This window comes from Coffea arabica, chromosome 2c, assembly GCF_036785885.1.
Source record: "Coffea arabica cultivar ET-39 chromosome 2c, Coffea Arabica ET-39 HiFi, whole genome shotgun sequence".
Taxonomy (NCBI): Eukaryota; Viridiplantae; Streptophyta; class Magnoliopsida; order Gentianales; family Rubiaceae; genus Coffea; species Coffea arabica.
This window is the reverse complement of record NC_092312.1, coordinates 14,889,552-15,009,546: the sequence shown is the minus strand read 5'-3', so window position 1 is coordinate 15,009,546 and position 119,995 is coordinate 14,889,552. Positions and strand designations below refer to the sequence as shown.

The following is a 119,995-nucleotide window of genomic DNA, read 5'->3' as shown; positions in this document are numbered from 1 at the left end:
ATCTTACCTAATTTGTTTTGCCAATTGCGACTAGTAGATCTCCTCCGGCGTCACTCTTTGTCTTGCAATTAGGAGACGAGAAAAACAAGAAAGCTAAACATAATTGTCTGTAGTTGGAAACAATTTTCAGTTAAGAATATTAGTGGAAATTTACCTCAGGGTATACATAAAAATTCAGAGTAACTATAACAAGTCAGTTTATCGTTGTCAGATTATAATTGATTGAGTTGTAGAAGAAATATATAACTTCACAATCTAGAAAGGAAAGAAAAAAAAAGATGTACAGTCTTCAATTCTAGAATTTTACAAAATAGTTCAATTATGTAATTTCATGCTTCATGCTTCTTTTGACAGAAACTTGCATTATGTAAGTGCATGAATGCGATAATCAATACGACATTACTGCATTTTACAAGTTACATTTAATCTATGCTTACAGAAACGCCAACATTATCCCTTTCAAGTTCCCACTAGAGGGGTCTATCAATCTTTCGTTTTGATATAAAAAAATGGGAATGTGTACAATATCCAAACCTCCACCAAAATATTTGTGATCACGTCAACCATCATTCAATTGTATAAATTTTATCTTTAACCTCTTTGAGTGCCGAAGTTTGTGTTCCTTTCAAAGGATTAAAATTACTAAGCAACCATATTAAACTTTGCCAGGATACCTCAACTTTCAATTTCATGACAGATAGAACATTCCAATTAGTAAACCTGACAATAATTGGCAGCTGTAAGTATGGAAGGGTCTATTAATCGATAGTGAGGAAAAACAAAAACAAGAATAAGGGGCATGAAATTGTATATACACGGCTGTTTGTGCATATTTCCTTTGCACTAGAGCAAAAGGTTCTAATTTGAAGTTTCACTAGTATGTGTGATGATATAAAAATTGGACACACAGGTATCAAAAGAAATTAAAAATAAAAGAAATCATTTATGTTTCAGTACAAATATTTTGTTTTCATTTTCCTTTTGGTGACTTGAAAGTTGAAAAACGAGCTTGAGGGTAGAAATTTAATATAAAGTTTTTCATTTTCACCACTAAGAAACAGTACCAGGGAGTGTCCAAGCAGTATCAATTATAGTTACATACGCAAACGAAAACAAACGATAAATGTTAATGTGGTCAAGTTGGCACTATCATATAGAAAAAGACATGCTTAGAAAAAGACGACCCATCAGCATCGTCTTTTTCTATGTGATAGTGCCAATTTGGCCACATTAATATTTATCTGCATTTCATAGAAGCAATTATGTATTCCCTAATCAAATTCAGCATCTTTGTCATATTTTCCTGTCGTCATAGATGGATAAGAACGGCAAATTTCTGTGGCTGATGCATCCACAATTTTGCCAATGTATAATCTTTCAAGAAGAAAGGAAGTTGGTTGATCCAATTTTGCAACGGAGATCATTTTGAGGAGTATTGTCACAAATTAACAGTCCAAAAGTTTTTGATACGCTAAAGTATGCTCACAAGAAAACATTGTTCAGAATTTTGTGGGAAGGCCGACACAAAATTAGCATGGGAGGTTGTATATTTCAATTCTTGTAACAAAAGTGATAGGTGGTATTCTTTGCATGGTTATACTCTTTGTGGACAACATGTATAACTCGAAGCTAAAAGTGGCAATTTCATGGTGTAACGTGAGAACTTTTCTGGATTCAAACGCCTTGATGATCAGTTATATATACTCAAAATTAAAAGCCAATAGTCCTATTAGTACAAAGAACATAGATCATTATGTATTTGTCCAGTTACAACAAAGTAGATTATCACACTGGTGCAATAATTAAATAGGGGGGACTTTACCGTCTCTTTATTATTGCTAGTACTTTTGCACATCCTAGCTGTGTGCTTATTTCGAGAAAATATATGATTATTTTTTCAAGTTAAGTTACATAACATGGTAGACATATATGTATTTATCTAAAAAAATCTAGTTATTACTTTAGAGGAAGTTATTGTATTTAAAAATTCATGAAGAAAAAAGGAGGAAAGTGAGGGAGTTAGTACAAGAAAGTCGTAATTTGATCTCTAGGAAGTTTTTTCTAGAATACATTGGGACTAATGTGCCTTTGAATTAAGGGTAGATTAGAATTTTTAAAAAAGTGACATTGTATGTTTACACCACACAGTATTGTTCTCTTTTTATATCTTGTATAGATTATGGTATCGCTTTAGAGATAACTTGTATTAATTTTTGAATCTACATTAGTAATTAAAGTCACAATAACTTGGAGGGGCTTGGAAGTTTTTACTGATCCAGGGTCTCAATTTTTGAAGAAACAACGATAGCTGAAATTGGTAGGACGCAAGAGAATTGCAAAAAAAAAAAAAAGAGTTAAAAATCAGTGTTTCGTCTCTAGTAAGAGAAATTACCTACTGAAGATAAGAATGAAGTCAACTATCTAGTTAAAAAAAAATGATTATTACAAAAGCTATGTGATCAAAAAGTGAAACTGTTTACAATTCTCTATGTTTTATAATTTATAGGGCAAATTATATTTTATCCCCCTGTGGTTTAGTATTTTTACATAACTCTCCCTATAGTTTCAAAAGTTATACATAATTCTCTCATGATTTGGATTAAAGTGTGGAAGTGTCGGAATTTGCAATCTATAACGGAATCAACGAAAATCTCAAAAATACCCCTATGTAGAGTTGAAAATTATTTATTGACCACATGGGAGTTATGTACATATATTGAAAACTATAAGGAGATTATGTGGTAAAACACTAAATCATAAGGGATTATATGATAAAATATAAAATCATACGGGATCAGAGTGTAATATGTATTATGTTTATATATTTTGATCACATCAATCATTTAAGTTTTTAAACAAGGGTAATTTTAATAATTTCATAAGTTTCGTTACGAATGATGCTTTCCGTCATTTTGATACTTTAATTTAAACTATGAGGGGGTTACACATAACTTTTAAAACTATATGAGGGTTATGTGAAAATTAGCTATACCACAGGGGGTGAAGTGTAATTTGCCCTAGTTTAGAATTCCGTATAGGATTAGCAGACTCAAGATTAATGTCAAGATTCAGTTTTCGATATTTCGATGAGCTAGATGGATCCTAGTCCAAAGTTGATGTTTGTAACAATGAAGATTCCCATATGTGCATTCTTATCGACTGAAGTTCTAGTTTTTTGACAATGAGTCCAAAGTGCCATTTCCCAATGTTACCGATCTTGGTGTTGCCAATCAGATTTTTCACGTATTAAAGTTGATAACATCGACCTATAGCGTACGAGTTAATTTTGAGGCAAATCACTAAATCAGCCCATGTTAATCAGCCATACAATTGGTCAGGCAAGATGGACGATATTGGTGAAAGTTATCACTGATAGGTAATCCAGCAAGATGAAATCAGCAAAGTTCATCAATCACGCTAGACGATTCCCAGCAATTTAGTTAATAATATTTTCTTTTTATCCAAAAAAAAAACAATGCGTCGCTGTTGATCACAGTTGCAATTTCATCGACAGATGGTAAGATAAGATTGTCATGGAATGTGGCAATCGATGAAGCATATGTTTAAGGTGTCATTTTCCTTTAAAACAAGGGAGTAGGGTCTGATAGAACGAAGTTGAGCATAATAGTTGCTGATTTGGTGTAGTACGTGGTGCCTCTCAAAGTAGTAGAAAATAAGAAAAGAGCACAAAAAATGGTTACCATTAGTGGCTATTACTGAATTGATAATTAGGTAGTTTCCCAGTGTAAGTACTTGGAAAGGAGGAAGAAGACGTAGTTCTTACAACACACAAATTGACAATGTGAAGAATCTCTTTGGTTTATCTAGGACTTAAAATCGAGATCAAATTTCTCTATGTCGAATTTTCTTTCAATCATTTGTTGCAACAGTTAATCAGTCAAGTTTTGTTTTCTTGTTTAAACAATCAATCAATCAAGTTTCTTTTCTTTACTGAAGCAAACAATCAGTCGAGTTATTTTCCACTGATGACAAGTTTAATTTCAAGTTGTACTCTTCAATTTCCTTCACATTTCCTTTGAAATTCACATGTTGCAATAGATTTTAATTGAGTTCTTGAATCAGCGGGACCAAAAGTAGTCGGCTAATGAGTCAGATGTTCTTAGACGCATGCTTAACCAGTTGATTTTAAATTTGTCCATTTTGAATTATTTAAGTTTTTAATCTCAATTATTGCATGCTCTGCAATAACATTAGCATAACAAAATCGGTATGAGTTCATCGGGGCTTGGTGGAATGTTACCAAATGTCTGAATTCAAAGTTATAATAGAGGAAAATTTACCTTAATCAGCAAGTTTTCTTTTTAAAAACATCATAATTTTATTAAAATCTGCATTAATGACAGAAGTTACAACATCAACCATACACAGATGTCAAAGAATAGGTTTGAAAAGCAGATAAAAATTATACCATGAATCTCTAAAATATATATTTAAAAAATATGATAAAATCATTGTTAGTCCCAAAAAAACTTGTGCATGCTTTTAATCACCAGAACTACTGATTAATTGTTTCAAGTCTAGATTTTATGATGAGATTTGCCCAATAGATCCAAGAAATTTCAATTCTGACAATAAAAAAAAAAACTCATATCTAACCTACGTGAAGTCGGAGAATTATCAAGTAGTGCAGTCAAAGAATTGGAGAAGAATAGTTAATTGGATCACATAGCATTCCATTATCTTAGTACAAAAGTTATAGTTACATGTAGTCAAAAAATATATACATGCAAAGAGTGGCAGGAGGTTTGGAAATTTTTTTATGAATTCTTATTGTAGTCATGGTAGAGAAGAAAAATTTATGATGAGAAAGAAAAGAAATTTGGATGATGCAGAGAAAGAAAAAATTATAGAAATTATGTGTGCACTTGAAATGAAGAAATTGTAGTTCAAAAAGAAAATTAACAAGTGATTGAGAAAAAGAAAGAAATCATTAGTGAAATTAATGATGTTTAAAGATCATGATGAGATAGAAATTCTTGAATTTGTGGGAGTTGATAATTTATTTGATGAAGAAAATCAAATAGTTGAATTGGTTGAGATCAATTATGGAATGGACAAATTAATTGAAGATTGTGGTACTACTAAAGTTGATGCAATTGTTAGTCTGGAAAATTTTTTTAAAATATGGTGATGTTAAAAACTTAATTAGTGAAAATTATGATTTTGTGGTGTTGGGAGATTTTCTTGATGATATGGATGAATTAAATAATGGGTTATTAAATCAAGAACGGGGGAACATATTTGAGTTTTTTTAACAAAAGTGATCAAGTCAAGAAATTGTTTAAGAAGTACAAGTTTCATCCACTATCACGGGTGACGATGAAATTGATGATCCATTACAAGTTGAAGCAGCATATCGTTCATACAGCGATTGAATTATTTATGGAGATTTACGCTTGATATGGCATTAAAAATCACTACAACAGAGAGTTTGGTTTAAGAGAGGTAATGATGTAACTAAACTAAACTATCCTATTTGTTTATCTCCTAATTTTTTTAGTTTCTTATATTAGTATCCCGTTTGTTTAGTTTCCATATTAGATAGAAAATCTCAAGTCAGTTCCAAATAAGTTTTGGTTTGCAATTGTGTTTATTCAGAAAGTTCTACAATCTATAAATACTACTAGTCTAGTATATTGTTACTTGAAGAGTTGCGTTGAGTTTTTGTGACGACCCCACCTTCCCCTAAGGCAAACCAAAGGGTTCGGCGGACCGTCTGCCCAACTCTCGCAAGGACTATGGAGTCACAACACACCAACCCTACATAACACGCGATAGAACCCCAAGAAAACAAACAATCGGAGACTACTAAGTTGAAAACATGATTTCTAAACCACACGGTGAAATGGTACTTCGATTAAACATTCAACGAAAATGAAACGAAAACAAAAATGAAAATGAAAACTGGAAAGAAAAGCTGCCACATCACAATCCAGCCGAGATCTGGCCGGATTGGAGGCAGTAGCTCATCCCAAAAGTCATTCAATTCCTCTGTTCATCGAATCCGGCTGCATATCTAGCCGGATAGCTGGCCGGATGTTCGTCTTAGAGAAAGGTGGGGTCGTCACAGTCTTAGAGACTTGAGTTGAGAAAAAGCCTCTAAGAATTTTTAATTTGTAAGTTGTCATTAGCGAAACGTTACGACTTGATATTGTTATTGTTGAATTTTGAGTTAATAAAATTATTGAGTATTTGTTCTGTATTTATTTTTCTCTTCTTCTCACATATTTTTATATGTCTTAAAATAGCATCCACTATGCGTGTCTTTTTTTATGCTAACAATATCCTCAAAAGTGCCATATGTTGAGGGAATTTCCGAACTCAACATTAGGAGTTTTGGCATTGTTGATTCATTGGTTTCATGGTGCTACCATTTAGCAGTGCATTTTGATACGGTTTTTTCTAAAAGAGGTAATCACGGTCACAATCCCTTGAAAGATGAAACAGTTATAATGATTGATAGTAGAGTAACATCGTTTGTAATCTGCACACATGGCTTAAACAAGGATCGTTAAAAGATAAGTCACAAAGAATTCATTGACGCCTTGAAAAAGAGAAAAAGTAGTGAAAGAGTGAATTTGTTAAGTTATTGGTTAGACTTGGATTTTTTTTACTGTTGACCATTAATTTTAACGAAAAAAACTAATTGTGATACATTTGCTCAAACTATAAGGGAGTTATATGTAGGTTTTAAACCACTAGGGGGTTATATGATAAAGTTCTAAACTCTACGAGGATAAAATGTAATTTACGCATCAGACTAACATACTATTACCTAGAGGTGTCAAAATGGGTGATTTAGACGGGTTTGGGTTGGGTAAAATGAGTAATGGGTATAAGTGAATCAACTCATTTATACCCATTTAATTAGATGGGTATAAATGGATAAGTCAAAAAATGAATTGGGTAACCCAATTACCCATTTATAACCCATTTATTTTAACTTTTTGTAAACTCATTTAAATTCATTTTTGCAAACTAAGTTATCAATTTATACCACTCTTTGTACCCATCATTAGTTTTAAATATTTACTTATAATGTTCAATAAACTTAATTATCAATTTTTTTTCACTTATACTCTATGTCAGAAAATTACCTATTATTTAATAATTGAATAATAAGAATATAAAAATTTGAACTAAGTACTATAAAAATTAATATAAAAACTTAATCCAAAAATTTTGAACCCCTAACATTTTTTCATATATAAATTTAAAATTTCATTTTATAAAGATAAGAAAATAGGCTAAAATTTATCATAAATTGGTAATGCTGAAAAATGAGCAAGTTAACAAACTAAGAGAAAATAAAATAATAAGATAAAACCAACAAATAATAATAATAATAATAATAATAATAATAATAATAATGAAACAAAAGTAGTTAACATCATGACAAAATGAAAAATTTGAAAAAAAAAAGGTGGGAGAAAAGAAGAGACATGGGGGGAAGAGAATTCTAAATGGATTAATTGGGTTTGAAGGGTTACCCAATAATACACATTTAACTATTCATTTATACCCATATACAAAAATTTAAGATAATCATACTCATCTATTCATGGGCAGGTATGGATAAATTTAGTTAAGTGGGTTGATTTGCCACCTCTACTATTACCGACCGGCACAATATTGATAGAAGAAGACATGTAGTCAACAGTTGTAGGAGGCCAAGATTGGTGAAATTTGTCCATATGTTACATGAGCAATAGGGGTGTTTATGGATCAAGAAATCAGTTCATTTGCAATTTCGCTAACCTTAATCGCAAGTAGCCGGGTTTAGTAAAATTGTATTCCATACCCCAACTCTATTTAATCAGTTAACCGCTAATTGGTTAATCTATAGAATGAGGTCGGTTATATAGGATAACGTAACCCTCTTGCACTTGTAAGAAAAAAGAATAATAGAATTAGATTAACAAAAAAAAACAATATAATAGTTGTCTAAATTAATAAAAGTGTTTAACCTTACAACTCTTAAAAAACCACCAATAAAATAGAAAATCAAAACACAATAGATAATTAAAATGTAAAATATTCCAAACATTTATTTCGTTTTTTCTACTTCTTGAAAAATATTAATTTATTTGAAAGCATATATACCTATTTGTTGGACATTTCTTTCCACCAGGGAAAATTTGGTTACCTAATTTTCTTGCCTTTGGAATTTCTTATTGAGTGTTTATGTCCTCTGCTTTTGCGGACACTGACATATCGAAAAAAGGAAGACAAAGTTTAGAAATAAAAAGTAGAATACGGCTAATTTCACTTTGCACCTCCTTAACTTGCACCTAATTCTTACTTTTATACCGTAAATTTTAATTTCGAACACATTGTACTTCAAAAACTCTTGAATTGTTCCACTTGGGTCCAATCATTAAATTTGTAAGCAGAAGTAATTGACTCAGAGAGCGTGCACATAATGCTTGAGTGCAGCAATTGCAGAAGCTTGAATTAGCCCTTCGAATGATGATCAATTGTTACAATCCTACGTTGTATGTGCACTCCTTAATTCAGTTAGATTTGCCTATGGTTTTAACAATTGGACTCAAATGAGATGGATTTGAGAGTTTAGAATGCATCCCAAATTATAATTTAGGGTATAAAGTGAAAACCAAATATAAATTTAGGGATGCAAAGTGAAATCAGTCCAATAGAATATAATAATTTTTTGGCACTCTGGTCCTTGTAGTGTCTTTCTTTCCATAAAAGGTCCTCGAAATATTTTAAAACATGCCTTAAAGTCCTTATTCCCTGATCATTTATCAAGCGGCAACATGTGGATGTGGATGGAGATGGATGCAAGGCTTAACTGGAACCATTTGTTTTTGTTTGAAGAAAATCGATGGAAGGTTACTTTGAATGCCTTGACTGAGATCAAGGGCATAAATGCTATTAACTACTTCAAAATAAAAAGAAAGGATCAGAATAAATGGTGTAAAAAACAAGCATATCAAACAAACAAACAAAAAAACAGGCAAATCAAACAGAAAAAATAACAAATCAAACAAGCAAAAAACGGGCAAGAGCATCACTGATCTTAAGACTGGATTTGGATTCCCAAATGACAAAATAAAAACAGATAAAATGAAAAAAATAAAAGACAGTCTCTAACCTGTCAGTACAAGGATACACAATCTGCCCAGCTAGAGCACAGTAGCAGAGATCACTTCAAGCCTGCTATGCAAACAGATTCACCTAACACTAATGATTCTACCTCACCAGAAAGCTACAAGAAGATCAGCAAAAGCCAAAGAAAAAGATAGAGCACAAGATGCGAGTACTTGTTCAAGAAACAAAAGAGGAATTTGGTAATAAATGCATTTCACAAAGAAACTACAGTCACTAATTTTTATTCAACAGGCGTCCTGAAAAATTTTCCTAATATACAAACCAAAACAACCAAGAAACTGCAGCTCAACTACAAAATGAATAGCTATAATGAACAATAATGTACAGAAGAATAACATGGTAGTCAACAGTACAAAGAATACTTCAATTTTGCTTTTCTAATGAAGAGAACAGATGGCAAATGGGATAAGGGTAACAAGTAAACTACAAGCAGCATCATCCATCAGTAGTTTAGCAAGGAGTACTTTGCACGTAACATGATTTTTCCCTTGTCCACACCAAATTTAGCACCTGTGACCAACCAGTGTCCTGGCATATCCTGCGGCCCCTTTGACATTTCCGTCATATCAACTATCTTTCCCAATTTCCCGCTTTGGCTTGAGCCATCACCCTTTTTCTCATCAGCAGTTTTCTGATTTAAAACTGATGTGGAAGAGCCATCAGGCCTTTGTGAGGCAGACAAGTTAGCGGGACTGTGGTCCCATACAGATCTCCTTATAGTACATCCTGGTACTTTTGAAAACAGAAGCTTAAGGTGCAACACACTTTTAGCGCCAAAGTCCCAAACACCTAGCTGAGCCCCAGTGACAATATGAACACCAGAAAGATCCCCTATAGACGTCTCTGTATGCTCTATAGGTGCAGTACTTACATGAGAGAAATTCTTCCACTTGATTGGCTCAAACCATCGACTGTCCTGCTCCTCAGGACCTTGCCATTTGGGTGCACCAATAGCCATGTGTGCATCCCAATGTGGCTGCAGGATTTTAGGTAGAGAAACTAGGTGTTGCAAAAGGATTGCAAGACGATTTTGCTTATTGCCTTCCAGGCTGAGCCGAAGTCCAGTAACAGGTTTACGTCCAACTGTCACCTGTAACACCATGGCAGTTATTCCTTCAACCCAAGAAAACAACAGGTTTCCACAAGCTACAATAAGCCAAATGGTAACGTCACTTGAAGCTTTTAGTTTTTAGTGCATGATTAGGCTCAACTGTTGTGCAATTGCTTGTTTTCACTGTTACAATTTGTGATTCCACAACAATTCACTTAATCAATCAACCACCAATATAATGGACCTGCTGCCTTCAAGAAGGTGTCTCAATTGAAGTTCAGAAATTAAAAAGATTAGGAGAATCCTCAAGTTGCCCTACAATATGGTTATGCAACATAAGAATCCATCTCTATTCTTCCAAATCACCTCCTACCTTTCTAATACTGGTTTCTTGCATCTAGTATTGAACTTTGTGTAAAAACATATTTAGTTTTAAAACTCTAGGTACATACACTGAAAACATCAACATTCATTTTTGCCAATCGAGGAATGTGAAACGTCAATTTGCACAAAGTATTTGTATTAATTGTTACTACACGCTCAAGGAAGTACTGCTTGCAAATGTTACAACCACATAAATGATCAGCTAAGCATGCTGGGAAAAAATTGTCTTGTTCATTACTAATTTGCCCTTGTTCTCTTTCCTTGCCAATATTTCTGGATGGAGAAAGTTAAAGTAACAAGGAAGAGGCAAAATTTTCAAGTTAAGATAAACCGAAGCTATTCTTGCAATTAATAAAACAGCTATATATATTCCTTAAATTATACCTGATCTGGGCTAATATAAAGCTTGGGGCCCATCAAACTGAACTGCAGAGATGAACAAACAGGTTCTTTTCTCTGAAGGTTCTTCTGCTCTGGAGCCCAAACTCGTGCAATCTGGAAATCTAAGAAATACTGCAAATCCTCTATAGGTGGTTTATCTGCGAGCAACAAAATAAAACAAGTAAACCAAAGTCTCCTGTAATTTAAGGAAGAGAAAGCATTTTTGCAAGTTACACTCTCTTAATGCCTGAGGGATAATTATTGGATGTGACAAACTTTAGCAATAAATTGTAGTTTTACAATCAAAAACTGAATGAGACAACTTGAACTTGGATTCTGGAACACAGAAAATAAAAGGAGTATCGTGCCTGAAAAGAAATAACAATATGTGTTGTTTTAATCTTGATGTTTTTTAGCAAAACAAATACACTATATCCAGCTACACTAGAGTGGTAATATGATATTCCATTACAGTAACAAAAATTTCCCACAAACCAATTGGCCAAAATCAGTAGTGTCTTGAGAATTCAATGAACAGGTTGGTCCCCAATAATAGATTCACCTTAATTTTGAAAATTTTCTGAATTTTATTCTTCAGAGATTTGGATATTAAAACTTGCACCAGGATACTGAACCATAGAGCAATAGCAAGTGCTGGCAACAGTATGAACACCAAACTGTAGAACGTCTCCCAATCTAAAAAGCCAAGGCTGTCACAAAGCCAAATATGCCGATGTGCATAGCAGGGGGAACATATCATGCATAAATACAATCTCAATACTCACATAATTGCTAGAAAAATTTCTTTGCAGTATATACTATGGAAGTGAGTGCAGAAAGGGCAAATTTCTATGTAGTGGATAACAATGAGACCTAAAACATGAAACATTCTCTCGAAGCTTTTGCCTACCAATAGCACAAAGCTCACCAGAATCATGTCTACTGTCTTGAAAGTAGTCTATACAGAAAATATAAGAGTGAATAGAGGACAAGATCTTACACTCTAAGTATAACTCGATGGCCCGACTCAAGTGCTTTATTCCAGGTACCCCTTCAAGCAAAGAAACAATGGGAGTAAATGTCATATTGATCACATCTGGTGCTGTTTCTACAGTTTTCACCCACTTGGCATGACTCTGCTCAAGATCATCCCCTCCCCTTCTTCTAAAGATAACTGTAACATCCTGCACATGAAAGTAATTTTCCATTCAGTTAATGCACAAAATGATAAGATCCATATCCAAAACACAAGAAGGTAGGTGGAAAGCAGAATGGTACTTGATAAACTGAACAAAACTTTTAATCAGTTTTCTTTAGGTCATGCAAATACCTCATAAAATCATATGCTTATGTGAGATAGTTGTGAAGTAATGTTACACTAACCTTGTCCTTATATTTCAAGGGGCCTGCACTTGGGAGGCTTTTGGAATCAGAAAATCTCTGCTCTCCAATATCTTTAACATAGTTTTCAATGTCCAATGCTGATAAAGGAGATGACTGGTGCTGTCTGATATAAACAACATCTCTTCCACCAATTGTTGCAGAGGTGACAATGTGGGTGCCATAATTCTCAATAAAGCTGAAAGAGGACTTTTGACATCAGAAGCTTGATATAGCAAACTCATGAAGACTAGCAGAAATCCAGATGCATAACACTCTGAATTACTCCTGCTTCATTACTATGTGTTGGTAAGAAGTGGTCTCGATTTTATTCCTTAATTTGATTCTTGCAGATATCTATGTGGAAGAACTTTCTAGCATTTTCACAATGTAGTAGTCCCAGCCTTGCTCAAAAATATGTTTGAAGGAAGCTTAAACTACATTAATAGCTTTTTAATTTCTATATCTCAGTGCAATTCTGAGATATATTGGTTGCAGAGTTTCCTCTGGTTGTTGCAAGGAAACACAGCCAAGTTTGTCTCATATGCAGGTTCACTATTTAGTTTTTGGACACAAACAACTCGCTAGCACTTAATGAGTTACAGACACCTTTATAAATCTCTTGTTCTTGGAAGAAAAAGGTCAACAGAATTCCATGACTCCATTGGCATAAATAATTTGATTTATTAAAGACAACTGGATGTGTATCTACAACTCATAAGAATGAGACTAAGGAATGAACAAGCACCATGAAGATGAAACAAAATTTTCAACTTCAACATTGCTTCTGTCTTTTTCTTGGTATGTTGAAGGCAAAAGTGGGCCAAATGACAATATATTACTGCATATCCTAACTCACCACTGAAGATCTATGTTAAGTTGCAATGTGCAATTCTAAATAAGTTTAAATTTAACCAACATTCTTGAAAATCCTATACAGCAAAGACACAATCACATTATTTAAGTAGCAAGAGGAGACTTATGCAGAAGTCATTATGCCAAGGTCATAGGTTTCACCTTGCTAAGGCTGCTGGATCCCAAGAGTATGGAACAGCGCGCTTGATTTCATCCCGCAAAACAAGATTAACTTTCGTTAATCTGACAATAGATAAAGGCAGGATATATCCAGTCATAGCTAGGGATTTTGTAGCTGCTGCATCAAGTTGCCAAGATCCAGTAAAATTGAACATGGCATTAAAGCTTCCGAGTGGAACAGATCCGGAGATCTTTGCCTTATCATTGAAGTATTTTGCCATCTGCAAACTCAAAGCAGAATGCACTCTGTTATACATTGATCAACCACAGGAGTGGACAGTCTACATAAGCACAGGCCTTGTTTTTTCTGCTTTGGTACCTTACATTCCACATGCATTTCTTACTGGCTGGTAAAACTGATGAAGAAAGAGCAAAGTAAAGCACAAAAGACTAACATACACAGTAAGTTAATCACAAAAGAACCTTTTGTTGGCTCTTGTCAAGATAAAATAATGTGGTCACATCTTTTAGAGTGCAAATTTGATTAATGAAAGGATTAGAGGCACAACAATTGATAAAAGAGCTTGCAGCAAGCAAATTTTTGTTTCTTTTGCCTGGATTCTAATGTATATAGTCCTGAATTGCCTCATGAGTTCTAATTATTTAGTTTTTTCTAGTTTAGCACTTCCAGTTTTGGCTTCTTGGCTTGACTGAAGGACTACTTTTCTTCCGTTTGAAGTCAGAAAGACCATAAATTTTCGAATCAGCAGTTTGAATCATGCAGTTCCCTCCAGAAAAAAAGATGACAATAATGTACAACATGTGCACCAACAAAGCATAAACAATGATAGTTGTAGCAAACAAATGAGACATAATTGGTCTGACCAATGACTGAGTGTCAAGATCTGCTGATATAAAAAGAATGGAAACTGTAAACCATTTTTCCTCAATAATGAAGATTATAAAAGGTAAATCAGCAGAAGTCATGAATGCTGAAGCTCAAAGGAAAAAAATAAAAAAGGAAGATGCTGAATGAGAGACCTAGCCAAATACAAGCTTTAAATAACTTAAATACAAACTTCTTCTGGGGTCATAAGCAGGAGTAATCAAGTAGCGACAGCGGGAAAGTACAGGAAGGAGTTAATCTGTTCATATGACTCCAAGCTCACAAATGGACCCTATATTAAAAATTTGAAGCTTTGCAAGAAAAAAAGAGGAAGGGGATTGCACTCACAGCGAAATTACAATTAAATTATAATGGAGTTCAATTTCTGGTAATGATGAATAAGAATCATGAGGAAACCGGTTAGGCAGCTACGCAGCAATTTTGATTGTGATGTGTCATATGCAGACCTCTAAGATACAACTAGATGCATATAATTATATTCATAATCACATACTTGCATGTTTGGTATACAGATATAACTACTTATGTTTGTCTGTAAAGTATGCCTATTTTTACATCAATATACGAAAATATCCTAATGCATAGATTTGTTTACTTCAAGTTTTTCCTTCATTTCTTGTTGCATTAACTTCATTTATGAAGTACTAAATTTCTCTGGCTTCTTCAAAAAGTCAGCCATTATAGTCAACACACAATTGTCCATAATTTATTCACTGCAAATTTGTACTTGCTCCCAAGAATGATAACATGCAGCAAGGCATCTAAATCTTGTGCCAAGATCATGAGGGAACTTGAAAAGGAGTTAAATTAAAGATTAAGCTAATTAGTAGAGAACTAGTGCATCCTCTTCCTTCATAATGCTTAAAGTCAAAAATTTGACTTCTTGGACCAGGCTATTGAGCTCACACAAGCACAAAAAAAGGCAAATAAAAGGTTTAATTTACGATGAAGCATTGATCTTAGCTGAAAACCAAGAGAAAACCTTGATTAAGGGCCTAGTACAAAGCCTAAAATGCTATGAGCAGAACTCGAAGATGATGAGATATTCACTAATCATTACATATAAAATGTCAATGCAAAGCTTAAAGGATACAATCTAAAGGTCAACCCTTAGTAGTATTTCCGGTGAACTAAAGTTCCTTGGCCTCCAAGTAAACTAAATGAAATAGGAAGGCAACTAAAGAAAGGAAGTATAATCAGGATCTCTGAAGAACATCCTTCAGTGTCAAATAAAATCAAATGGTATACAGTTCTTTCAACTATTGGTTGGATAGAACATTGTCAATCATCAAATTGAGGAAAATCTTTCCTTAGTTGGATGGTGTGGAATTGTGAGTCTGTATTTGGTTGATTCAGCTGTTGTTGAGAGTCTTCATCATTTCTAATATAGCATTATCACTCCAATTACTGAAGTGATGAGTTTTACAATTGCAAGAACAATGGTATTATCAGTACAGCTGAAGGCCAGCATCAATCAGATCGATCAATTTCAATTAATAGTTCCAATTTAAATGTATTGGTTTGCACACTAGTTTTCCAAGAAGATGGTGCTACTCATTCCCAAAACCAGCTTAAATATCCATTCAAAGTCCACAGTTTTGCAGATGTATCAGAAAGGCTATAGACAGTACTTGGAAGCACTATTTAGAGGCAACTCATGAAGTTACTTGAGCAAGGATGAATAGATACTGATATAATATATTAGTCAAATTCCAACTATGAATTCACATTGGCAATATTCATTGTGATTGCATCAATCCCGTAATATAATTCTCACTGACAAATCACCAATGGCACGCACAACTTCTCAAAATTGCTAGCCCCTCTATTTATTCCCAATCTTGAACCTCATATTTACTCAACCTTAGCTAAATCAATTCAATCTCCCAATACAACATGTTTGACCTTTAATTTCCACTAAGTTATTACTACTCAAAACCCTGATGTTATTTAAGCCCAGAGTGCTGCAAAGACATGGACCAAATTATAGAGTAGTCATTTTCACATTAAAATGAGCATTCTTTACCAGAATGATAAAACTAAAGGTTAGCAATGTGAGTTAGGACATTGCCAAAACAAATTGCCTTGCAGGCAGGTAAACTTAAAGGTTAGCAATGCACGTAAGGACATTGCCCAAATGTTTCAGCACTATCATAACTCTTCCAGAGTACTCTGTTAACAATGCATACATCCAATAGTTCTCTCACGTCCATTGTTGAGGAACGGCTAACAAAATGCCCCTTGCCAGTTGCCAATCCAACTTTGACACGGTTATCTCTAAAAATGCCTATTTTCAAGCAAGTCAATGAAGAATCTGTCTTACTTTCGTACTTGATACTTCCTAGAAGTACCAGAACTCGTCAACTTGGAACCTATTTGATAAAGTAATCAAATAAGTGGGTATATTCCTCACGGCTCAAGGTTGGAGAATGAAAGTGCGCCCTTTGCATCCCCATCCATTATCCTATTCGCTGATTTTATTTCAAAATCTATCTATAGTCTGAAGCATAGAACCTCCCAAGAGAGGGAACACATTATCTGACCATAAGGAATTAAAGGACATATATTCCACAAAGCACCTAAATCCCCAAATTCTGGGGCAACCAACACCTGAATCTCACCGGTCAATATGAATTTAAGTATAACTCTACACTACGCTCCAAGAAAAGGGGCAAAAAGGGAAAAAAACCACAAGAAACATAAATTGTAGTACCAGAATCAAGTATTACAACCACTTGGATGCTTTCTCGCCAAAAACCATAATTCAGAAACAATAGAACTCATCAACCCAGAAAAGAACAAAGAAAATTAATACTCAAACCTCATAGATTAGCTTCCCCCCCCCCCCAAACAACAAACGTCAAAAATTAAAAATTAAAATCCAGAAACAGAACAGCATAAAATTCAAAAAATAAAATAGAGAATGACACTAAAAAGAAGAAAAAGTAGTTGAATAGCTGACCTCATGGAAGCTCAAAACAGGGGTGGTTTCAGTGGTTCTCTTCCCTCTAGAGCATTCAATATCAACAGAAACATTAGGGACCGTAACTCCATCAGACACCAAAAGATCTTCAGTATGTTCTTCATCAATATGAACTAATCTCGACCCTGGAACTCCCTTGCAGTAAAGAAGCCTAATATCAGATGTTACATCAAAACCTCTACCAAGAGCTTGCACCGAGTTGGAAAGAGTTGTTATCAGAGGATCATCCATTGGAAAATCTTTCATTAGCTTCACACACTGCTTTTCTTGAATAGTGGCACTGAATTATATTTCATTGGACTTTTTTTCCCTTTTCTATAATAAAGATTGAAACTTTGGGATGTTTTCTTGGTGGGTTTTTGATATTATAAATAAATAACGGAGTAATTTGGGGAATTGATTTTGGAGGTTTCTATACTAGCATTGTTGTTCTTGTTGGATGAGTTAGTCAGACTCAAGGTTGGACTTTGGACCCGTGTGTTGTTGGTTGGTTGTTTGCTTGTTCAAGGCAGGCAGGCAGGCTTTTGACTATTATTACAACAAATGTAATAATGATGATAAAATGAACGAAAACGCGTTTGTTCCTGTGTTTGCATGATTCTCAGTTGACCGGTCATCTCTTCTTCTTTTTTTTTTTTTTTTTTTTTTGTAATTAAAAATTTGAAAGGTTTACTTCCCATCACCATCACAAATAAGGCATATCCTAATTTTTGTTTTTGTTTTTATTTTTTATTTAGTATAAATTGAAAAGTCTTAAATAAGAACGCTTCTTACTGGTCAACTCATTTCGGGACTTTAAGTTATTTATATGAATTTTTATAAATCATTTATTAATATAATTTTCACATCGACAACCTGCAAAGTTAGAATATATGTCTTATTTTACAGTACTTTATAGTAAAATTTTAAACAAACTTTCAAAAAATTCAGGTTCCAAACAGCCCGACAGTATGTTTGACAATCAATTAAACTAGTAACTTGTAACTTGTGTTGGCCCAGTAATCTATTCCTTGGATGCTACTTCATTTTTTTCCGGACAACATATTTGACAATCAAAATGGGTGGGAATTTGAAACTGTCCAACTTCGTCTTTGACCTTCAAAGTTCAAATCTCTTTCAATTGTGGCTGACCAACATTTTTACGGACTTGGGTAGGGACGCTTTGTTGGATCAATTGTCCTTGAATAGGGTAGCTCCATTTGCGTGAATTGTTTCTTAACTGTTTGTATATCTTTACAATAAGTGTATGATATTTTATTGCTATTCATGTGAGGCCCGTACAAAATAACTACATATATATTGAGAACTTTTACAAATATTTCACGTAAATTTACAAACTGTTTAAAGAGAATTATTATATCGTTTAAAAACAGTTAATCTGACAACTGTAGCTGCCCCAAGTCCCATTTTTGCCACCCATTTTGGAGTATACTCGTTACGAGAGCAGTTACTATTTTGATACGAAGTTGTATTTTAAACTACTTGATTGCTTGCTAGTAATACATTGAATGCTTACTAGCAATACATTATTCAAATCTTCTTTTCATGTCCAAAAAACGTACAAATTGTATTTTAAACTACTCAAATGCATACAAGCAACACGTTACCTGAATCTTTAAATCATGTTTAAAAAAAACGGATGGACATTTTTATCTTTTATTGCCATTATGATCGTTCTCTTTAACTTAAACTGTATTAAAAAAGAAAGTCAAGAATGTTTTTATTTTTTTTTACCGCAAATTGGTAAGTTTAAATACTAGGTTCCATTATAAAAGTTATGCACACGTTTATGTAAGGCTTGGTCACAAACTGACACCCAAAATAATTTCTTTCACTCAATAGTCTGTTTTTTCTTAAACTTTTTTTTTTTTTTTTTTACCAAAATGCTACTTAATGTTTAGACTATTTTGTACTTTTGAATTGCATGGAATTATATTTTTGAAGGAAAAGAGCATTCCAAGATATATTCAGCTAAAGCATCAAATGATTCACCAAAATATGACGAAGTGATAATTGTAAAATTCGAAATGTATGAAAAGTTAACCAAAAGAAGAATTGTTTTACTCTCCTTACAATGTCTGAAAAAAATAGGCGATGCAACTTATGCCTGATTTTGATTTTAACTTTTTTTAAAAGGATATATGAAATTTTAGTTTAGAAACTGTATAGCAATTTTATGGCAGCAATAGAAACTTTTTGTGTTATGTATTGTAAATTTGTTATAATAGACAAAATCAGATTAACGAAAGAGAATGTGATTTTAACATTAAAATCAAATACCCCAATACATCCATTATTTTTATTCAATTAGGCATGCCGCCTAAAAAAAAATAAAAGTTGATTGCAGTTTCAGTCTCCAAAGTTTTGACGCTACTCCAGATTAACTTGCAGAATTTTAAAAAATAATAATAAATCTGGTTTTTTAATAATTCAATATTGATTAAACGGTCCCTAAAGTTTCAACCAAAACATATTTAAACACTAAATAGTTCCAATATTAATAAAGAAAGGACAATTAACAGAACTTAGTTAATTATTAACAATGAGATTGATTTGGACTTTAGTTAAACCTAAGGCCTTGTTTGGGTAGCAATTTTAGGTTTTCTGCGAACACATTTCTCAATCACCTTTTTACCTCACATATATCAAATCTTTATAGTAATTTTTCTACAAAAAAAAAAATCCAGAAAAATGCAATCCAAACAAGGCATAAGACTATTTGGAAAAATCACTTTGCCATTGTAACAACAAGTCCTATCCTTACTACAAAATTTGCAAATTGGAAATGCCATTGACAATAGCATGGAAGCAAAGACACAAGTAAACAATAATTTGATAATTTGTTTCGATGGTAAAGGGTTTTATTTGTATTTCTTTGGCCAATTTCAATTTGACTTTTTTCATGTGACATAAATTCTCTAGACTTTGGAGATTAAGCTCACTGAGTTCTAGAACATGAGGTTGTTAAGTTTCATCAAACCTTATTCTTTGACCTTGGTCTGTTAGCCGTTTGAGTTCTCGAAGTGTCAAGATTGAGATTAAAAGAACCTTTTTTGAGGCACACAAACATCTTATAAAAGCTCCTGTTACTCATTAAGAAATCCACAAAGCTTAATTTTGTACTATGAAATACGGAACAGCCATTGGTGCAAATGGGATTTGGAGTGGATTCTTTTGTGAAAAGTTGGAATGTTGTGGGCTTTTATTCAAGCCATTAAACAGGAGTGATCGGATTGAAGATTATTTGGATAAATTTTTCTATATATCTACTTTTACTTAGTACGTTTTCTAATATGTTGTACTATGTGAGATGAAAAAATGGTTAGAAAAATAATAATTTAGTAAAAAAAAAAATGGTGTTTGGAGAATCTTGAGTTTTTTTTTTCCCTCCCAAATAAAGGGCTTCTAAACAACCCGATTCAACACCAATCATAGGAATTGGTCGCGCTCGATGCCAATATTCTTGCTTTGATTCCTAAGGGGAGCACTTCTATGACCATGAAGGACATGAGGACAATATCATGTTGTAACAATGTATACAAAATGCTATTCTAAAGTTCTTGCCGAATGTTTGAAGGTGGTCCTGCCTGATTTGATTAGGTCTTCACAGAGTGCCTATTTTAAGGGAAGGTCTACTTGCTGACAATGTTCTTCTAATGCATGAACTTGAGATGGTGCCGTGGAAACTCTGGAAAACCAAGGTGTGCTCTCAAGATTGATATGATGAAAGGATATCATACCATCCGGTTAAGTCATAAGTGGGAATTTTTGGAGGATACGCGAATTCTGGATTTTCCTTCTGTTTTTATTCCTTGGAATCGCAAACGTATTTCCACAGCCTACTTTATCTGAACTTCAATGATTCTCTGGTTTTTCTTTTTTTGGGTTTCCAAGAATGGAAAAGGTTCTGTTTCTACATAATTGTTCTTATTAGCTGCGGAGGTATTATCATTGCTGACTATCATCGCAAGAGTGACGATAAATTTGGTATATCTGACTCGAGTTTTCTGATGATCATCATCTCAGTTCTTGCTGGTGGCACTGGCAAGTCCTTGACTGGAGAGATTGAACGATTGCTCGGATTGAAACGCAACCTGCAAAAGTGTGAAGTTTCTCATGTATGGTTCGCCTATGTTTTTAGGGAGCCAATACTGCAATTATTGATAAAATAGCAAAAAGAGGTTTTCTAGCCAGATGTTTAGGATTTCGTTCACTATCCTCTGAACTGATTGCAAAAGATTGTAAAACTATTATTGATACGCTTGCCGAATTAATGGGTGGGCACTGGGCACTGAAGAAGCTTTCCGATGGATTGCAGACTGCAGCTTATAAAGTGCGTCTGGTTTAATATCCAGGTGTATCGATGCTTTCCTTTTCCTCCCAAAATCTGTCATCAGGAACTTGGAAGTATACATCCTGGCTGCTTCCTCTATATTGAAACCTCTCGGTACTTTGTGGCCCTGCAGTTGTCATCTCTATCAACCTCTCCAGTTATCAGTTGACAGCGCTATAGTAAAATGGATCGATTCGATACCCGGATTTCCACATCAAAAACTCCATCTGTTTCTCCTGATACTAACATCCGTTTTAGCACCCCATCCTATTTCAGCAAAGTGAAGTATAATTGCATATTCATCATTTCTTAAACAAAATCCATAAGATTTCAAGGATTTTGGAGATGCACGAGCCCCAGCATACAAGGGTGCATCAGCCATGGAAATATCACAGGTTTGGTTTACCATGTACTGGTTACTGTCTCCGAACAGATATGTTCCCACACTACTGTATCCTCAAGCTTTGTTGTCAACTTGGAAAGAAAGTTGATTTTCTATCTGGTTGCAGATCAGCTTCCTAATAACTTCCATTTATTAATGCTGCATTCCCACCACAGTTAATGTACAAGTGGTTTTCTGCAGTAGTTACACATTGTAATCAAACATCCAATCAAATATCATTCAATGGAATGAGACACTTAGTAAATAGCAGCATCCCCTGAGCTTTGTTGTTAAAAGTGAAGGAAATATTCCAAGAAATAAGAGTGCCACAACTTAATATCGCTTGTGTTGGAGCAGCATGCAAACAAGTTCCTGAGAATGGATGATAAGAACCTATTATGAACAGACAGAAAGAACGAAGCATACTCATCCTGCATACATGCATTTCCCTATGCGAAATATATACATGGCAAAGCCAATTTCAGCAAACTAGTTTTCGCACACGTTTGGAGATACGGTACCTGTAGATGAAGTGAAATTTGTGAAATTGTTTTCAGAAACATCCCTGCAAAATGTAGAATGAAGTCATGATGAACATTACACAATTCAATAAAGAATATTGATACTATTAGTAAAACATCTCTTCTGAGGAAATCAAATCGGAAATCAACAGCCCAAAAAAAAAAAAAAAAAAAGCATTCAACTTTAATAGGTAAACATTCCCGCAATAACTCACAAATTTCTTGATCAATTTATGGCGTGACCCTTGCAAAACTGCAGGATGAAAACCTTCTTATCTCAGGTTTCCAAGATAAATGGTTTTAAGTAATTGAACTCTTCAGCTTTGAGTAATAAAACTAATGTAATAATTACAGGCACTAATGTAATAAAACTAAACAGACCGTAAATCTAAATGACTGCAATTTTTTTCTCCGCAGAACCATGTATAAGATTAGTTTAAAGATTTACTAGTTGATCTACGCGCGCCTAGGAGAAAATTTGAAAAGTTGCTAATTATCACTAAATATGATGAAATTCAATTGTTTGGTTACATGTATGGGAACGTTATCCAACGATATCAGGACATAAAACACGTTAGAAGCAATTGTAGAATAATATATTATGTGCTCCACTTTTTGAATACATTTGCCGCATTCTTGGAGCATGTTGGAATATTAAAAGGGAATTGATATTCGCATTCCAATTTTACACTCTAATTTACTCGCTAAATAATATGTCTCTAAGGAGCAGAAAAAAACTAATTGGGGAGTGCGAACTTCTCTTATTAGAATTTCAAATGATAAGTTTTGACTGTACTGAATTGCATTTCTAGTTTCGCTGCTGCCTAGAACTTCTACTACCTCTTCCTTATATTGTAACCCAATGTCTGATATTGGAGATATTCATTTTTGACAAACTAACTCGTAATTTTCCTCAACTTTTTATGGGGATCCTTTTCCTCCCCTCTTATGTGTCACTATCGGAAACAACTCAACAGAAATGGGCCCAAAAAAAATTATAGAAATAATTTGACTTGCAACAACAACAATGCCAGAAACCTTAAAGATGGCCCAACAACAACACATTTGACTTGCAAAAATGTCAGAAACCTTAAGCGAGAATTCTAGAATTATCCCTAATAAAAATGGGAGTGTCCACGCGAGCTCGCATTATGAAATTATGCATACGCAAGTCTTATACTCTATTAGCCACAAATTAGCAAAGTTTGCTGTGAACTTGTTAGGGTGAAATTGAGTGGAAAGATTATTGTCTTCCAACTTGACTCCTCGTGACAGCTCGAGTAGATATTGCAGAGCAGTTGCCCTAATTTGTATAGTGATTATTGATTTAATGAAATTGTTGCCGTTGACCCCAAAAAAAAAAAAAAAAAAAAAAGTTCTTGGTCCCCATCATAGTTATACACTAAACTTTTTCATGTGACTTTTTCTTAGCGATTATCAACTTCTGTCAGTTATCCTCTTTTTTTTTTTTTTTTGTCAAAATAGAAAAAATAAAGAACCAAGTTCAATCAAATGCCCTTTTTGTTCCAGAAATTTGTTTTGCTGAAACGGCCAACTTCCGTCAATTGTCCTTTTCTTTTTCAAAATAAAAAGAATAAGGAACCAAATTTTATCAATTGTCCTTCTCTGATCTAGATTCAAAAGATTAAGAACCGAATTTGTTTCCTTCGAACATTCAGCTACCATCAAGCAAATTGTCTAAATTGGGGAGACTGGGGAGTAATTTACAGCAGAAGGAAAGCGCTTGCAACTTTGGTCACTATTTGCCGAAAAAGATCGACCTTCACTGAGGCAACTGGAGACATTCTCGAGTTCTTCTTTAAAGTCTGCTATTGGTATTTATTGTTCTTTGATTGGCTCACAACCTATTTGAAATTAATTTCTAGAGACAGACTTTCAATCGGTGACGAGCAAGAGCCAATGGAGAAACACGCCCTGCCACTATTGACCCCTTCGATGACAATAAGTCTAATCATTCACCAAAAGCAGCTCTGTTGGAATCTTTTACAGGGTGCAGCTGCGAAATGCAGGCAAGATTTGTTTTGTCCTTGGAAGCTTAAAACGAATTAGCAACACAGAAAGCCCCCAAAAAAAAAAATTTGAACCAATATGTGATCAGAACTCAGACATTGAAATGAGCAAACTTCGAGCCAAGCAAACTGTTTTGAAGACAAAAGCTTAGTTCACATCAAACGTTCAGGGAAAATCAGATACAGAACCCATCAGAAAACCAGGTCTGACAGCAGAGATTTTACATCTTCTAGTAGTACATGATCAAATAAAAGCAGGTCGCCTAGCTACAATGCAAATCCTCGACAGGCCCAGACCTAGCAGAGAGTCTGAGAAACCAGCACTGCACGGAAGAAACCTGAGAAAATTAAAGCAAATCAGTATGTCATAACTTGTAACACCAAATACAGCAAATTGCATCTTACAAATGGAAGCTGTAAAACCATAAGCACAAAACAAGCAACAACCATTTTTAGAATGTGGAAAGTAAAGTTGTATCACAACATTCTTCATTTGCAGGAGACGCTACAAGGAATTTATAAATAAATGCAGAGAGACACCAAATATAGTTTATCACAAAGATATCATCAGATTAGGAGCTGCAATGTTGCTAAATATAATAAACTTAAGTCAAAATTTTAAACTGGCAAAAGTAGAAAAAGGTGACAATAGCAGTCTTAAAAATCTTTGACTCAAGCCTTATCTGACTGCTTCCGTTGAAGCCAATTTAAAGATAGAAGCCACTGGAGAACAAAAGTAAAAACATCAAGAGGCTTAAACTTCCAATCTTTAAAAGGTAAACACAACATGGAATGTCAATTAAAACTTCTTCCGGTCAGAGTTGAGTTTTAGTGCAGAGAACTAACTCAATTCTTTCCTTGAGTGGATAGATACTGGCTGCAAGTCTCAACTAACCATGTTTCAGCGCCTAGACCGCCGCTCATCACGCCTATCATCATCATATCGTCTTTCTCGACTGGAATGCAAATCATCATATCGACCTCTCTTGGACGACTCATGTTCTCTATGCCTATCATTCTTTCTGCGCCCATGCTCTTCCTCCAACCTCGCTTCTTGATGCTCCCCATCTTTTTCACGATCCCGATATGTTTCTTCCTCTTCATCTCTTTTGTGCTTTCTTCCCCGATTGTTATCTTCATCCCTATTTCCTCTTCTATCCTGTCCATACCTTTCAACGTCCTGAATCCCTCTCCTATCCCCATGCTGCAGCTCACGGTGATTCCTTCCAGTGCCCCGACGTTCCTGTCCTCGGTCATTTCTAATCGTTCTGCCATCCCTACCCTGCTTCTCCTCATTCCTTAGTGATTTACTCTGACTTCCATTATCAGCCTCTTTACCAGAATCTCGCCTTCTTGACTTCACCTCAAGCTTTCCTTCCCGATCTTCATCATCCATCTTCTTCTTACCCCTTGTCGTCTCTTGATTGCCCTGCCTTGATCCATCCATTACATCATGCTTTGACTGTTGCAGCTGCTCCAATTTCTTGAATGTCTCATTTACTACACTTCCCCCACCTCTACCACTCACATTGTTTTCGTTACCACCTCTGCTCTTCTCACTGGATTTAAATTTCTCATACCTCCCACGACCCTGATCACTAGTTTCAGAGTCTGAATCACTCCTGCTGCTTTTCTCAAGAGAAGCCTTGCCCCTAATTTCATAATCATCCTCATCAGAATCATGTCTTCTACCTCGCTTGGTCCTCCTTTTCCCATCATAATCAGAATCAGAACTGTCCTCATCAGTGTCATGCCGGCGCGATCTTTTGTCAGTTTTCACCAATGTTTTTCTGGTTTCTTCTTCAGATATATCACTTCCATTACCATACTTTCTATTGCCTCTCTGCATCCCTTTATCCCCTGTCTTCAATTTATCATCTTTCTCTGCCACAGAAGCTCTGCTATGATGACTCCTTTTCTTCTCTTTATCACTTTTTCTCTTGCCAATGTCATATTCATCCTCAGAACCATACCGCTTATATTCATCCTCAGAATCATACCGTTTATATCGTGACAGTTGCTTAACTTTTTGACTTTTGTGCTTCAGCTTCTCATCAGAACTATAATCAGATTCAGACTCTGAACTAGAATCAGAATTAGACTCTGGACTGGAGGAGCTACTGTCATGCTTTCTACTACTTCTGTGTTTCCTCCTTGACTTTTGCCTCCTTTCCTCAATATCAGAATCAGAATCAGAATCATCACTAGAAATTGCCCTCCTGTTTTTTCCACGCTTACCGCTAGTTTCTCTTGCATGTTTCCCTTCTGTGTCTGTATCAGATGAGTCTTCACCTCTTCTTCTCCCTTGCTTCTTCTTGCGATTCTTTGTCGCATCTCTTTCACTATCATTCTTCTTACTCTTCGTATCTTGAACCTTTTCTTTTTTGGTATCCTTTTCATGAATGTTGCCGTAGCCAGCAGCATCAACAAGGATCCCGCTTCTTATCTTTTCGTCCTCGCCACTACCTTCAGAATCCAAGACCCAAGCACCCTGCTGCTTCTTTTGCTTGTCAGTTTCAGATCCAATCCCTAGAGCAGCTTTTAAGGTTTCCATTTGCTTTTCCTTTCTAGCAGCTATTTGGTGTGTCTGTGTGTCTGAAACCCTGAGAGAAACACCCAAATATTTAAGACTAGCAACTACAAGAATGATGAAATGAAAACTCAAGATGGTTATCACATCTACAACAACACTAAGCAATTAAAAGAAATAACATATATTTACATAGCAATTCTAGTCTATTTTGCCTTTTACATAGTTTGAAAAACCAGAACTAAACCCAAAAAAGGGTACACTAACAGTAAATGGAGGTGATTAGTCCTGTCCTTCATGTCATAGTTACTCTCAGAGTAGCCTACAGATATTACCATCCTTCTTGACAACAGGTAGCTAGACAGCAAGCAACATGCCTACAATACTCTTTTAATGTTTGGTCATTGTCAGAGGGGCAAAGGAGTTGGGATAAACAATATTTTGGCCATTTCAACAAGTTCGATGCAGGACAGGCGGATCACTAGCACAATATACAACTAATTTCAAAAAAAAAAATCCATAATCCCTAACAGTCACTTTCAATTAATTGTTCCATCAACAAATAATTATATCCAAGTAATGACTAAAAAGAAAACACTCAATAGAAAAACAACAAAAGAAACCCTAATCAATTAACTAAATCAACAGACTGTAGAAAGTGTCGATACTTGTTATCAGAGGAGGAGACAACGATTGCCGAAGGGCCGCCAGCTTCTTCAGCAGCGGCGGCAGCCTCCAGGTTTTGTCGAGCCTCCTGAAGCTTTTCAGCAATTTCGGCATCGGTGTAGCCCTGATCGACAAGCTTATCTTCAAGAACGAGGAGCTTCAGCTGGATCTGGCGTTTGCGGTCGTGCTCCAGAATCTCCTTATTGGCTTTCCGGGTCACGCCGCCGGTACCCTGGCCGGCATCGAAGCCTTTAATCGAAGAATCCGTCACTACTTTGTTCGATTTTGACTTCACGAAGAACTTGTTCGTCTGGATGTAGCCGTTCGTTCCCGAACCTCTCGGCGTCTGAAGCCCGATTCCATTATACATTTTTCTTTGGATTTTGGACAATTTTTTCTTCTTCAGTGAGAAAGAGGGGAAGGGGAGAGTTAGGGATTTTGTTACGGGGTGAACGAAGGAAGATAAAGGCGGTTAGCCGGGTAAATGGGGCGACCCGTCACAGCGACATGTTATATTTGGGTTTGGGGCGGTCACGCTTTATGGGGTTTCTATTTTAAAAGGTTAAAGAAATGTAATTCAAGAGAAGATGAAAAATGTAATTGCAGAATTCTTGCCAGTACTTGTGGTGAAAGAGAGTTACCGAGACTGAACGACATTTCCACCTGGCTTGGCAATCTCTCAATCAAAACGGAAATGCCTATTCCATTTCATGATGCAGGGATGGAAGAAACGTATAAAACTTCACTTCAATGATTCACAAAAAATCAGCATTTTGCGTTAATACTGGGTGACATGGGAAACGGTTTGCCACATGCGAATACCTCTCTCCACTTTTGGGTTCGAAAAGCCAACAATCGCTAACTTAATTTGATTTAAAATTAAAGTGCTGCAAGACCTTTCTGTTTTTACTCAAACTGGTCATAGAGTATAATAAATCCCAACCACAACTTACAAGGGTTAATAACATTTTGCCCCTCTAAGTTTTGGGTGGGGAATTCACACTTGATTACTGTTAATCTTAAAAATTTACGCTTCACCTCTATGAGAACTAGTTAACTTTGATAACCTCAACTCCATGAAAGAAAGGTAAGTGTTATGACAACATTGCCCATTTGTTGTCGAAGTTATTTTTAAAAAAAAAGAATAAGTTTAATATTACCTCATTTTTTCAAAAATTTTCTAATTCTATTTATAGTTATTATTATGTTACATATCCTTATTGTTTGATTGAAAGTCTTAATCAATTGAACAAAAAATATATAAAAAGTGAACATTAATCTAGCAAGAAAAATTTTAAGCATATATTAGTGAACTAATTGTAAACTTTTTTAGCTTTTGCATAATAGACATCGTAGAGAAAATAATAGTATGTTATAAACGACCTCATAAATAAAAAGTCAATAATGTTGTTGCACTTGCTTTTTTTCATTTCTAACTTTGACTGATTTTTATGGTGCTAAAATGTATCCTTTTAAGATTGATAATGGTAAAGTGAAACCACCCTCAAAATTCAAGGGGCCAAAATGTGATTAACCCTATATATAAAGAATCTAAAAACCTTATAACTAAGCACCTTTTTACTACTGCATTAAAAACTACTGAAATCATAGTAAGAATTAACATCTAACACTACAAATTGGAAGGAAAGAAGCAAAACTCACCGGCATAGAGAAGGGGACCGAGAAACAGTCCTTTTGCACTCCCATGCTGCAGAGTGGCGCAAATTTGATTTATTTATCGATTGATGAAGTTACTAAGTTTTGTCTGAATTTCCTTACTCATGGAGTTGTTTATGAAACTTTGGAGTTTTACTCATATTATGCTATTTCTCTAATCATCCAATCCTATTGTCCAATTGGTCTTTGCAACGTTATTAATTCCATTGTCCTTGTGGTGAAAGTTTGGAGGACTTGGCAGCCACATATCTTTCAAGTCATTTGGCTATAAAGAGTTGTGACGGTGAGATCATTTGCATGTTGTGGAAGTGGAGTGAAAGATAGCAAGTGAACAGAGTAAAGCGTGTGAGTGGAGTTAGTAGTGTAATAAATAGAGTATTATTGTAAGAAATAGAAGTGAGGTGAGTTTAAGAATGGTACGCGTGGTGTCTGGTAGCGCAAAGCATCTCTTGTGTGTTCATGTAATTAACACAAAAGCTTGTGTGATATTCTATGTTGTTCAAAGAAACTATTTTAAGCAATTAGGTCAAAATACCAATATATAAGACTAGTCTTCCTTGCATGCTTCAGCCTGCATGTGTGATCTATACTTCACTCGAGGGCTCAACGTAGGAGTTATTTATTAGCTTTATTAGCTAACAACTTAATTAAATAACTCTATTGGCTAATGACTTAAGCACTTCCAATATTTAAGTCCTAGGTTCAAGTCTAATTAATGAGACTTTGGTTTAATGGTCAAGTTTGAGATTTCAAATCCTGTAAGTTTTGGATTCAAGTCTCACTAATGTAGTGAGTGTTTGCTCCCATTTTATGTGGGTTAGTTTGAGTAATATTGAATTGTAATTTCCACCATTTGTGGTAAAGGTAAGCATGGCTGGGGTACCTACTTCATGCGGCACATTTTGTTAGCTCGATCCACACCTTATAGGTCAACTATTTTCCAACGCTTACCGCCCAACTTGAGTCATTAATGTGAGTTTTTTCTCCTATACGTGAGCTAGTTTCTAGTAATATTGAATTGTAGTTTCTACCTTTTGTAGTAGGAGTCGGCACGAGTTAGATACCCCGCCCTATATGGCATTAACTTAACCTAACTCGTACTTTGTGGGTTATTCATTTTTTTGACCCTAACCATCTCGCATGTCAACAAGTAACACATGACTAGAATAGGCCCGGGATAGGTATCAAATCAGCGGTACCTGCCTTGCCCCTCTCATTATTTTTTTTAAAAATTGTTAATTTGATTTTGTATTTCACGTTGTCATCTAAGATTCAGCATATATGCCCAAAAACAAACATGCAAAGAGAATAAAAGAAAAAGGAAAAAATAAAAGAATCCAAAATCAATGAAAATTGCAATAAGAATTACCCGTTTCTTTTTTATATATTCTACACCAATTAAACTCGTTTCCAAGAGTATAGGATGATGACCTCACAAATGAATCTTATAAACAATTATAGTCTCTCATATTTGGGGTGTAATTTGTTTAATGAAATTGTTTGATTAGCTCTAAAAATAAGATTTTGTAGATGTATATAAAAATGAAAAATGAAAATATATATATATATATATATATATATATATATATATATATGTGACGGGTTGAATACCCATGGGTTCTTAAATTTCAAATCCTAACCTTTCTTGCATATAAGTGAATACTAGACCCTCTTCTGACCTAATCAAATAATACGAATCAGGTAATTTAATTTTTGGAGCAGATTGGGTTAGTCGGTCAACGGGTTTCTTTGCCTGCCTCTAATCTATGGATTAGTTTGACTTATAATTTGTTTGTATTACGCCCACTATTATGAATTCTTATAATCTTATTAAAAAAAAGTGCTCAATTCGTAGTACTTAAGAAAATTGACGGTGAAAATTTAATGCCAAACAAACTATTACAGTAGCTAACTTGAGTAGCCAACAAACAACTTGTAAAACTATTGTTAGCCCAAGTTGGACGAAACATTATCGAGTGAGCCACAGTCCATTGCCGAGTCTTTATTCATTTTTTATGATAATTCCCAGAGACGCACTGGAATCACTGGAGCGCAAGTGCTAGTGTCCCTTTGTACTGTGCATTATGCATGAACAGTCTGGCCTGTGAACTAAACATGCCTGCCCAAGAAAAGAAGTAAGCCATAAATGTAAAAGGGAAAATCACAAGCATAGTCCTTTGCAGTAACACCTTCTACTATTTAAATCTCTCATATTTGAAATTAACAGCTTGGGTCCCTCATATTTTGCAAAATGTGTCATTTTGGTCTAAACTACAACTTTGATCAGCTTTTAGCCTGAAAGTGTTGGGCACATCCCGTCGACAAGAATGCAAGTGCAAAAATGAATTTGCAGCTCATGAACCAAACAAAATAATTAAGGGAAGTATCCTTTATATGTTAATAATAGCACTCCACTTGATTTTTTTTACTCATGTAAAAGGAATAAAATACTCCTATTTTACTTTTAATTACAAATTCATGAAAATGGGCTGCTATAAAATAAGTGAAGGTAGGGTGAGGGTGACAAGCGTATGGGGAGGGTTGAGAGGGTTACAAAAAGGGTGAAGGATAAGGCATTTGTCATAGTTAAAAGATCAACAGGGGTGCTGGTAACAATTTCCATAATTGATAACAAGAAAAGATATAAAGAAAAGAAGCCAACTTTAATCTTTGTTTCAAACATGTTTTCTTTTCATCCTTAAAATTCCAAGTTTAGTACTCGGGAATTAAATTTAGTCCATTTCTTCTATTTTAGTTTTCAAAAACCAAAATCGACTGCACAACTTTGCAACATTTTTCCATGTTCTTCTTCATTGTATACCTTCTCTCGTAATCAACAGATAAACTTCTGTATATGGTGCAATATTGATTGTGGAATTAAAGATTACCAAAAATATATTTTTTCGACATAATTTTTTTTTTTTTTGTTCAAAGGGAGGACCAAGAATTGTAAAGTAAGGAATAGAGGGTTCTACTCCTCTAGAGAAGGTTGACAGAGCAATCTTGAGCGGTCGTTATAGACAAGGAAAGGGCCGTGAAGCAATGATAGGATGGTGATGATTCAGGGGAGCTGCGGGGGTGGAAGGATTTATGGAGCAAGGATTGGGTGGTGGTGATGAACAACAAATAGTTGGCATTTGAGGTAATTTGTTAAAAGATTAGGGAATAGCACAAGATCATGAGAGTCCTGGTTTTCACAAGCAACATGGTTGTGGTTCGATTTTTTACCCATAAAATTTTTAGCCGCATAATGTGCACTTGCGTTATCAAGTCAAACTTCAATAATAAGAATAAAACTGTAATTTTGGACTGCAATTATATGTTCTTAAAACGAGAGAGTTAGTAAAGTTCAAAATAGAAATATGAAGTAATATTTCTGCAATTTTTTCCCACATAGGACCATAAGGTTGGTTAAATTGAATTGAAAAAGAATGAGATTGAGGTCATTTTTTCATCTTGTTTTACTGGCTTTTTTAAGGTATTGCCTCTGTTGTTCTCTTTTATGGTTTTTGTTTTTTACCTTCTAGGGTTCCATAAACAAGAAAGAAGAGGAGGCGTTTCTTACTGTTTTTTTTAATTCTTGTTGTAATTGTAACAAGTAAATAATGACTTCTTGTTGGAATTTATTGCTGGTTTGATTTTCCTTCGTCTTTTTTCCCTTTTTTGTTGGAACTTCTTGTATATGGTTTATCGAATGAGTTTTTGTACAGATTTTGTCTTTCTTGTTCGATGGTTTTTCTGAAAATGTATTTTTTACCTTTTTCTTGCTTATGTGGATTTTTAAGGCCAACTATATGTTTTGTTGGTGTCCATGGTCCTTTTTTTTTTTGTTGGATGTGGCCTTTTATGAGATTTTTCTTTGTTGTAATTGTAACAAGTAAATAATGACTTCTTGTTGGAATTTATTGCTGGTTTGATTTTCCTTCGTCTTTTTTCGCTTTTTTGTTGGAACTTCTTGTATATGGTTTATCGAATGAGCTTTTGTACAGATTTTGTCTTTCTTGTTTGATGGTTTTTCTAAAAATGTATTTTTTACCTTTTTTTTGCTTATGTGGATTTTTAAGGCCAACTATATGTTTTGTTGGTGTCCGTGGTCCCTTTTTTTTTTTTTGTTGGATGTTGCCTTTTATGAGATTTTTCTTCCTTCGAAAGTGGTCTTTGTTTTTTGTATCTGTTTGTTTTCTTATTTCTTTGTATATTTTTTTTGAAAATGTATTTTTTACGTTTTTTTTGCTTATGTGGATTTTTAAGGCCAACTATATGTTTTGTTGGTGTCCGTGGTGCTTTTTTTTTTTTTGTAGTTGGATGTTTCCTTCTATGAGATTTTTCTTCCTTCGAAAGTGGTCTTTGTTTTTTGTATCTGTTTGTTTTCTTATTTTTTTGTCAATGTATATTTTCCTTCGAAAGATGAGGATATACAGGAGGCACAAGAGACGGATTGGTCTAAGAAGGTGGAGGAGATGAGCAAAGGTGAAGAGCAGACACCTGGACCAGAATCAAGGGAGAATGGGAAGGAGATATCTGAAATGGAGCCATCTGCAGCAGGAGAGATGGGGAACAGGATTCAAACTAATGAGTTGGATGATGGAGGAAGTATGAAGACAGCTATGCAGGTGGATGGGGAGGAGCCTGTTCAAGCTAAATGTGTAGGAACAAGGAGAGGGAGGAAGGTGAAACTGTTAAACAAGATAAGTGTAAGAAATAGAACCCCCCTGAGAGAACTGCAGAATTTGGAACATGGATCTGAGCTGAACACCAAGAGGAAACTGCACATTGTGGATGAGGAAATGGTAGAGACGGCAGATGTGGATACAACCACTAAGAGGAATAAAGTGGGGAATGGGGAGACCGTTTTTGGCCGGGACAAGAGGGTGGAAGAGACCAGCCCAGTATGGTCTCTCAACCATTCATGAGGGCTCTGGTGTGGAACTGTCAAGGTGCTGGGAGCCCCTTGACCCAGCCCCTTGACAGTTCCCCATCTGAAGGAGGAAAACAGACTCCTCTCCCCAAATATTATTTTCCTAAGTGAAACAAAAAAATAGGAAAAACTACATGGAAAAAGTTAAAAAAATTCTGGATTTTGAAAATAGCTTTATAGTGGAAGCAATGAACAGAATTGGCGGCATGGCCTTACTGTGGAATAATGAGGTGAATATCTCTGAAGTTCTAGGAACAGCCTTCACTATTGAGGCAAAAGTGGAAGACAAAGAGAACAAGGAAAGTTGGTGGTTTATTGGTATATATGCTAGTTGTGATGGTCAGATAAGAAGGAAACAATGGGAAGTTATAAATAAAAGGAAATCAATCTGGGGAGCAAAATGGATAATCATGGGAGACTTTAACGACATTACTTCAAATGATGAAAAATGGGGTGGAAGGGTAAGAGATAATGGGAGCTTTCAAGACTTCAGGAATTTCATAAATGATAATCAGTTGGTTGATGTGGGTTATGAAGGGAAGCCGTGGACATGGAGCAACAACTGGTATGGGCCTGGAGAGGTAAAAGAAAGATTGGACAGAGGTTTATGCACTTTAGAATGGTCCAAATGTTATGAGGAAGCAAACTGTACTCATATAGAATCCCAGGCTTCTGATCATAGTATGTTATTACTGGAAACTCAGAAGGACAGAAAGCAAAGAAGAAAGAGATTCCAGTTTGACAAGAGGTGGCTCCAACAAAGTGAGGTTGAGGAAGTGGTTAAGAAAGCCTGGGACATTCCATGTGTTGGAACAAGATGGTTCAAGGTAAAAGAGAAAATTAAGAATTGCAGAATTGAGTTACTAAAGTGGAGCAGTAGCAAGAAAGGAAATTCCTCCGAAAAAATTAAATGGTGCAAAAGCCAGATTGAGGAAATCAAGGCATCTAATGGAGATAACAAGAAGCAACAAGTACAGGATATGAAGGGACAATTGAAAAAGGCATATAAGGAGGAAGAAGCTTTTTGGAATCAAAAGTCAAGATTGAGGTGGCTTAAGGAGGGGGATAAAAATACTCAGTTTTTCCATGCAACGGTGAAAGGAAGAAGGAAGAGAAATAGGTTGCAGAAGTTGAGAAAGGAGAGTGGAGAATGGACTACCAATGATGAAGAACTGGGTGGGGAAATAGCCAAATATTATGTGGACTTGTTCAGATCGACAGCAAATGGGCAGCTAGAGGAGATCTTAACGGGGATTCCTATAACTATAACTGAACATATGAACAAGGATTTGACCAAAAAAGTGGATGAAAATGAAATAAAGAATGCATTTTTTTCAATGGATCCTAATAAGGCTCCTGGAAATGATGGCATGTCCCCCCTCTTTTTTCAAAAATTCTGGAGTCTTATTAAAAAGGATTTGGTAAATGCAGTCCAAGGTTTCTTTCATCATGGAGTCATTCTCAAAGCCATAAACCATACGGTTATCTCCTTGATCCCAAAAGTTGATTGTCCTACAGAGATTAACCAGTATAGGCCTATTAGTCTTTGTCAAGTGGTCTATAAAGCATTAGCAAAAATCCTTGTTAACAGACTAAAGCCTTTCCTAAGTAGATGCATCAGCAAAAGTCAATCTGCATTTGTACCAGGTAGGCAAATTCTAGACAATGTCATCCTTTCTCATGAGTTAATGCACTATCTAAAAAACAAAAGGCAAGGTAGTGTAGGCTCTATGGCAGTGAAACTGGACATGTCTAAAGCCTATGACAGAGTGGAATGGAGCTTCTTGAAGGCTATAATGGAAAAAATGGGCTTTTGCTCAACTTGGGTAAACTGGATCATGGCATGCATAAGTACAGTAACCTACTCCTTCAATATTAATGGTGAGCACAAGGAGTTTGTCACCCCCTCAAGAGGTATCAGGCAGGGCGACCCACTTTCCCCTTACCTATTTCTGCTTTGCTCAGAAGGACTTTCAAGTTTGCTGCAGCAAGCTAAGATAGATAAGGAGCTGACAGGTATAAAAATTTGCAGAAGGGCGCCTACAATAACTCATTTGTTCTTTGCAGATGATTCCTTGGTGTTCTGTAAAGCCAACAAACAAGAAGCAGAGAAGCTGAAAAGGATCCTCAAAGTGTATGAAGAAGCAACAGGGCAACTCATTAATATGGATAAGTCCTCAGTCTTATTCAGCAAAAACACCTTGCCAGCTGTGAAGAGTGAAGTATGTCATGCGATGGGATCCATTACACAGGTTGAACAAGGCAAGTATCTTGGGTTGCCAATGGTAATAACAAGATCAAAAGAGCAGGTATTCGGATTCGTAAGGAACTCAATAGATAAGAAACTGAAAGGATGGAGGAATAAGTTGTTAAGCCAAGCAGGGAAGGAAATAATGATTAAAGCTGTGGCAATGGCAATGCCTACCTACACTATGTCCTGCTTCAGACTAACCAACAAGATATGTAAAGAAATCAGTTCGAAAATGGCTGATTACTGGTGGGGTGATGCTGATGGAAAAAAAAAGTTGCACTGGATAAGCTGGAAGAAGTTGACAGCTAAGAGAAGCAATGGAGGAATGGGCTTTAAAGATTTGAAGCTGTTTAACAAGGCTCTATTGGCTAAACAGATCTGGAAACTAATAACACAGCCAAATTTGTTAGTTAGTAGAGTACTGAAGGAGAAGTACTACCCCAAGCAATCACTTTTCAATGGCAAAGTACCGCAAAATGCTTCTTGGATCTGGCAGAGCTTAGCAGGAGTAAGAAAGGAATTGCAAGAAGGAACTAGGAGGAAGATTGGAAATGGGAGAGGTACCAGAATATGGGAAGATAATTGGATCCCAGGAACAGTGGAAGGGAAACCAACTACTACAAGGCCATTGGGGTGTCAACTGACATTAGTGTCTGACTTGATCAGGCACAACAGATGGAATAGAGTCCTGATATTCAAAACGTTTAACTCACAGGATGCGGAGAGAATATTGAGTATACCATTAAGTGTAATAGGATATGAGGACAACTATTTCTGGATGCATTCCCAGGCTGGACAGTACACAGTTCATTCTGGTTATAAAGCTTGGCTGAAGGCAGAGGAAAACAAGTACACAAGAAGGAAGGAGGATGCTGGAACAAGCTTTGAAGGAACTAACTCCAAGATATGGAATTCATTGTGGCAGCAGAAGGTAAGTCAGAAACTAAAGGTTTTCATTTGGAAATGTTTGCATGGGGGTCTCCCAGTTAAGGAGGCAATTTTCACAAGAACAAAGTTAGGGAACCCCATATGTACTGGATGTGGTGAGATGGAGGAAACGATAGAACACATGCTGCTGCAATGTGCTAAAGTGAAGGAGATTTGGAAAATGGCGCCAGTGCAGTGGGATGGGATAGAACATCTATCTGACAACTTCAACAAATGGTGGTCCGCAATCCAGGAAGCTCAAGCAAGTAGAGGTGTGGAGGATCAAGTGAATATTACCATTAACATTCTCTGGCAGATATGGAAATCCAGGAATAATAGAGAGTTTAATAATAAGGAAAAGGTGCCATTCAAGATCATTGAGAAGGCACAGCAGGAGTGGTCTGAATATAATGAAGCTAACAAAGGGGAGAATCCAAGAAGAAGCACTCAGGAAACAACGATACAGCAACGGACTGTCCAGGCTCAACATGAGAGCCACACTGGTATATCATTGAAGATCCATACGCATCAGGACAGAAGGCAAGCAGCAGTGGGGATTGGAATCACAGCCATAGATAACTTGGGACAAATGCAAGCAGCATGGGCACTTAGAGAAGGTCATCCGGGGATACATTACAAGACCAAGCTGTTGCGGTCAGATTAGCACTGCTGAAAGTTGCAGGCCAAGGCTGGAGGAATGTCAAAGTAGAACTTGACAATCGCAAGCTGGTAGAAAATATAACAGCAGCAACGTACAACAACCAGCTGATGGCCACTCTAATTGAGGACATTAGATCCATTGGTACTTTGTTTCAACAGTGCTCTATTCTTTTTGCTAATTCTAGGAAAATAGGAAGTATCAAACTGAGCATTCATGCTCTAAACATCTGGTTAGATGAAGAATGGGTGAATCCCAATTTTAGATGCTAGGCATCAGTGATCCGTAGGATATTTTGTTCCTTTGATTGGACCTTTGTCCAAAATATTGTAAAGTTTACAGTTCTATATATATAAAACAAGCTAACGTTTCGACAAAAAAAAATATATATATTTTCTTTGAATTTATTTTTTATTCTCTGTTTTTTGTAGCTTTCTGTTTTTCTTTTTTTTTCCAGGTTTCTGCTTTGTATTTTCTTATGTGGGGTTGTAAGTCTGGTTTTCTTAGTGTTTTGTTTTCTCAGTGTAAGGCTGCTTTTACCTTCTTTTTTTTTTAGTGGTTTCTGATTGACAATTTGTTTTTCTTTTTTACTTTGGTAGCATATTGTTATCTGTTTTGCTTTGTTATTGTGCTTTTGTAATTTGTAAATTGTTTTTCCTTTTTCCATTTGTTTTTAAATTTTTTTTTATGGTTTGCTTTGTTTGCTCCATTTGCTTCTGGCATGCCTGTGATTGTTTTCTGTTTTTTGGAATTTTAGCTTTGTGGTTGTGTCTTGTTTGGTGCTCTTTTGAAGTTTAGTGTTTTTTTGCTTTTATACAATGTTTATTTGCGGTGGCTTTTATTGTATGTTGCTGTCATCTTTTTGGTATACTCTCTTTCTAATTGGTTTTTATCTTTATTCCTATTTGTTAGATATGTGGTCAGAACATATTGAGGGGATATTACGTGTGCCGGAGGTTGATTCTTGCATGGTTCATTGGATGTGTCAAGTTCAGCTTATTGAGGCATCGCATGTAAAGACAACCTGTGGAAGCGATTTACCGAAAAAGTTTCGCTATTTTGTTTTTTGTGATTTCCAGGTATAAATTTCTGGTAATCTGTTGTTTTACTTTCCTTGATGCTTTCACTGACTGTGCATTTATTTTTTTTAGGGCGTGAAGGTTACTGCACTTGCAATTGATGGTAACATTGACTGTGTTAGCCAGTTACTTGTGCTGTTTAGAAAGTATAGTATATCCAAGGCTCGTGTTTATAAGATCCCTGACTGTGTGCCTATTGGATCTTATCCCTATTATTGGGTTTTGACTGACAAAACTGTGCTTGATGAAGTATTTGAAATAGAGGCTCCAAAACTTCCATGTTATTTTCCGTTGGCCTCTATTTCTTCTTGTCACACTGTTGCTGAGACAGAAAAGTTTATAAGTAATGCATTATTGATTAATCTGTTTTCTATGTAATGGATACGTCTATATCTGCATGTTGTGGTTTTCACTTATCTTTTTTGGAACTTGGCATATGTCATGGGAATTGTTCTCTGTGCCTTTCCTGCCAGGGAGGTTTATTTTGAAGGGGGGCCATCTGTTGCATGGGACTATGTAATTGTTAATTATGAGTAGGTGTCGATTTTATTTTTGTTCTGCTTGTTATTTGTACTGGTTGTATTTGATTTGATAACTTTTGTTTGTTTGGCCCTGTGATTGAAGCATGAAGCCTATTATATTGACACTTTGGAATGAGTTTGAGGCCCTAGAGGGGACTGCTATTCTGGCTAATATTGCAGAGAATCCGGTTGTAATCTGCATCAGGGTTAGAGTGATTGCAGATAGCTGTAAGTTTCTTTAGTTTTTGCTTACCTTTTGCTTTTTGATACATGCAAGTTTTGTTGTTTGAATACAGCAGTAGTTGATCTCTTTGCCTGTACTTTCTCGATGTCTTTTCAGATTTGTCATTGTCCACTCAATCCTCATCTGTTATATTGGTTTCACCAAATGTGCAGCAAGCAAGAAATCTTCAGATGTGGTTTGTTGTTTTTACGTTTTGCAGTTGTTTCCTTTTTTGTTGTGTCCTGTTCTGCTTCTAGGCTTTATTATGTATTGTCTTTGACTGATTACTATACTTTGTTTAGGTTCCAGGCTAAAAGTTCGCAATTGATTCGGATGCTTCATGAACGGAGTTATGCTAACCCATGTGTATTGTTGCCTCCGGTTGCTTCTAATCATATAAGTCCAATCTCATCGATTTCTCAGGCAACTAAATTTGTGAGTGTGCTATTGACTTTTCTGGGACTGTGGCTTTTTATCCCTCTAATCTTATCTGTTTTGTTAGCTAAATCAGTTGATACCTATTTTAAATTTTTATATATGTTGCTGCCTATAGGATATAGGGACTGCTTGGATAAAGGGTAAAGTGTCTCTTAAATATAGGATGGGTAACCTATGGAACTTGGCCTGCCCACATTGTTATCTTCCTAACGATTTTGCTTTGAATTGGGGGATCATGTGCTGTTATTGTGGGCGAGAGATTTATACTTACCCAAGGTATAATGTTTTTATGTTGGTTACTGTAAATTTTTTTATGTGTTGTTTCCATAGATGTCTGATATAGGGAATTATTGTTTTTGCTCTTTCTTTTTGCTGAATTGTTTATAAATTTGTAATGTTAGGGCTTGCGTGACTCTTGTGATCACGGATGAAACTGGATCTTTGAATGCAGTAGCCATGGGGATGAGGCTAAAAAGTTGATTGGTATTAGTGTTCACCGCTTATTTCAAGCGGAGCAAGAGGTACTTCTTTTTCCTTGGCTTATATATGATAGTGGAATATTATATTGTGTGACCAATTATGTGTTATGCCAATGAGTTGTTATTTTCAATTGGCCGACAGAATGTGCACCTCACTGATCGTGTTGCAAGTGAACTCGAGGGAAAAGTCTTGTTGTGCTATGTTAAGCATTCCAACGATGTAATCAGGGCTGTTAAGGGTGCTCCGTATACAATTGTCGATGTCTATGGCGCAGATGAAATTGGAAGCAATATTTGCTGATGTCTTTTAGATGTTTATCTAATTTGCCAGTCTTTGTATTTGGTTGTTTGAACTACAATGTACAAGACATTAGGCTTTATTTTAGGTTGAGTTATGGTGGACGTGTAATGTTGTTGGTTCATGGATTATGTTTCTTTTTGGATCTGTATATATTTGGATATTAATCCAGTGTTAAATGCTCTAGTCATGGTTGTGAACAAAGACTGATTTAGTTAACCTTGTGCCACTGTTGCTGAAGTAATAGACATGTCCATTAGAAAGGGTATACCAAATGTAATATTCTTTAGTGTTATTTTTGTTTTCTTTTTATTTTATAATGGCTTAGAACCATGCTCCCTGACCTATCATTTTCTGGTGCATTTATTCTGAAGAAGAGAAAGTAAAAAATTCAGATTCGGTTGTCATTACTATGATGTTTGAAGCTTTATTTCCTTTCTGTTAAACTGAATACATTTGCCTTCGTAGTCTTAGAAATTATGTCCAATTTTGCAGACTCGTTACTACCAAGGGGTGTCTTCCATGGTCTTTGTCCTCTGAGTTGTGAATCATACATAGCATTATAAAAGCAATGAAACTAGATAAGTAGTTGTGTTATGCCATTAACTTCTAGAAAGAAAATGATTTTCGAAGTACTAATTTTCAGGAAAGTTCAGAGGTGGACCACAGGAATAGTTACTTAGGGGGGAGGTCCATTAAAACTTTATTGTATTATTTCATGGAAATTTACTGGCTTTGGAGGCATATGAAAGAAGTCTAGATAGGCAATATAAAACTATGAATTTTTTCTTTAAGAGACAGTTGAAAAGAGGCGCTGAATGAGAGAATATATAAGGTTTTTTTAAGTTGTTTATGATCATATACAAACAAAATTTATTTGTATCTGATTCAAAAGAAATAGCTCACCTGGTACCATTCTTGCGCAAATAATGGACATGTCCTTTTATAGACAAAGTGGAGCTGATTCTACAAGTGGTCCAGGCTAAAAAAGTGAATTTGTTGCCTGGCCTGTACTATTGTCTATCCTAATCAGGTACTCTATCACTTGTAATTACCCTTTAGTGGTATGCTCCTTGCTGCAGATTGTTAAGTTCCACTATGCCTTTTCGTATTGTCGTGGCCTAGCAATGATCCTTTTGTACCTTTTTCAATAGGTACAGATACAGACTTGATTTTTGTGCTGAGTGGCTACTGAATCTTTTTGTTTGTTTCTGATTTTTTTCAGATTCAATTGGTATATTCTGAGAAATATTACGAGGCTACAACGACTCTTTATAGTTGCCTTATGTGTATATATATATATATACACTAGAATTCCACAGCTTCAGGCCTCTCCTTTTTTTTTTTTTGTTCTTGAGACAACCTCATTCTCTGCAGAATATTGGTATGTTTCTGTTTGAAGTTTTTGTTCTTTCGATCATAATATTTTGTTGTTGCTACCTATATAGTTTACCACATGCTACTGAAATAAATATATAGTTTACGCTTTGTTCTTGTCTGTTTGGCACCTTTGTTAGATAATTGTAAGATCTCCTATACTGAAAGTAAAGAGCTCTATCATAGAAGCATTGAACTAGAGGAGTTTTACCTTCTGATTAGCTTATGTGGCTAAGTTAATCATCGTAATATAGTAGTCATGGCTTTCCTTTTTTTTTTAGTTGCTGCATTATGAGTGTTATAAAAGCTGTTCAGTTGCTTGTAGTTAATCTGCCATTTGCTTACTGTTCTTTTTCTATTTTTTTTATACCTTTTTCCACTGATGATATTCGAAATAATGTCCTGACTGTTGTTGCTTAGGAGTCAATATATTTTCGGAAAACAAATAGCAAAACTGTTGTTTGTGGATACTTTTTTTTTAAGACAGAATTAATTATCAATAAAATTATTTCTTGATAATTATATGGAATTTGGAATCTCATGTGGTTTCTTATTGTTTGTGGATATTTTTTTTAAGCCAGAATTAATTATCAATAAAATTATTCCTTGATAATTATCTGAAATTTGGAATCTCATGTGGTTTCTTACTTTTGTTAAGGTAGGCATGGGACTTTTGTTCTAGCTTATTTTCTCCTCATCAGAGTGATTTTAGGGGTCCTGCTAAGGATTGATTTTAAGTGTTTCGCTGATCTTTAACACTCTTTGGAAGACTGTCAGGTATTATTCTTCTGTAATTTTTTTCCTTACTGTCATTTAACCACCAACTGTTACATTATTCATGCATTTGTATAATTTACATTATTCCTGGCTGTTTATCTTAGTTTAGCTATTATATGCCCTTTTAATTTAGTGTGTGAAAAGCTAGAGTTATTTTTCTTCCTGGGATTATAATGTCCTGAAGTATGAGCATTATTCTACTATGTCGAAAGGAAAAATTAATGAATTATTGAGGCATAAATGAGACACATATGCTAGGACGAGAATTGGTTCTGTAGGAGCAATGTTATTGATGCATTAATGAAATATATATGCTTTCTAGCTGTTTTCCTTCAGGCTAATTGTTTCCTAATCTCTTAAACAACCTGTGTAGTGCTAGACTGTATTGCTTTGATGGACCATAATGCTATTAAACGTAGACGTTATTCTAATATGCTGGAAGAAAAAAAGGATGAATTGTTGAGGCGTAGACGAGAGGCATACGCTCGAAAGAAAGCTACTACTGTCCAATCTACTGAGACCTTTAGATGTTCTTCTATAGCAGAAGAAAAGAGAAATAAGTCAGTGTTGTCTGCTGCAAAAAAAAACAAAGAAAGTTGCATCTAATGTTCCTTCACATTCTGGTTGCAAAGTACGAATTTCTAAGAATAATCAGAAACCTTGTGGTTCTGCCTCTGGATTATCTCCATCAGCATTAGCTCCTAATAGTTTAATTGCTGATTCATCTGGTTGTGTGGAACAATCAGCTATCAGTAATAGCGAATTAGCTGATATGTTTGATAGTATGACACAACACCTCGAGGCATCGTCAAGCGCCTTACCTTCGCCTGTTCTTTCGGCTGATCATCATCCTGTACCTGCAGGTATACTCCTCTGGAAAAAAATAATGCTTTTAGAGAAATAATTGCCTGTCTATTCTTTTACATTTTTTTTTGTGAAACTTATAGACAATTTTTTCCCTCCTTCTTGTATCAGTTCACAATCAGTCCCTTATAGAGGAAGGAACATGTATAATCAATGTTGGATCATCTTGTTCCTCCAAGGATGGCAGTAAGAAACAAGTTCTTGTTAATGCTATTAAACGTAGACGTTATTCTAATATGCCAAAAGAAAAAAAGGATGAATTGTTGAGGCGTAGACGAGAGGAACACGCTTGAAAAAAGCAACTTCTGTCCAATCTACTGAGACCTCTAGATGTTTTTCTATAGCAGAAGAAAACAAAAATAAGACAGGGTTGTCTGGTGAAAAAAAAATGAAAGTTGCATCTGATGTTCCTTCACGTTCTGGTTGCAAAGTTTGAAATTCTAAGAATAATCAGAAAGCTTGTGGTTCTGCTTCTGGATTATCTCCATTAGCATTAGCTCCCAATAGTTTAATTGCTGATTCATCTGGTTGCTTGGAACGATCAACTATCAGTAATAGTGAATTAGCTGATCTGTTTGATAGTATGTCACAACGCCTCGAGGCATCGTCAAGCACCTTGTCTTCACCTGTTCTTTCAACTGATCATCATCCTATACCTGAAGGTATACTCCTCTGAAAAAAAATAATGCTTTTAAAGAAATAATTGTCTATCTATTTTTTTCCACCTTTTTTTTATAAAACTTATAGAAAATGTTTTTTGTACTTCTTGTATCAGTTCACAATCATTCCCTTGTAGAGGAAGGAACATGTATAATCAATGTTGAATCATCTTGTTTCTCCAAGGATGGCTGTAAACAACAAATTCTTGTTAATACTCAGCTTCAGAATACAGGTTGGTTTTAATTAATGTTACAAATTTGTTCTAGCTTAAAATGCTAATGGCTTGCATTACCTGTTTTGTTTTTACCTTTTTTTTTGTTTAGAGGGATTAATAGTTATCTATTTACTCAGGAAAAAGAAAAAGCGCTAGAAAGGGCAGCTACCCTCGTCTGAACAACATTCTGACTGAATCATCGATACTGCCTGATGCACTCAACTGTGAACACTGTGGTGCTAAGCGATTCCATTTAGAGCCACCGAGTTTTTGCTGTTCTGGAGGCGAGGTTTCTGTTGTTATCCCTGTTATGCCTTATGAACTTTTTCGGCTCTATTCTGGTACAGACGAGGAATGCATTAACTTTCGGAAGAATGTTCGTACTTATAACAACAATCTTGCATTTACATCGTTTGGTGCAAAATATGATAAGAATTTGACCAAAAATAGCCAGGGAGTTTACACTTTTCGGGTACAGGGGCAGGTCTATCATCTCTTGAATAGTTTAATGGTCACCCTCCTATTGGTATTCAGTTGTATTTCTATGATCAAAAGGAGGAGGTCTCAAAGAGACTTGGTATTTCTCCTAGGTTGCGTGAGAGTACTCTTAAACTTTTGATGGGTATTCTTGACAAGAATCCTTACACTAGGTTCTTTAAGAGTTTAAGAAACCTTCCTAATCTAGACGATCATAACATATTTCTTAATTCGAATCCCGGGTTGGATCAGCGTCTGTATAACATGCCAACCTCTTCAGAAGTTGCTGCTATTTGGACTGAGACAGATAATGAAAGCCTTGACAAGAGTGCACATACACAAGTGTATACTCATTCAAATTCAAGTCATAGGATTCAACATTATTTTGCTGGCTATGATTCACTGCAATATCCACTGTTGTTCCCTCGAGATGAATCTGGCTGGCACTATGGCATTCCAAGAAACACCATTCCTCATAAAAGAAAAAGGAAGGAATCTGATGATGATGCTCTTCCTGATGTTTCTCAAATTAGAAGTGTTGCAGGTCTTATTGACATGGAAAATGAAGGTATCATTGCTTCTGGTTTTATATTCATCCTGTTTTATTCTGTGTTGAATTGCCAGATGTTTTATGTTTAGGTGGTAAAGAGACCTTTTAGGGAAAAAAATGATATTAATTGGTCTATACAGATATTAGAGTCTAGATGAAAGCCTATTCAGTAAAGATGTAAAAAACAGCAAGTATTTAGCTTTACTGCAGCCAAAATATCTGTTATAGCAATTGTTTTTCCTTGAAACTCATAAACATCTTAGGAGGCTGATTAGTATATGGTTTCTGATCTTAAGTGTTTAGTTCTTTTATAGCATCTACTAAGGAATAATGCTTGTTCTTTTTTATAGCAAGGCAAATTCGTTCCCCCCATGTATGAAAGCAAAATAAATGCAATGCTTTAATACTGTAAATCCTCCACAACTACTTATATTTGCCCCTAATTCATTCTTTCAGACACTTTAGGTAAAATATAATTTATCCTGCCACAAAAAAAATCAGGTTTATATGCAGTGAAATCTTTAACATACATGGTCTTTGACTTCTGTCACTTCCCATAACTGTCATCCATTTCAAATACCTGAAACAATCTTTAACTTGGAAGATAGAAGCCAATTGTCAGTTTTATTCTTGATGATACCTATATATTTTGCAAACTCCAAAACCAAATTAAGGTGGTCTACTTTTTATTTTAGTATGACACAATCAAGTAAATTGATTCACTAGCAAAAGCACATTTTAGAAGGCAATGCAGAATAATATTATAAATCAGTTGAAAGAAGGAGAATTTTGGAATTGTTTAACAAGACAATGATAGAGTGCACAGAAAAATGGATGGGGAATCAAAATTCAGAAATCAAGAATCCAAGACGTAGTATGAGATCTAAATTCAAAAATCAAGGATTCTTGTTGTTCTATAATATACGTCTCATGTCAATTTTTTATGTTAGTGTCATTCCTATAATATAGCCTCTTGCTTGCTGTTATTCATATAACAATGTTATGTTATTGTTTCTTAGTTGCTTGCTAATGTCTATATATATATATATATATCAGAGAGCAAACAATGAGATCCAACATGTTAATATTCTTGGAAAGCTATCTTCTTCTCAATAGCATAATAACTATCACTTGAGATCTATCAACATAGTCTATGGATGCTTAACTGTTTTGCTGTCATTATTTCAATATATAAATTAGTCTTTAATTTTCTAATTGTTTAGTTTTTCTTTTTTTTCCCCTCTATAGTTGCTGAGGAAGGGAAAAACAAACAAGAAACTATATCTACTAGAGAATACTATTGCTATAAATTACAGATTAGAGATGACGATAGATCAATGATCTTGCACACGAGGCGATTATTGCAGCAATTTGCAGTTGATATTTATGTTAAGATTGAGATTTCTAGGCTTGAATACCATAGGAAAAAACAAACGGAAATAAGAACTGAAATTCTTAAAGGTGCAGTGGATAGCATCTCTACTGGGCAGGCTGAAGGTAGTAAGATTGGTCGTCGGGTTTATCTTCTGTCTTCTTTTATTGGTGGTCCAAGGGACATGAGACGAAGGTATATAGATGCTATGTCTTTGGTCCAGAGATATGGTAAATCTGATCTATTTATTACCATTACTTGTAATAGGATGTGGAAAGAAATACAAGAAAATTTAAAATATGGAGAAAAAGCTCAAGACAGGCCAGATTTGGTCACACGGGTGTTTAGAGCAAAGTTGGAATTGCTAAAAGCTGAGATTACAAAAAAAAAAATTTGGTGAGGTCGCTGCTTGTGTATATGTGATTGAGTTTCAGAAGAGAGGTCTTCCTCATGCTCATATATTAGTTATTTTAAAACCAGAATATAAACCACTCAATCTTGAGGCTTATGACATGATAGTCTCTGCTGAAATACCCGATCCAGTTACACAGCGACATTTGTATTTTTTAGTTATGAAACACATGATTCATGGTCCTTGTGGATCATTAAAAAAAGATAATGTATGCATGAAAGATGGTATGTGTAAGAATCACTATCCAAAGGATTTCAATGACTACACTACTTATGTAGAGGATGGATATCCTCACTATAGAAGAAAGATGAACGGTCGGTCTGTTAAAGTGAGGAATCATTTGTTGGATAATAGATGGGTGGTGCCATACAATCCGTACTTGCTTGCTTTATTTGATTGCCATTTGAATGTTGAGATCTGCTCAACTGTCAAGTTAGTCAAATATCTCTACAAATATGTTTATAAGGGTCATGATCGTGTCAGCTTTCATATCCATTCAGAGAACAGCCATGAAGATGTTGATGAGATTTTAGACTTTCAGTCTGGTGGTTGGGTTGTTGCTGCAGAGGCTTTTTGGCGCATTTTTCGCTTTAAATTGAGTGAGATGACGCCAAGTGTTTATGCATTACAGGTTCATTTACCTGGAGAGCAAATGATTTCTTTCCATAACAAAACTAATCTTGCTGATTTAGTGAATGATGTCGACTTCTCAAAAACAATGTTGACTGAGTACTTTTATGTGAACCGAACAAATAAAGAAGTTCAGAATCTAAAGTTCTTGTACAAGCAGTTTCCTAAGTTTTTTGTCTGGAAACCAGCTAAAAAACGTTGGTCTCGAAGAAAGCAGCGAAGAGTCATTGGAAGATTAGTATCAGTTAGTCCTACAGAGGGAGAAAGATATTATTTGAAACTGCTTTTAACTCACGTTCGTGCACCTACTTCCTTTGATGATTTGTTAACTGTTAATGGAGTTCATATGAGTTCCTACAGATCAGCTGCTTTTGAGATGGGATTACTTCAATCTGATACATATATTGAAGATACTCTTGATGAAGTTGCTACTTTTCAGATGCCTTCTTCATTTAGAAGCTTATTTGCTACAATCCTAACTTTCTGTTCTCCATCAAATCCAAAAGGCCTGTGGGAAAAGTATGAAAGTGAACTGTCAAGAGATTTTCAAAGGAATAGATCATTAACTGGTAACAATTCTGATTGCATCAGAATGCTTGCTCTTGAGGAGATCAATAAGTTACTAGAACAAATAGGTAAGAAAGTAGATGATTTTCACTTGGTCTTTCATCATCTTCGAACTACAGCGGATCAACAGATTACAAAGGAAATTGAGGCAGAGAGAAACATTCAGTTTTCAGCAGAGGATCTGCTCTTGCCTTCAAGGCTAAATATGGGACAGAAATTTGCTTATGATACAATTATGAAACAGATTTTTTCGACAGAGGGAAAAAGTTTTTTCATTGACGGGTCTGGTGGGACCGGAAAAACATTTCTTTATCGTTCAATTCTAGCCACATTGCGCTCCCAAGGTTATATAGCCATTGCTGTGGCGTCGTCTGGTGTTGCAGCCTCTATTCTTCCTGGAGGAAGAACAGCGCATTCACGCTTTAAAATCCCACTTGATATGTCTGAAGTTAGACCATGCCAAATTAGCAAGCAAGGCTCTACTGCTAAATTGATTGTCCAGTCTAAACTCATTCTGTGGGATGAAGCCTCAATGGTTAGACGAGAAACGATTGAAGCATTCGATATGCTTCTTAAAGATATTATGGAATGCAGTGATCCTTTTGGAGGCAAAGTAGTAATTTTTGGAGGAGATTTTCGGCAAACCTTGCCTGTCATTCAGAATGCAACAAGAGATGTTTTAGTACAAGCAAGCTTCGTTAATTCGCCTTTGTGGAGCACTTTACAAAAAATTACTTTAACAGAGAATATGAGAGCTGTTATGGATCCTCCATTTTCTGAATTCTTGCTCCAAATTGGAGAAGGTCGTCAACCAGAAGATGAAGATGGGAAGATATCTTTATGTAAAGATATGGTGATTCATTATGATGGCAAAGATACTGCTCTTACCAGGTAAACATATTTAACATACACATTTTTATCACATTTGCTATATATATAACAAATTACTTTACATATTTTTGCCACATTTTTATACTAACTATGTACTTTAATAATCAGGTTAATACAAACTGTATTCAGTGACCTAAACGTGTATTCCTTGGATCCATATCAAATGATCAATCATTGTATTCTATCGGCAACAAATAGTGCTGTTGATGATGTTAATCAGACTATCATTGATAGGTTTCCTGGAGAAGCGCATGTTTATACAAGTACTGACAGGACTCTTAACGAAAAGGATCAAGGTAACTATGAAGACTTGCTTAATTCTCTCAACCCAAAGGGATTGCCTCCTCATAAGTTGATTTTGAAGAAAAACTGTCCGCTAATTCTTGTGAGGAACTTGAACCCAACAGAAGGTCTTTGTAATGGTACCAGACTAATATGCAAGGAACTGCGACAGAATACCATTTGTGCTGAAATAGCAGTAGGGCAGCACCGTGGGAAACAAGTTTTCTTGCCAAAAATTCCTCTTCAGTCCTCTGACAGCGAAAAAAATGGAATCCCTTTCAAGAGAAATCAATTTCCTGTCAAATTATGTTTTGCAATGACAATTAACAAGGCTTAGGGACAGACTCTGGATTATGTTGGAATATACTTGCGCGAGCCCGTTTTCTCTCACGGGCAGTTATATGTTGCCCTTTCTGAGGCAAAAACTTCAGCTGCGGTCAAAGTGTTGATAATGCCAGCAACTTTTCATGAAGTGGTTACTGAGTTCAGAACTAGAAATATTGTCTTTCATGAAGTTCTTGAATTATCTAAGCAGTAGTTTTTGTTCAGTTATGTAGTATCCATATTACTGGTTTAATAGCTATTTTATGCTTCATATTTCTCTGTTGTTCTTTGCCGAATCTTTTTTATCAGTTTGATATTTCATGAATTATCTAAGCAGTAGTTCTTATTCAATTATGTAATATGCATATTAATACTTTATTAGGTATTTAATACCTCATATTTCTCTATTGTTCTTTGCTGAATCCTGTTTATCAGTCTGATCTTTTTATTTTTGCTTTTTGAAAGAATGGTTAATTTGCTATGCATTGATGATGTCAAGCCAAGAATGAAGGGATGGTCAGCCCATGTAACTGTTGAGGAAAAGATTCATGTGGCTATCTCCAAGCATTCTTCCACCAGATATCAAAAAGTTGTGCTTGCTGATTCAAAGGTATGAACATATTGTATAGCAAGCTATTTTTTCTGATTTCTTTTTAGTTCAATAGAGCTATAAATTCAAATAGATCTGTTAATGTAATGTCAGGGATCAAGAGTTGAGGGAATAATGTTCAATAGTGCTGTGGAAAAGATGGGACCAAAATTTCATGTTTTCAAAAAGTATCTTATATCAAATGCTGATGTTAGAGAAATTGAGGAAAAGTATCAGACTAATGGTCTTACAATTCAATGGGTGATAAGCACACGAACTGTTGTTGAAGAATTAGATGAACAAGGATGTGATGTTTTACCGTCTCAATACTGCAAGCTTTAAAGACTTGCCCCTTTATGCTGATTCGAAATCTCATGCTGTTGGTGAGCATCATTGATAGGTTGTAATTTATCCATTTATTTTATTATTAATTCCTCCTATTACCTGACTTGATGCGGACTTATTTGCTGGATTCTACTCACTTTTAGTATTTGACGTTTATTTCAGGGAGTAGAATATAAATATGATAACAGGTGCCAAATTGACAGAAAAAGAATTCAGATGATTAAGCTTGTTCCAGGGGTATTTTTGGAAAAGAAGATGTCATGCCCACTTTGGTAATTTCCGCAAAGAAATGACGAACGAAGGGCTTCTTCCTGGAGAGGTGCGCCGCAATTAAGAAAAGGGGAGAAAAAGAGGAGCTTGTTTTTTGGGGGATCTTCGGCTGTAGCTTAGCTTGGGAGGGTTGACTTTTCTTTGAACTTTTGCTCTTGACTTGTCTTACGCATGGCAGCAGAGGGCCATTCTGAGTTCTTGGACTCTTCTCTTGACTTAGACTTTTCTTGTTAGTTTTCTTTTGGCTAGTCTCCACGCATGTCAGGAGCAAGGAACGGGAGCCTGATTTCTTTGACTTTTCTTTCTTGCACTTTGTAAATGACTTTGCTCTACGAATGCTAGGAACAATTAACAAGCTTCAATTGCCACCTGCGCTTTTCATTTGCTTTCCAATTGTTCGACGAATTGCAACTTCCCGAAACGCAGGCAATGGCCGCTGCTCTCTCTACAATTTCCCGCGAGCTTAGTTCATCCAATATGAGCTAATCCTCTCGTTCTAGTCAAGAAACGACGGATGCTTTGGGTCACCTGAAAATTGTGAGATCGATTTAATTTAATCTTTTCCTTTTATTTATTGGTATTCGTGTATTCCCTGATTACTATGCCTATGGTTATTTAATTAGTTGATTGTCTTGGATCCAGATAATTAGTTGATTTGGTAATCTATTGTCAATTGGGGTATTAAATCCGTAATTGTTTAATTACCTCAAAATAGTGACAACTGGCACTATTAGATTCGTGTCAGGGGGATACGCGGGCTAATCTAAAATAACCCTGATAGTGTGTTATTTGGTTAGAATAGGGCTCCTCTAATACGTAAGGCAATTGGGGAATTAAATTCTACGGGCGTACCTAGGATTATTTCTCAATTAGAGCAGTGATTAACGGGCGTACCTTGATCACCGACACAGTAAGGAGGGGTTGGCTGCCATCGTTTGTTTGGTAGTTATAACCTATTTATTGATAAATAATTGGGATTGTTTTGCATCAATGATCAATTAGGTGAACCATTGCTGAAGTTATTTCTTGGCTAGATCTTTAGTTAATATTTCCTTGATTGTAGTGGATTGCCATTTGACTTTTAATTGCCTACTTTATTTTATTTTTGATTGCTTCCTTGTTTTAATTGATTTAGGCCTTTAATTATTGTTATCCTGAGTTCAGTAAATTGTGGTTTAATTTCTAGTTAGTTGTTTATTTTTATTTTCTCATTTGAATTTAGTTAATTATCGTCGTTCCTACAAAATCACCCTCTGTGTTACTTTGGATTTCTTAAGAAACAAATATACCCAGTCTCTGTGGATACGACCCTACTTGCCCTGTCTACAAATTCATAATTATTTGTGAAAAGGAATAACCATCCCATTCGGGTATATCGGATCAAGCAAACTCTTCGGGAACAGGGTGAATCAAGTAACCCATTGCACACCTAGAGTCCCTGCTCCAGTACTTAGAATTGGGTTTTGGTCATTTTAACTGGCAATTAGGTTTAATTTTATTATTGCACAGGCTGACGACCTGTCAATTTTTGGCGCCGCTGCCGGGGACTGGCGTTATTATTTGTTTCTTTTTAAATTCAATTTTTGTCCTAATTTTCTGGTTCTCTTCTAGTGTATGCCTCGATCTTCTCGCACAGGTGATTTGATTTTTGACCCTGAGGTAGAGAAGACCGCGCGTAGAATGAGAAAGGAAACCAGACAGCTCAGAGAAGAGCACTCCAGTGCTACATCTCAAAAACCCGAGTCAGAAGTTGAACCAACAGATTCGTTTGGTAACACTTCGAGTGACTCTGACCAGGAGGAGGGCACCATGACTAATGCACAAACATTAAGGGAGTTGGCTGCTCCTGACTTAACTCAGCAGCCGTTATGCATTACTTTTCCCGCTTTAAATGACAACATTCCATTTGAACTAAAATCTGGTCTGATTCAGCTTTTACCCTCTTTTCATGGTTTACCAGGTGAAGAGCCGTATAAGCATCTGCAGGAGTTTGATGTCGTGTGCAATAGTATGAAACCCCCGGGAATCACAGAAGAGCAGATAAAAATGAGGGCATTCCCCTTCTCCTTGAAAGATTCTGCGAAAGACTGGCTGTACTACCTGTCACCAGGTAGCATCACCACGTGGGGCCAATTGAAGAAAAAATTTTTGGATAAATATTTTCCTGCGTCCAGGGCTGCAAGTCTAAGGAAAGAAATTTGTGGGATCAAGCAGCATCCAGGGGAGTCACTTTACGAATATTGGGAACGGTATAAGAACTTGTTGCGCAGGTGCCCCCAACACCAAATAAGTGAGCAGTTGATCATACAATATTTTTATGAGGGGCTCCTTTTTAGAGACAGGAGCATCATTGATGCTGCAAGTGGAGGGGCACTGGTGAACAAAACCCCTCAGGAAGCACGGGAGTTAATAGAGGGGATGGCAGAGAATTCACAGCAATTCAGTTCAAGAGAGGATGTCCCAATACGTAGGGTGAATAAAGTAGAGACATCCTCTATGCAGCAGCAGCTAAATGAGTTGACTGCGTTTGTTAGGCAACAGGCTGTGAGAAATGCATCACAAGCCAGGGTATGCGGGATTTGCACTGGTATAGGTCACTCTGCAGACATGTGCCCAATGATTCAGGAAGAAACTGCAGAACAGGTGAACATGGCTGATCACGCGCCCGCGCCAAAGAAGCAGTACGACCCTTACTCAAGCACTTACAACCCCGGGTGGAGAGATCATCCCAACCTCAGTTATGGAGGGAATAGGCAACCCAACTTCACGCCGAACAGGCAGTCTAACTTTGTGCCAAATAAGCCACCAGGGTACCAGTAGCAATACCAACCCCGACCACCTCCGTCCCCTCAATCTGGTTCATCTACGGAGGAGATGCTGAAACAAGTGATGACAACCATGGCGCAAAATCAGCAAAGGACGGAGGCAGCTATTATGCAAAATCAGCAAAGAACGGACTCCGAAATGCAGGATATAAGGAATCAGATAAGTCAAATGGCCACCAGAATGAACCGTTTGGAGTCCCAGATCCAAGGGAAGCTGCCATCTCAACCGGAGTTGAATCCGAAGAACGTGAGCGCAATGACCCTAAGGAGTGGGAAAGAAATTCAGGGGCCTGAACCTGTGATTTCTAAGGACAAGGATAAAGAGAAGATAAAAAAGGAGCTTGAAAGGGAGGACAGCAATGGTGCAGATCCAAAGGTACTTCCTGACCCAATAATTACAGTTAAAACTAACCCGCCTCCTTTTCCTAGCAGGTTGGAAAAATCGAAGAAACAGGATAAGGAGAAGGAGATCTTGGAGGTTTTTCGCAAGGTTGAGATAAATATCCCCCTCTTAGACGCCATCAAACAAGTACCAAAATATGCCAAGTTCCTGAGGGACTTGTGTGTCAACCGAAGGCGATTGAGGGGGGATGAAAGGATTATTGTTGGGGAAAATGTGTCCGCGGTCCTGCAGAGAAAGCTTCCCCCGAAGTGCGGGGATCCAGGTATGTTTACTATTCCCTGTAGGATAGGTAATACTGTGATCAGAAGGGCCATGTTGGATCTGGGAGCATCAATTAATGTCATGCCTAAATCTATCTATGCTTCTCTAAAATTAGGTCCATTGAAAGAAACTGGAATAATTATTCAATTAGCTGACCGAACTAATGCATATCCTGATGGGTTGGTTGAAGATGTGTTGGTAAAAGTTAATGATTTGGTGTTTCCAGCTGACTTTTATGTACTTGATATGGATGATGATCACTCCCCTGATCTCTCACCTTTGTTATTGGGTAGACCTTTTATGAGCACAGCACAGACGAAAATTGATGTTAATAAGGGTACCTTGTCCATGGAGTTTGATGGGGAAATTGTGCATTTTAATATTTTTGATACTGTGAAGTACCCCTCGAACTCCAACTTTAGCTCAGTTTTTTCTGTGAGTGCTATTGACCCTATAGTGCAGGAAGTGTTTGAAACTGATGGCAGGGATGAGCTGGAGGTGGCTTTAACCAAGCACCTCGAGTTGGAGACAACTCCTTAGGTGGAGTGGAGTGAGGATTTAAAATGCACAATCGGTGCATTACACTCGTTGCAGACCACCACGAAAAGGTATGAAGTCTTACCTATTTTTACTCCCGAGCCTCACCAGAGGGTATTGCCATCTGTGGTGCAGGCACCTGTACTGGACTTGAAACCTCTACCAGAACACCTGAAATATGCATATCTAGGTGATAATGAGACACTTCCGGTGATTATCTCATCGGCACTGTCAAAAATCCAGGAGGAGAAACTGATCCGGGTCCTTAGAGAGCATAAAGAGGCGATAGGTTGGACAATTGCAGACATTAAGGGGATCAGCCCGGCCATCTGTATGCATCGGATTAGGCTAGAAGACGATGTCAAACCTGTTAGGCAGGCTCAAAGAAGGCTCAATCCCCTCATGATGGAAGTTGTAAAGAAAGAGATTCTAAAATTGCTAGATGTGGGGATCATCTTTGCAATATCTGATAGCTCTTGGGTGAGTCCGGTCCAGGTAATCCCAAAGAAGGCAGGAGTAACGGTAGAAGCCAACCAAACGGGTGAGCTCGTGCCAGTGCGCAAACCCACGGGATGGAGGCAGTGTATAGACTACCGTAGGCTAAACGCCGTCACTAAAAAGGACCATTTCCCTCTCCCTTTCATTGACCAAATGGTTGAACGTTTAGCTGGTAGAGCTTATTATTGCTTTTTGGATGGATTTTCAGGATACTTTCAGATAGCAATTGCCCCAGAGGATCAAGAGAAGACAACCTTCACGTGCCCGTTCGGGACCTTTGCTTATAGACGAATGCCATTTGGGTTGTGCAATGCACCTGCAACATTCCAGAGGTGTATGGTAAGTATTTTTTCTGAATACGTGGAGAAAATTATTGAAGTTTTTATGGATGATTTCAGTGTGTATGGTGATAGTTTTGATACATGTCTAGATAACCTGAAATTGATCCTGATAAGGTGTATAGAGACTAATCTTGTGCTTAATTGGGAAAAATGTCATTTTATGGTTGAGTATGGGATAGTCCTGGGTCATATTGTGTCATCTAAGGGCATAGAAGTTGACAAGGCTAAAGTAGACATTATTTCTGCATTACCTTATCCCGCGAGTGTGCGAGAGGTGCGTTCTTTTCTTGGACATGCAAGTTTTTATCGAAGGTTCATCAAGGATTTTTCAAAAATTGGAGCCCCATTGTTCCAGCTCCTACAAAAGGATGCGACATTCGACTTCAATGACAAATGTGAGAAGGCTTTCGACAAGTTGAAAGAATTGTTGACTTCACCCCCAATTATCCAGCCCCCTGACTGGAGTCTGCCATTTGAGATTATGTGCGATGCCAGTGATCATGCCGTAGGGGCTGTATTGGGGCAAAGAGTAGGGAAGGCAGCTCACGTCATCTATTATGCATCCCAAGCATTGAATGGAGCCCAGTTGAATTACTCCACCACTGAGAAGGAGCTTCTTGCAGTTATTTTTGCTTTAGAAAAATTCAGATCATATTTGCTAGGTGCTAAATTAATTGTATTTTCTGACCATGTAGCATTAAGGTACCTAATGACCAAGAAAGATGCAAAGCCGAGGCTCATCAGGTGGATATTGCTCCTACAGGAATTTGACCTGGAGATAAGAGACAAAAAAGGTTCAGAAAATCTAGTAGCAGACCATTTAAGTCGCATACCAATTGGGGAGGATAATGAGCCGTTGAGGGATGCATTCCCTGAAGAGCATTTATTTTCCTTAAATTCTCAATTGCCTTGGTATGCTGATTTGGTCAATTATCTAGTAACGGGTGATTTTCCTGCAGGTTGGCCAAAATCGAAGAAGGATAAATTGAAGAGTGACGCCAAATATTTCATCTGGGACGACCCGTACCTATGGAAGGGATGTGCCGACCAAATAATGAGGAGATGTGTAAGTGAAGTGGAGTTTCAATCAATTTTAGTTTTTTGTCATACTTTTGCCTGTGGAGGTCATTTTGGACCTAAGAGAACTGCTCATAAGGTTTTAGAAAGTGGATTTTATTAGCCTTCATTGTTTAAGGATGCCTATGTGTTTTGCAAGTCATGTGATCGCTGTCAAAGGGTAGGTAATATAGCCCGTAGAGATCAAATGCCCCAAGTCCCGTTGATTTTTGTTGAAATTTTTGATGTATGGGGTATAGATTTCATGGGGCCTTTTCCTACTTCATTTGGTTTTTTATATATTTTGCTGGCAGTTGATTATGTGTCTAAATGGGTGGAGGCTAAGGCCACTCGAACTAATGACTCGAAAGTAGTTGCAGATTTTATCAGGTCTAATATTTTTGTGCGATTTGGAATGCCTAGACCCATTGTCAGCGATAGGGGAACGCACTTTTGCAACAAAACCATAGCTGCGTTGTTTCGCAAGTATGGTGTACTCCACAGGGTCTCAACGTCATACCACCCTCAGACCAACGGTCAAGCGGAGGTGTCGAATCGGGAGATTAAGTCCATTTTAGAGAAAATGGTGCGCCCTGATAGGAAAGATTGGAGCCAAAGGTTGGAGGACGCACTCTGGGCCTATCGGACGGCGTACAAGACTCCTATAGGGATGTCACCGTACATGTTGGTATTTGAGAAGCCGTGTCACCTTCCAGTGGAGTTCGAACACAAGGCTTTTTGGGCGATAAAACAATGTAATATGAATCTAGAAGAGGCCGGTGTTCAACGGAAGCTGGATTTGCAAGAATTGGAGGAGATCCGGAACGAAACATACGAAAACGCCTTGATTTATAAGGAGAAAAGCCGGGCATTTCATGACCAACAAATTTCAAGAAAAACATTTGAAGTTGGTCAGAAGGTCCTCCTGTACCAATCCAGGCTCAAGTTATTCCCAGGTAAGCTACGTTCCCGTTGGATTGGACCTTTTATTGTTACTCACGTTTTCCCATATGGTGCAGTTGAAATCCGAAGTGCTAAGACAGACAACAAGTTTGTAGTGAATGGACACCGTCTCAAATATTATTACGAAGGATTTTCAGGAAGAGAGGTGGAGACAATAAGGCTAGACGCACCACCGTGTCCTAATCATTGACAGTTTACCATGTCTAGCCAAAGACATTAAAGAAAGGCGCTCATTGGGAGGCAACCCAATTGTTCCTTTTAGTTGGTTGTTCAATTTCGTGTAGTAGTTTAGAAGTGTTCTCCTGGAATTCGACTGATTTTGGGTTTCAGTTTTCGTTTTTGCTGATTTATAGGTGCCCTTCAGTCATGACGTGCCCGCGTGGTGATGTGCAGGACGCTCACGATCAGGAAATTCTGATACTTCTGGGAGCTCTCCTACCCTCTGGGAGCTCTCTTGACCTCTTGACGTGCCCGCGTCACGTTCGCGGGAAAGGTAAGGATTCAAATAAAAAAAAAATATATAGAGAAACTTTTATTATTATTTCATTTATTCAAATAATTAAAAAAAACATTTAAAAAATATATAAAATATATAATAATAATAATAATAATAAAATTAAAAAAATAAAAAATAAAAAAAAACAAGAAGAAGAAAAATCTTTCCCCTAAACCGTAGCCTTAAAAAAAAAAAATTTCTTTTTTCTTTTCCTTCTTTTTCTTTTCTTTCTTTCCTTTCTTTTTCTTTCTTTCTTCTTCTTTCTTTCTTTCTCTTTTCTTTCTTTCTCCCCTGCTGCTCCCCTGCTCTCTGCGCACGCCACAGCCGCCGCACGCTCGACCAGCCCAAGCCGCCGCCATCGTTGCTGGAGTCGCACGCCAAGCCGCCCGCCATCGTCGCGCGTCGCGCCTCTGTCCGCCACTCCTCAGTCCCAGCGCCGCCTCTGCGCACGTCGATCGAGAGCAGCGCAGCCACCGCCAGCTCCGCACACGCCGCGATCTCTCTCTCTCTCTCTTCGATCCGCAGCCACCAATCGACTGCCGCTAACCAGCAGATCTGCCTCGCGTCCGCCGCCGCTGCTGTAGCTCCATCGCCTGCCATTCACGCGCGCCGCCCTCTGCCTTGCCGTGTCCAGCGCCGCGAGCCACATCCACCAACACAGGTCCCTCGCGTCCGCCGCCTTCCATCGCTCGTGACGCCACCAGAGCTCCTACACCGCCGCGGCCTCCTGTCCTTCACCATGCGCCCCTGTTCGCGAGCAACCCAAGTTCTCAAGTCAACGGCCAGCTCCCCCAAGTCGACGCTGCCACCACTAGCAGCGCCGCTACTCTTTCTTGTTTCCAACATCAGTGGAGGTATTTGAGTGTCAACCCTCACGCCTTGGTAGTAATAGCTACTGTTTGGGTTTGAGACTTAACTTGTCGGAATTTTACACTTGGTTATTGATTCGGGGCCACTAGTGAGCTGTGAGTTGCCTGTCAATGTGGGGGTTTTGTCTGCTTGGTTCGGGGTCATTTGCGTGGGTTCTTTGCTTAGTTTTTGGGTTAAATTAATTCTGATATCGCCTATTGAATTGGGAGATTGTGCTTCCTGGTTCCCTTGCTGGGGTCGGTTGGGGTTTGTTCGAGTATTGGGGACAATATGGGTTCATATTAGGTGCTATTGCTTTACTACTGCATTGCTCTGCTCTAGCAATTTCCCTGATTGTGGACGGGGCTTGGTACAGTGGTACTGGTTATAGTATTTCCACTCGAATTTGTTACTTATTTTGGAATTGGATGAACTTGTGCAATTGTTTGGCCAACTGGAGCCATTTGTTCAAATTTTTTGGGGTGAGCTGACATATTGCAGTCGTGGGTCACTGTGCTGAGGTCTAGTTTGCTTTTATTGCTAGAGGAATTATTGGGGTTTTTACGGAGGCTTTGCTTGCGTTAATTTTGCTATTGCATATTGAGTTGAGATCCTGTGCCGGTTGACTTACTTTGTGGGGTTCATCTTGCACAATTTCATTGTTGGGAGGACCTCTGACTGTTTGCTTCAACTTTTGAAGTGGGAAGGCCTTGACTGGGCATCTTTAACTGCTGAAATCCTTCTTTTTTTGTTCTTGATTGGGTTACTACTGGACATTCTTGCTTTGTTCTGCTGAGTTTCCTTTGCTATTGCATTTGCTGGTTTCCATACCTGTTGGAGTTTGACGGGATTTTTGTGTCAATGCAAGTTTAATTCCGAATTATACCCGTTTTTTCTGCAAGTATACAGGCCAAAAGCGTAGTATTGGGTATGTATCGGGTCGATCCCACGAGGAGCAATTAGAACAATTATTAGATACTAATTTACTCTATTATTTAGACTTACAATAAATTTGAGTAGAAAATTCAGAATTTAATTCAACTACAAAAATTCTTAGCTAGATAAATGCAATTCACAATAGGAGTAGAATTCACTAAGTATTAAGATCTAGGGATGTAGATTCCACATATAATACAAAAGATCTAAAACGAATGAATTTAACACTTGTTACTACTCTTGTTTAACCAAGGATTCATTTCCAATAATACCAAAATCACATTCTCATGATAATAATGGGTTAAAACAGATTAGTTTTCCCTAATCTCTTGGTAAATACTAATTCTGTTTTGTGCACACAGGAAATGTAGATTTCATCCACTTGAATGTATTTCTATTCTCATGAATATACTACTCAAGCTCTACTTATGTCATTCCATTATTTTTACCATTTCTCAATGAGTAAAAACAACTACAAACCTGCTATTGGTGATCAAACAACAACAAGTAATCCAACATACACAAGTAGATAGGTTAATATATACAAGATATAACAAGTATAAATCACAATCACTTCATATCACTTGACCATAAGCTTCATCTACTCCCTAGATTAAGGAAATTAGCTACTCATGAATGATGAAACACTCAGAACTTCATTAATGCAAATCATCATGAATTACAAATACAAAAAGAGTAAAGAAAGTCTTAGCCAAGATATGGTGAAGCCTTCCAAAAATCTCCTTTGTCTTGAACTTAGATGATTACAAGATGAAACCTCAATTGCCCCTTGCAAGTACCTAGCTAGAGAGAATATGTTTTTCTGTAAGAAGCTAAGCTACGTATGGCTCTCCAGACCTCTCTCAATGTCTTAGCATAAAAACTACTCAAAGGCTCTATTTTTCCAAGTCAAATTCTAACCTTTGATTCCCAAATCTCCACTTTGTTAGCATAGTCAAAAACCAATATTTTTGACTTGAAAATAAGCCATCTTTATTGCCCTTTTGTCTTCTGAGACATGTGCACCGAATTCTCTTGCAGATTGTAGCTGGAAAGTAGTTTGAACATAAGAGAATTGACTGAGCAAATTGCAGAATTACGGCCAGAAAACGCGCCTACACAAAACGCGGTTACAAGTCACGTTTTGTGTACTCGCGTATTCACTTTGGCCTTACTTCATCTGCGATTTTCTCTATCATAAAGGCCGAACTGGCTTTTGTGCAAAACACCAAAGTTGTAACCCTTTGAGTTAGCTTTCCAATACTTTAAAAATCATCCATATCGGAGTTGTGCAGCCTGAGATATGGTCGAAATACTATCACCTGGTCAAACCTTTGTTTCCAGTTTCGACCACAGAGTGCAGCTTCTGTATTCCGACGTTTTGTCCATGAAAATGGCAGAATTGGATTTCGATGTCTTCATACGAATTGTAGGTCTCTTTCTTAGCTTTAAAATGGTATAAAGATCACCTCAATCTGATCAGTGTAGCTCCAGATATAGTCGAAATACTGAAAAGTGTCAAAACTGATTTGTCTTGCATTTCCTCACTTGAACGTTTTTCACTTCATTCTTCTTGTTACCACTTGAATTCATCACCAACTTTCTATTTTTCATCTCATTTGACATCCTTTGGTGATTGAATCATCATTCCTGCATAAAAATGAAGTTTTTATCATAAAAATCACTAAAAATGCAATATTATCCACTTTTACCAAAAATATATAATTTTACCAAAAACCTCTTTATTTTATGTATAAAACTAGATAATCAACTCAAAATTAACTAATAAAATGCACTTAAAAATACGTAAAATAAACTCTTATCAAATACCCCCACACTTGAATCATTGCTTGTCCTCAAGCAATATGAAATATAAAACCAACAATGATCCAAAAATTGAAAATAAACATATGTAGTATTTCAACTCCATTTCCTTGAATCAAGGTAAATAACCCTTATGTGATCTTTCAATTAACCTCAAGTACTCATAATATCAAGCAAAGAAGAGCCAAGTATACCATAATTTTACTAATTTAACTCCATTTCTCATTTTTACCCAATTTTTCAAGCAAGCAACTCATATAGTCAATAAAGATGCTAACTAATCTCATGATTAACTTCTTTTTTCTTAAAGAGGGATTTAGTTTCTTTTATTTTCTTCTTTTTTTTTATATATATTTTAAGAGTTAAATACTACTTAAGTTGTGAAAAATACCTTTTTACGCGAAGATCGACATTTTTAGATGCAGATCCCCGGTTACTCAACATTTCACATACTCAAGTTGCTTTGCATCCTCTTAATTCAAGTACCTTTTTACGCGAATGTCGACATTTGTAGATGCCAACCCCCGGTTACTTGGTACGAGAATCATTGGAGTAGAATAACCCTTCTTTTTTTTTAATATATATATATAATAAAATTCCCTCTAAGAGTAATCATGAGAAGAGTATGACACTTATTAACCATATTAATTTCTTATCTTATAAAATTAGATAAAAAGAAGAATTTTCATCAAATATACAAAATGTAGGCATAATTTTCTCCACTTTACTAGATATACTTTCCTATAGATGAAAAAATTATAATCACATAAAAATCATTTCCAAATTTCATGAGAAAAGAAGTATCAAAATCACATATTTTTATTTCAAAAGGATAAGTGACAAAATTTTATTTATTTATTATAGTTAATAACCTATATATGTATAAGGTTTTGGAAAAATTTTGACAGAGTCTCCCCTTAAAAGTGAACTAAATCTCCCTGCCAGCAACCACAAGAAACACAATTTAAGCACAAGAATTATATCGAACACAACTAAAATCACAAGTACCACACATTTCTTCCCCCATACTTAGAATACACATTGTCCTCAATGTGTAGGGAAAGAAAAGAAAAGAAACAAAAAAAAGGAACAAGTGACTCCCCAAGTGATATGGCTGCGGTCCAGTGAAGCCTTGAATCATGAGCCATCGACCGCTCAACCATCTACAGTCAACGACCTACTAGTTACTGCCACAAGTTCCAATATTCAAAATAAGGAATGTAAGTTAACATTTTTCAAACAAAAGATAAAAATAACACACAAACAAGCAAACAAAAGAAAAGCCAGCCAAAGGGCAGCCTCAATCATCCTCTTCATTGTCATCTTCATCATTATCGACGGGAGGTGGATGTAAGCCTAGATGATGTTCAATGCGGTCCAGGCGAGTATCTAGTCGGGCTAAATGATGGTCGATGTCATCCAAGCGGCCGAAAAGCCGCTGCCAATTGGTTTGTGACGGAGGAGGAGGTGGTGCTGCAGTAGATGGTCCAGCTTCCTCGCGACCATATCTAGCCTTCTGTCTCTGCTCCTGAACAGGGCGTGGAATGTCCCCCGTGCCAATACCAAGCCGACGAAGAGTAGTAAGAGTCATTTCAGCTCGTGGAGGAACATTCTCCCGCCTCATGCCTTCCAAGCGAACCTCAAAATGGGGGAAGATTAAAGTCAGTAGACGAGGAAATGAAAGTTTAAAGGAAGTTGTCTTACGCCTCGCCGTAGACCTAATGTGGCTGATGATGATGGTCGGCAATGAAATTCGAGCATACGGGGAAGTTCGGTTATGGAACATGTAATCAAGGAAGTAAATATCGCTCTTGCGAACCTCCGTGTGCCCCGTCTTCTTTGGGATGACATTGTGAGCCATCATGTAAATGATAAGCCGATGACGAGGTTCGAAGACATTCTCCAAAATGGTCTCCTTCCTTGTAGAGCGAAAAGGTTGGTACTCAAGACCAAACCTGGCCATGGCCAGCGAGGGATCCCACCTCCTATTCGGGGGAACAAACTCCTTCTTCAAATCTACTGGACGGCCGTCATCCATACACCCCAAAATAGCGGCCAAATCTTGACATGACAAGGTGATTCGTCTTCCACGTACCCAGGACTCAACTATTTCTCCACTATGACGCGCCTTACTCTCAATGTTAGCGTAAAACTCGCGCACCAAGTCGGGGTAGTAATGGTTTGGTAGGGTGAGAATCGGCGCCCATCCCTGCTGAGCAAAAGCCTCTGAGATGTTATACATCATCTCAACTGTTGGGTTGACATGCATCTCAAACAGGAACTCCAAGTTAGCATGCTCCTCATGCCATTCTTGATTCCTCCGATTAGTGAACCTTGCACTGTCAAACACAGATCTTCCCGCTCCACGAGAGGTGCCCTCACCAAGTTGTCGTCTCACTGGTGGAGGAGAAGGTGAATTCTCATCCTCGGATACTTCCATTTCCTCATTAGCCACCCTCTCATCACCACTAGAAGATGAAAGTATCGCTCTTCTTCCCCTTGGCATAGTACCTAAAAGAAAAATTTGCAATTAACCACATGTATGTAGACACAATGCACAATTTGGCAATGAATATCCTAAAATGATCCAAATAACCTCAAATACAATTGCTCAAGTTCTAATCATTCAATGATCGTACAAGACATATTTTCTGCCTAAAGTTGCCCAAAATCACCAAATTACACAAGATATGTATCAATTATAATTTAATTAGTGAAAATAGGAACAATTATGATTATAACTATTTAGAATTACAAATAATAATATGCTTTTAGCTATAATCATGTTTAGGCAAAAATTAAACTAATTAACTAACCAAATCAACCAAATTACTCACTATACACAATGCGCATGCTTAAACATCATCAACTAACCATTTTTAACCATAATTTAACATCACCAATGGCTCAAAAACATCCTAGTTCCTTTTTCCAATTTCATCTAAATATAGCAATTGTGAATTTTAAAGTACTTGAAAACCAATAAATTGCTACATTTAAACATTTAAACATTCTTAAACAATCATAATAATCATGAATAAAATCAAAAATAGCCATGAACCTCATCAAATTTTCGAAATTAAAAGATGTCAGATAGCTCAGGATAAAAAATATGAACTTCTAAAATCAAAAGATTTGATGAAGAAACTTACCTCAATCACGTAGAAGGATGTTTGGTGATGCTAAAAATGCAAAAAGCCCTATGAAACAACCTCCAATTGACCTCCAATTGAAGAAATTAGAGTTGAAGAACCCTAACCTTCAATCCTTCAAAAACTGAATTTAAGGTGTTTTTCTTGGATTTTAATCAGTTAAAAAGGTTGTATGAAGCTCAAAAGGTGTTGAGTGGATGTTTTCTAGCAAGATTATGGAACAAAATGGAAGATTTGTGAGTTGGGTAGAAGAGAAGAAGAAAAACGCGGCTGGAAAAATGGAAAAGGGAAGAAGAAATGCTGAAATCACGTTTCTGCACCTTATATTTAGTCACAGAACACGCGAGTCAAAACGCGCCTTCAACTCGCGTTTTTGAAGTCGCGTTTTATGCACAAATCTCGCAGCAATCAAAACGCGGTAGTAATACGCGACTTTGAGTCGCGTATTTAAAGTCGCGTTTTGGGAGTCTACTCAGGCTTTAAAACGCGACTTCCATTAAAACGCGACTTTAGGTCGCGTTTTGAAGGCGCGTTTTCTTTTCTGCAGGTGCAGAATTGAAAACGCGATTCTGTGAAACGCGACTTATAAGAGCGTTTTCTTGACAAACGCGTTTTCTGCTGCGATTTTTAGCGAAATTTCAACTTTTGAAAAATTACAAATGGTACCCCAATGACTCAAAATGCATCATAGATCATTTGTTTGCCAATTTTAATGACTGGAACAAATGTAAAACATTAAAAACATGCATTTTACCCCTTTATAATGAATCAAAAACACCTTTAACGCAAATCGAGGGGTTGAGTTGTTTGATCAAAGTTCGCCTTTTTTGTACTCAATTGGTCATCCTTGCCTTCAATTGCCAACCCTACATTACAAAAATAACAAATTAACTAAAACACTTATTTCAGTCTAAAAATCACAAAAAATTAACACAAATAACATAAACATTGGGTTGCCTCCCAATTAGCGCTCTTGTTTATAGTCGTTGGCTCGACTCACATATTAGGGTTCTTAAATTGAAGAGAGTTCGCCCAAAAGACATATAAGCCCCTTGGGTACGATTTCACCTGCCAAGTAGGGTTTCAATCGTTGTCCATTGACCTTAAACCTTTCATTTCTTGAATTTGCCACTTCAACCGCTCCATAGGGAAATACTTGAGTGACTTCAAATGGTCCGGACCACCTTGACTTCAATTTTCCTGGAAATAACCTCAGGCGTGAATTGAATAAAAGCACTTTTTGCCCTACCTGAAATTGTTTAGGAATAATGTGCTTGTCATGCCAATATTTGATCTTTTCTTTATAAATTTTGGCATTTTCGTATGCATGTAACCGGTGTTCCTCCAATTCACTCAGCTCAAGTAATCTCCTTCCACCTGCAAGATTAAAATCCATATTAATTGCTTTAATAGCCCAATAAGCTTTATATTCAATCTCTACAGGTAAGTGACAAGATTTTCCATAGACTAAACGATATGGCGACATCCCTAAAGGAGTCTTAAATGCCGTTCGGTAAGCCCATAGTGTGTCATCTACCTTTGTAGCCCAATCCTTGCGGGATTTATTCACAGTTTTCTCCAAAATGAGCTTTATCTCACGATTAGCTAGCTCCGCTTGTCCATTGGCTTGAGGATGGTACGGGAGTGATGTCTTGTGCCTACAGCCATATTTAAACAATAAGGAATCCAGTTGTTTGTTACAAAAATGTTTTCCTTCATCACTTATTATGGCCTTAGGTATACCAAATCTACTGAAAATATTCTTTTTAAGGAATCTAAGTACAATCTTAGAGTCATTAGTAGGTGAAGCGATTGTTTCTACCCATTTAGAAACATAATCCACTGCTACTAAGATGTACTTATTATTAAAAGAACTAGGAAATGGTCCCATAAAGTCTATACCCCATATATCAAATAATTCAACTTCTAAGAAGGTAGTTAGGGGCATTTCATTCTTTCGAGATATATTTCCTGTTCTTTGGCATGCATCACAACTTTTAACATATTCCCGAACATCTCGGTACATAGTTGGCCAATAAAACCCTGATTGCCATACCTTTGCCACAGTTTTTGAAGTGCTAAAATGACCACCTGTTTCAAGGTTATGACAATGATATAAAATATTATGTACCTCATTTTCGGGAATACATCTACGTACCATACCATCGGCACAATGCTTATACAGCAATGGTTCCTCCCAAAAGTAACTTTTGACATCATGTAAGAATTTCTTCTTTTGATGGTAATTAATTCCCCTTGGAATCTCTCCACTTACCAAAAAATTAGCAATATCAGCATACCATGGAGAATTGATAATTGCTAGGACAAACTCATCCGGGAAATTCTCTTGAATAGGAACTTGATCCTTGATTGGAATATATTCTAGGCGTGATAGATGATCCGCTACTAGATTCTCCGTTCCCTTTTTGTCTTTTATTTCCACATCAAATTCCTGCAATAAAAGAATCCACCGAATTAGTCTTGGTTTTGCATCTTTTTTATGTAACAAATATTTAAGAGCTGCATGGTCCGTATATATAATAACTTTAGATCCTACTAAATAAAATCTAAATTTATCCAAAGCAAATATCACTGCCAATAGCTCTTTTTCTGTAGTTGCATAATTGAGTTGTGCCTCATTTAGCAACTTGCTAGCATAGTAAATGACGTGCAACCGTCCTTCCTTCTTTTGTCCCAAAACTGCTCCAACCGCATAATCACTTGCATCACACATCAATTCAAATGGTAGTGACCAATCGGGCGAAGTTATAATTGGGGCCGTAATCAATTCCTTCTTCAACCTTTCAAATGCAACCAAACAATTGTCATCAAATTGAAAAGGGGTATCTTTACATAATAAGTCACATAATGGCTTTACTATTTTAGAAAAATCTTTAATAAAACGTCTATAAAAGCCAGCATGTCCTAAAAAACTCCTTATCCCCTTGACATTGTTTGGGGGTGGCAATTTTTCGATAACTTCTATTTTGGCTTGATCCACCTCAATTCCCTTGGAGGAAATCTTGTGTCCTAAGACAATTCCTTCTTTTACCATAAAATGACATTTCTCCCAATTCAGCACAAGATTTGTTTCCTCGCATCTCTGCAAAATTAATTCCAAATTATGAAGACAATGGTCAAAAGATGAACCATACACAGAAAAATCATCCATAAATATCTCCATAATTTTCTCAATATAATCAGAAAAAATAGCCATCATGCATCGTTGAAAAGTTGCAGGAGCATTGCATAAACCAAATGGCATTCTTCTAAAGGCAAAAGTGCCATAAGGACATGTAAATGTAGTCTTCTCTTGATCCTCTGGAGCTATAGCTATTTGATTATATCCTGAAAAACCATCAAAAAAACAGTAAAATTCATATCCAGCTATTCGCTCCAATAATTGATCAAGAAATGGTAGGGGAAAGTGATCTTTTCTTGTTACCGTATTTAACTTACGATAATCAATACACACTCTCCACCCTACCACAAGTCTAGATGGAATTAATTCATCATTTTTACCCACGATTGTAGTCATTCCACCTTTCTTTGGTACCACATGAATTGGACTAATCCAAACACTATCGGAGATAGGAAAAACTATACCTGCGTCAAGCCATTTAAGAATTTCATTTCTTACCACCTCTTTCATGTTTGGATTGAGTCTTCTTTGTGTTTCCACCACTGGTTTGCAACCGTCCTCCAATAGAATGCGATGCATGCATATAGAAGAACTTATACCCTTAATGTCTGAAATTGTCCATCCAATTGCCTTCTTACGCCTTCTTAGAACTCTTAACAATTTTGCACACTGCTCATCATCAAGGTCAGCACTAACAATTACAGGTAAAGTTTTATTTTCTCCAAGAAATTCATACCTTAGATGAGTCGGAAGTGGCTTGAGCTCTAACTTTGGAGGTTCAATTTCTGAAGGTTGTGAAAACCCTTTTCTTTGGCCAAGACTTTCATACAAATTTCCCCTTTTATAAGGTGCTTGAAAATCCAAGTACTTGGCCAATTCTTCAATTTCTTCACAAACATCTTCTTGCTTACCTAAACTCATTAAACAATACTCAAGAGGATCTAAGTCAAAGTTGACTTGACTCATCTCTTGGGTTAGTTTATCAATTGTGCCAATAGAATAAGCATGATCGGTAAAAGAAGGGTATTTTCCCATTTCATGCAAATTAAACTCTACCTCTTCTTCACCTACTTGAAACTTCAACTTGCCATTTTTAACATCAATAATAGTACCTGCAGTAGCTAAAAATGGTCTACCAAGAATAATTGGCATAGATACATCTTCTTCCATATCTAATACCACAAAATCCACTGGAATGATAAATTTTTGAACTTTTATCAATACATTCTCCAACACTCCCAATGGATATCTAATAGACCGATCCGCTAGTTGCAAAGTAATATTAGTGCGTTTAAGCTCATGCAAACCCAATTGTCTAGCCACCGTTAAAGGTATTAATGATACACTAGCACCAAGATCACACAATGCCTTAGAAAAATCAACGTTACCTATGGTGCAAGGTATAGAAAAACTCCCCGGATCCTTCAACTTCGGTGGTAGCTTGTTTTGAATAATTGCACTACATTCCTCCGTTAATGCTATTGTTTCGCAGTCTTCCAACTTTCTTTTTCTAGTCATGATTTCCTTGAAAAATTTCGCATAAGACGGAATCTGCAAAATAGCATCAGCAAAAGGAATGTTAATGTGCAATTGTTTGAAAAGTTTAACAAATTTTTCAAAATCTTTATCAAACTTATTTTGCTTTAATCTTTGAGGAAATGGAACCGCAAGAGGTATTGGAATGGTAGCGGAAGATGATGGTTGATTTTCTCTTGATTTCTCCCGGCTATTTTCTTCCACTATCGCCTCTTGGTTCCTCTGCTTTTCTTGTTTTTCATTCTCATCTTTCTCAACTTCCATCATTGGAGGATCTTCTAATTGCTTACCACTACGAAGAGTAATGGCTTTGACATGCTCCTTAGGATTTACCTCCGTTTTGCTAGGTAATTCTCCTTGATTACGATTATTCAAAGAACTAGCAATTTGACCAATTTGGACCTCTACATTCCTGTACATTGTAGTGAGTTGGTCCAATCTTCCTTCTACTCGCTCAAATCTGTCTGAAGTAACTTTTGCGAGCTTTTCCACTGCCATCTCCCAACCAGGTTTAGTTTCAGCTTGTTGTTGTCTTGATTGAAATCCCGGTGGATTGGCTGGCCTTGGTTGATTCCCTTGATCCTTCCATCCAAAGTTTGGATGATTTCTCTACCCCGGATTGTAAGTATTCGAGTAGGGGTTATTTTGAGCATTACGATTGTAATTATTGACGAATTGTACCTGCTCAGAATCAACACATTCATTAGTATCATGTTCACCTCCACATATAGAACAACATGCTGCATGTGCATTAGATGAACTTGGACCAACTCCACCTTGTCTATTTAGCAACTTCATCACATTATTCATTTGAGCACTCAGCATATTGAGAGTGTCCATTTCTATCATACCTGCGTGACATCTTGTATTACCTCTCTCATTGGCCCATTGGTAGTTATTTGCTGCCATTTCTTCTATCAAATTATGAGCTTCTTGGGGTGATTTACCCATTAAAGCTCCACCTGCAGCTGCATCGATTATAGTTTTAGTAGAAAAAACTAAACCATTATAGAAGGTTTGTATGATTAACCACTCCGGCAGTCCATGATGTGGACATTTCCGAAGCAAATCTCTAAACCTTTCCCATGCCTCATATAATGATTCACCTTCCATTTGGCTAAAACTAGTGATATCCATTCTTAGCTTAGCAGTCTTACCTGGTGGAAAATACTTATTTAAGAATACTCTTGATAAATCATCCCATCCGGTGAAAGTATTAGGAGCATGAGAGTGTAGCCAAAGTTTGGCCTTATCTCTCAATGAAAATAGGAACAATCTTAGCCTTATAGCATCATCACTAACTCCATTCATTTTAATTGTATCACAAATTTCCAAGAATGTAGCTAAGTGTGTATTAGGATCTTCTACTGCATTACCTCCAAATTGAGATTGTTGAACCATTTGGATAAGTGATGGTTTAATCTCAAAATTGTTAGCATTTACCGTAGGCCTTACTATACTTGTTTGAGATCCTTGTGTTCCCGGTAGAGCAAAATCTCGTAGAACTCGCCTATTTGCTTCGTTTTCGGCCATCTCTTTCTCAAATGGTAGCTCTATTGAGATTTCCTCTAAAGGTTGCCAAATCTCTTGTTCTTCTTGCTGTAGTGGATGCCTCCTTTGCCTACGTAGTGTCCTCTCAATTTCTGGATCGAAAGGTGTAACTTCTCGAGACGCCCGGTGCATACACTACAAACAGAAATAAGAGATATTATGCAATTTCAATTGTCAAAAACTGATTACAATATAAGATTAAATATAATCAGCTCAACTAATAAAAATAAATCTGTCTAAATTAATAGAGTTGATTAGGCTCTAATATTGCCGCTCCCCGGCAACGGCGCCAAAAACTTGACGGAATTTTTGTGTCAATGCAAGTTTAATTCCGAATTATACCCGTTTTTTCTGCAAGTATACAGGCCAAAAGCGTAGTATTGGGTATGTATCGGGTCGATCCCACGAGGAGCAATTAGAACAATTATTAGATACTAATTTACTCTATTATTTAGACTCACAATAAATTTGAGCAGAAAATTCAGAATTTAATTCAACTACAAAAATTCTTAGCTAGATAAATGCAATTCACAATAGGAGTAGAATTCACTAAGTATTAAGATCTAGGGATGTAGATTCCACATATAATACAAAAGATCTAAAACGAATGAATTTAACACTTGTTACTACTCTTGTTTAACCAAGGATTCATTTCCAATAATACCAAAATCACATTCTCATGATAATAATGGGTTAAAACAGATTAGTTTTCCCTAATCTCTTGGTAAATACTAATTCTGTTTTGTGCACACAGGAAATGTAGATTTCATCCACTTGAATGTATTTCTATTCTCATGAATATACTACTCAAGCTCTACTTATGTCATTCCATTATTTTTACCATTTCTCAATGAGTAAAAACAACTACAAACCTGCTATTGGTGATCAAACAACAACAAGTAATCCAACATACACAAGTAGATAGGTTAATATATACAAGATATAACAAGTATAAATCACAATCACTTCATATCACTTGACCATAAGCTTCATCTACTCCCTAGATTAAGGAAATTAGCTACTCATGAATGATGAAACACTCAGAACTTCATTAATGCAAATCATCATGAATTACAAATACAAAAAGAGTAAAGAAAGTCTTAGCCAAGATATGGTGAAGCCTTCCAAAAATCTCCTTTGTCTTGAACTTAGATGATTACAAGATGAAACCTCAATTGCCCCTTGCAAGTACCTAGCTAGAGAGAATATGTTTTTCTGTAAGAAGCTAAGCTACGTATGGCTCTCCAGACCTCTCTCAATGTCTTAGCATAAAAACTACTCAAAGGCTCTATTTTTCCAAGTCAAATTCTAACCTTTGATTCCCAAATCTCCACTTTGTTAGCATAGTCAAAAACCAATATTTTTGACTTGAAAATAAGCCATCTTTATTGCCCTTTTGTCTTCTGAGACATGTGCACCGAATTCTCTTGCAGATTGTAGCTGGAAAGTAGTTTGAACATAAGAGAATTGACTGAGCAAATTGCAGAATTACGGCCAGAAAACGCGCCTACACAAAACGCGGTTACAAGTCACGTTTTGTGTACTCGCGTATTCACTTTGGCCTTACTTCATCTGCGATTTTCTCTATCATAAAGGCCGAACTGGCTTTTGTGCAAAACACCAAAGTTGTAACCCTTTGAGTTAGCTTTCCAATACTCTAAAAATCATCCAGATCGGAGTTGTGCAGCCTGAGATATGGTCGAAATACTATCACCTGGTCAAACCTTTGTTTCCAGTTTCGACCACAGAGTGCAGCTTCTGTATTCCGACTTTTTGTCCATGAAAATGGCAGAATTGGATTTCGATGTCTTCATACGAATTGTAGGTCTCTTTCTTAGCTTTAAAATGGTATAAAGATCACCTCAATCTGATCAGTGTAGCTCCAGATATAGTCGAAATACTGAAAAGTGTCAAAACTGATTTGTCTTGCATTTCCTCACTTGAACGTTTTTCACTTCATTCTTCTTGTTACCACTTGAATTCATCACCAACTTTCTATTTTTCATCTCATTTGACATCCTTTGGTGATTGAATCATCATTCCTGCATAAAAATGAAGTTTTTATCATAAAAATCACTAAAAATGCAATATTATCCACTTTTACCAAAAATATATAATTTTACCAAAAACCTCTTTATTTTATGTATAAAACTAGATAATCAACTCAAAATTAACTAATAAAATGCACTTAAAAATACGTAAAATAAACTCTTATCAGAGTTTCTGTAATTTTGAGCTGACTGTTGGGAGAAATGGTGAGACCAAAATCATCCTCTAGGTCTAGGGTCCCTCGTTCTCAGCCCCCTCCACAAGCCTCCATCCCTGTGAATACACCTACCAACCTACCATCTTCTTCTGGTGCTCGAACCCGTTTGGGTAGGGGTAGGAATGCACAGGTAGATACCCCAGCTCACTTTGGGGGGCACCTAACCTTCACTAGACCCGCTGATCAGGAGCGATATGCTAAGGTCTGCGAGCGGCGGATTACACCAAGCAAGACTCGGGAAAAATTAACCGTCATGGGACTAGGCATACGAGAGGAGGTCGAGCAGATGTTTACAGCCATCGGGTGGCGCTCATATCTCGATATCTTATGCCCCGCCTTTGTCGAGCTGACAAGGGAGTTTTACTCCACCTTTGAGTTCGAGTTACCTACGAGATACACCGTTGACACACCACAGGTCATTCATTTCCGGCTCATGGGTCGAGAATTCAATTTCTCCATTACCCAATTCAATCGGGCATTTGGGTTTATCACTAGAGAGTATGCTGGGACTAGGGCGTATGCAGAGAGTGCTTGTGATTACGTAGAGCCATTCCTCTCCCGGTACCATGATGTATGGGAGGACATGTCCGTCGATAGGGAGCGCTACGATCCTTCCCGATCTAGGAGTTCCTTTCTTAAGGACCCTAGTGCCCGCTATGTTCAGCGGTTCTTAGCTTACAGCTACCCGGGGCGCAAGGACAGCTCTGGCATACTCTCTCGCCCTGAGTTCTTCTTCCTCTGGAGTATGAAGAACAATATCAAGGTTAACTTGGGGTGTTGGTTGGCCGCACAGTTCAAGACCGTCTTGGCCAAAAAGAACAAGTCCCTTATCCTTGGGTCCTATATCACTCACTAGGCGATACAGTTGGGGGTTCTTGACCTGGAGGCCCACGACCTAGATTTGGCGTGCGAGATGGAGCTCTTAGACGTAGACTGCTTGGAGAGGATGGGAGTCATCGAGCGCCTGCCTGATGGTTCCTACCAGTTCACGCCCCCGGGACCACTAAGAGCTCCGGGTGCGCATTATTCGTCCCGGGCAGGGCCCTCCTCCTTTCCTGGTTCAGCCGAGGACACAGCTGGGCCATCTTCTTCTGCGCCACCTCCGCCGCATGGGACTACTGAATGGCAACAACTCCGGGAGCAGGTTCAGACTATGCAGGCTCGGATGGTCAACGTTGACGCCAATGTCGCCGCATAGCACAGAATTTGGCGCAGTTTCTGATGCATACAGGCTTTGCACCTCCGTTTCCACCTCGCCCTCCGTTATGACTGACAGGTGTCGTGCCTGTGCAATAATAAATACCTGCTTAAGAAAAATGAATTTTCTGTGTATAGTAGTAAGCAGGGTCGAATCCACAGGGACTGGGAAAAATTCGATTCTTTTTAAATTCGAGACACGGGGGATTTTTATCAGATAAAACTAAAAATAAATAATTAAACAATTTAACTAAAAAAATAATTAAACAATTTAACCAAAAATAAATAAATAATTAATACGAATGTAAATGGCAATTAAATAAATAATAAATAAATTCTAGCCAAGGATACAACTACGTAGACACAGTCCATTCATCCGATCATTGATGCAAAGAAGGTGTTCACTTAATTTTATTAACAGGTTAGTTATAGTCGCCGATAAACTCTAACGACCAGCTTTTCCTTAATTTATTGATAACCAAGGTACGACCATTGATTACCCCTAACCAGGAAATACTCCTAGGTACGACCGTAGGAATTAATTTCCTAATTGCATTAAAAACTAGAAAAGCCTAACCCAAATTAATAACACGTTACGAGGGTTATTTAAATCAGATTGTATGTCCCCCTAGTATGTGAAAATACTAGTTGTCACTAATATTAACCCAACTAAACAATTACGGATTTAATTGATTAATTTGACAAGAGATTAATAAGTTAAATTGCACATCGGGCCCTTGATATCCAATTAACAAAATAATCCCATGAAAATTAAAATAGAAAACATGCAAATATTAACAAATTAAGGAACACGTAAAATTAATTAGATCTCACAGATATTTGGGACTGCGTCTTCGCGTTGATCCTTGACTAGAGGAGAAAATTAGTCACGCCTCATAAGAAAATTCCCACGCAATTGAATTGAATTCATAGACATAAATAAGTAACTAAGAATTTAGGAAGAAACTTGAGTCTCGGTAGACTCTTTTAAGAAAAGTTGCACACCACACAACAAGAGAAGGAAGAACTCCTTCTCTGAAAACCAAAAACTACCTCTAAGCTCCTACGGAGCTTCTCTGGAGAGAAAACTAAAACTCGTCTGATAGCTTCCTTTCACGTCCCATATCTTTATACATAAAAAAACCAGCCAAATGGAGACATCACCCCACGTCCACCAAAGAGGTCATCATTTCTCTACACAATCAATTCCACTCTACTCAAATAAAAGCAATTGTCGGTTCTCTTTTTGACCAAGTGCTCACGTTCACTAACAAGAAAGCAAAACCACAAATGTGCAAAGAAAGCACACTTTAGACAATACAACTTATTTGCGGTCCCCACCAATTTTGATATGTTGTCTAGCCAAATTGAATTCCCAAATGCAATTCCATTCTTTCTCGTTGGTTTGCACCAGAATTGTGTAAAGCTTCACAATAATCTTCTCAAGAGGTTTCTGCTCCAATTTCTGAAATTATATCCAAATACCAAATATAAATATATATTGACAATTAAAACAATATTTGGCAAGAATAAAGAGGAGAATTAACGATAAAATTACTAACAATTAATACCCTATCAATTCCCCCCACACTTAAATCATGCTTGTCCTCAAGTATGGGAACACTAAACTCAACAATGGCTAACTCTCATTTCATTTACTGCCAAGCTATGCTTATCCCAAAATCAAGTTTTAGTGGCTAAGTGTCAAAACATATTTCTCCCGGTTAGCTCCTGAAATCATAGATTCGTCCAATTCATGGCTAACTCGTCTAAGAAATCAAAATATTAAACTAGCAAAAGTTAGCAATTGGGTCAACTAAAAATCAAAATCTCAACATTGAAGAACAAGGATCGGCAGGCCAACATGATCATAAGCTTACTTATTATTATTATTTTTTTTTCCTTTTATTTTCTTTTATTTTCTTTTTTCTTTTTTTTTTTTTTCAATAAATGCTCAGTCCCAAGCTATTCAAGTCTTTTGACGTGAACTCTGACATTTTTAGATGAAAGAGCCCAGTTACTCAACTTTTCACAGCTTCAAGACTAACTACTCATAGATGTCGCCACTTTTTGACGCGAGAGTCGACACTTGTGGTGAAGACTCCCGGTTATTGGATGATGACACTAGCGGAGTAGAGCCATTTATTAACCACAATTATAGCACCAAAATACCAGATAATTAAAGATCATGGCCCACGTCATCTCCTAATATGGAGAACTAAGATCAACAATTGCCCAATTGACACAACAATTGCTAGTAAAATATTTATATTGCCTAAACAATTTAACCACAATTTGCACCCAGTCATTAAACTCATAATATTCACCAAGATAATATGCTTTTACTTGCCATCTAAACAAAATTCATAGGATAAATCACAACCAGCAATAGAAGAGTGAGTTGCCATATTTATTCATCAAGACAACAATAAGAAAAACAACAATTTAAAGAAACTCCAATCAAATCCAAATCCCCCCCACACTTAAAGTATACATTGCCCTCAATGTAACAAATATATAGAAAAAGTAAGAAGAAGGGCAACGAAACTCCCCTGAAATCGTCAAGACATCGGTGGATTAGCCCCTGGAGTTGATCTGAGTCTCACCATTTTCTCCAAATATCACTCCAATCAACAAATATTGGGGCCTCTCGCTTAGTTAATTTAAACAACAAAATGCACACTTCAATCACCCACAAGTTATACAAATACCCCAACACTTATAGTAAATGCAATCAATAAGCACTTGTGGTTTCACACAAGGCAATTACTTCAATAAGCAAATTTAAGTGTTAAAGGTACCTCCCAAAAACACCCTAAACTAGTATCATCGGTGCACGCATAAGGAATAAGTAAATCACACGACTAACCACAAGTCAATCTACTAAATAAATAAAAATCAAGCAAAGTAAAAAGAAACAAGCAAAGTAACACAGAAGTACCCAACTAAGGAGGAATAGAAATGTCAGGTAGTCCAAACACGCAAAATTTTCAAAAACGTACTGTACTAAAAATAATAAAAACATACTGCAATAATAAAATAAGAAAATAAAAAAAATAATAGAAAGAGATTGAGACAGGCGCGTGCATACGAAGCCAGTGGTGCGATGAAGGTGGTGGCTGTGAGAGGGAAGAGTTTGCGGTAGCTGGATCGATGGTGCTCAGCGACTGCGGGTGGTGGGCGACGGGTTGGCGCGCGAGGAGCGGCGATGGCGTCGGTGGAGCAGGAGGAAGGGAGGAGACCTGGGGCGGCGGCGGCTCTGGTTGAAGGAACCAGAGAAAAGGGGAAAGCAGGGAAAGAAGAAAGAAAGAAAGAAAGAAAGAAGAAGAAAAGAAGAAAAAGAAGGATTTTTTTTTTGTTTATTCCAAAAACAATGCTTACGTAGATCTGCAATCTAAAAAAAAAATTTTTTTTTTTTCTTTTGTTTTCCAAATTTTTTTTTTTTTAGGTCGTCAAACACCGCGTGGGCATGCCAAGATTATAAAACATCCACTGACCTCAGGAGACACAAACACTGCGTGGGCACGCCAAGATTACGAAACGTCCCTAACCTCAGGAGACACCAACGCTGCGTGGGCACGCCAAGATCTCACTTCCTGATTTCAGTAAAGGAAATATGAGTACTGATACTACCCAACGAGTAACCAACTAGAAAGAACAAAACAACTAGAAATAACAAAACTAATATTTGGGTTGCCTCCCAAACTAGCGCCTTTCTTTAATGTCTTTGGCTAGACATAGCCCATAATTTGCTTAAACCAAGCAAATTGGGTCCTCCAAATGCGTCATCTCTACTCGCTCAACTGGAGCCTCATCATAATAAGGCTTGAGACGATGACCATTCACCACAAATTTCTTCTCCGTCTTCAGACTCTGGATCTCCACTGCACCATAATCAAAGACATTAGTTACAACAAAGGGACCAATCCAACGAGAACGTAGCTTACCTGGAAATAACTTCAATTTGGAGTGGTATAGTAAAACTTTTTGCCCGCAGACGAATGTCTTCCTAGAGATCTGTTGGTCATGAAAGATCCGATTCTTCTCTTTATAGATCATTGCATTCTCGTATGCTTCATTTCGGATTTCTTCCAACTCTTGTAATTGCAACTTCCTTTGAATTCCGCCCTCCTCGATATCCATATTGCATTGCTTGACCGCCCAAAACGCTCTATGCTCAAACTCTACCGGGAGATGACATGGCTTTCCAAATACCAATCGGTAAGGGGACATGCCAATGGGTGTCTTGTATGCCGTCCTATATGCCCATAGTGCATCCTCTAGTCTCACACTCCAATCCTTCCTATCGGGTCGGACCATCTTTTCTAGAATTGATTTGATCCCTCGGTTCGATACTTCCGCCTGACCATTTGTCTGAGGATGGTAGGATGTAGAGACTTTGTGCAAGACACCGTATCTCCTAAACATTGCAGCGATCGTTTTGTTGCAGAAATGAGTACCCCGATCACTTACAATTGCTCGTGGCATCCCAAAGCGGACAAAAATATTAGACTTAACGAATTCTGCAACCACTTTGGAATCATTAGTGCGGGTGGCCTTTGCTTCTACCCACTTCGAAACATAATCTACAGCAAGCAATATATACAAAAAACCACAGGACGAAGGAAAAGGACCCATAAAATCAATGCCCCAAACGTCAAAAATTTCAACAAAAATCATTGGGATTTGAGTCATTTGACCCCTACGAGAGATATTACCCACTCTTTGACACTTATCACATGACTTACAAAATGAGTAGGCATCTTTGAATAGAGTTGGCCAATAGAATCCACTCTCTAGCACCTTACGAGCCGTTCTCTTCGGTCCAAAGTGACCTCCACATGCAAAAGAGTGACAATAGGCTAGAATAGATTGAAATTCAACTTCACTTACACATCTACGGATGATTTGATCGGCACCCCGCTTCCAGAGGTAAGGATCATCCCAAATGTAGAACTTTGCATCGCTCCTCAACTTGTCTCTCTTTGCCTTAGGCCATCCTGTAGGAAATTTGTCAGTGACTAGAAAATTAACAATATCTGCATACCAAGGCAAAGATGAATTAATAGAAAATAAATGCTCCTCGGGGAATGCTTCTCTCAATGGGATGTCATCTTCGACGACTTGTACTCGACTCAAGTGATCTGCTACCAGATTCTCCGCCCCTTTCTTATCTCGGATCTCCAGGTTGAACTCTTGTAACAACAATATCCACCGTATCAATCGCGGTTTTGCCTCTTTCTTGGTCAACAAATACCGTAAAGCTGCATGATCAGAAAAAATAATAACTTTAGCACCAAGTAAATAAGACCGAAATTTTTCTAAGGCAAAAACAACTGCTAAAAGCTCCTTTTTGGTGGTTGAATAGTTCAATTGAGCTCCGTTCAAGGCTCGAGATGCGTAGTAGATAGCATGAGCTGCCTTTCCTACTCTTTGACCCAATACCGCACCCACTGCATAGTCGCTGGCGTCACACATGATCTCGAATGGGAGGTTCCAGTCAGGGGGTTGGATAATAGGTGAGATGGTCAATAACTCCTTTAACTTATTGAATGCCCCCTTACATGTTTCATCGAATTCGAAGGATACATCTTTTTGCAAAAGTTGGAATAAGGGCGCTCCAATTTTCGAGAAGTCTTTGATGAACCTTCTATAGAAACCTGCGTGACCCAAGAAGGAACGAACTTCCCGCACACTCGCAGGGTAAGGTAAAGTAGATATAACATCTATTTTTGCCTTATCAACCTCAATACCTGTAGATGAAACTACATGACCCAAAACTATCCCGTGTTCAACCATAAAATGACATTTTTCCCAATTAAGCACGAGATTAGTTTCTATACACCTTACTAAGATCAATTTCAGGTTATCTAGACAGTTTTCAAAACTTTCACCATATACACTGAAATCGTCCATGAAAACCTCAATAATCTTTTCAACATATTCTGAAAAGATACTTACCATGCATCTTTGGAAGGTAGCAGGTGCATTACACAATCCAAATGGCATCCTTCGATATGCAAATGTTCCAAACGGGCAGGTGAAAGTAGTCTTCTCTTGGTCCTCGGGTGCGATGGCAATTTGAAAATAACCTGAAAATCCATCCAAGAAACAATAGTAAGCTCGACATGCTAATCGCTCCACCATTTGGTCAATGAAAGGGAGGGGGAAATGGTCCTTTTTCGTGACGGCATTTAGCTTTCGGTAATCGATACACTGTCGCCATCCGGTGGGCTTTCGAATTGGTACGAGCTCACCCTCTTGGTTTGATTCCACTGTCACTCCTGCCTTCTTCGGGACCACCTGTACTGGACTTACCCACGGGCTATCTGATATTGCAAATATAATTCCAACGTCCAGCAGTTTTAAAATCTCTTTCTTTACGACCTCCATCATGAGAGGATTTAATCTCCGTTGAGCTTGCCGTACGGGTTTAGCATTCTCCTCGAGTCGAATTCGGTGCATACACACCGCAGGGCTAATTCCCTTGATGTCGGCGATGGTCCATCCTATCGCCTGCTTATGTTCCCTAAGAACTCGAAGTAGTCTATCTTCTTGAATCTTTGATAAACCCGCGGAGATGATCACTGGAAGTGTCTCCCCTTCACCCAAGTATGCATACTTCAGGTGTTTCGGCAGCGGTTTCAGTTCCAAGACAGGTGCCTGCACCACAGATGGAAGTAACCTTTTGTGAGGTTCAGGTATAAAAATGGGTGCGGGGTCATACATTGTCTTCGTGGTTGGTAACGTTTGCAACGATCCAATCACGCATTTAAGCTCTTCACTCAACTCTACTCCAGAGGTCGTTTCGGACTCGAAGTGCCTGGTCAGGACGACCTCTAGTTCATCCCTGCCTTCAATTTCAAAAACCTCCTGTATAGCAGGGTCAATAACATTTACCGAGAAAACAGAGCCAACATTTGAATCGGATGGATATTTCATGGTCTCAAAAATGTTAAAGTGAACATTCTCACCATCAAATTCCATAGACAAAGTACCCTTATTAACATCAATTTTGGTTCGGGCTGTGCTCAAAAAGGGTCTACCTAACAACAAAGGTGACGGATCACGGGAGTGTTCATCCTCCATGTCGAGCACATAAAAATCAGCTGGAAAAACTAATTCGTTAATTTTTACCAAAACATCTTCAATCAACCCGTCAGGGTATGCATTGGTCCTGTCAGCTAATTGGATTATTATCTCAGTCTCTTTCAAAGGACCTAAGTTCAATGAAGCATAAATGGACTTTGGCATGACATTAATCGAGGCTCCTAGGTCTAACATGGCCTTTCCAATCAAAGTATTACCTATCCTACAAGGAATAGTAAACATACCTGGATCTCCGCATTTTGGTGGAAGTTTCCTTTGTAGAATTGCTGAAACATTCTCCCCAACTATAACTCGTTCATCCCCCTTCAACCGCTTGCGGTTGGCACACAGGTCCCTCAAAAATTTTGCGTACCTGGGTACTTGTTTAATCGCATCCAGCAGGGGTATGTTGATCTCCACCTTGCGAAAGATCTCCAAGACTTCTTTTTCCTTGTCTTGCTTCTTTGGTTTCTCTAACCTGCTAGGAAAGGGAGGTGGATTAGTTTTAGTTGTAGGAATTGGGTTCGAGGGTACCTTTGCATTTTTGTTGTCTCTGCCATCCTCTTCCAATTCTTTCTCAATCCGTTGTTCGTCCTTGTCTTTAGGAATCACCGGTTCGGGTCCTTGAACTTCCTTGCCACTCCTTAAGGTCATTGCGCTTACATTCTTTGGATTTGCCTCAGGTTGAGATGGCAACTTTCCTTGAACTTGGGACTCCAAACGGTTGATTGTTATAGCCATTTGATTCATTTGATTTTGCAATGATTGCACCTGTCCCAGTTGATTTCTCATGCTTTGCAAGTCTGAATCCGTCTTTTGTTGATTAGCAAGTAATTGCTTCATCATCTCTTCCATGGACGGACTTGAGTTTGAAGGGGGTGGTGGTGGTGGTGGCCGAGGATGGTACTGCTGTTGGTGTCCTTGCTGTCTATTTGGCACAAAGTTAAACTACCTATTTCCTCCATAGCTAAGGTTGGGGTGATCCCTCCAACCAGGATTGTAGGTGTTTGAGTATGGGTCGTACTGCTTTCTTGGCGCGGGCACGTGGCCAGCCATGTTCACCTGTTCTGCAGTTTCTTCTTGAACCAGTGGACACATTTCCGTAGGATGACCCACGGCAGTGCACACCCCACACACTTTGGCTTGTGAAGCACTCCCCACAGCTAATTGTCTTACGAAAGATGTTAATTCGGAGATCTGCTGTTGGATAGAGGACGTTTCCACCTCATTCACCCTACGCGTCGGAATGTCCTCTCTTGAACCAAACTGCTGTGAGTTCTCAGCCATCCCTTCAATCAACTCCCATGCTCCTCGAGGGGTTTTGTTCACCAACGCCCCTCCACTTGCAGCATCGATTATGCTTCTGTCCCTGAAAAGCAACCCCTCATAGAAATATTGAATGAGCAGTTGCTCACTTATCTGATGCTGAGGCCATTTGGTGCACAGTTTCTTAAATCTCTCCCAGTACTCATAGAGAGACTCGCTAGGGTGTTGTTTGATACCACATATCTCTTTCCTTAGGCTCGCAGCTCGAGACGCCGGAAAGTACTTGTCCAAGAATTTTTTCTTCAGTTGGTCCCACGTGGTGATACTACCAGGCGGTAGGTAGTAGAGCCAGTCTTTTGCGGAGTCTTTCAAAGAGAAGGGGAAGGCCCTCATCTTTATTTGCTCTTCTGTAATTCCCGGGGGTTTCATACTGTTGCAAACGACGTCGAACTCTTGCAAGTGCTTGTAGGGCTCCTCACCTGGTAGACCATGGAAAGATGGCAAGAGATGAATTAGACCAGATTTTAGTTCAAAGGGAGTGTCATCATTTAAATTTGGAAAAGTAATGCACAAGGGCTGCTGATTTAAATCAGGAGCAGCCAACTCCCTTAGTGTTCGTGCATTTGCCATAGTGACTTCTTCTTGGTCTGAATCACTCGAATTGTCACCAGACAAATTTGTCGGCTCAACCTCTGGATCAAGTCCCCGAGGTGCAATATCGTATTGCTCTTCTCTGAGTCGCCTGGTTTCTTTCCTCGTTCTACGCGCGGTCTTCTCTACTTCAGGGTCGAAAATTAATTTGCCTGTACGAGAAGAACGAGGCATAAACTAGAAAAATACCAGAAAATTAGAACAAAAATGAACTTAAAAAGAAACAAATAATTAACGCCAGTCCCCGGCAACGGCGCCAAAAATTGACAGGTGTCGTGCCTGTGCAATAATAAATACCTGCTTAAGAAAAATGAATTTTCTGTGTATAGTAGTAAGCAGGGTCGAATCCACAGGGATTGGGAAAAATTCGATTCTTTTTAAATTCGAGACACGGGGGATTTTTATCAGATAAAACTAAAAATAAATAATTAAACAATTTAACTAAAAAAATAATTAAACAATTTAACCAAAAATAAATAAATAATTAATACGAATGTAAATGGCAATTAAATAAATAATAAATAAATTCTAGCCAAGGATACAACTACGTAGACACAGTCCATTCATCCGATCATTGATGCAAAGAAGGTTCACTTAATTTTATTAACAGGTTAGTTATAGTCGCCGATAAACTCTAACGACCAGTTTTTCCTTAATTTATTGATAACCAAGGTACGACCATTGATTACCCCTAACCAGGAAATACTCCTAGGTACGACCGTAGGAATTAATTTCCTAATTGTATTAAAAAGTAGAAAAGCCTAACCCAAATTAATAACACGTTACGAGGGTTATTTAAATCAGATTGCATGTCCCCCTAGTATGTGAAAATACTAGTTGTCACTAATATTAACCAACTAAACAATTACGGATTTAATTGATTAATTTGACAAGAGATTAATAAGTTAAATTGCACATCGGGCCCTTGATATCCAATTAACAAAATAATCCCATGAAAATTAAAATAGAAAACATGCAAATATTAACAAATTAAGGAACACGTAAAATTAATTAGATCTCACAGATATTTGGGACTGCGTCTTCGCGTTGATCTGAGTCTCACCATTTTCTCCAAATATCACTCCAATCAACAAATATTGGGGCCTCTCGCTTAGTTAATTTAAACAACAAAATGCACACTTCAATCACCCACAAGTTATACAAATACCCCAACACTTATAGTAAATGCAATCAATAAGCACTTGTGGTTTCACACAAGGCAACTACTTCAATAAGCAAATTTAAGTGTTAAAGGTACCTCCCAAAAACACCCTAAACTAGTATCATCGGTGCACGCATAAGGAATAAGTAAATCACACGACTAACCACAAGTCAATCTACTAAATAAATAAAAATCAAGCAAAGTAAAAAGAAACAAGCAAAGTAACACAGAAGTACCCAACTAAGGAGGAATAGAAATGTCAGGTAGTCCAAACACGCAAAATTTTCAAAAACGTATTGTACTAAAAATAATAAAAACATACTGCAATAATAAAATAAAAAAATAAAAAAAATAATAGAAAGAGATTGAGACAGGCGCGTGCATACGAAGCCAGTGGTGCGATGAAGGTGGTGGCTGTGAGAGGGAAGAGTTTGCGGTAGCTGGATCTGATGGTGCTCAGCGACTGCGGGTGGTGGGCGACGGGTTGGGGTAGCGCGCGCGAGGGAGCGGCGGGCTCCAGGTGGCGCGCGAGGAGCGGCGATGGCGTCGGTGGAGCAGGAGGAAGGGAGGAGACCTGGGGCGGCGGCGGCTCTGGTTGAAGGAACCAGAGAAAAGGGGAAAGCAGGGAAAGAAGAAAGAAAGAAAGAAAGAAAGAAGAAGAAAAGAAGAAAAAGAAGGATTTTTTTTTTTGTTATTCCAAAAACAATGCTTACGTAGATCTGAAATCTTAAAAAAAAAAATTTTTTTTTTTTTTTGTTTTCCAAATTTTTTTTTTTTTTTTTTTAGGTCGTCAAACACCGCGTGGGCATGCCAAGATTATAAAACATCCACTGACCTCAGGAGACACAAACACTGCGTGGGCACGCCAAGATTACGAAACGTCCCTAACCTCAGGAGACACCAACGCTGCGTGGGCACGCCAAGATCTCACTTCCTGATTTCAGTGTTTTTCTCTTGGATATCTTGGCAATATAGGAGATTGGGCAATGGCCATCATCGAATTTTGGTGTTCGTTTACTTTTCTTATGCTTGAGGACAAGCATGGTTCAGGTGTGGGGGGAATTGATAGGTTGTAATTTATCCATTTATTTTATTATTAATTCCTCCTATTACCTGACTTGATGCGGACTTATTTGCTGGATTCTACTCACTTTTAGTATTTAACGTTTATTTCAGGGAGTAGAATATAAATATGATAACAGGTGCCAAATTGACAGAAAAAGAATTCAGATGATTAAGCTTGTTCCAGGGGTATTTTTGGAAAAGAAGATGTCATGCCCACTTTGGTAATTTCCGCAAAGAAATGACGAACGAAGGGCTTCTTCCTGGAGAGGTGCGCCGCAATTAAGAAAAGGGGAGAAAAAGAGGAGCTTGTTTTTTGGGGGATCTTCGGCTGTAGCTTAGCTTGGGAGAGTTGACTTTTCTTTGAACTTTTGCCCTTGACTTGTCTTACGCATGGCAGCAGAGGGCCATTCTGAGTTCTTGGACTCTTCTCTTGACTTAGACTTTTCTTGTTAGTTTTCTTTTGGCTAGTCTCCACGCATGTCAGGAGCAAGGAACGGGAGCCTGATTTCTTTGACTTTTCTTTCTTGCACTTTGTAAATGACTTTGCTCTACGAATGCTAGGAACAATTAAAAAGCTTCAATTGTCACCTGCGCTTTTCATTTGCTTTCCAATTGTTCGACGAATTGCAACTTCCCGAAACGCAGGCAATGGCCGCTGCTCTCTCTACAATTTCCCGCGGGCTTAGTTCATCCAATATGAGCTAATCCCCTCGTTCTAGTCAAGAAACGACGGATGCTTTGGGTCACCTGAAAATTGTGAGATCGATTTAATTTAATCTTTTCCTTTTATTTATTGGTATTCGTGTATTCCCTGATTACTATGCCTATGGTTATTTAATTAGTTGATTGTTTTGGATCCAGATAATTAGTTGATTTGGTAATCTATTGTCAATTGGGGTATTAAATCCGTAATTGTTTAATTACCTCAAAATAGTGACAACTGGCACTATTAGATTCGTGTCAGGGGGATACACGGGCTAATCTAAAATAACCCTGGTAGTGTGTTATTTGGTTAGAATAGGGCTCCTCTAATACGTAAGGCAATTGGGGAATTAAATTCTACGGGCGTACCTAGGATTATTTCTCAATTAGAGCAGTGATTAACGGGCGTACCTTGATCACCGACACAGTAAGGAGGGGTTGGCTGCCATCGTTTGTTTGGTAGTTATAACCTATTTATTGATAAATAATTGGGATTGCTTTGCATCAATGATCAATTAGGTGAATCATTGCTGAAGTTATTTCTTGGCTAGATCTTTAGTTAATATTTCCTTGATTGTAGTGGATTGCCATTTGACTTTTAATTGCCTACTTTATTTTATTTTTGATTGCTTCCTTGTTTTAATTGATTTAGGCCTTTAATTATTGTTATCCTGAGTTCAGTAAATTGTGGTTTAATTTCTAGTTAGTTGTTTATTTTTATTTTCTCATTTGAATTTAGTTAATTATCGTCGTTCCTACAAAATCACCCCCTGTGTTACTTTGGATTTCTTAAGAAACAAATATACCCAGTCTCTGTGGATACGACCCTACTTGCCCTGTGTACAAATTCATAATTATTTGTGAAAAGGAATAACCATCCCATTCGGATATATCGGATCAAGCAAACTCTTCGAGAACAGGGTGAATCAAGTAACCCATTGCACACCAAGAGTCCCTGCTCCAGTACTTAGAATTGGGTTTTGGTCATTTTAACTGGCAATTAGGTTTAATTTTATTATTGCACAGGCTGACGACCTGTCAATTTTTAGTTAATTTTTGGTCGTCAGCCTGTGCAATAATAAAATTAAACCTAATTGCCAGTTAAAATGACCAAAACCCAATTCTAAGTACTGGAGCAGGGACTCTAGGTATGCAATGGGTTACTTGATTCACCCTGTTCCCGAAGAGTTTGCTTGATCCGATATACCCGAATGGGATGGTTATTCCTTTTCACAAATAATTATGAATTTGTAGACAGGGCAAGTAGGGTCGTATCCACAGAGATTGGGTATATTTGTTTCTTAAGAAATCCAAAGTAACACAGGGGTGATTTTGTAGGAACGACGATAATTAACTAAATTCAAATGAGAAAATAAAAATAAACAACTAACTAGAAATTAAACCACAATTTACTGAACTCAGGATAACAATAATTAAAGGCCTAAATCAATTAAAACAAGGAAGCAATCAAAAATAAAATAAAGTAGGCAATTAAAAGTCAAATGGCAATCCACTACAATCAAGGAAATATTAACTAAAGATCTAGCCAAGAAATAACTTCAGCAATGGTTCACCTAATTGATCATTGATGCAAAGCAATCCCAATTATTTATCAATAAACAGGTTATAACTACCAAACAAACGATGGCAGCCAACCCCTCCTTACTGTGTCGGTGATCAAGGTACGCCCGTTAATCACTGCTCTAATTGAGAAATAATCCTAAGTACGCCCGTAGAATTTAATTCCCCAATTGCCTTACGTATTAGAGGAGCCCTATTCTAACCAAATAACACACTACCAGGGTTATTTTAGATTAGCCCGCGTATCCCCCTGACACGAATCTAATAGTGCCAGTTGTCACTATTTTGAGGTAATTAAACAATTACGGATTTAATACTCCAATTGACAATAGATTACCAAATCAACTAATTATCTGGATCCAAGACAATCAACTAATTAAATAACCATAGGCATAGTAATCAGGGAATACACGAATACCAATAAATAAAAGGAAAAGATTAAATTAAATCGATCTCACAATTTTCAGGTGACCCAAAGCATCCGTCGTTTCTTGACTAGAACGAGGGGATTAGCTCATATTGGATGAACTAAACCCGCGGGAAATTGTAGAGAGAGCAGCGGCCATTGCCTGCGTTTCGGGAAGTTGCAATTCGTCGAACAATTGGAAAGCAAATGAAAAGCGCAGGTGACAATTGAAGCTTTTTAATTGTTCCTAGCATTCGTAGAGCAAAGTCATTTACAAAGTGCAAGAAAGAAAAGTCAAAGAAATCAGGCTCCCGTTCCTTGCTCCTGACATGCGTGGAGACTAGCCAAAAGAAAACTAACAAGAAAAGTCTAAGTCAAGAGAAGAGTCCAAGAACTCAGAATGGCCCTCTGCTGCCATGCGTAAGACAAGTCAAGAGCAAAAGTTCAAAGAAAAGTCAACTCTCCCAAGCTAAGCTACAGCCGAAGATCCCCCAAAAAACAAGCTCCTCTTTTTCTCCCCTTTTCTTAATTGCGGCGCACCTCTCCAGGAAGAAGCCCTTCGTTCGTCATTTCTTTGCGAAAATTACCAAAGTGGGCATGACATCTTCTTTTCCAAAAATACCCCTGGAACAAGCTTAATCATCTGAATTCTTTTTCTGTCAATTTGGCACCTGTTATCATATTTATATTCTACTCCCTGAAATAAACGTCAAATACTAAAAGTGAGTAGAATCCAGCAAATAAGTCCGCATCAAGTCAGGTAATAGGAGGAATTAATAATAAAATAAATGGATAAATTACAACCTATCAATTCCCCCCACACTTGAACCATACTTGTCCTCAAGCATAAGAAAAGTAAACGAACACCAAAATTCGATGATGGCCATTGCCCAATCTCCTATATTGCCAAGATATCCAAGAGAAAAACATATATCGAGCACTAGTGATTAAAATCCAAGAAGCCTCCCCCCCCCGGTTAGCCCCTAAACTGCAAACTCCTTCAATTTCCAGGTTAACTACTCTAAGAAAAGGGAATGGCGAACAACATTTATCAGCTAACGGTCCAGATATTCACACAAGTCTCCGTATTAAGTCCATAAACCGGCAAGCCTTCCCCTTATTCATTCTCTCTTTTTCGTTTTTTTTTCTTTTTCTTTTTTTTTTCTTTTTTCGTTAAAGAACAATAATAATTAATACAAAAAGACTTAGTCGTTAGCCGTCGGGGCATTTTGACGCGAACTCCAACATTTTTAGATGAAAGAGCCCGGTTACTCAGCTCCTACCGCTATCCGACCACGTACTCATATAAAATACCACCTTTTGACGCGAGAATCGACACTTTTAGGTGCCGATCCCCGGTTACTCAGTAATAACTCATAGCGGAGTACAGTCCAGCTTATTCACAGCCAAACAATGCACAAACGCAAAATAACAGCACTAGCAATCAAACATAGGAGCAGCTCGCCTCATTATTGCCAATCATGGAGAACTGGAGTCAATATTGGACCAGTTCACATTAAAAGCCATAGTCATTCCCTATGCCTAGAAAAATTAACACAGAAATCAAAAGAGCCAAGCAATCCGATATTCACCAGGGAGATATTCTGGATCCAACAACATTAACCCGATACATTTTGTATTTTAAAAACTTGGCAAAAGTAGACTTGGAGTCAATAAGTCCACATCTCAATTTTTAGCATTCACATGAAGGGTAAGCACCAAGAAGAAAGAACGAAAACGAGCAACTAGAATGGTTTTATTTAATTGTAATTCAGTCATTATATGAACTTTAATTCTTCTGTTTACTTAATCCTTACCTATATTTACCAGACATTATGGCAGTAGTTGTTGATTCAATGCCTGTTGTGCCAATAAATAAAGACTTAGAGGAGTCATTTGTGCAGAGATTTCTCATTGTGAATGAAGAGTATGTCATTCATCTAAGTTTCATAATCTTTCAAGTTAAAAAAAGAACTATTTAAGCGGTTTCTCCGACAAATGTTTGTTAATCTGATGCTTGAATATTAGGATGATTCCTACTGTGTTATCTTTGTGGAATGCATTTGTTGAGAATGAAGGCAAGCTAATTATTGATCGAAGCAACAAGCATCCAGTCATTTTATGTCGTAGGTTTAAAGTTGTTACTTACAACAGTAATTTAAGTAGCTAAATCATTTCTGCTGCAAGCTTGTTAAGTGCAGTTTCTTTATCAGCTGAAATCATGTCAGTGTTATCCTTGGAACAGGAATATCACTCTCAACAAGGAATGATTCGATTATTATTGTTGATCCACCTATAAGAGATGCAAGAACGTTGAAAAATTGGTGATTATTGTTATATAAATGCATTTTTACGTTCTCAGTTAGGACTTCTAGCTTAGCATTGATTTATCTTGTTCCCTTCTATTTTGTATATACAGGGCATGCAGAAATGAAAAGGAACTGCTTGTTGTCAGCAATGAGAAATCATATACTAACCAGTTGTTATTCTTGATTTTGATGATCACAAAGCACTTTGAAATATTTATCTAATTCTCTTCAAATATAAGTGTTTTGCTTTTTAGAGAATCAGGTACAAAGGTGTCAAGGAAAGAAAATCAACCAAAAGAAAAAGCAAAAACAGGGCACTCATGTCGGATGTCCGAAAGGAAGCTGTCGGACGTCCGAAAGGATGAAGAACATCAAGAAGGAAACTCTGTCGGACGCTCATGAGGAATCATTGGACGTCCAGGAGGATCGGACGCACATCGATCACGTCGGACGTCCGAAAAATTTCGTAAAGTTTTTATGACTCTCTGACGACGTTCGGACGCAGAAGCTGTCGAACGATAAAATCCCATTGGACGTCCGAATGACAACTTGACTGATTTTCGGACGATGTGTTCGGACGATGAACAAGCTGTTGGACGTCCGACAGCCCCAACGGCTAGCTGACTCTTCATCTGCCTTCTATCCGTTGGAAGCATAAATGAAACCCATTTTTGGTCCCCTTTAAATACAAACGATTCTGAACCAGGGAGTGACTTTTGCACACTTCGTTTACAAGATCTTAAGAGATATTTTAGCTAGAAAATAGTCTCCTAAGTAAGATTTGTTCTCCAAGTAGTGTGAAGTTCTTGTAACCGAAGCATTTTAGTTTTGGCAAGTGCTAATTCACTTCACTTGTGCAGGAAACCAGCAAGTAAAGTTGACTTTTAGGGTGCTGGTTGGGAGTATTGAAAAAAAAGAAGCAAAAGAAAAAAAGGGGAAAGAAGAAAACAAAAAAGGAAAGAAAACGAGAGGGGAAATAGATGAATGAAAAAAGGAGAAAGGCGAAGGTTGTGGCAAGTGCTAATTCACTTCACTTGTGTGATGGTTGAGATGCCTTTAAATTTCAAATGTGCAAGAATCTATGTAATGAATTTCTGGACACTTTCTTTATACTTTTGCACCCTTTTGACTCCTTTTAATCCTACCTTCTCACCCTAGCCCCATTACAACCTTGCAAGGTCCCTTGATTGCTGCATTTAAATTCATGAGTAAGTGGTGGAGATATGATATATGAGCAAGCTTATGGTAGTGTCATTCTATTGTGTTGATTTGAGAGCCATCTTATATACATTTCATATACACTTTGGAGTGAATGAGTGCACTTTGAACTGTGAGCATTGTTGATTTGGTATATTCTGATTTCGATGAGGTTATTGGGGAATTTGGGATGCCGTTTTTGGTATGAACTGCTGTGATTAGCTTCGTATCTTGATTGTACTTCTCAGTTAATTATGCTTGAGGGCAAGCATAGTTCAGGTGTGGGGGAGATTGATAGGATGCATTTTAGTGGGTATTTTGGGCATTATTGCACAACTAATTGACTAAATACTTTCATTAATTGGGTGGATTCTACTGATATTTTATTTTGATGCTAATTGCAGGAATGGACGCTGAAAAGTACTTAAAATCAAAACTTAGAAGATTTGTCGCTGTGGGGTCCGATTGAGAAGCTGAAGAGACTTAATTGTAATAGATATTATTTTATTTTATTTTGAGGGAGTCTGGTGGCAATTTTGAACAAGTAACAATTTCCGGCTATTGGGGAGTTTATTTATCTCTCGCGCGGCTTAGGTTAGGGGGAGTTGTTTTTTTGTTCCTTTGTTTTAGTTTTTCTTTTGCTCTAAAAGCAGAGAGACGGCCGCAGCTTTGTAGAGAGAGAGGCAGCATACAATAGCCACTTTTGTTGACTTCGAATGTTGGTGAACTTTTCATTAGCTTTGATCGAAATCAAACAATTGAAAAACCTTTCTCGTATGATTTCGTTTGACAGATAGGAGAAGCAAAAGGAGCCATTATTGTTGACTTTGTATTGCCTTTCATCTTTTGGTTGACTTTGGGAATTCCTTGGCTTTTTGATTAGCCTTGACCGAGAAATCAAGCAATTGAAAGTCTTTCTCGTATGCTTGCCTGACACCAAAAAGAAAGAACGCATCGATGACCCTTCCCTACCTTGTACGCGCGGCCTGTTCACTAATGGGGAACTAAACCCCTAATTCTAGTCAAGGGGACAGCTGACGATTTGGTTCAGCAATTACTGTGAGATCGAATTTATTTTAACTATTTCCTCCATTTATTAATATTTATATATTTCCTGTTTCTAATTGTTATAGCCTTATGTATGATTGATTAGTGCGCAATAATTAATTGTTCATATAGGCTATTTTGCTATATAGGGGTAATTGAATCCGTAATTGTTCGTTATTTCTATTCCAGTAGCAACTGGCATAATTGGATTTGTGTCAGGGGAATATTTGATCTGGCTTAAATGAACCATCGTAGCTTGTTTGTTAGTTAGGATTGGGCCTTTCTAATTATTAATGCAACCTAGAAATTAAATCCTACGGTCGTACCTAGGGTTGTTTTTGGGTTAGAGAAATAGCTAACGGTCGTACCTTAGCTATCGATAAATTAAGGACGAGTTGGTTGTTTATCGCGTGCATGACAACTATAACCAATCTATTAATAAATGTTGGGATTATTTTTGCATCAATGATCAGTGTATGAACCATTTCTGAAGTGCACCCTTGGCTAGAGTTTCTCTTAGTTATTTCTTTAAATTAATAATTTTCTGCATTTAATTTATTTAGTTGGCATTTGATATCAAAACCCCCCATTAATCCCGATTTGAAAAGAAACAAAATATCTTGCTAGTCCCTGAGGAGACGACCCTGCTTACCCCTGTCTACTAGTTAGGAAATTCAGTTAAATAATTAATTCAGGTATATCGGATTAAGCAAACTCTTCAGGAATAGGATGAATCAAGTAACCCATTGCACACCTAGAGTCCCTGCTCCAGTACTCGAATTGATTACTGACTGTTTCAGGTGGTAGTTAGGATTTATTTATTATTATTGCACAGGTTCGGCACCTGTCAAGAAGGTGCTCATCTTTGTGATTGGTTTTCAAGTTTGAGGAAAGCTTGGTAGACAATCGGTTTGATACTCTATCTTATTCCTTTTATTTAATAAAATTCTCATTGCTTATATACACTCTTATTTCTGATCAACATTGCTCTCTTCTTTAAATTTACTTGGTTGATCACTAATAGAAAAGAAGGTAAATTTTTATTAAAGAAAAAGTGCATAAACTCAATAAAGTATTTTTAATCAACCTAATTCACCCCCTCTTAGGTTGTCTTTGGGTCTTACACTAGTCTCTTAAGATGTTTTATGGCCCTCAACAGAAACTAACTACTATATCAGATGTTCTTCCAACAGAAACAGCAAGTATCTACTACCTTTTATATTTTTTCCAAATATGTTTTCAATTATACTCTAATATTTGTTATACATCAATTAACATTGTTTTTTTTCCTAAAAGGTTTCCTGGGTCAAGTGTATGTTTTCTTTTGAGCACATCTTACAAAAATATTACTATATGGCATGTGTGAAATGCCGACGGCTAACTGATGCTGACTATGGGTGCACTTACACCTGCAACCATTGCAATGAAAAGCAATCTGCTCAGCCAAGGAAAGATACTTATTGTAGTTAATAAACCTTTCTTAATTTACTTAACATTCTACACATATATTCATTTCCTTTGTTATTTACATTAATTGCAGATGTCGCTTTGATATTGACCTTACTGATCACACTGACATAATAACTGCATCCATTTTTGGTGAACAAGCTGAGGCTTTGCTTGGGTTTACTGCTTTACAAGCAATGGATTACTTCAATAGGGTTTGAATACGCATTCTCTTTACTTACTCAAAAGATTCTATGACTGATGCCTATATGATGAAGTTTTCTAAACCCAGCATTGATTTACAGAATGAGGAACTACCATTAAACAAACTCCATGAAGAATTAAAGGGTAAGATGTTCATAGTGCAGCTCAAACCAGGGAATACAAAAAATGATGGATCATAACAGCGTTACACTGTTGCATACTATTTTGAAGAAAATGCTGAAAATGCCTCATTCGGATGCCAATCACCTGTCGGCTCAAAAGTTCAGAACAATACCCCTGAAAGCACAGCCTCTGCACATTTATCTCCAGGTATATACTTCCTTCTGTTTGTTATGCAGTCTGATTTTCCTAAGATAATAGTTTCAGATTCCTTAACATAGTTATTTGACTTCCTTTATGAAATCAATGAAAATCAAGACACTGCTATTTACGTTTTAACCTGATCGTTTTACTTCGTTCATAACTTTCTTTTGCAGAAAAAACAGAATCATCATCGAAAACACGCCGCTGTCTTCTTGAAACATTTAATGGATCTGAAGAATCTGCTGCAAAGAAGAAGCGAAACAAATAGTTCAGAATTAACTAATGTTGTTAAGCAAGCCTCTTCTTTGCTTTAATGGTTGCCTCTGTTCTGAGCTCACTTTACTTGGCATTAAATTGATTAAGCAAACTGAATACTTATCAGTTGCTTTTGGCAAATTGTATTGCAACTTTAACTCTATTCTCGAAATCCTTAACTTATTATGCTTATGATGCAACAGTGATTTTTATAATTAAGTATGCTCTGCTGAGTTTGCTGAGAAAATAGTCTCCTATTTAGACCTGTTGGAATTTATTTTCTTAAGTTAATGTGTGTCAGAGTAAAGCTAGCTATTTTTTTTACTCCATTTTCTGCATAGTATTGCAGTGGCTCATTAAGTTCATCACGTACTTCTCTGATGCTTTCCTATACAGGAAGATCATTTGGATGCTTGTCCCCTTCGCGTAATTAGTGATGCACTATTTTTAGAAATTTCTAGCTGTTTTATATAAATCTCTGCCATTGACTTTATATACTAACTAGCATTGGGTAATTGCCAGTAGAGCAATAGGTCTTCAACTGTAGAATTGAACGCAGTTAGCATCAATTTGGCAGTAGAAATTTATTATTCTTATGCAGCTTTTTTGGTTATTACTTCCATTCACCTACCATTTTTACTACCATTTTAATGTTCTGCGATTAAATACAGACAGCTTCTTCATAGTTTTAGGCTATATAAACATATGAACAGGTTTCCTTTGCAATGCCAGTTTTTCCTATTAGTCCCATAGCTCTTATTCTAATACTAAAGTTTTGTTATTTTATAGTTCCTTCCTCTTCTGCCTTTCCAATTAGTAATGACTAAACCAAAAAATCCCTTCAAGAAGTGGTTGGCAGTTCCTTAAGGAAATAAGACTAGATTCTTCCTATGTACGTTTGATAAAACAAAAATTCATGCAGCAACGATGGTTAAAACTTCTGAAGAACAAACCATCTATTATATCAAAAAAAAAATTCATGGAAAGCTATCCACAACTAATAAAACATACAGGTGAACCATCTTTTTATTCTTTCGATTCAATTGCCCAGTGGTTGCATACTATAACCACTCTTTCTCCTGAAGCTTTTACAGATGCAGGTATACTTTCATTTCCTCTTTTATACTTATGTATATTGTTTCTTTGTTAAACATTTCCTTCATCTTATGCTTTAACTTTTTTGCTAGATACAATTGCCCTTGGTTCTCAGGACGTACCAATAGGACAACCATGGTGTTATGTTCTTTTTTGTTCAAGTAAAGCCAAACAAGTTAGTCAATGACAACATAATCTCTTTCTTTCCTTCTTCTTGGCATAATAAGCAACCTTATTTGTATTTGTCATTTATAGGAGATTTCAGCAACTGTATTTAATTCAATGGGATTTCAAGATGGCATGACCATTAAATTATATCATGGTCTTCACTGCTGGGAAATAAAAATCAAAGACAGGTGTTTTCAGGAAGGCTGGGAAACTTATTGTGCTCCGAATCTGATTGATGAAGCTAATATGCTTTTCCTGTGAATCAAAGGCAATTTATCCTATGATACTATGGCTTTTTGTACTTCACAGTCACATATTCTCATGCAATGGACGCTTCCTTTGCCTATGTTACCAAGCATTAATCTCAATGTTGAAGGTTAACCTTCCTATTTAACTATACTTTGTTTATTTACTTTACTAATAACGCTTACACTTACACCTTCTTTTAATATGTACAGATGATACAGCTCCACAGGTCAATTTAACTACTATCATGTCATGCATAAATCAATTTTTCAAGCATGATTGGTCATCATTTGTTTCGTTCTACCAGTTTTACACTCCTCAATCTAAATACAGCTTGGTAAATGATTATTTTCTATAGAATATATTCTCAGCTTCATTGTCCAGTATGCCAGCTAAGAATGCATACCTGTTGTCAACAGGAACTTCCACAGTATGCTGATATTCAGCTTAATGAGAACAGAACACCAACAATTATTCTCACCAATGGATACAAAAGTTATGCCATCGGCATGAAGCAAAGATCTTTCACCAGAACTGGAACAACTTTGTGACTGAGCATTCTTTTCATCCAGGAGAGTTTGATAGAGCAGTTATTTGGCACATTTTGCACTGTTATTTTGTCCTAATTTTGGTTACTTACTGTGCTAAGTATTGAGGTTTTGCTCATATTTCATATTTGTATGAATTATAGATGATTGGCGTTAAAAGTAATCTCTTGAGGCAAATTTCCAGAAGACCCTTCATCTCAGCGCGTGCCCACGCCAGAAAAGGTAGATGTTGCCGAAAAGCCAGATCCGCGGGATCAATAGCAGGAGACCCAATTAAGATACCCGGTCTACGTGGACCAGATGCGTAAGATCAGAGCCCTTGGACAAAAAGCCTTGTTCCTAATGTTTTTCTCCTGCGGCGGCTATAAAAGAATAGAAAAGCCAGATTCACGATCAATCAATACTTTTAGCTTTAGTTTTCTTTTCCTAGATCTGTCAGACGATTTTTCCCTTTTTTCTTTCTTCTCTTCGGTAGCAATTAGAATAGGCCAGACGGCTATTTTCCTTTTTGACTTTTACGCTTGCTCTGGACAATTTCGGTTAGCCTTTTGCTTTGTAATTACGGCTCCAAAACGAAGGTGGAGTCAGGGCCTTCTCGGTTATTTCTTCAATTAATTCACCTTCCTCAATTCTTCGGCAATTAATTGAATGAAATCAATCAACTCATGCGAGCTTGACAGGATGAGGAGCGGCTAATTTTCTCCTCTACTCAAAGGTTGACGCGAAGGCGCGGTCCATAATATCTGTGAGATCTAATCGAATCTTCATTATTTCTTCCAATTTGTTGCTATTCGTGCGTTTTCTGAATTAATTGTTCATGGATATTTTATTAATTGAATATCAACGACGGGATATTTGATTTAATTTAATAGCTACTGTCACATTAATTAAATTGAATCCGTAATTGTTCGTTTAGTTGATACCTAGTGACAACCACCATAATTGGCTTTATGTTGGGGAAACGTAAGATCTAGGTAAAATAAACCCTCTTAGCGTGTTTATTAGTTAGGGTTGGATTCTTCTAGTTTTAATGCAATTGGGTAATTAAATTCCTATAATTGTACCTAGGGTTGTTATCTGGTTAGAGAAGCAGTCAATGGTCGTACCTTGACTGTCAAAAAGGTAAGGAAGAACTGGTTGTCAGAACTTGTTGATAACTATAACCAACCTAGTAATGAATGGATGAAATATCTTTGCATCGGTGATCATTTAATTGGACCGTGCCTGAGCAGTTGATCCTTTGGGTAGAATTTTATTAATTGCTATTTTTAGTAAATAGAACTTGTCGAGTTAGCTCTTGAATTTTATTTATTTCATTTTTATTTTCATCTCATTAATTATCCCCCTATTCTATTCTATTGACTTGGAAAGAAATAAATTTCTCTCCAGTCCCTGTGGATTCGATCCTACTCACTACTATATACAAAATCTGTATTTCTCTTGAGTAGGTAATTATTATTGTACAAGCTCGATACCTGTCAATTTTTTGCGCCGTTGTCAGGGAGCAGTGTTTTGATTAATTTCGTTTCTTTCTAAGTTATTTTATTTGGATTTGTCTGGCATTTTTCTAGTTTATGCTTCGTTCTTCTCGCACAGGTGACTTGATTTTTGATCCGGAGGTAGAGAAAACTGCGCGCCGAACTAGAAAAGAGACTAGGCAACTCAGAGAGGAGCAGTCTAGCATAGCTTCTCAGGAATTAGATTCAGAGATCGAATCATCAGATTCAAGTAGTGATAGTTTAAGTGATCAAGGTCAAAAGGACACCCTTATGGCGAATGCAAGGACACTAAGGGGGTTGGCCGCTCCAGAATTGCTCCAGTAACCCTTATGCATCATATTTCCAACATTGGCTGAAAACACCTCATTCGAGCTGAAGTCAGGATTAATTCACCTTTTACCCACGTTCCATGGCCTCTCAGGTGAGGAGCCCCATAAACACATCCAAGAGTTCGATGTGGTATGCTCCAGTATGAAGCCTCCAGGCATTACAGAGGAGCAGATTAAACTCAGGGCATTTCCTTTCTCCCTTAAGGACGCAGCAAAGGATTGGTTATACTACCTACCTGCAGGTACTATCACCACATGGGCCCAGGTTAAGAAGAAATTTTTTAAAAAATTCTTTCCTGTATCCCGGGGTGCAAGTCTAAGAAAAGAGATATGCAGTATTAAGCAGTATCCTGGAGAATCTCTATATGATTACTGGGAAAGGTTCAATAAGTTATGCACTAGATGCCCACAGTATCAAATTAGTGAACAATTATTGATCCAATACTTCTACGAGGGACTCCAACCGTCAGACAGGAGTATCATAGATGCTGCGAGCGGGGAAGCACTGGCAAATAAAATCCCGAGAGAAGCATGGCTGTTCATTGAGTCGATGGCAAAGAATTCTCAACAGTTTGGCTTCCGTGAGAGTAACCCTACCCGTAGGGTCAATGAAGTAGAGACGTCGTCCATTCAGCAGCAGATATCGGAGCTGACATCTTTCGTTCGACAATTAGCTGTGGGAAACATGCATCAAGCAAAGGCTTGTGGAATTTGCATAAATGTGGGCCACCCCACTGACTCGTGCCCTTTGTTGCAAGAGGATGGGGCTGAACAAGTGAACATGGCTGGAGGCGTGCCGGTGCCTCGAAGACCGTACGACCCATACTCCAGCACATACAATCCAGGTTGGCGAGACCACCCCAATTTTAGTTATGGTAACAAGCCACATAATTCATTTTTTAATTGTCCACCAGGATTCCAACAACCGTGGCAACCAAAGGCTCAACCCTCGTCCTCTAGCTCAGGAAATTCTTTGGAGGAAATTGTCAAGAGTTTGGCAACAACCACCACTCAGCTCCAGCAAGAGACTAGGACCTTAGTCACGACCACTGCTCAACTCTAGTAAGAGACTAGGTCCTTGGTCGCAAGCTCTACTCAGTTTCAATAGGACACCAGAGCGAGCATGAAAGACATGGAGATTCAAATGAGTCAAATGGCAACTGCCATTAATCGCTTGGAGTCCCATGTCTATGGGAAATTGCCTTCGCAGCCTGAAGCAAACCCCAGGAATGTAAGTGCCATGACACTGAGGAGTGGTAGAGAAGTGGAAGGACCCAAAGCCACGAACTTGAATAACAAGAGTGAAGATGAAATCGAGAAGGAGATGGAAGAGGAATGACACATCCGTGAAAATCCTGAGGTAACTCTCACTCCCTCTGTACCCATTAAATCTAACTTACCTCCTTTTCCATGTAGATTCGAGAAGACAAAGAAGGTGGAGAAGGAGAAAGAGATCCTGGAGGTGTTCAGAAAAGTGGAGATCAACATTCCTTTGTTGGAAGCAATCAAGCAAGTGCCGAAATACGCAAAATTTCTCAAGAACTTGTGCACTCATAAGAGAAAGTTGAGAGGAGATGAAAGAGTAGCGGTGGGAGAGAACGTATCAGCCATACTCCAAAGGAAGCTTCCGCCCAAATGTGGGGATCCAAGTATCTTTACGATCCCTTGTAAGATTGGGAATACGCTGATCAGGAAGGCCATGTTGGATTTAGGGGCGTCAATCAATGTGATGCCAAAAACCATTTATACGTCTCTAAATCTAGGACCCCTTAAAGAAACAACCATCATAATCCAACTAACCAACTACACTAATGCCTATCCTGAGGGAATAGTTGAGGATGTCTTGGTTCAGATGAATGAATTAATTTTTCCTACAGATTTTTATATCTTGGACATGGGAGATGAAAGGTCGTTAAATCCATCGCCTATCTTGTTAAGTAGACCGTTTTTTAGCACTGCCAGGACCAAAATAGATGTGAATGAGGGCACTTTATCAATGAAATTTGATGGTGAAACTGTGAATTTTAATATTTTTTAGACGATGAAATATCCAAAAGAATCTAACTCAGTCTTTGTTTTGAGTGTTATTGAGCCTCTTGTACAGGAAACTTTCGAGTTAGGTGGTGAAGACGCACTACAAGTGGCCCTAATTAAGCCTCTTGAGTTGGGTGCATCCCTTGATGTGGACATGAGGGATGAGTTGCACCATGCAGTTGAAGTCTTGCACTCACTACCCACGGTTTCTTCAATGTATGAGCTTACTTCTCTTTTTGTGCTAGAAACTCATGCAAAACTATTGCCGTCAGTTGTGCAGGCACCGGATTTGGAACTCAAACCCCTCCTGAAACATTTAAAGTATGTATTCTTGGGAGACAGAGAGACACTTCCTGTGATTATCTCTGCTCATCTGTTTCCAAGTCAGGAGGAAAGATTGGTGCGACTCCTTAGAAATCACAAGGAGGCAATCGGGTGGAGCATAGCCGATATCAAAGGGATAAGCCCGTCCTTGTGCATGCATCGGATAAGACTCGAGGCTGATGCAAAGCCGGTGAGGCAAGCACAGCAAAGATTGAATCCCTTAATGATGGAGGTTGTGAAGAAGGAGATACTCAAACTCCTGGAGGTAGGGATCATCTTCGCTATTTCAGACAGGCCTTGGGTGAACCCGGTTCAGGTGGTCCCAAAGAAAGCGGGAGTTACTGTAGAGGAGAACCAAGAGGGTGATATGGTCCCAGTTAGGAAAGCTACTGGTTGGCGTCAATGCATTGACTACCGGAGACTAAACTCTGTAACAAAAAAGGACAATTTTTCTCTCCCCTTTATTGACCAAATGATTGAGAGATTGGCGGGTTGTGTTTACTATTGTTTCTTAGATGATTTTTCAGGGTACTTCCATATCGCGATAGGACCAGAGGACCAAGAGAAGACCACGTTCACATTCCCATTTGGTACGTTTGCTTATCGTAGGATACCTTTCGGTCTTTGCAATGTTTCAACAACTTTTCAAAGGTGCATGGTAAATATTTTCTTAGAATAAGTGGAAAAAATAATTGAGGTGTTCATGGATGATTTTAGTGTGTACGGGGATAGTTTTGATGAATGTCTTGAGAATCTGGGTTTAATTCTGAAAAGGTGCATAGAGACGAACTTGGTTCTTAACTGGGAGAAGTGTCACTTTATGGTAGATCATGGCATTGTCTTACGGCACGTTATGTCGGCTAAGGGAATATAGGTGGACAAAGTTAAAATAAATCTTATTTCTGCTCTATCTTACCCCATATGTGTACGAAAAGTACGTTCTTTTTTGGGCCATGCAGGATTTTACAGGAGGTTTATCAAAGACTTTTCAAAGATAGGAGCACCCCTGTTGAAGTTACTGCAGAAGGACGTACCCTTTGACTTCACTAGCGAATGCAAGGTAACTTTTGATAAATTAAAGGACTCGTTGACGTCGCTGCCCATCATTCAACCACAAAATTGGTTGAAATTTTGTGTGACGCTAGTGATTATGCCGTAGGGGCCGTATTGGGGCAAAGGATAGGAAATGCGGCACACGCGATCTACTATACCTCGAGGGTATTGAATGGGGCCCAACTCAACTACTCCACGACGGAGAAAGAATTACTCGCTGTTGTTTTTGCACTAGAAAAATTTAGGTCATATTTATTGGGTGCAAAAGTGATTGTTTTTTCTGATCATGCAGCCTTGAGGTACTTGTTGACGAAGAAAAATGCAAAATCAAGGCTAATCAGGTGGATCTTGCTCCTGCAGGAGTTCGATCTAGAGATCAAGGATAAGAGCGGAGCCGAGAATTTGGTGGTTGATCATTTGAGTCGGTTGCTCACAAATCAAGAGGACTACCGTTAAGAGAATCATTTTCTGAGGAACAATTATTAGCCATTGATTCGTCAATACCTTGGTACGCTGATATTGTCAATTTTTTGGTAACGAATCAATTACCTACAGGTTGGCCAAAGGCTAAAAGAGATAAGCTAAAAAGTGATGCCAAGCACTATATTTGGGATGAACCGTACCTGTGGAGGCAATGCTCGGACCAGATGATAAGAAGATGTGTAAGTGCAAGTGAGTTCCAGTCTATTTTGACTTTTTGTTATTCATTTGCATGTGGAGGGCACTTTGGGTCAAAGCGGACAGCTCGTAAAGTGTTAGAAAGTGGTTTTTATTGGCCTACTCTGTTTAAAGATGCATACTTGTTTTGTAAATCGTGTGACAAGTGTCAAAGGGTAGGGAATATCTCTCGCAGAGACCAAAAGAGTCAAACTCCCATGCTATTTGTTGAAATTTTCGATGTCTGAGGTATAGATTTCATGGGTCCCTTCCCCTCGTCTTTTGGTTTCTTGTACATTATACTTGCTGTTGACTATGTTTCCAAATGGGTGGAGGCAAAAGCCACCCGGACTAACGATTCGAGAGTGGTTGCAGAATTTATAAAGTCTAACATTTTTGTCCGCTTTGGAATGTCAAGAGCCATAGTGAGTGACAGGGGCACCCATTTCTGCAATAAGACGATCACGGCATTGTTTCGGAAGTATGGCGTGCTCCACAAAATATCCACCTCCTACCATCCGCAGACGAATGGTCAGGCCGAAGTGTTAAATAGGGAGGTCAAGTCAATTCTAGAGAAGATGGTGCGGCCTGATAGGAAAGACTGGAGTTTGAAGTTGGAAGATGCTCTCTGGGCCTATCGCATCGCATATAAAACACCGATTGGGATGTCCCCATACAGGTTAGTTTTTGGGAAGGCTTGCCACCTCCCAGTGAAATTTGAACACAGAGCATTTTGGACGCTCAAGCGGTGTAACATGGATCTTATGGAGGCCGGAGGACATCGAGAGCTCCAACTACAAGAGTTGGAGGAGCTAAGGAATGAAGCCTATGAGAACGCCACAATTTATAAAGAGAAGAGTAAGATTTTTCATGACCAACAAGTCTCAAGAAAGTCATTTGTCATTGGGCAGAAAGTTCTACTCTATCACTCGAGACTCAAGCTCTTTTCAGGTAAGTTGCGTTCACGCTGGATTGGTTCATTTGTTATCTCAAATATTTTTCATTATGGTGCAGTGGAGATCCAAAGTCTGAAAATGGAGAAGAAGTTCATGGTCAATGGTCATCGTTTGAAACCCTATTATGAAGGGTTTAATAGTGAGCAAGTAGAGGTTATATTCCTTGATGATCCAAGTGGTGGGTCTAAACAATTGAAGGCCGTGTTTAGCCAAAAACGTTAAAAAAAGACGCTGCTTGGGAGGCAACCTAAGGATTATAGTATCAGTTGTGATCATTCTTCATTACTCAGCGATTTTTCAGTTTTGTTTGTTTTTGTGGTGATGGACAGAAGACTAGCAGTTCCAATGCGTGCCCACGCCTTGGAAGGGGTGCACCGGGTGTCCTGAGCAAGTGGGAGACTGGCAGTCTCAAGGCGTGCCCACACCTTGACAAAAATACTTTTGAAGCAGCACTAAGATGCGATGGTCAGAAGACCAGGTCCTCCAAGGTGTGCCCACACCTTCCAACCCCTCTGATAACGAAAGTAAAAAAAAAAAAAAAAAAAAAACTTCAACCAAGGCTCTATTTTTCCACTCTTCTCTTGCCTCTGTCCTCTCTAATCTTGTCACTGTCCGTGGAATTGAGCAATAACTCTTCCAATTTCTCTGTTTAGTCCTGATTTCACTTTCTTTTTCCTCTTTTCTTGTTGGTCTGTCCGCCGCCACTGACCATAGCACGCCGCCCACCTCCAATCTCCCAATTCCCGTCGCGCGTCGCCGTTGCCCCGACGCCACAGTTTGCAGCCGTAGCGCCTCTTCTCCCTTCAGCGCCGCACCACCGCCATCCTTGCGCGCCTCGTCAGCCGCGTGCACCCGCAGTGCGACCACCAGGCGCATTCTCTGTGCGCCACTCCAGCGCGCCTAGCGACCGTGCGTACCAGCTCCTCCCACACGCCCGCGCGCGCGACAGCAGCCAGCCCTACGCCTAAGCTCCAGCGCGCCCGGCAGCCAGACCCACCGCGCGCGTTCCTCTCCATCGCGGGCCCAAGCCTCAGCACCGCGCTCGACAGGCCGCGCGTCTGTGCGCCAGACCCCCTGCGCGCCTGCTCCATCTTCTCTGCTGCTCCATCGCGCGCCCAGTGCGCAACCTCCTACAGCGCTCGGCCTTCCTCGCCAACTCTTCTTCTTCGCCGTGCGCCACCTTCACGGCCTCCTCCAGCGTGGACCAAAGCGTAAAAGTGGTACCCCTATTTGTCTCTCTTGTTGAATTGGTGACCTCGATTTGCGATTTCTATTGCTGAATTTTTGCCTCCTGTCGAGTTGACATACTTGTTGATTTTATCGAGGGACCATTTGACTGATTGACTGAAAAAGGGTGCGATTTCATATCTGTCTTCGATTAATTATCTGTCTTGGGGGACATCTGTGGGCTCTTGAGAATCTGTTAGTTGGCACTTGTGGTCAGTGTCTCACTGATTGTTGACTATTATTGACTGTTATTACAATTTGTACGTTGTTGGACCTGTTTTCTTTATTGTTGTCGGCCACGTGACACCAGTGGGAGACCTTTTGTGTTTGCTGCCTTGTCGGCGTGTGGTGGGGAAATTGTGTTCCCTCTTTGCTATTGGGCTACTGACGATCGAATATTAATTGTTGACTGTGGTCCCCTATCTGCTTTTGGTGATTGGGTGGTTGTCTTTGAGCTGATTTACACTTCGCCTGTGGTCCCTGGATGCCTCCAAAGAAGGCAATGGCTGCTGGGCCATCTGGGTCCCAACCTTGTAAGAGACGAGCCCCGGTTCAACCCCCCATTCAGTCCCGTTTGGGCCTGAGTAAGAGCACCATGTCTCCTGGGGAGTGGGGGGAACCGGTCGCTAATCTTACAAGGGCCCAACAGGACCTGTTTAATAGCTTGGTGCACCGCCCTTTTGCTCCTTGTAAGTGCTTCCATGCCCCAACCCTGGACCATCTGCGAATTGCACGAGAAGTTGAACAGTTGTTCTCGGCAATAGGTTGGCAAAAGTATCTAATCATTGACTACCCTACGTTTGAGGAGCTATGTTGCGAATTCTACTCCACCTTCGAGTTCACCAGAAATGAATTCATTACTTTGGATGAACCGGAGATTATTCAATTCAGATTACAAGGCACCCAGTTTAGTATGTCCATTAATGAGTTTAATCTGACTTTGGGGTTTGTCAGTGAGGATATCCTTGCAACTGGAGCATATATTAACAGTGCTTGTGACTACACCAGACCGTTTTCTACTGAGTATATTGACATTTGGAGGGAGTGGTCCACGGATCGGCAACCGTACAATCCGAGTCAGTCCAAGACCTCTCAACTGAAGGATCCGGTCTTGAGGGTCATCCACAGGTTCTTGGCTCACAATTTCTCGGGGCGGAAGGATTCCTCCGGCACTCTTACCAAGGCGGAATTTTATTTCCTTTGGTGCATGCGCAAAAAGTTCAGGTTAATTTTGGATGTTAGGTAGCCACTCAAATGCAATCAGTCATCCAAAAGCGCAATAAATCGATCATTCTGGGCTCACTCATTACCCACTTGGCCATTCGATTGGGATTGCTAGATCTCGACAAAGAGCACAACTTCGCTCTAGCTCGAGAAATTGAGCCACTGGATTTGCGCAGTTTGGAGCGGATGGGGGTTATATTCAAAGTAGAAGATGTCTATCAGTTTACTCCCCCTGGTGAGGGCGGGCCACAGCCCCAGGTGCCTCTGACTGCACCCTCCACTGACTCTCCACCCCATCCGGATCAGGCGGGTCCGTCCTCCTCTCATACTCCTCCTGCTTGGGACCCCCGCTACCAGAACCTCCAAAATTCTTTTGATGAGCTAAACACCCAGGTGTCGAGATTAGATGGCCGTCTTGAGGCGCTACAGGTCTTCGCCCGTATTCAGGCAGAGAATTAGGCGGCCTTCGTCGCTCACATTGGATTCACCCCGCCTCACCCTCCTCCGCCTTAGTGTCTCGCTTTCCCTCCTCGGTGGTCAGGGAAGTTTCTATTCTTTTCTCCTAATACTTTATTTGTCTTTTCTACATTGAGGACAATGTCAGTCTTAGGTGTGGGGGAGTGGCTTCCATTAGTTCCTTTTGCTTTGTACTCTAAAAAAAAAAGGGAGAAATGAAACAAAAATGAAAACATTATAGTTAGTCGGTTTTTTGTTTATTTCTATGCTTGTTAATGCTGGGGCATGTTGTTGTGATGAATGACACAATCAAGGTGCGTGTGTATGTAGGTAAATATGCTAGCTATGCATTTTGTTTTCCCTTGGCAGTGTTGTTGAGTGTTGAATACACTGGACTTGACCAATTCTTGAAACTTTTGGGAGCTTTTCAGCCTTGCTTGAGCATATTATTCTTGTTCGCTCTATTTTTGTTTGATTGAGTGGGTACCGCACATGGTATTGACATTCTAGAACTTGCTATTTTATACATGTTAAGACCACATTTTGTTGAACTGGATGCATTTGAGATGATAAGAGCATTTAGGATTTGACCTTCTTTAGCTTTCTGCAAACTATGCCTTCACCTTGTCCCCCAATAATGAACCAATTTGAGCTTGTATCCGTCGAGTTGTTGTAATCCATGTTGATAACCCAAGACCTCTTTAGACTTTCTTGTTCACCTCTGTGTTGTCAAGGGATGTCTGAATTCCATCATTTGCGCAAAGCAAATAAATCTGGGGGTGCAAGGGTTGTTAGGATAGGATCTGTATGATGGTATCCTTGTGAAATGGGAAGAAATCGACAAAAAGCCATTGATCAGAAGACTCTGTCTTACAGGGCATGCCTACGCCTTGCAAGACGTTCTCCCTTTAAAAAAAAAAAAACCAAAGTGAAGGAAGTGATCAGGCGACTTTGGCTTACAGGGCGTGCCCATGCCTTGCAAGATGTCCTTCCTTGCAAAAAAAAAAAGGAGAAAATTTTTTTTTTTTGCACTTGCACAGTGTGTACAGCAAATGAAAACTGCCTTGTTTGTGAAACTTTTCCGGTAAAGCACTGTGGTTATATGGTGGGTTTCAAACATTCTCTTGACACATTATCCCCTGTCTTTACCTTTTTATCCCGCCTTTCACCTGAACCCCATTACAACCCTATCAAAGTCTCTTTGATTTATATATTTAGTTCACTTTTCAGTGGTGCAGATGTGATAAATGTGCAAGCCTATGGTAATGGCATTCCGTGATGTTGATTTGAGCGTTCCCAGTATTCATATATTTTCTTTGAGTTACAACATGTCCGGTGTGTTCTAATTTTGGTGATATTGTCAGGGATCTGAAATGCTTGTGTTAGTATAGACTACTGCATGACCTCTGCTCTTTTGGTTGTACTTTTGAACTCTGAAATGCTTGAGGACAAGCATTGTTTAGGTGTGGGGGGGGTTTGATAGAGCGGTTATTTGGCACATTTTGCACTGTTATTTTGTCCTAATTTTGGCTATTTACTGCGCTAAGTATTGAGGTTTTACTCATATTTCATATTTGTGCGAATTATAGGTGATTGGCATTAAAAGTAGTCTCTTGAGGCAAATTACCAGAAGATCCTTCATCTCAGGGCGTGCCCATGCCAGAAAAGGCAGATGTTGCCGAAAAGCCGGACCCATGATCTCTAGCAGTAGGACCAACTAATGAATCGGGTCCACGTGAGCCCGGAGCATAGGATTAAAGCCCCAAAAGAGGAAGCTTTGCTCCAGACGTTTCTTTCTTTTCTCCTGACGGCGCATTACAAAAAGAAGATTTACACGCGGATTGAGGGTCCTTTTCTTTGGAGAGTTTCTTTCCTGCTCAAGAGACATTAACATCAGTTTTCATTTTTCGGCGCTTGGTCAGCCATTGTAGACTTTTCTTTCCTTTTGGCTTTTACGCTTTAGACTTTCTTTACTCTTGATTCGGCTCTGTACAAATTCTCGTGGGTTTCGTGTTGAACTTTGGGGCTTCAGTACGAACATCAATGCATAGACAAGGAATACTTTGTCCTTTTTCCCTCTTCGGTATTTCATCGTTCTAAATTCTGTGATGTTTGTGCGGATGGAACCAATTAACCCGCGTGTGATTGATACGATGAGGAGCGGCTAAGTATCTCATCTACCCAAAGGTTGACGTGAGGGCGTGGTCCATAATATCTGTGAGATCTAATTGAATCTTCATTATTTCTTCCAATTTATTGCTATTCGTGCGTTTCCTGAATTAATTGTTCATGGGTATTTTATTAATTGAATATCAACAGTCGGGTATTTGATTTAATTTAATAGCCTACTGTCACATTAACTAAATTGAATCCGTAATTGTTCATTTAGTTGATACCTAGTGATAACCACCATAATTGGCTTTATATTGGGGAAACGTAAGATCTAGTTTAAATAAACTCTCTTAGCGTGTTTATTAGTTAGGGTTGGATTCTTCTAACTTTAATGCAATTGGGTAATTAAATTCCTACGGTCGTACCTAGGGTTGTTATCTGGTTAGAGAAGCAGTCAATGGTCGTATCTTGTCTGTCGAAAAAGTAAGGAAGAGCTGGTTGTCAGAACTTGTTGATAACTATAACCAACCTAGTGATGAATGGATGAAATATCTTTGCATCGATGATCATTTAATTGGACCGTACCTCAGCAGTTGATCATTTGGGTAGAATTTTATTAATTGCTATTTTTAGTAAGTTGTACTTGTGGAGTTATCTTTTGAATTTTATTTATTTTTTTTTCACTTCCATTCCATTAATCATCCCCCAATTTTTATTCTATTGACTTGGGAAGAAATAATTTTCTACCCGCTCCCTGTAGAATCGACCCTACTTGTTATTGTACGCAAAATTAATATTTTTATAGACAAATCTGGTATATCGGATCAAGCAAACTCTTCGGGAACAGGGTGAATCAAGTAACCCATTGCACACCTAAGATCCCTGCTCCAGTACTTGGATTTGTTCTATAATTAATTGTGGTGGTAATTAGGATTTTTTAGTAATTATTATTGCACAGGTTCGGCACCTGTTAGAGTTATTGCTCTTTCTTCCCCAATCACACAACTCCTTTGCTGTTGTTGTATTCAATCGAAAAGGCATCGAAAAAATGTATCCATGGCATTTTAATTTTCAGCTTCAGCTCAATTAGGCCATAATTAATGACGCGCATTTCAGTAATGTATCAATTATCTGGCATTTTAATATATCAGTACTTATCGATGTTTTAATGCTTCTGTTCATATGCAATGTAAGGTTATGCTCTATTTTCCCAAGTAGTTTTAATTGCTTTCATTAACTTTTTGCAAGTTCATCAGAAGGCAGAGGTTATGAATCCAAAAAGGTATAGCATCAGCTTATAAAGCTTCAACCTGCAAGCTACTAAGTTTCTGTTTATAGTTTTTGCTTTTCGTATCCAGTTCACTAGCCAGTTACATTATCAGAATCGTTGCCGTGTTCATATAATGCAATGGATTTGAAGTCTTTGCATTACCTTGAAGTTTATAGCACTTTGGAAACAGTAATTTTTCTGATTATGCGCACCAAAAAATCAGTGTTCTTTTCCAAATTTTACAGCTAGAGCAATAATTAGAAATACTGAAGTATTTTGTTCCCAAAGAATTATAAACAAAAAAGAAAGTATTTTTAAACCTTATTAACTGATATTGAATAGGTAAGTGAGCTTATCTTCAAGCTTGGAGTAGTTATAGAATTCAAACCAAAAAATTTAACAAGGTCCAACTTTGACTTTGTTATCCCTCTATGATTTTTGTTTTTGACAAGGGTAAAAAATCTAAGCACATTAATTTCAAATCTTGCCAATAAATGTTATACAAACCCTTAAGATTTTGAGTATTGATTCAAATTTAAAGAACTGATTCCGTTGTGCATTCGCCTAATAACGTATACTCAATTCTAATTTTCCATCTTAAATTTCAATTTTGAACATATTGCACTATAAACTCAATTCTTATGTTACCAACGTCATAATTTGAGGAATAATTCAATTTGCAATGGGATTTCAGACAGCCCCATGAGGAGCGAAATCAGCGTGTTCGCATATGAAAATCAGGTCATGGTACGGAATGATCATCAGAACGTCCAAGAAGAAAGTGTCATAGAAAATGCTCAAGAAAATATTGAGCACAAGGATTTTCAAATCCAAGATCAACCCTCCATCCGCCAAAAAGCATTGTCTAATGATGATGTAGTCTCGAGCAATGAAGGTAGCAATGATTTGAAGAATCAAATGCAATTGAAGTTGAGGACGAGAAGCATGGCCTCAACAAATTTATCATTGGGTACTGTCATGCATCCTTTGCCATCAGAGGTTGCAGATAACCTGAAGGAGGGATTTTATACCACGGATGCGGATGATTATGGCAGCTCCATATTTGAGAATTGGAGCGAGCCAAGTCATCGTCTTAGTTTGAGATCAAAAAATGTGGAATGGCCATCGGAGGAACAAATGTCACTGAAAAAAGATCATGAAGGCCACAAATTAAAAAAGCACCACAAGGGCCACAAAACAGACGATCAAGAGGGCCATAAAGCTGTTCGACCAAAACGAAGGCGGCCCTCGGATGGAGGAGGATTATTCTCATGCTTTCTGAAAGGTTTTGAATTTACTTTTGTTCAGGTTGTATTGCTAGGTAGAAATATTTTTTTTATTAGGATTGGTTATAATTTTCCTCTTTTATTTTGACAAAAATATTACCAAATGGATGAAAGGGTGTTTTCATAAATTCATAGCCAATTGAAATCTATCTAATTGCTGGAGTTTGGTGAATTGAGGTTGATTGTAAAGATATAAATAAAAGTTGAAGATAGTTGGGTGCTGCAACTAGAGGTTGAGAGGGCAAGGTGCCATGCAAGAATAGTTGACGGGTGGAAAGTGCATAACCCTAAACTATATGCATCTTGGAAGGAAGTGTTTTACTCTGGAAAAAGGGGCAGGCATTGTAATAACGGCAATTTGTGCGTTTCAACAAAGGAATATTCTATTCTAAATAATACTATATGCATCTTGGAAGGAAGTGTTTTACTCTGGAAAAAGGGACATGCATTGTAATAATGGCAATTTGTGCGTTTAAATGAAGGAATATTCTATTCTAAATAATACGAAGTACAAACTAGATGATGTCCGCTTTTTTTGATTTCAGAAATTCTTATATTTATATTTATCGTTTAGAATATATCGTGAGTTTTAATCACTTTTTGTAGATAAACTCTTTAACAAAATGTAAAAGCTTTGTTCAATTATGTAAATCACTTTTAATACATATTAAATTTAATCCAATTTTTTATAGTTCCTACACAAGTGATAATTAACACGATATGCTGAGCCTTACATTTTCTGTGGATCATATAAATGTGTTAAACATGATGTTATGAGCTTTACAATTTTTTGTAGGCCAACTCTGTCCATCAGCCTTCGATTGCCCCTAATTCATACTAACAAACCACGAGTCATGGTGCGAACGCACATATTATTTTCCACAGATAAGCCTAGCGAAGGCTAGCTTTTCCCTTCAATGTACAAGATAATTTGTCTCTAGGAATACTCCAATTGCAAACGTACCAGCTATGATACCAAACTTTTTGTTTTAGCTGCATGAACCGTTGAAATACTAATGCCTTGTTTGGATTGCTGTTTTCCATCGAAAAATTACGTCGTTTTCCGTAATCACATTTTCCTATTACCTTTTTCTCTCACATACATCAAATCGCTACAGTAATTTTTCCATGAAAAATGCAATCCAAACACAACCTTCTATTAAACTTTGCGCATGCACTCATAGGATTTTGTAATTCTTACAAGTAATTTGTGTTAAAAAAAGGAAAGAAAAAACTGTTAACGTGCGACAGGGTTCTGATAGGCAGCTACCTTGCTCTGGACAACTAATTAAGAGCAAATTATGTATAATTAAGTATACTTTACCTTTCATTTTGTCAGACGAGTTTATGGTTTTTCTTTAAATTTTTTTTAGTGTAAGCGAGAGATCTGAATTTGGGAACTCTCACACACACTCCCACCCTCAAGTTTATGATTATATCCTGACATTACTGCATGCGATTTTATTAAGGTTTATATCATATTTAAGGGAGGACAGGAAATTGTGTATTTAAAAAAAGAAAAGAAAAGAAAAGCTCTAATGTGAAAAAAGTACAGAAAGAAAGGAGATCAAGTCATGGAAGACTAAGAAGTCTTCCACTACCATCTTCCAATCGTTGGATAAGTGGATAGGACCCAATCCCGATAACTTTCAATGCACGACTGGTGTTACATTTCCCTCAAATCAAACAGACGATCAAGAGGGCCATAAAGCTGTTCGACCAAAACGAAGGCGGCCCTCGGATGGAGGAGGATTATTCTCGTGCTTTCTGAAAGGTTTTGAATTTACTTTTGTTCAGGTTGTATTGCTAGGTAGAAATATTTTTTTTTAATTAGGATTGGTTATAATTTTCCTCTTTTATTTTGACAAAAATATTACCAAATGGATGAAAGGGTGTTTTCATAAATTCATAGCCAATTGAAATCTGTCTAATTGCTGGAGTTTGGTGAATTGAGGTTGATTGTAAAGATATAAATAAAAGTTGAAGAAAGTTGGGTGCTGCAACTAGAGGTTGAGAGGGCAAGGTGCCATGCAAGAATAGTTGACGGGTGGAAAGTGCATAACCCTAAACTATATGCATCTTGGAAGGAAGTGTTTTACTCTGGAAAAAGGGGCAGGCATTGTAATAACGGCAATTTGTGCGTTTCAACAAAGGAATATTCTATTATAAATAATACGAAGTACAAACTAGATGATGTCCGCTTTTTTTGATTTTAGGAATTCTTATATTTATATTTATCGTTTATAATATATCATGAGTTTTAATCACTTTTTGTAGATAAACTCTTTAACAAAATGTAAAAGCTTTGTTCAATTATGTAAATCACTTTTAATACATATTAAATTTAATCCAATTTTTTATAGTTCCTACACAAGTGATAATTAACACGATATGCTGAGCCTTACATTTTCTGTGGATCCTATAAATGTGTTAAACATGATGTGATGAGCTTTACAATTTTTTGTAGGCCAACTCTGTCCATCAGCCTTTGATTGCCCCTAATTCATACTAACAAACCACGAGTCATGGTGCGAACGCACATATTATTTTCCACAGATAAGCCTAGCGAAGGCTAGCTTTTCCCTTCAATGTACAAGATAATTTGTCTCTAGGAATACTCCAATTGCAAACGTACCAGCTATGATACCAAACTTTTTGTTTTAGCTGCGTGAACCGTTGAAATACTAATGCCTTGTTTGGATTGCTGTTTTCCGTCGAAAAATTACGTCGTTTTCTATAATCACATTTTCCTATTACCTTTTTTTCTCACATATACATCAATCGCTACAGTAATTTTTCCATTAAAAATGCAATCCAAACACAACCTAATATTACGAGCACTTGCCTTCTATTAAACTTTGCGCATGCACTCATAGGATTTTGTAATTCTTACAAGTAATTTGTGTTAAAAAAAGGAAAGAAAAAACTGTTAATGTGCGACAGGGTTCTGATAGGCAGCTACCTTGCCCTGGACAACTAATTAAGAGCAAATTATGTATAATTAAGTATACTTTACCTTTCATTTTGTCAGACGAGTTTATGGTTTTTCTTTAAATTTTTTTTAGTGTAAGCGAGAGATCTGAACTTGGGAACTCTCACACACACTCCCACCCTCAAGTTTATGATTATATCCTGACATTACTGCATGCGATTTTATCAAGGTTTATATCATATTTAAGGGAGGACAGGAAATTGTGTATTTAAAAAAAAGAAAAGAAAAGAAAAGAAAAGCTCTAATGTGAAAAAAGTACAGAAAGAAAGGAGATGAAGTCATGGAAGACTAAGAAGTCTTCCACTACCATCTTCCAATCGTTGGATAAGTGGTTAGGACCCAATCCCGATACCTTTCAATGCACGACTGGTGTTACATTTCCCTCAAATCAAACAGACGATCAAGAGGGCCATAAAGCTGTTCGACCAAAACGAAGGCGGCCCTCGGATGGAGGAGGATTATTCTCGTGCTTTCTGAAAGGTTTTGAATTTACTTTTGTTCAGGTTGTATTGCTAGGTAGAAATATTTTTTTTTAATTAGGATTGGTTATAATTTTCCTCTTTTATTTTGACAAAAATATTACCAAATGGATGAAAGGGTGTTTTCATAAATTCATAGCCAATTGAAATCTGTCTAATTGCTGGAGTTTGGTGAATTGAGGTTGATTGTAAAGATATAAATAAAAGTTGAAGATAGTTGGGTGCTGCAACTAGAGGTTGAGAGGGCAAGGTGCCATGCAAGAATAGTTGACGGGTGGAAAGTGCATAACCCTAAACTATATGCATCTTGGAAGGAAGTGTTTTACTCTGGAAAAAGGGACAGGCATTGTAATAACGGCAATTTGTGCGTTTCAACGAAGGAATATTCTATTCTAAATAATACGAAGTACAAACTAGATGATGTCCGCTTTTTTTGATTTCAGGAATTCTTATATTTATATTTATCGTTTATAATATATCGTGAGTTTTAATCACTTTTTGTAGATAAACTCTTTAACAAAATGTAAAAGCTTTGTTCAATTATGTAAATCACTTTTAATACATATTAAATTTAATCCAATTTTTTATAGTTCCTACACAAGTGATAATTAACACGATATGCTGAGCCTTACATTTTCTGTGGATTCAATTTTTTTATAGGTCTTACACAAGTGATAAACACGATATGCTGAGCCTTACATTTTCTGTGGATCCTATAAATGTGTTAAACATGATGTGATGAGCTTTACAATTTTTTGTAGGCCAGCTCTGTCCATCAGCCTTCGATTGCCCCTAATTCATACTAACAAACCACGAGTCATGGTGCGAACGCACATATTATTTTCCACAGATAAGCCTAGCGAAGGCTAGCTTTTCCCTTCAATGTACAATAGGAAAGTGGATCTTCGTGTGTGATCGATTGAAAGAAAGCGAACCAGTACTAATTGGTGGAGAGTAAGTAAGAAAGTGGATTTTCATCCGCTTGATTGCTGACGACTAGGAGAGGGATTTAGACTTCCTGCCCTTGTCCTGGTGTTCTCCGGCATAGAGAAATGTGTGCAGAGTGCAATTCATGTGCAGTTCGTAATATGTGCATGCACGCCACTTTGTTCCTTATAACTATTGAAAATACGGCACAGGCTATATTTACTTTGGAGTCCTCCATCAAAACACTGGCTCAACCAGAGGATGTTATTGAGGATTGAATCAAACTCGAATATAATTTTATTCATTCAAACTTGAGTAGCTTGAGATTTGTTACGCAAATGTCAAATTAGCATAAGATTGAGTTGAACTTAAAAATTTACACACTCAAAATATTATTCATTTCGGTTTCATTAGTTAGTGATCCTCTGAAATGAACTCTTATTCAACTGTTCTCAATTTGAATATTGATTTTTTCTTTCAACTCTAAGTTTAGATACATATAGGCTTCAAATGTTGCCATGCATATTCATATTGATATCCAAAAAAAAAAAAATAATTTGTATACCATGCTGGATAAAAGAAGAATGCACCGAAATTCAATCGCTCCCTTAATCTACATAATTGGCAGATTATTCCAATCTCTTATATAATGTATGCTTTGCACACTCCATGTTCATCTTCCAACGGTTAGTGTAATCAAACTTATAATTTCAACATTTTTTTGTATATTCAATTGGAAACACTAAGCACTATTACCCACGCATATTTAGCATATTTGGCAGGGCATTTTGTTTTTAATTACCTACGCGCATCGCGCGTTTTATACCTCCTAGTGTTCTTAAAACGAGAGAGTTAGTAAAGTACAAAATAGAAATATGAAGTAAGGTTGGTTAAATTGAATTGAAAAAGAATGAGATTGAGGTCATTTTTTCATCTTGTTTTATTGAAAAGGCATCCAAACAACTGGCTATCAGAAACTGCAGTAAACGAAATTCCAAAGGTAATTTTAATTCCTAAAGATCATCGTGATACACATTTTGCAACTGATCCCAAGGCAATGGTGACTTGCAGACAATGGGCTCCGGCCCCGCAGCCTATGGGGCAGAAAAGTGGCTTTATTTGTTTAGTCTGTACAAAAAGCGAGGAGAAAAGCTTTACTCCCATTTCTTTGTCCTCCCAACATTTACCCATTGACGACGACTTAAATTAGCATTTCTTCCAAGTCACACCATCATCCAAATGGAAGCCAACTCGCATCAACAGATTGGAGCTCCTAGAATCACAGTTCTAATTGGAAGGTACAATTAATGGAGGGAATTATAGTTGATTTAAAATTGGATGAATTATGAGATTTGATATAAAATACAAATATTTTAAAAGTGGCAAAATCTACTAGTATGTTTTTACATGTTACTGTATTAATGCCTGCATTAATTTTATGTATGAATCATTGAACCGTACAATTGGGATTGGTGATTGAACCATTTCTTGATGATCAGTTAGATGCTATCAAAATTGATAATTAATCTCATATACACTAGAAGACCTTTGGGTGATTAGGTTGATATACAAAAAAGTAATATTGTTTATCACTCGGTTTCATTAAGAGGGAAGTATTTATGACGGAACTTCCTCCATCTAAACAAACCAAAGGTAGTAAATTTAGCTTTGGTTTGCCTTACTCGACTAACATGAGCCTCAAAACGAATCATGTAGGAGCATCATCTCTTGCAGTAATACTGCAACCATTTCAGCAGGGTACAGCCAAAGAAGTTTCCCTTGCATGTGGAGAAAATTCTGATCCCTGATCAAGCAACTTTATGATCTTGCACGTCCAGTTGATGAATGAGAATTGGTCGCGCGACCATGCATAATAATATGGGCAAATTCCACTTTACCCCCCTGTGGTTTAGTATTTTTTTCACATAACCCCCCTATGGTTTCAAAAGCTATACATAACCCCCTTATGGTTTGGATTAAAGTGTCAAAGTAACGGAAATAGTCACTCGTAACGGCGTCACCTAAAATGTCAAAAATACCCTTATGTAAGGTTGAAATTTATGTATTAACCAAGGGGGGTTATGTGTATATTTTGAAAATCATAAGGGGGTTATATGGTAAAGTATTAAACCATAAGGGGGTTATATGATAAAATATAAAAATCATAGGGGGTTAATGTGTCATGTATTTATAAGGGTAATTTCGACATTTTTAGAAGTTCCGTTACGAGTGACTATTTCCGTTACTTTGACACTTTAATCCAAACCATGAGGGGGTTATGTATAGCTTTTGAAACCACAGGGGTGTTATGTAAAAAAAAGGGTAAATCACAGGGGGGTAAAATGTAATTTACCCTAATAATATCAATGCGATCATTTTTTTTTATCAATTCTTTCAAGTAGGTCCATTTCAAGATTTTATAATATGACATCGACTTCAATGATGCATCAAAAAACACAAAATGTTGTCGTCATTTCACACTTTTAATCTCTTTACTTTTGCATCACCAATGAGCTTGGTTATGCATGCAAATACAGTAAGTCCACTTGAATAAGTAAGCCTGTTTATGGATATTCCTGATCATGCAAATTCATTCCTGCACATCCACTTTGATGGTAATAAGATTAAGACCATGTGAACAAGGCAATCATCTTTTTTTTTTTTTTTTTTTTTTGAGAGATCAAATATTCCTGCATCCACACACATACCTTATGTTCTATTCCTCTCAAGTAGGTCCATTCCGGTAAAGCATCTCTGGAATATATATCCTGTTATCTTTAGACTTGACCAAGATTCTATAGTACGACATTGATGGCCATAACTAGACATC

General features: G+C 37.6%; 9 protein-coding genes and 3 non-coding genes across 14 annotated transcripts; 7 read left to right on the top strand and 5 right to left on the bottom strand.

Moving 5' to 3' along the window:
• Window positions 1–9,344: 9,344 nt before the first annotated feature.
• Window positions 9,345–17,599, bottom strand: LOC113726234 (MACPF domain-containing protein CAD1). The gene is made up of 6 exons (XM_027249836.2): window positions 17,194–17,599; window positions 13,367–13,605; window positions 12,353–12,548; window positions 11,970–12,153; window positions 10,973–11,127; window positions 9,345–10,243 (listed from the first exon to the last, which is right to left on the bottom strand). Exons 1-6 carry the CDS (start codon window positions 17,458–17,460, stop codon window positions 9,596–9,598), a joined length of 1,689 nt encoding a protein of 562 aa, XP_027105637.1. The 5' UTR covers window positions 17,461–17,599; the 3' UTR covers window positions 9,345–9,595.
• A 6,986-nt stretch (window positions 17,600–24,585) lies between these two features.
• Window positions 24,586–28,423, bottom strand: LOC113726233 (uncharacterized). 2 transcript variants are annotated; one of them, XR_003457491.2, is made up of 3 exons: window positions 27,679–28,423; window positions 25,327–27,083; window positions 24,586–24,818 (listed from the first exon to the last, which is right to left on the bottom strand). XR_003457491.2 is itself a non-coding variant. In XM_027249834.2 (3 exons), the coding sequence occupies exons 1-2, from the start codon at window positions 28,044–28,046 to the stop codon at window positions 25,382–25,384; spliced, it is 2,070 nt and encodes a 689-aa protein (XP_027105635.1). In that variant the 5' UTR covers window positions 28,047–28,423; the 3' UTR covers window positions 24,586–24,818; window positions 25,376–25,381. The 2 variants fall into 2 exon arrangements, 1 of the variants encoding a protein (XP_027105635.1); XM_027249834.2 differs by having other exon boundaries at window positions 25,376–27,083.
• Window positions 28,424–34,459: 6,036 nt separating this feature from the next.
• LOC140035516 (uncharacterized) lies at window positions 34,460–38,113 on the top strand. Its single transcript, XM_072076773.1, has one exon. The coding sequence runs from the start codon at window positions 34,460–34,462 to the stop codon at window positions 38,111–38,113; it is 3,654 nt and encodes a 1,217-aa protein (XP_071932874.1).
• Window positions 38,114–39,014: 901 nt separating this feature from the next.
• LOC113723973 (replication protein A 70 kDa DNA-binding subunit B-like) lies at window positions 39,015–41,034 on the top strand. Of its 2 annotated transcripts, none has more exons than XR_011839756.1 (6): window positions 39,015–39,186; window positions 39,259–39,935; window positions 40,048–40,365; window positions 40,484–40,644; window positions 40,770–40,889; window positions 40,990–41,034. XR_011839756.1 is itself a non-coding variant. In XM_072077227.1 (6 exons), the coding sequence occupies exons 1-3, from the start codon at window positions 39,628–39,630 to the stop codon at window positions 40,185–40,187; spliced, it is 357 nt and encodes a 118-aa protein (XP_071933328.1). In that variant the 5' UTR covers window positions 39,015–39,627; the 3' UTR covers window positions 40,188–40,365; window positions 40,484–40,644; window positions 40,770–40,889; window positions 40,990–41,034. The 2 variants fall into 2 exon arrangements, 1 of the variants encoding a protein (XP_071933328.1); XM_072077227.1 differs by having other exon boundaries at window positions 39,015–39,719; window positions 39,811–39,935.
• A 2,658-nt stretch (window positions 41,035–43,692) lies between these two features.
• Window positions 43,693–51,473, top strand: LOC113723972 (uncharacterized). The gene is made up of 12 exons (XM_027246929.1): window positions 43,693–43,828; window positions 43,932–44,162; window positions 44,655–44,825; window positions 44,939–45,055; window positions 45,175–45,521; window positions 45,572–46,082; window positions 47,313–47,666; window positions 47,917–49,936; window positions 50,045–50,438; window positions 50,556–50,752; window positions 51,008–51,152; window positions 51,246–51,473. Exons 1-12 carry the CDS (start codon window positions 43,693–43,695, stop codon window positions 51,471–51,473), a joined length of 4,851 nt encoding a protein of 1,616 aa, XP_027102730.1.
• A 12,562-nt stretch (window positions 51,474–64,035) lies between these two features.
• Window positions 64,036–71,405, bottom strand: LOC140035515 (uncharacterized). The gene is made up of 5 exons (XM_072076772.1): window positions 71,247–71,405; window positions 70,488–71,147; window positions 68,019–69,587; window positions 66,956–67,538; window positions 64,036–65,246 (listed from the first exon to the last, which is right to left on the bottom strand). Exons 1-5 carry the CDS (start codon window positions 71,403–71,405, stop codon window positions 64,036–64,038), a joined length of 4,182 nt encoding a protein of 1,393 aa, XP_071932873.1.
• Window positions 71,406–71,604: 199 nt separating this feature from the next.
• LOC140036076 (small nucleolar RNA R71) lies at window positions 71,605–71,711 on the top strand. The gene has a single exon (XR_011839961.1). It is a non-coding gene; the product is annotated as a small nucleolar RNA R71 (small nucleolar RNA).
• An 11,905-nt stretch (window positions 71,712–83,616) lies between these two features.
• LOC140035514 (uncharacterized) lies at window positions 83,617–89,919 on the bottom strand. Its single transcript, XM_072076771.1, has 2 exons — window positions 89,862–89,919; window positions 83,617–84,737 (listed from the first exon to the last, which is right to left on the bottom strand). The coding sequence occupies exons 1-2, from the start codon at window positions 89,917–89,919 to the stop codon at window positions 83,617–83,619; spliced, it is 1,179 nt and encodes a 392-aa protein (XP_071932872.1).
• On the top strand, window positions 84,086–84,192 carry LOC113728372 (small nucleolar RNA R71). The gene has a single exon (XR_003458094.2). It is a non-coding gene; the product is annotated as a small nucleolar RNA R71 (small nucleolar RNA).
• Window positions 89,920–100,310: 10,391 nt separating the features above from the next.
• On the top strand, window positions 100,311–101,231 carry LOC113723970 (uncharacterized). The gene has a single exon (XM_027246927.1). The coding sequence runs from the start codon at window positions 100,311–100,313 to the stop codon at window positions 101,229–101,231; it is 921 nt and encodes a 306-aa protein (XP_027102728.1).
• On the bottom strand, window positions 100,482–100,588 carry LOC113728280 (small nucleolar RNA R71). The gene has a single exon (XR_003458009.1). It is a non-coding gene; the product is annotated as a small nucleolar RNA R71 (small nucleolar RNA).
• A 272-nt stretch (window positions 101,232–101,503) lies between the features above and the next one.
• LOC140035513 (uncharacterized) lies at window positions 101,504–105,414 on the top strand. The gene is made up of 8 exons (XM_072076770.1): window positions 101,504–101,514; window positions 101,585–102,185; window positions 102,273–103,177; window positions 103,486–103,556; window positions 103,872–104,000; window positions 104,135–104,251; window positions 104,492–105,187; window positions 105,251–105,414. The coding sequence occupies exons 1-8, from the start codon at window positions 101,504–101,506 to the stop codon at window positions 105,412–105,414; spliced, it is 2,694 nt and encodes an 897-aa protein (XP_071932871.1).
• The last annotated feature ends 14,581 nt before the right edge of the window (window positions 105,415–119,995 follow it).

Bases quoted from the DNA above. Each gene is read 5' to 3' on its own strand.
- LOC113723973 (XM_072077227.1), top strand. From the start codon at position 39,628: ATGGGAATTGTTCTCTGTGCCTTTCCTGCCAGGGAGGTTTATTTTGAA. The intron at 39,720-39,810 runs GTAGGTGTCGAT...CTGTGATTGAAG, and splicing joins TATGTAATTGTTAATTATGA to CATGAAGCCTATTATATTGA. The intron at 39,936-40,047 runs GTAAGTTTCTTT...ATGTCTTTTCAG, and splicing joins TAGAGTGATTGCAGATAGCT to ATTTGTCATTGTCCACTCAA.
- LOC140035513 (XM_072076770.1), top strand. The intron at 102,186-102,272 runs GTGAATTTTAAT...CCTCTTGTACAG, and splicing joins TGAAATTTGATGGTGAAACT to GAAACTTTCGAGTTAGGTGG. The intron at 103,178-103,485 runs GTGCATGGTAAA...TGGGCCATGCAG, and splicing joins GTTTCAACAACTTTTCAAAG to GATTTTACAGGAGGTTTATC.
- LOC113723972 (XM_027246929.1), top strand. From the start codon at position 43,693: ATGGACCATAATGCTATTAAACGTAGACGTTATTCTAATATGCTGGAA. The intron at 43,829-43,931 runs GTTCTTCTATAG...CTGGTTGCAAAG, and splicing joins ATCTACTGAGACCTTTAGAT to TACGAATTTCTAAGAATAAT. The intron at 46,083-47,312 runs GTATCATTGCTT...TCCCCTCTATAG, and splicing joins TATTGACATGGAAAATGAAG to TTGCTGAGGAAGGGAAAAAC.
- LOC140035515 (XM_072076772.1), bottom strand. From the start codon at position 71,405: ATGGACACTCTCAATATGCTGAGTGCTCAAATGAATAATGTGATGAAG. The intron at 69,588-70,487 runs GCAATTATTCAA...ATTCTATTGGAG, and splicing joins CATTAACGGAGGAATGTAGT to GACGGTTGCAAACCAGTGGT. The intron at 67,539-68,018 runs GTACATAATATT...TGTAGGCACAAG, and splicing joins GATGTATTCCCGAAAATGAG to ACATCACTCCCGTACCATCC.
- LOC113726233 (XM_027249834.2), bottom strand. From the start codon at position 28,046: ATGTATAATGGAATCGGGCTTCAGACGCCGAGAGGTTCGGGAACGAAC. The intron at 27,084-27,678 runs GTATCGACACTT...TGTTTCTCTCAG, and splicing joins GTCTCCTCCTCTGATAACAA to GGTTTCAGACACACAGACAC.
- LOC140035514 (XM_072076771.1), bottom strand. From the start codon at position 89,919: ATGGCAGCAGAGGGCCATTCTGAGTTCTTGGACTCTTCTCTTGACTTA. The intron at 84,738-89,861 runs GTTAGTTTTCTT...CTTCTCGTACAG, and splicing joins TCTTGACTTAGACTTTTCTT to GCAAATTAATTTTCGACCCT.
- LOC113723970 (XM_027246927.1), top strand. From the start codon at position 100,311: ATGAAGCCTCCAGGCATTACAGAGGAGCAGATTAAACTCAGGGCATTT.
- LOC113726234 (XM_027249836.2), bottom strand. From the start codon at position 17,460: ATGAAAGATTTTCCAATGGATGATCCTCTGATAACAACTCTTTCCAAC. The intron at 12,154-12,352 runs GTTAGTGTAACA...TTTCATGTGCAG, and splicing joins CCTTGAAATATAAGGACAAG to GATGTTACAGTTATCTTTAG. The intron at 10,244-10,972 runs GTATAATTTAAG...ATGGTGTTACAG, and splicing joins TTTATATTAGCCCAGATCAG to GTGACAGTTGGACGTAAACC.
- LOC140035516 (XM_072076773.1), top strand. From the start codon at position 34,460: ATGAACAGAATTGGCGGCATGGCCTTACTGTGGAATAATGAGGTGAAT.